General features: G+C 39.9%; 4 protein-coding genes and 2 long non-coding RNA genes across 24 annotated transcripts; 3 read left to right on the forward strand and 3 right to left on the reverse strand.

Moving 5' to 3' along the window:
* Nucleotides 1-18,875: 18,875 nt before the first annotated feature.
* ZMAT3 (zinc finger matrin-type 3) lies at nucleotides 18,876-33,782 on the reverse strand. Of its 3 annotated transcripts, none has more exons than XM_062603322.1 (6): nucleotides 33,620-33,782; nucleotides 28,909-29,234; nucleotides 27,304-27,423; nucleotides 25,365-25,531; nucleotides 25,152-25,252; nucleotides 18,876-24,163 (listed from the first exon to the last, which is right to left on the reverse strand). In XM_062603322.1, the coding sequence occupies exons 2-6, from the start codon at nucleotides 29,176-29,178 to the stop codon at nucleotides 23,952-23,954; spliced, it is 870 nt and encodes a 289-aa protein (XP_062459306.1). In that variant the 5' UTR covers nucleotides 29,179-29,234; nucleotides 33,620-33,782; the 3' UTR covers nucleotides 18,876-23,951. The 3 variants fall into 3 exon arrangements, with proteins under 3 accessions (XP_062459306.1, XP_062459305.1, XP_062459304.1); XM_062603321.1 differs by having other exon boundaries at nucleotides 33,613-33,782; XM_062603320.1 differs by having other exon boundaries at nucleotides 33,617-33,781.
* A 2,002-nt stretch (nucleotides 33,783-35,784) lies between these two features.
* On the forward strand, nucleotides 35,785-77,183 carry PIK3CA (phosphatidylinositol-4,5-bisphosphate 3-kinase catalytic subunit alpha). 8 transcript variants are annotated; one of them, XM_062602944.1, is made up of 23 exons: nucleotides 35,785-36,079; nucleotides 44,530-44,630; nucleotides 44,919-45,268; nucleotides 52,771-53,184; nucleotides 54,267-54,476; nucleotides 55,230-55,480; nucleotides 57,057-57,302; nucleotides 58,169-58,254; nucleotides 60,093-60,198; nucleotides 61,296-61,448; nucleotides 61,551-61,685; nucleotides 65,335-65,459; nucleotides 65,852-65,933; nucleotides 66,392-66,556; nucleotides 67,102-67,205; nucleotides 68,379-68,550; nucleotides 68,882-68,988; nucleotides 69,489-69,610; nucleotides 70,138-70,216; nucleotides 73,166-73,336; nucleotides 73,841-73,958; nucleotides 74,125-74,276; nucleotides 75,434-77,183. In XM_062602944.1, exons 4-23 carry the CDS (start codon nucleotides 52,833-52,835, stop codon nucleotides 75,702-75,704), a joined length of 3,207 nt encoding a protein of 1,068 aa, XP_062458928.1. In that variant the 5' UTR covers nucleotides 35,785-36,079; nucleotides 44,530-44,630; nucleotides 44,919-45,268; nucleotides 52,771-52,832; the 3' UTR covers nucleotides 75,705-77,183. The 8 variants fall into 8 exon arrangements, 7 of the variants coding, with proteins under 7 accessions (XP_062458928.1, XP_062458929.1, XP_062458930.1 ...); XM_062602945.1 differs by having other exon boundaries at nucleotides 44,919-45,043; XR_009961633.1 differs by lacking the exons at nucleotides 35,785-36,079; nucleotides 44,530-44,630; nucleotides 44,919-45,268 and adding an exon at nucleotides 51,083-51,213 and having other exon boundaries at nucleotides 75,434-75,968; nucleotides 76,664-77,183.
* LOC134155602 (uncharacterized) lies at nucleotides 46,358-85,656 on the reverse strand. 2 transcript variants are annotated; one of them, XR_009961635.1, is made up of 3 exons: nucleotides 85,563-85,656; nucleotides 68,250-68,380; nucleotides 46,358-46,865 (listed from the first exon to the last, which is right to left on the reverse strand). It is a non-coding gene; the product is annotated as an uncharacterized LOC134155602 (long non-coding RNA). The 2 variants fall into 2 exon arrangements; XR_009961636.1 differs by lacking the exon at nucleotides 85,563-85,656 and adding an exon at nucleotides 73,113-73,254.
* Nucleotides 85,308-89,960, forward strand: ZNF639 (zinc finger protein 639). 7 transcript variants are annotated; one of them, XM_062602950.1, is made up of 8 exons: nucleotides 85,333-85,587; nucleotides 85,822-85,936; nucleotides 86,582-86,686; nucleotides 86,776-86,854; nucleotides 87,052-87,119; nucleotides 87,368-87,475; nucleotides 88,316-88,450; nucleotides 88,726-89,960. In XM_062602950.1, exons 4-8 carry the CDS (start codon nucleotides 86,823-86,825, stop codon nucleotides 89,871-89,873), a joined length of 1,491 nt encoding a protein of 496 aa, XP_062458934.1. In that variant the 5' UTR covers nucleotides 85,333-85,587; nucleotides 85,822-85,936; nucleotides 86,582-86,686; nucleotides 86,776-86,822; the 3' UTR covers nucleotides 89,874-89,960. The 7 variants fall into 7 exon arrangements, with proteins under 7 accessions (XP_062458935.1, XP_062458939.1, XP_062458934.1 ...); XM_062602951.1 differs by lacking the exon at nucleotides 85,822-85,936 and having other exon boundaries at nucleotides 85,308-85,400; XM_062602955.1 differs by lacking the exons at nucleotides 85,822-85,936; nucleotides 86,776-86,854 and having other exon boundaries at nucleotides 85,308-85,400.
* Nucleotides 87,899-92,702, reverse strand: LOC134155601 (uncharacterized). The gene is made up of 2 exons (XR_009961634.1): nucleotides 92,142-92,702; nucleotides 87,899-88,432 (listed from the first exon to the last, which is right to left on the reverse strand). It is a non-coding gene; the product is annotated as an uncharacterized LOC134155601 (long non-coding RNA).
* A 720-nt stretch (nucleotides 92,703-93,422) lies between these two features.
* MFN1 (mitofusin 1) lies at nucleotides 93,423-118,457 on the forward strand. 3 transcript variants are annotated; one of them, XR_009961627.1, is made up of 18 exons: nucleotides 93,423-93,557; nucleotides 94,068-94,189; nucleotides 94,980-95,115; nucleotides 97,973-98,135; nucleotides 98,693-98,817; nucleotides 100,438-100,546; nucleotides 103,670-103,777; nucleotides 104,502-104,655; nucleotides 104,784-104,851; nucleotides 109,289-109,410; nucleotides 110,920-111,046; nucleotides 111,329-111,433; nucleotides 112,380-112,482; nucleotides 113,769-113,998; nucleotides 114,506-114,661; nucleotides 115,165-115,361; nucleotides 115,933-116,084; nucleotides 116,615-116,750. XR_009961627.1 is itself a non-coding variant. In XM_062602905.1 (18 exons), the coding sequence occupies exons 2-18, from the start codon at nucleotides 94,075-94,077 to the stop codon at nucleotides 117,807-117,809; spliced, it is 2,223 nt and encodes a 740-aa protein (XP_062458889.1). In that variant the 5' UTR covers nucleotides 93,426-93,557; nucleotides 94,068-94,074; the 3' UTR covers nucleotides 117,810-118,457. The 3 variants fall into 3 exon arrangements, 2 of the variants coding, with proteins under 2 accessions (XP_062458889.1, XP_062458890.1); XM_062602905.1 differs by lacking the exon at nucleotides 115,933-116,084 and adding an exon at nucleotides 117,740-118,457 and having other exon boundaries at nucleotides 93,426-93,557; nucleotides 116,615-116,749; XM_062602906.1 differs by lacking the exons at nucleotides 93,423-93,557; nucleotides 115,933-116,084 and adding exons at nucleotides 93,577-93,703; nucleotides 117,740-118,457 and having other exon boundaries at nucleotides 116,615-116,749.
* Nucleotides 118,458-119,636: the final 1,179 nt, after the last annotated feature.

Raw genomic sequence — 119,636 nt, forward strand, 5'->3', positions numbered from 1 at the left:
TAAGGAAGTAGTGCTATCCTTAAGCTCATCCCTGTCCCATCCTGTGTGTAGTGCTAGGGGTCATGATTTCACTTGTTTCATTTTGCAAAGCTTGATGCTTTACTGTAATTATGTTTTGGCTACAAGCTGTAGAAGAGGGGAATGATTATGGGGTTTACTATCTCTTAGAATTCAGCACAAGAGCTAGACAGCAGCTGTAGCTGAAATCACAAAGTATTTATATTGCTGTTTTGTCTATCACAGGTGTTTCTCTCTTACAGAAAAAGATTTACTTGCATTACAGTAACATGTAAGTGTACATTGATTAAATCTATGGGCACCTGGTCCCACAGCCAAAAGGGGAAAAAAAGCTGCAGTTCATTCTCTATTCATATATTTATAGATTCACCATAGTTGATGTATGATATCATTATTGTATTTATGCCACGTGCAACAGTAATGCAAAAGGATTTATTCTACAAATGTTACATCATTATATTTTCACCATTTACTCCCTATGAGGTAAATCTGGAGGGCTTTACATAGATTTGGGGAGAGAGAAGGAATTGTTACTCTTTCCTTTTTTTTAGGGTTTACTTTTTTTTCCTGCTGTAATGCTGTACTCACCACACCTCTTTGCATTAAAAACCAGTAAATTTTTTGTAGGAATCATTCTGGAGTAAATCCACTATGACTGAAGGCGAGACAATTTAGTACTTCGTTTTAAATCCACTAATATTGATTTCTGAATGCTTTTTCTCCCCCAGGGCCACAGATCAGGAATTGCTGTCAGGGTCTGGCAGTACACCCATGTGGTCAGTATCCTTCAGTCCTCAGAGAGCATCCAGCATCTCTGAGGAGAGCCCATGGACCCAGCATGGCTCCTGGGAATTGGGCAGCTCTGGACCTTCCACCCCAGCTTTGCAGCCTGCCCCTCAGGTAAGGTGACAACCAGCAAAGCAGCTGCTGGTTTGGCTCTGTTTGTCCTGATCCATAGATATAGAATCATAGGACAGTTAGGGTTGGAAAGGGCCTTAAGATCATCTAGTTCCAACCCCCCTGCCGTGGGCAGGGACACCTTACGTTAAATCATATCACCCAAGGCCTCGTCCAACCTGGATTACGGATTATATCAACTTGGCTCAGAGTTAAAGGGCTTCTGTACCTTGCTGGGAGTGAGGATTTTTTATCAGCTTTTTTCATTTTTTCCTCTTCACTGCAAAATGATGTTGCTGTTCAAGCTTTTGAAGGCATGAAATCCCAGCTCCTTGCTCAGGTGGGTGACATTAACCTCCTAGGCATTCTCGGCTGGTGTGATCATGGTTTGAGCTGTGTCTGCAAACTGCTGTGCTCTGAGGATACCCAGGTCTTCCTCTGGTGTTACAGCTCAGGGCTCTCACTGATCTTTGCTCTCACAAGGAGAGCTGTGATTAATGTAAGAGGGGAACAGCGTGCCACAGTCCTCAGAACCAGCCTGAGCTGATGGCAGTGAAAACTAAGAACAGATGTTCTCCTCACATCAAAGTGTCCCTGGAGTGCTGAATGCTCAGCTCCCCCTATTACCATTGCACGGGGGCCTGGGTATGTGCCCTGAGCACTGATCTGCTCCTCTCCCAGCCCTGCTCATGGGAACCTCTTGCTGATTCATGTGAGTAGGCAGAAAAGAAAGAGGATCCTTTGGGAGGTGTTTTTCTAAGGCTTAACCTCTATCTGTGAGGGAGGATATTAAGAGGAAACAAGTGGGCAGTAGGATAGCTGACATCTGAGACCTGTGGTGGTGGAGAAAAAAAAAAACTAGTGCAAAGACAGATAGTAGTAATGAAAGATTTGGGGATGCTGTACTCTCTGTAAGTATGGGAAATTGAGAGAGTGCTTTTACGTGTCCAAAAGTTACTCTACCTCTTTGAATAGTCTGTGTAGCTGTTCAGATGGGAGACAATCAGGGCAATAGGATGTGGATAGCTGTAAGTTCAAGAAGTTTCCCCAGTAAGGAAGCAAAATTGCTCACAGCTTATGCTTTTCATTGGTGTTACTTGTTTACCAAGGACAATTTCCCAGGAGCTGCCCTGGCACCATCCACTGCCATGGGACAGGAGCTGAGGTAGTAGTTACACTAGAGTAGCAGCAGAGCTCATCCCTAGCTCTGATTTAACTCACTGAAGGTTGTGCAAACCTAAGCTAAAAGTTAAGCTCAGAGTGGTTTAGGAAAAGCCTAGACTGGAGGCACAAGACAAACATCTTGAGAACAGAATGAGGTTTAACTACAGCTGATGATCCAACTTTGAAGCAGATAAATTACTTTGCAAAAAGAGTGGTACAGCCAAGCCCTTTTTCAATTACAGAAAGCTAACTCAATCAGCTCCTATTCTTTTTAAATAGATCTGCTAGATTACATGAATGTGCATAATATGTAGTCCATTTATTTCCAAGAGAAAGTTGCTTTATGGATTCACTGCAAAATCCTGAAGAAAAAAAAATCAATAGAAAGTATCCACTCTTCCTGAAAATAAAAGGCATTTTTACTCTTTAAGTTCAATTTATTTTGCTCTGGTACTTAGTGACCTCGATTAAGACACTTCAATGTGTATAGGAGCTTTTCTCCAATCAGCCTGACAAAAGTTTCTGTTCCTTAAGCCACAGGATTATCTACAGACTTGGAGAGACTTTGGGAGAAATCACAAAGCTGAAGCTCATCTTTGCAAGTGAAGGGTGACAGTTCTGTTTGTTATTGTTAGTTGAGGGGAGGAGGTGCCTATGAATGTCCCTGTTGCCCGTATTGCAGTATCAGCTCCATAGGATGTACTCTCCACCTCTAGTATGATTAATGTATATTTGGTATGGCTGGAACTGAAAGATTGGTCAGCCCAGGACAGCCTGTGGTAGCTAGACCCTGCTGAGCATGCCTGCAACACCCCCATTATGAGACATTCACTAGGGTCTGGGGGCTTTGTGTGACCAGCAGACCTAGTCACTGCAGTGCAAGTCCTGAAGCAATTAATTCAACAAGGGTTCTGGGAGCAGAATAATCCACTTGATCTCTCTTGCTTAAATATTTTGCTTTGATCAGGCAAAGAAAGGAGACCGCAGTGGTTTTGCAGCATCTGTCACAACAGCACTGGGCAACATGTCTGCTGTTGTTCAAGATCTAAGCCTTAGTCACCAGTGCTTTGGGAAGTGGGGAGCTTACAAGCAGAAAGCAGAAGGCTCTGCCAGCCCCTTTTTATCTCTTTCAACGACTAGCTTGGCCCAACCATAGTTATTACCTAGCAGAGTGGATGGTGGCTCAACCATAGTTATTAGCTAGCAGAGTGGACAGTTTTCATTGTTAGGCAGCTGTAAGCAGGTGGTTGTGCTCAAAAATGAGACAAGACATGAAATGCATGTTTTTGGCATTTATATGAAGCTGCTTATTCCCTGTATGTACTACCATATGCAGTGTGCCTCCTTGTAAAGGGCTGTGCTATAAGATGGAGAGCAATTGTGCAGTGAGATAATGCTTTTTCTGTGGGTGGTAGAGTATCTCTCCAAGACAGTGGAAGAAAATGGTGAAAGTACATAACAGAGCCTTTGCTTGTAGCTAGCCTGACGTTATCATGTGCCTGTGTACAGAGTGGATGGAAAATGTCATGTAAATGCAATAGCACCTCTATATTCCCTTCATCCAGTTTCAGATGATGATACATGAACCAGGCGTGGGCAAGAACAGCAAGGTGCTATGCAAAAGACTGGCTCTTCTCAAATGCTTTCTTTTTTTTTTATCAAAGAAAGTCACAAATAACTTCAGGTTGAATCAATATTTGAAGACAAATATTTTGCTTCATTTTCTGAGCTGTCCTTGACTAGAAAGAGTGGGGGAAAAAGAAAACAAAACTAAAAAAAAGCAATCCACCACAAAACCAGAACCAACAACAACAGCAATAAAACCCCTCATACCAGAGAAAGAACAACCAACCAACAACAAAAAAAAAAGAGGTTCTGCAAACCTAAATATATAACTTGGACTATTCACGTCCCTGTCCATATGTAGTCAGATGCCCAGAGTATAAAGCATGTAACTAATTAAACACTGCTCCTCAGTTATTTTAAATGAAGCTGTAATTGGGTTTTCAGTAACAAGTGCCTCATATCTGATAGGTAAAACTGTCTCTGAGGTTGGTGAGGGTAGGTATCTCAGATTAATTATCAGCCGACTAACAGATTAATGTCGGAAAGTGTCTATGCTAGCCTGAAAAATGTGTGACTACTTTACATTAATTGGCAGTCAATGAAATTGCGGTAAAAAGTGCCCAGAGTGGACACAATCAGAAGAAAAAAGATTCACTCTGTGTGATGTGTATGTTAATTTAAGTCACTATAACAGTCATTTCAAGGCTAAGTCTTTCCCAGTGTGACAGAGGATTAATCTTCATTCACATTCCAAGAGGGATAAGCACATTGCCATTAGAGCCATTTCTCAGTTTTCCAAACAACAACAAAAAAGTTACGGCCTTTTTGTCAGTATATGTATTGCAATTTTGGTTTTTAAGTGACCATTCTTTGAAGTTCTCCTCCTGAGACTCTGCACAAGACCTTGTGTTATAACTGGAAAATGCTATTTAGGGTGACGATTTCCGCTCTTCCACCTTATCTGTGAAAGGCAGGTGGATTACCCAAAGTTAGAGAGGAAACTCTCCTCTTCAATGAGACTGCTCCTGAGCATCGAGCACCAAGATTTCATTTTTCTCATCTTGCTCATAAAATTGAAAAGCTCAGCAGATAAAAAGTGTGAAATAAGAATGAACAAAGAGGAAACTGTATATATTTTATTGCTAGAACTTTCATTGGGACATTAAGGGTATTTGCTTCACTGAGAATTGTTATTATGTATAATATATGGATTTCTTTTAGACCCTTTTCTTCATTCTTTATGATTAAAAAAAAGTGTTAACAATGTTTTCAACTATTAGGGAATCACTTTGTGGTGTCTGAAATTAATGTAAATTGAAATGAGCACTTCAGGTGCTGAGGTGAACTTGTGAAGTTTTCTGTGATGTGAAGAAAAGAAAGAACCAAAAAAAGCATTCAAATACTCATCAAAATGGGCCATTTCAGCTGCATGGCTTTTTCTATTTTCAAAAGGCAGCTGAGGTGAGATTATCACAGCAGTTAAGAAACTGAAGTTTCATTGAGCTGGCACATCTAGATAAATTAAATCTGTTGTGAGATGTAAATGAATAAAGAAGATGGCAGAAAGGTGAAGATGATGGGGGAGGCTGCTCCCCCTTCTTGTCCCAAAATTCACATCTCCTGCTTCGACAGGCAGTCCTGGCCAAATGTCCAGGTGAAGTGATGCCTGGGCACCATGCTAGTATTTTGTGGCTGGTCATGTCCTCTGTCCTGCAGGAAAAGTCCTGGTTCTGTCTATATTTACTGATGGTTTCACACTGGACAGTGCTGGGTGGCTGGAGCTTTTCCTTCAATAGGCAGTAAAAAGGTTAATAAGTAAGACTGAGAGCTTTCTTCAGAAGCAACACAGGCACTTTCCATCTCCTTTAGACACTTCTGTCTTAAAATTAATGTTAATAGTTTCATTCTGGTCTGGAGTTGCCGGTTGCTCCATGGACCATCTGCTACCAGCCCTAGAAAACCCTCTGTCAGCGTGGCACTAGCTGCACTCCTTCCAGATGCTTATATCTGTGAAAAGATGTTGTGAAAAGAAAACAAGCAAGTAAAAAGTATAGATTAAAAGTTCACTTTTCCACATGAGCAGCTGCTATACTTGTCAAGAGGGTCTTCCCTTGGCTCAGCTGAGGGAAATGGAGAAAGGTCACTATGGGCAAAGCAGAGTTTTCTGTCTGCTTTAGTTTCCCTATTCAGAATTAATCCAAATGTACTATGCTATTGTGAAATGCAATAGTAAAAAAAAAAAAAAAAAATGGCAAGAGTTTAAATAGTGCAAATGTAACATAGGCTTTGGGGTCAGAGAAAAATAGGTGGCAGCCTGAGTTTTCACAGGTTAAAACAGATATTTCCAGAGAAAAGTTCTATTAGATTGAGGAAGGATGTTATGAGAAAATTGCAAAGATGATAAAAGTGCTAAGTAGTTTCTATTCTAAGGCATAGGAGGTTTATAAAAGCCCCATGTGCTTTGGTTTAGATCATCTGGTCTGTTTTGTTAGCAAATATCACCATGTGCTGAGAACCCAATTTTTGGCAAACCTTAGTACAGTCAGCAGGTTTGTTCTACCTTTAACTTCATCAGGATACATTCATTCTTTTTCTTTTTTTCTTTTTTGACTGAAGTACTGCAAGTACTTGTGATCCTAATCTGAATAAACAATCTTGCACAGCAAACGCAAGCTGCAGTCCCCGGTACCTGCATTGCACCGTCCCTCATCCCACTTGTTGGGCGCTGTGGAGGAGTCATAATGACACATCAATCGTTGCAAACTCCCTTTGTACCTCAACATCTGCATCAATTCCTTGATTTATTCTCAAGAGCAGAGTAAAACCAGCACTATTACACACCAGCTTTCCAAGCTGCAGCATTAGAGCCAGTTATCATTTGCTCCCATGTGCTGTAATTGGCCTTAGAAATGTGCATGGCTTAATTTCTGGGCCTTAGCCCAGCTCTTGGTGAAAGTTCACTGCATGCCAAGGTCACTATAGCCCTTAGTGATCCAGCACAGAGGAAAAGGAGGAAAGACTCCCTTTTCTATTGCATTTCCCATATACAATTCAATGTCTGATACTTGCAAGTTATTAATTTGACTGGAACAGGGCAATGAAACCATCTGTGCTGAGTCCATTGTTTGAAGAGAGCATCCTTCTCCTCCAGTAGCATTTCAGAGAGCCTGTGATCATCAGTGGATGCAACCCAAGTCCATGGGGTCTGACTCCTGCTCAGGTTCCTGCCTGGCCTCTGCAGACCTGGCTCACCTCAAAGAATTCAAACAAACAACAGAGCATGGTCACCTAGTTGATAGTAATGTTAAGAGACTAATGGTAATTTGAATGCTAATTGAGGAAGATAGTTATTGACTCTAATGGGAAACAGAGCTCTTTCACATCCACCAAATAATGACAAAGTACTAAGGGTGTTGTGGGTGCTGGGGAAATAATCACAGTAATGTCTTGAGAAAAATGCAGATTCCTTTTGGTAAATCTTTAACAGCAGCAAGAATTGCTCTAAAGGAAAAAGGACTTTCTTTTCACAGTCCCAGGAAGTCAACTCATTTCTTTCTATACAATTTATCATTGTTATAATAGCACTTAAAACTCCCAATAAACAACAACTATGGATTTGTTTGGAGGCCAAATACCACTGGCACGTTTAAGATGCTTATATAAAATGTCATTCTCCCCCACTCACAACACCCAAAATTCTTTATTTTTAGCAAAAAAAAAATTATTTTTAGTAGCTTTAGTTTGAGATGGTGTCAGCCATCCTCTAATAGAATTCCCTAATACTTCAACAAGCAGGAAAATGAAAAGGCTGAGCTTCCATGAAGTCCCCTTTTCCTCCCATCTCTAGTGGGGATGGTGACCACCATGGTAGGTGTAAGCATAATATTAAAGAAGCCCAGTGAACTTGGACTCTACCCAGGACATGAAACTAATTTCAAATGTAGCCAAAACCCCCAAAGAAATAGGGGAGCAAACCAAGGCAAAGTTGTATGAATATGTATTTGTTCACAGAGCCCACATACATAGAGATGTGATTCTGGGAAAGTTCAACCCAAGCACCAGCCAACCCCACTGGCTTGGCAGAGCTCCTCCCTTGATAAGAGGAGCAAGGAAACTAGTTTTGTAATTTGGGTTTGGAGGCAGCCAGCATGTTGAGGAGGATGAAACGTGCAGAGCAGCTTGCTGGTCCTGGGAGCGGCATCACCACCTCTCACTGTCCAGGGTAAGTTCAGTGCAGGGGTCTGCAGCATATGTATTTGACAGCATGGGAATTTTGTTCTCTTTAAATATGGTTGAGAGTGCTCAGAGTCAGTGTGTGGCCCATGACTTCAGGGAAGTGTAGAGAGAAAGCTATTTTATGGTGGTATTTGGAGCTAAATACTGGGTTTACAAATACCCTTCCCCAAAATTTAATGCTGTAGGAAGTCTCTCATTTTTACTTCTATCAACTCATCTTTGACTTATTGCTCCCTTTCTTACTGGCAGTGGGGAAGGGGAGGAGGAAAGAGGTGTTCAAATGCCACTCTATCAAGGTCCTCACCATGTAACAAGAACTCAAAAATTCACAAAATTGGCCATCGGCTTTTGGCTGCAAATTTCACATTACATGCTACATGCCAAGTGCTACTATAGTAATAAAAACTTCTCCATCTTTATTGCCACAGAGCATATTGATTCATAGCAATGTTTCCTGGGAACATTTGTATTTATGCACATGACTGTGAAGATTGACCAGATAGGGTGGAAAATCTCCAAGCCACCTCTGTGACTGAATTAGATCTTTCAGTTTAATCATTGAGACTATGCTTCGATTTTCAGTGCTTGAGCTGGCATTTTTATGATAGTGGCTTTGGCTTATTAATAGCACACCGTGGAACTAGCTTGTTGGTTTTCCCCTCCTTTTCTTTGCTCAGTTATACCAAGGGACATTTATTACTTTTTGATGAAAATGCACACCGCTCCCTTTCGAGACTGGCACTGAAGCAGAAGGAGGTGGCTCCTGCCTTCGTGCAACATCTCCAGAGTAACTGTGGAAGGGCAGGAACCAGAGTGTAATCATTCCATAAACCAACAAAATATGGGACTGAAGAAAAAAGCTTAGATTAAATAATTCTTTTACATCCCTTGTGTCTTCATCTATTTCTCAAAAGGCATTATGTGCTAAGCAGAAAACAGTATTACTTTCTGGATTAATAGAAGAGATGAATCATCTAATGCCATTCAAAATTTGGAGCTAATATCAAGGTTCAGGTTTCACAGCTGTCTGTAAGATAGACAGGAAAAAAGTCACATACATCAGAAAGTTGTTCACATTTTAGAGAGAATCACATCCAGTCCCTCCGTCTGTGACTTACTCCAATCTCTAACTACTAGTCCAAAATCAAAGCTCTCCCTTTAAAGCCTTAAAACCTAATTCTTGTTCTCCTGAGCTCTAAACAGACAGAGAGAGCATTTTCAGGATATGCAAGGAGGGTAGTGTGGGCTTGTTGCCATGTAGCCAGCCTCCAAAAACCCAGTAAACCCTTTGGAAGCATGATGTTAGGGTTCTTCTGGGTATCTAGAGCATCTCATTGAGCTGGCAACAATCTTCATCACTATGAAGGCTACAAAGAGCCAGGTCGTGTGCCAGGAGTGCAGCCCACCAGTGCAGGGTGTACAGGGAGCTAGGCTGCAGTGCAGGGGCCACCTTACACAGCCTACTGGAACCCAGGGGCCTGGCAGGGTCTCTGTGGACATCAGTGAGCTTTGGAGGAAGCCCAGGGTGAAAGGTGGCTCTGGAGCAAGTCATGAGTAGGTCTGCTGATAGTGTCAAATCACTTTCCCAAAGATCTGTGGTTTTGGGGATGCTCACTCAGGAGTATGGATGGATTAAAGACTGAGGTGTCTCTTCCCAATGAATCATTCTATCACCTCCTAGAGGCTGTCTGGCCTCCTCCTCACCCAGTCCTTGCACCTCCAACACCTGAATAACCATGCGAAGCAGCACCAAATTGTTTTTTGTACCAGTTTGTCCTAATAAACCAGACTATTAGGCATAGCAGGAGCTATTTTATGGGCACTTCAGCTATTTCTGGTGCAGAGGTGGCAACCTAGGTACAAACTGCTATAGCCATCTGGGTTTAATCCACCTGCATAATCAGTCAGTGTTTTTGGAAAAGGCCTGGATGCAAGCCCTCTAGTCCAGGACATTATGACTAATCATGGAAGGGGAAATAGATGGAACAGCACATGAGGGGTATGAGTAGTACAGTCTCCAGAGCAAGAGGAATTAATTGCTTGCATCCTAATTCTTTGCAAGGTATGGAAGTCAATGTGAGGGAAGGATGCCCATGTCTTGCAGAATGAAGGTGCATAAAGCCAGGGTCACCTTTCACAGAAAAACTTCATAGAAATCAGATGACAGTCCATCCATGGTAAGAGTTTCTCCACATCAGAGGTTGTGAATTGCAGCAGAATAATTCCAGCATCTGTAATTAGTGCTTCCATTAAATTCTCGCTGCTCTCATACTAATTTCAGGAGTTTGGAACTGTCAGAAACATTACTAAAGGATGCTATCCTTGTCAGGATCTGCAAATAAAAGTTGAGCTCCTGATTAAAAGCTTAGGGCAGCCCTCATTATTTTCAGCATCAAGAGTAGTCGTCTTGGGTTACCCATCCAGTCAGTACTGTTTCATTAAACAGTCTCTACTTGTTTCTGCCTCTGAGCTATTTAAAAAAAAAAAAAAAGACAATCTGCTCTTCAAATGCTCCTTACTGAACTCAAATACAAAAAAAAAAAAAAAAAAGTCATTTTCAGAGGAGCCTGAAAGCCACGGTGACACTGGAAGGAGTCACTGTTGAGTTTTCTGGACCACCAAAGGCTCTGGGAGGTGTAAGTTCCACGTGGATATTTACCCTTCTTCAACCTCAGCAGCTAACTGCACCATCTCTTGTCTGTTGCTTTGCTAGCAGAGGTAGCATCACTCAGGCACCCCACTTCCACCCTCCCTCCAGGTGTGGTTTAGTCCCATGGATGGTGGGGATTAACTGTCCCTCTCTGTAAGAAGCACATACAAGGACATGTTTCCATGTGAACCAGTATGATTATTTTGACTTTAAAAACATACCCAGGTTACTGACTCTGGATCTAGCCATGCCCCCAGCACAGCCCCAGCCACGGGGAACTGGGGAGGGGGGACTGGTGATTGTGGGCAGGGAAGAGGCATCATGTGGCAAACCAAATGTGGGAAATTTCTTACACAAAACCTAGCTATCTTGTGCTACAAGGCTACACTGCCTACGTGAGGTCTGCACACATCAAAAAATAGGTATGCAGGCTTAAGGAGGCAGGCTGGTGCTGGTGCCTGAGTACAGCTGTTCTATGGCTAAAATCAGGGCTCAGGGATGCTCACCAGAGCAAGGTTTTCAGATGAATATTTGCCAGGAAATAAGAATTCAGATGGACTTAACATCATGGTAAACTCCTGTATCACTTGTGTAGTTGTTTTCATTGGAAACTGAAGCATGAAAAATTAAGAAGTCACAAATGCTTTATTTTGGATTACAAAGGAAGATTTCACTCCAGAAGCATGTTTTGTTTTGGAATTTATGCATTTGTTGTTAAATACAAATAGAAAAACATCTTTCAGTTAAAAAATATACATTCAAAGAGTTCAATAATGTTTACTAAATCTGATTTTTACACGTTATTCCACATGCACAGAGTGACAACTCACAGCAATTATCTTTTTCTGTTTAGGCAGTAAACAAAGAAACTGGCTATTAATCCAGTGAGCTGCCAAATGCTTTTTATTCTGTCTGATGCTAAGCATCTCTGGAGACTGAATTCTGTATTTGTTTGGTTACTTTTTAATTACATTGCAATAAAATTGCAAGGAATCTAATTTTACCAGTCAAAACCCAAGGACTCTCTGGAAGGTGATGGAGGTCCAGCTATTTTATACACTAATTACACTAGCACAGGCCCTGGAATACCGTGCTATTTTTATTCATTCATGAAAAAAAACCAACAGCCCTTTCATCTGGATGTGAGCGACTGTTTCATTCTCAAAAACAGTCTATGCACTCTCCATTTGTCAAAAAAGAGCTGCCCTCTTCTGTTTCCAGGGGATATTGCCACCTCTCAGATCCTAACGGGTGTGCTGTTGAAAAGACCATCACTTCGCCTGACTCAGAACAACAAACCAATACCAATAAAGCACTGCCACCTTTCTTAAATCCTCTGACAATGGGGCAATATTAAATAAGAACTTGAATTACGGGTCTAAGAAGGGAATTGTTTGGGATTCCTAAAAGTATGTCTGCAGTGCCATCAGGAGGTGTGAGCACAGCATAAGAAAGCTTGTCTGAGCTGCAGCTGAGACAGTGTGGTTAGGCAGTACACCTGTCAGGACAGACTGACACTGGTGTATGGATGTGGGGACAGGCATCCAGCGCACATCTTTCAAGGGACAGCTGCATCTTGGTAACTCCAGGCACCCATAAGAGCCACTGCAAGGTACCAGCCACCTCTGCAGCTGCCACTCTGGCTGCAGCCAAGACTTCAGAGCCTCTATCCGGCTGAAGACTGATGGGATTTCTGCATCCAGAAGGCTCAACCACATGAAAGCATGTAGCTTCTAAAGGCTTTTGAAAATTTCACTCTTGATTTTGTGGTAGCTACACAGTAGACCGTGTGGAAAACACGGGCTGAATCTGCAACAGGCATGAGGTTGGTTGGTGCTTACCAAGCAGCATATCACAGCCCACATCAAAGCTGCGGGACCAGAAGTTAGGTGGCAAGAAACGGAGCCTAGGGAGGTGGATATTAACTAATGTGAACTATTTTGGAATTATGAATTACTATGACCCATTTTCTCCAAAACTGAGTCCTCTCAGAACTCTACTGTTCTCGGGTTCAGTAAAGCTGTTCCTCCAAAGAATAAAGATTAAATGGTTGTTAGACCATTTCAGGAGGGAGACTTGTGATCTCACAACATGATTGCTCACTTGTTTCCTCCTCCCCATAAAATTAATCGGAAAAATGCCTGAACTGCCCAGTAAAAGTCCTTAGAAGACAGATCAAGTGCATCACAGCATTTCCACGAACATTTGGCACAGTGTATGTTATCCATATCCTTATGAAATAGCAATGAATCCAGTCACTGCCCACTTGCTCTTTCCCCAGAGGGACAGGCAAGATTCCCCTGTGACACAGAAATGTCACAGCTTCACCAAGGCTCCATTAAAGAAAGAAGAGTGGCTCAAATAGGTGAAGATGGAGCAAAAGCTCCCCAGTCTGCGCTGAAGGAAGTCTGGGCATGTGGATGCTGATTAAAACTGGCCTCTTGCTGTCTATGTGGAAATCTGACTGAATTCAGGGCGCCTGGCTTTGACATGTGCTACAAATGAACAGCACAATAAATACTACATTTTATTACCAGTTTAGCTTCATAACAAGAACCTCCACTGCAGGTGGTGATTCAAGTTTAAAAAAGGTAGTAACGTAAAGGTACTAAAAAAGAGGAGTGAAGCTAAGTGGACGTTCACAGCTTCCAAGATGCAACCCTAGCATCTCACAGCTTCCATTTTGCTTTTTCTTCCACAGATTTTCCACGTGCACCACTTGACTTTCACCATTTCCTGCAATCTCAGCAACAGATTTTCACGCTTAAAGGTGTAGAAGGGAAACTATCTGGAAACAGCCTCAAAGCACACCAAGCGGATGAAGAGCTAATACATATTTAGCCCTTCAAAGGCTGAATTTTTGCAATTTTGCAGAAATCCGCAGCAAAATCTGACAGTTTTCTTTGATCAAACAGTAACTCCATGGAAGCAAAATGCTGCAGCCATGATTTTTCCACAGTGCTGTAGATGGCACCAGCAGTATTGGGTTAAAGGCAGCACTTCCAACATAGGTAAGTAATTTCTAATACACAGAAATTGGAAAAGCCTCCAGCATGAAAACAATATTAAAGATTGAACCTTCTGGGAAAGACATGTGGTATTTGTCTGGCAAAACTGCTGCCAGCTATCCGACACTGTAATTGTAGAACATTAAGTTTTATCCCAAATGCCAAGCATAAGTGATGCTCCTGTATGATGTGACACAGCTTCCTTTCCTTCTGGAGGAAACCTAGGTCATCTTCAGCAGCACCTGCGAGCACAGGGTGACCTCAACCAGCCTCCAGGAGGACATTCATGTATTTATAATTCGACTGTGGTACTGCAGCATCGAGATGATGGGTTTCTATATAGAAAGTAGCTTGACACTGGAAACCAGTAGTGCAACCTAGCAAGGACTGGGTTCTGTAGTCTTTAATTTTGATATAGGTAGTTCAGGCAACCCCAGCTATGTGCAGGTGGTTGTCTTGTATAGCTCTAGCTAGGCTAAAAGGCTGCACCCACTGCAGTTGCACAACCACATGGTAATGACTCTCCTTGTAGGGTTAAAGTTTGTAAAAGACTAACTTATTTGGGGGTTTAAGCCTTGTTTTCAAAGACAACTTGCAATCAGATTTACAAAAATGCTCCAGGCATTTAAAATGTCAGCTGGGATTTATGAAAACACCCAAGCAGATAGCAGATTAAGGTGCTAAATGTTTTTAAATGTAACCCATGACCTATGTTAGATCTGTGTCCAAGGTTTGGCAGAATCACCCACGGGAACCTCAAATTTTCTCTCTCTTTCTATTCTCATTTCTTCCACTGAGTATTACTTTTCCCTCTGGGACACATACATTATATTCTCTTTAAGTATTACAGCCTGAGATCTGGACCATGTACCTTTGGGTTCTGATATTTTAAGGAAGCATGCTCTGATTTGGAACACCTGGACTGTATTCGCTATGGGAATATTAAGTTGTATGCCAATGACAATAAATGCTGGCTGGCATTTTTGTAACTTCAAACCTCTCATGAACCATTTCAGAGAGCTTGGCTGCTCATCCATTTACCATGCAGTTTGTTAAGTGGGCAGCCTGACAGTCACAGTAACACAGCTCCACTTTTTCGTAACAGCTTTAGGACACCGTTTCTTAAATCAAGACAATGCCTTTGAAGTTAGTGAGAGAAGAAGGCAATGCTGGCTTTGTTACTGCAATCAGAAATGCAAGTTAAAAGTATGCATGCTAATTGTCAAGACTGTTACCATATAATTAGCATACATAGTCTGTACCCAAATTAAGAACTCCCTTGGAAGCTTATTATGTCCTAATATATACCCAGCACATATATACATACAGCTGTACTCTGACCCATACTCGCATTTCTTAGCAGCAGGGAGAAGCTGCATGAAGATCGGTGCTAATCTAGATAAACAATGTGTCTTCAGAAATCTATTCCACATATTAGACAATAGGCAATGCATGAAAGGACTCCAGGCTGATGTGAGTGTCCCTCTACTGAGAAACCTTTTAAGAGGAGAGATACTGCTCCATGCATCTGCATCTACCCTGAACTTCCAGAGCTTCTCTTCACACTCTCTTCAGCCTCAACCTTCAATGCTTCCTTCAGAGCTTCAGGTATGTGTCTACAGCTTATGTTTTAACAATTGTCATGTCTTCTGTGATGGTATCAGGCTAACACACAACCCACGCTAAGGACAAGGGCTTAAGCCAGCTCTGCTGCATTTTCCCTTTGTGGGAAGAGAGCGCAGGGGACGTGCAGTGTGCTCAGCCACATGTAATGATCCCTGAGTTTTCTGCATCCTGCCTGTGGGTCAGGACTGCAGTAGATCAAGGAAGGCTAACACAAATAGTCAGCATTACAACTCAAATTTATCAGACATTATTTCAAGGGTATAATTGCAAATACAGCAGCTGAACATCCGGCATGTGTCTTGGGACCATGGGATAGGCAGAAAGCAGACTGACAATATCCACTGCTGCCTCTCATTTTTAACTCCTCAGTTTTGTGTGCCTGGGGCCACCACAACTTTGAAATATCTGCCTTGTTTTTATTAGTATTCTTCTGTTAGCACTTTTCTTCGTATTTTTCAATAATATTCATTAGAAATTACTTGGACTTTGTGCAAGAAAAGTCTGTGCTTCACACAAGTAAACAAACCTTTATTAAAAGCTGTCCTATTAATTACACTTCTGTGACTGTGACAAGGTAAACCAAAAATAGAGTAGTGAAAAACAGAACCTCGAAAACATAGTCACTGGGACCAGTCATAAGATGAGGCATGAGAAACATCCGGCTCCAATGTCTGGGTACTTTAGTGCTAACTACCAGACAGACCAGCAGAACGTACAACAAACAGCCCATAGTCCCACCTGATATAAATCAATGTGATATCCTGGAGATGAATTGCATTGTTCCTCTGTCTGAATTTGGACCTGCTAATCCAAACATCCTCTCAGCATCACCGCTACACAAGTAGCAGGTGCTCACCAGCTTTTACAAACAGAAGCTACTTGTCTAAGGCTCCCAAAGAATTCAGTAGTTGGCCATTTCTTAATTAAACTGAACATGATGCTGCCGAAATACTGCAAAAGTATTAGAGATAGCTGCATTAAGGAGCTACTGGAAAGGAATCTCCTATAAATAGTGGGAAATACCAAGGAGGAAGAGTCCTTTAAGGGACTGCTTCACATGCATGCACAAACAAACGTGGTAGGTCAGAAGAGAAAAGAATGAACCCCTCAAGGCTACTGAGACAACAGCCAGCTCTGCCTCAAGCAGGAGCTTCCACTCTTTCCTTATACAATCCCCATCTATACAAGTTCACACACAGCAAAACCAAGCCATTGTCATAAATGACATCTCAGCTAACAAGCTCTCTAGTCACCACAACCAAAGATTTTTGCCATCATGCTGTTGTTTATCAAGTCCCTTAAGTGTGAAGTGCTCTTTACAGACTCCTCAAAATATTAGGTGTTAACCCATATGTCTTCATCTCTTCTGGCGGACAGGGATTTTGCCATTTGACTTTTTGCATTTTTTTTTTTTTAAACTACAAATCATCTTTAAAAACCCAGGCTAATACTCAGACTCACAGTGTTTTTCAGACTGTTGGTCTCATTGCATTTAGTTAAGCATGTAGTCTGCCTTTTTCAGGTAAACACTGCACTCCTACAAAAAATTCCAGAGATGCAACAAATGCAGCATATTATTCAACTACGCTAATTTCTTAGAACCTTATACCTTGCTCTTTCATTGTTCTTTCTCTTTTTAACTTGGGATGAAGAAACAAGACATAGCTTAATGCTTTTTTAAACATCTTTATATGTACAGCAAACACCTGCCAAAGACACTCTCTAGTCCCACGTAATACACTGTAATCTTCCTATCTCTCTTTACACGTGTGTAATTCCACTGACTTTAAATAGATCTGCTCTTGTTTCATGCAGGTAGAGAAGTGAAGCAACTGCAGTGGAAGAAAGCCAATTGGAAATGTCATTCATTGAAGGATTAGGCCAATGAATTCCAGGTATTATCTGTTACAGCAGCTCATTACTATTCCAAAACAGACAAGCAGCATTCAAATGTTTTAGGAGAACTAGAAGTACAAATAAAGAGAATTCATGTGAAGTGGTCATAAACAGATACAGAAGAGCGCTCCCTCCAGAACCTGTACTTCACAAACGTGCACCCACTACAATCCTCCTCCTAAAAGCTGTTGTTTTTTTCCACCTCTCCACAAAGATTTAACAGCAGAAGCAACATTGAGAGATCTCTCTGCCAAATTTCACTCTTTTTAAATCATGTGCTAAAGTCCATTTCCTAATGCATTTTAAAGTCATCATATAAACAATGAAAATCCAACATTATTAATCAAATGGTTTATAAAATTCAGCCATTTTCATCAGCCTGTAAACAGGGAGGCTAAATGGAGATATGGCAGGGTCAGCAGCCTGGTATTGAGAGGCCTTGGGTTCAATCTTCCTTTTGAGCCATAGACTTCCTGGGCAAATCACATACTTCCTCCTCAAACTTTACTTTCTCAGTTGTAAAATGTTGAAAGAAAATTAAGTGAGATCCTTAGACATCAGGGTAAGAGAAGAAGCAGGCGGACTGTCCATGGTTTCAAATAACACAATTAGTCTTATATTTTCATCTATTTTTTATACAATTTTATTTGCTGCCGAATTTAATAAATGCCTGTGACTCTGGATTAGGTTGCCCAGGTATCTCTGCATGACACTATGGTTTGGCTGTACCAAACTGCTATAGAATTAATATAGAATACAATTACCACATGTAAATATTAAAAAAGGCAGTGTTTTAACATCCAGTAACAGGGACACAGTGCTCTGTATAGGTTTGCTCCTCTCTGGTTCCTAGGATGACTGAAAGTAACTCTATCTGTATGGGCATAAGACAACAAAGGGCTGCACTTACAGGCTTTGACAACTCTACTATATGTGAGAACACATAAAGCCTCCTGCATTTTATTGTTAGCACAAAAGCAGCACTAAGGCAGCTCTCAGCCCATCAAAAAGGTAAATCAGAATAACTCCATCACAGTGTCATTATTCTCTGTAATGGTTTGATGCACTGAATAAGAGAGGACAGGCAAGCACAGGGACAAATCCCTGTTCACAGTTGCTTATACACTCAAAGCTGTGCCTCAACAGCACACCCTGAACATCTTACCTGTGCCACCAGGATACTGCCCTTGAGGTCAGCAGCTCACTGCACTAACAGCATGGCTGGAGCACCAGGGAAGAGCAATGCTTTTTCTTACCCAAGTTGAACACAGCATACCCCAGATTTTGCTGTTTTAAGGGTCCAGTTCAGAATGTCCTTTCTGTTTGGAAAGTCATTTATGTTGCATAAGCATACGCTCAAGTAATGAAAGAGTGGAAAAGCACACTAGCAAAAAATGTATCAATACCAGTATCTGGCTCAGCTTGTCGCCACCTTTTTACAGCTAGAGTTGAAAGTCAGTCCATGGTTCAGCCTGGGGCTGTCACAGAGCTTGTAATGTCTACTCAAGAGGAAAGAGTAGCAGAAACAGAGCCCTTCCTGTACCTTTTGGTTCCCATCCCATCAGATGCCAAGCAGTCCCAACCCCTCCTGAAGCCAAGACAGCTCAGAGGGAGAACTCAGCTGTCTTCCAGTAATAGCTGAAAATACACTGACTCCTCTCCAGAGTAACAAATTCTACACTAGACAACACTCCTTTATCAGTGTATTAAAACATATTATTCGTGCAGTCGCACTCAATGCTAGGATAAAATAAGTTCAGTCATGCCTAGTCCAGCCATACTAAAAGCAGTATCAACACCAAACACTAAGGCTGTACAATGATAACAGCAAGATGATTTATTATATACTGAAGAAGAAAAACAAAAACAAAAAGCAACCTCCCTCATGGGGATCATACAATATAAAGAAAATAAGGACAAATGTACAAAACCAACCTGACAAGAAGGCTCTAGATGAAACATATTCAAAGCACTTGCAAATGTCACTGGACAGATGCAGAAGGAAATTAAGTTGAGTCATTTTTCCCCTGCAACACACAAACTGAACAACTGATTTTGTTTCTTAAAATCCACAGTCCTGCCTTTACCTGCAGATACTTCACATAAAACACACAATTTTAGTTGTGATACATTTTTTAAAGGACAGATTCCCAGAACTATTGTTTGACCACATTTATTTCAAAGTGGATTTTATTTTCACTTCCAGCTTTATGCATGAGGCAAAGAAGCCAGATCAGCTCAAAACAACAGGAGCTAAGCCATCTCATCCAGCGCAATCTTGTATATATGGTTGTAAAATTTAAAAAACATACCACAAACCAAAAAACACATATATGAGAAAACAACATCAATATGAAATTCCTGAAGGGTTTCAAGGCTTGCTCCTACTCAACTGAAGTTAATGCACTTGAAATTATTTCAGACAGAGCAAGATCAAATCCTTACCTAATCAAATACATATTCCTCAAAAAGCAAAACCTTAAGAGTGTTGTAACCCAAACACAGAAGTAAAAGACAAATTTTAGCCACGTACCTTGCCTGGCACTAGCCAACATAATACATTTACCTCCGGTATTTTATTTACTCCTGACCTGGGCAAGATTCCCACTGGTTACAGTGCATATTACTTAAATAACGTAGCAAAAGGACATCATGCATTAGTAAGGTAAAATATGAACCCGTGCTTACAGCAATAGGTTTCCCTTCTAATGCCCTATAATGAGCATCTAGAAAAGGAAAAGACAAGAAGCTTTACAGAAAAAAATCTGCACTTAGTTACACTGATGACCATCCTAAGCAACTCCACAGAAGTTTTCAGGGTTCATTTTGATGTACATGAAGAAAGCAGAAAGTCAAAAATTGACCAGTGTTGGGCAAGATTATAGCACATCTACTATTAGTGCAGAATGCAAAATAACAGCTAATACTTAATACAAACAAAATAGTATCACTTTCAAACTCCTCACAAATACATGGATTCCACATAGGTTACTTCCTCACCTTAAAACAAATGCTTAAATCTAGTATGAATTTCATATGTGTCTAAAAATGTCATCCCATATCAAAGGAACGGGAGGGGAACAAACAAAAAAAAGAAATGGACATTTAAGAGAGAGTTGCAAGGAAATTCCCACTTTGTTTGGTATGAAAAGAAACAAAGACGATCCACTGACTGGATTTGGGGTTTTAATTCATTTGTTTTGGGGTGGGTTTTGTTGTTTGTGGATTTTTTTTGCATTAAGGGAAAGAAAACAATACGCATGTGGGAGGGAAAACATTTTCACAAATATAATAAATACCAGTTCTGATCCAAAAGCAAAGTGCGACATTGAGTTTTCCATTTAAACAAAAACAACCTACAGAATAATGCCTTCAATATTAACAAATCTATTAGTGGTCAGCACAGTAAAATAAATATGAACACAATGATTTATATTTTGTTTCTAGCAGCAACGGTTACTAACCTACTGGCCAATGTGACAGCTTCACAAAAGTCCTGTTTCTTGGGTTCAGTACTTTGTTTAACATGAAAAAAGATTAATTGGGGAAAATGGTACTACAGCTGTACGGTATTGTCCCCAGCCCATCTATGTCAAATCGGGTTTGGTCAGGACATGTTTTCAATATGTATTTTGAACACTGATTTATAGAACAGCTTTGCATTTCACAAGAAAAACAAAAAAAAAAAGAAGGCAGGATCCCCCCAGTTTCTCCATCTGACAGTAGGAGTTTGGATTGTCCTGAACCCTAAAGATATTAGTGAAGTGGGGTGTTTTCTCTTTGCAGTCAACAATTTTCTATGCTAGAGAGTAGGAAGACCACAAACTGTTAAGCAATGCTGAAGAGGGAAAGGAAAGCTTTGGTCACTTGTAGGGAAAGGCTGCAAAAGAGCTCTGGGGCAAAGCGAGTCTCAGCTGCTTACCCCAGCAAGAAATATCTTTCCTCCCATGTAGGAAACCTGTCCTACACTTGTCACTTGAGTCATGCTATCTGCTTTATGCCTGTTACAAGACCCACCACTTTGAAATTTTCCTTGTTGCATTCCCTTGAACAAAAGCAGATACAGACCTCTCTGTTCAGGGTAGACTCAAGCCATTCCTCAAAATCAGATGTGGCCCCATGCAGAGAGGAGCCTGCAGGGCTTCACAACTCATTCACACACCATCCCAAATGCACTAGCACTGGCATGTTGTGGCAGGTTTGCACCAGTTGTTACTAGGAGGTAACAGCATGCAGAGCGATCTGAGTTTTGACACCTCTGTCAGTCACTGGAAATGCCAAATGAGGAGCAGATCACTGGGCTGGGAGCAGGGGCAGCAACCAAAGCACAGTGGTGAACAGCTGATTTTTGGGACACATGAAAGCAAGCAAAAATGCCTTCCTAGCCCTAGCAAAAAACTTGACAACATTAGTACCTACAGCTCCTCCAGTTCGTATTACACAATATTGTTGTTCTGCTACTAATTGCAGCCTGTGGGAAATGCCACACTGTAATTTGCAGCAAGGGGGATGTTTAACCGTAATGCAGGGATTGCTCTGGTGAAGCAGTATGGTAAGGCTCATCCAATTCCCTCTGTCCCTGTACAGTGGTGTCAGACTGGCAAAACAAAAGGCAGAATACAAAGAGAAAACCAGAGCCCTTGTTTGACTGCAGAAGATGAGGGGAAAAAGCTGATGAAAGATTTTTGCAAGGGGAATATTCTTCAAGGCTGCACAGAGGATGAGCCAGGAGCAGGAAAGCACAGAAGAAACAGACTTACAGGCTGTCAAAAGTGCTCAATTAGTGCTTTGCAACTTGGACACATGTCCTCCTACCTTCTAACATGTTTCAGTGCACAAACCCTTGGGCTTTGCACAAAGGAGGGAGGGAATCCCAGTCAAGAAGATGCCCATTGCTATGCCTGTATCTGTAGGGCAATGATCACCATGGAATCATGCAGAGGGGTGCTTTTGTCCACTACGCAAGAGCTCACTTTGACTGCATTTAGGAAGACTGCATTAAGGTTGTACCTGATGCTCTCAGGTAGCTAAAGATAACAATACTCAATCTCTGAGGAGCAGCCAAGTGCAAGAAACCTTTCTGAGGTGAACTAGGAAGATGAAAAAAAATATCTGGATTTTTGGTTAGTTTATTCATTTTTCATTTTTTTTTAAGGCAAGCAGAAAATCCTCCTTCAATGCAAGAGGCAGGATCAGAATGGCAAAAAGGAAAAAAAAAAAGGTGGTGCTGGGGAGCTACCTTCACCATTACAAAGTAGGTAGAATTTATCCCTGGTAAAATACTACTGAAACCAATGGAGCTGCATTTAATTCAATGTAATGCCTAAAGAGGAATGAGAGACAAGCCATGATGCTTCATTTACCCCTGCTGTGCACCTGCCACTGAAGTCAATGAAGCTTTACCAGCATACAGCTATAGCAGCACAGTGGTGAATCAGGTCCAACAGGGGTTACCTACATTTTGCACTTGCCACTGAAGCCAATGTTTTAGAAACATTGTGAACTGGATTCCAAGCACAGCTCCTCACATCTACCCAAATAAGCAGAAAAATAAATGCCAGCCCTACTTCTGTTCCTTATCCCCTTTCTACTTTCGCTAAGAAAAATCAAAGCAGACACACCTTTGGGCTTGTCTGTCCTTAAAAAAGGCGCTTAACAAATTTCATGAATACTTCCGTATGGCCAAAAAGCTCTTACTCAAACAATCATCACCCCTGACATTTACATTCTACCTAACTTTGGATTTTTGATGGTCCCTCAAACAGCGAAGTTTACATCAAGGAATGGAATTAAAACCCATCCTGAGATGGGAAAAGATAGAGGGGAAAAAAAATCATCCAATATCGGTAGCTCTAGTGCAAAGGAGTATTTCAGCTCCTATTGGGCTTTGTCCAGGGAATGACATGAAAGTGAGACACACCAGTACCTGCTCCCCAGGGTCCATGCAGCCCTGCTCCCCAGAGCAATAGAGCTGTGGGCCAGAGACCAACACTTGCAAAAAAAATTACAGCTGACAGCTCCTTTCAACCGATTCTCAACCCTACTCAGTCTAAGGCAGAATCAGAGCAGAGCACGTATAACCTGAGCAGGTTTGCTTTCCAATTCACTTCATTGAGCCACTGAGATCCCCACATACTCTCTTCAGGGAGATGAGGTACAGCCATGATGTATTAAGGTGACCAGTCAACAACATTGAGAATCTTTTTTCACTGTTAACTGGTAGAATAGAGTATTTCTGAACCGGGCTGTATCAGCTGATATCCAATATCAGATGTTCAAATGAAATCTGCATCACAGAGGAAGCGGTAAGACACAAGACTCTCCAATGTCTTACACAGCTTTTCTACAGCAATGTGGAAAGAATATACTCTGGGCTGCTAATGGGAGCCACAAGCAGCAATTTGTGGGCAAGTACACCACCTAATTCATTCACTCACAGGCCCCATTCCTGCCTCACTTTTATAAGCTGCCCAGAGATTCAGTCTGCTTTAGGGAGGCATTCTGGAGCGCTGCTCTCTGGTATGCAAACAGGGGGAGTAGGCTTTGCACATGGTCCACCTGTGTGGTAGAACCACAGAGGTTCCCAGCACTTCTGGGCTTTGCATATTCATGCAGAACGCTGAGGAGCAGACAAAGTCCTCCCTGCCACTCAATACAACAAAGAGCCTTAGATAATTAGCAAACAAACATCAAAAACACTCATGTCCTGCACAGCGTCATCCTGCCAACTATGATAGAAAAAAAATCTAACCATACCATTAAGTTTGCAGGTGTTACATGTACAGCTCGAGAGCATACTCCTATCAAAGGGAGCACAAAGCAGGGCATGTGGCAAACAGCAGGCAAGAGACAAGCTGCTCTATTTGCAAATTACTACCAAGGGTGGCGCATCATTGTACATAGCCTAAGTTCTCCATCTCATTCCTATACCGCTGTTCAGACACCTTGCTTTTATGCTGTTTGCTTTCTAAGTGCTGTCTGAACTCCATCTCTTCACTGGCCCCGGCGTTGCACATGGAGCAGTAGAACTGGCCACTGGGGGTGACACACATGGCCAGATCCCGAGGAATCCTCTGGCGTGAGCGGGGATTGAAGTAGGGACCTGAGGAGTCAACAGAAAAGTCTGTTTTATCTACAAGAAAGAAAAGCTTGAGGCAGCTCAGTGACAACTTCTAAACCCAACAAACTATTAAAAAGCAGTCAAAGATTAGCTTCCTCAGCTGAGCCTGAACTTTATTTTCCTGTGGCTTTTCCACCGAGATCCAGATTTACAGGGATATAGGACACCAGGGAGCAGTACTTGCTGGTATTTTCTAAAGCAGTAGAGTGGGCTTAGTGCCCCAGTCTTATTAAGAATCAACAGGAATTTGAAAATTAGAAATAATTTAAGTGATGAATCGTTTCTTTATTTCTTAACCTTCCCATTCCAGAATTAGAACAATCTTTTGATTAAATTGCCTCACTTTAAAATTATCACAAAATAATATTTAATAGAACTTTAGAAGATTTATCTTTTCCACATGACAGTGATTAGAATGACGCAATTAAACCAGGCTTCACAAGGAATCAGGATTTAAACTAATATGTGCTCCTAACGCAAAATAAAAAAGATGCTGGGATGGACACTATAAAACACGGTTTAAATCATAGTAAAGAGGCAAAGTTAGTCTCTAATACCTGAAGAAGGACTCCACTCTAGGAACAGATGGTCCTGGAGGGAGGCTAACATGCTTTCACATTCTGGTCATGAGACTGCAAGTACAGGTTGATGTGCTACAGCAGGAGTTAAAGCACCTGGTCACTTGCCAAGAAAATAAAGCAGGAAAGTTGTTACCACTTAGAGTGGCCTTAGAGATAGGCAGATGGTAAATTACATACATACAGACTAAGAAAATGAACCAACAAGCAGGCTGACAAAACAAAGCAACTCCGGCAGCTGGGAAAACACAGGCAGGCATGAAGGATAAGCAAAGCTACAACCAGCTCCTTTCACAACCTGTCTTTGCTAAAACAGACCTCAGTAAGAAGAAAAGCAAGTCTGCTTATTATTCATTATTATTCCAACTATAGAACAGATGCAACTCAGTTACCTGTGTTGTTTTGAACCGTATACATATTTCTTCTGTTCTGCATCATTTTATATTCATTCCCTTCTTTCCTTGCCCTTCGTTTGCCTAGTTCTGATGCATCCCTGAAGATTAAACAAATGAACAGCTGTAATTCAGTTTTCTGAGGAAAAAAAAAAAGCCAGAGACACTGCCACATGCTTTCACAGCCTGAGCGTGAAGTTGAACAATACCTACGAGAATGAGTTACTCTGTGCTTCTGCAAGACGCAGCCGCTTAGCATGATTTTTCCCTTGGTAGTGAGCCTGTGCCACAGCTGGAGAACTAAATGAGGCATCACAAAGCTTGCAGTAATCATTCTCTGTGGCCAAGATCACTCGACCACCTGGTTTACTGGATCCCATCTAGCAGCAAAAGGAAAGAGAGCATATGAAACGCAAGAAGGTTAAATTGTTGAAATATCTGAATCACAGGGACTGAGATCAGTATCACCACCAGGCAGCAAGAGAGCTGGAATTAGAGCATATGGATTAGGGCACTCTCAAGTAACTCCCCAAAGTGTTCTTACACAAACTTTTTTTCCCTGCCTCAGCCTCCAGAAGAATCTGCAAAATTGAGATCTAGGAAAATCCCTAGCCTCATATGGAGAGGAAAGCACTGTGAACAAACACCCTGTACCTTTGCCATAGCTACAGAGGCTTGTTTACTCCACAGCAATGATTTATTTCCTCTACTCCTGATTGCCGAGAACTGATGAACAATAACATTCACACTAAGGAAGACCCACCAAAACATAAAGGTGCTCCTCTCTCCTATTTACAGTGTACCTAATCTCTGTGCAGTATTCTGTCCCTACACAGCTCCCTGACCACATGAAAAGATAAAAAAGAAACAACAAAACAATAGTAGACATGGCAAACCTCTGATCCTTACCCTTCAGATAGGAGGGCACCTGGATCAAGACTTCAGAGGAAGAACCCAGCCTCACATGGGTAGCTCCTGCCATATGAAGAATACCTTGCGTGTCTAGTCAGATCACACACTGATTGGGGCAGCAACCATGTTTCCTCAATGTGTATCATCCAGAAAAATGTGCTTTGTGAACAGTGCAGCTGCAGTGATTCATACAGCCATGTCACTGCAGCATTTGCCAAGTTGAGTTTTTTTCACATCTGCTTTGATACTGTGCAAGCTTATAGATACAAACACACAATTCTGACTTCCACCTTACATGAACGCTCATGTAGTCCCAGAGCAGTCCTTTTATTGCCATGGACCATTTCCTCCACCAAAACCCACATCAGATACCCTGGTAGGTACAGAACCCACATCCCACTATCTAGGACTGGACCTCATGTCATCCCAATTAAGTTCTGTGAGTTCTGAATGGTTAGGGTTAGAAAGAACCTTAGGATCATCTAGTTCCAACCCGCTGCCATGGGTAAGGGCACCTCACACTAGACATGTCCATTTACATGGAACCAATTCTCCCTCTGGCAGCTCCAGCAACATGTTCATCTGCCACTTACAGATGCTCTTTACTTTTCTACAGACAAAAATGGCTTATGCTTTGGAAAACAACAGACACAGCTTTGATCTCTGCAGCTGAGCTTCTAGAAGAGGAAAGCAAAAATCATCTCTTTTGCCTCTAATGTGCCCAAGACAGAATTAATCTGGATCACTGAGAGAACAACCTGTTTACCCTACACACAGGAACGATCACCTCAAAAGGAACAATGTAAGAGGAATTAGCCAACAGCCCTGGGCAATGGGTGTAGGAGCACCTAAGCACTTTTTCCTTGCAGGCTTCCCTCATGCAATGAACGGATGATTGTGCAGAGCAGATGCCACACCCTCCTGTCCAAACCCAGCTCCAGCAATGCTGTTTTATACCTGCCCTTAACCATACTCAGCAGCACATCAGATTTACTAGGAATCAATGTATTTGCCATGCAGAAATAGAATATTTCAAGTCCAATATTCTGCTGCGACAGCAGATCAATACCTGCATCTTCAAAGGAAAGCAAACAGCTCACAACAGGATGTTTCCATCCTCCTGTGCCATCAACACATCCCAGCTCCTGTGGTAATCCTCAGAACATGAGATCTAGTTATCCTTACTGGGGGTTAAGTGACAAGTAAGCAGCACGATCTCAGTCACCCTCCCCTGCCTTACCTGAGTTGGAAGGGAGACAATCTGAGGTGGGGCAGGCTCAACCAAATTACTCATTCTGGCAGATGCTGGACAGCTATTGGCAGCATAGTAATTTCGGAGTTTTTTACTGTGGTTTTTACCCTGGAACAAGAACCCAGATTAATCACTGTTCTAATAATAGCATCTTACACTGAAAGAAAAAGGATCCAAAGACCAAAATAAGAAAATGGCCATGAAAATGGCAACTCAGGTAAAGGAGCTATCACTCAGAAAATAACTCTGAACTTGAGAGATGCTGGAATCTCCCCGTTCTCCCAGATGCGAATCAGCCAGCATGATTTGGCCTCGTTTTCAACTAATTTTCCCAAATCAGTAAGGTTACAATTAGTTCATAATCTGTTTGCATTTCACATAAACCCAGTATTTCACATTTTAAACATGAAACATTGCTTTGCATAGTTTTAGCCTGAACACATACAATTCTTCATGACAGTGCAAGTATGAGTTAAAACATGAGATTGAATGTAAAACCCCCTATTTCATATTTTATTTTTTCTTGGAAAACATACACTATAGCTCTTTTTGGTGTCCTGGCAGAGCTCCATGAGACTATGTACATGCATTGTGGATATATAGTAAGGCATATGTGTAAATGCAAGTTATGTAGGATAAATGCACTTCTGTCCCCCCTCATGGCAGACATACTCCAGAAATTAGTGTAACACTAACTCATCCTACCCCTTCACTAGCAGGATACCACTTTTTCAGGGCCAACAGCAAATCTGAGATCCAGGTCTGGTGCCCTAAGGATACGGACAACCACTCTTTTGGATTCACTGGTAGAGAAGGTCACCATATCTCACACAAATATAGCACTAGGCAAAGAGGGTACTGGTAAAAAGGGGTAATGTAAGACAATGACATATTCAGTCTCTCAGCAAAGAAGTATAGGCAAATAGTCCCCAACCTATTTTAGACAAATTAACCAGATCAGCTTGAACAAAATTTATTTGATCTCAGCTGACCCAGCTGATGGGAGTGTTTGCATAAATGGCACCAACACATCAGTGGTGTGCATAATCTCAGCAAGGAGACAGTAATAAACACCTGCAGCAGCCCCCCTTCCTAGTGAACAGCTGGATCCAGCAGAAAACATCTGTTCAGGCCCTACAAAATCATGTCTGTGGAATCAGAAGTTCAAGTTTATTTGGAAGAGGTGAAAAACAAATGAAACATCAGTGTCTGCTTTTTCACCCATGCCATCTTGGTACTACTTCTCTGTGGACAAAGTTTTTGCAAAACGCTCCAGTGATGACACCTTAAATAAAATCACTGCAGCACATCCGGATGATCAGCAAATTCAAACAGGGTGAAGACATGCCTACAGAGCAGCCATAGTCCATTAAATGGTGCAGAGGTAGCTCCAGGTGAGCTAATTCAAATGCTGCTGCTGCTGTGCAGCCACCTTACACTCAAAACTCCTTTGAGGGGGGTTCACCCTTGTGCATTAGCCCATGTTAAGCTCTGTGCTACCACAGCAATGCTACTGGCAGTGAACATGGCAGCACAGGTACATCTACGCAAGCTGCAAATGCAGCAGCCCTGAAAGCTGTGCCTTCTCCTTACCTGGTAATGAGCCTGGGCTTGTTGTGCTGAATTCAGAGTGACATTGCAAAGCTTACAGCACAGAGGCTTACATAGTTCCTCCAGTACAGGGTCCTGCTCCACCACCTTTGCAAGCTCTTCTTCTTGCGTGTGATGAAAGGAAGGCCCCAGTCCAAGAGATTTTGGTGGGGACAATGGTGAGGTGGCTTTTGGCCTTGTAGCCACTGACATAGGAAGAGATGAAGGCTTCTCAGAATGAGGAAGAAGTCCTGCTTGCTGTAGAAGAATCATTGGCCAGGAAGACTGTGGGCATGCAACTTCTGAAGGATGAGGAGTCGTCTTCAGATCTAGACCAGAGACACACAAATGCTGAAATAAGCAGCGCTAACAAGATTGACCATCCCGGGGACAAATTCTGAAACTTCATTGCCTCTACCTTATGACTTTTCACAATGCCAAAAAGGATGAAGTCAGTTTATAACACTTTATCCCACAGGAACAGCAGCATCCCAGACAAGCAAGGACAGATTAAAAGATACACATGTAAGGGGAATGAATCCAAAACGTAGTTGTTAGTACCCCATGGCACCCTCCTGGAGTACTAATCACCCATACTGCTCAACCAACAGCATGCACATCTCACTGCTCCGTGACTATAAGATGTGACATACAACCTGCACAGCACATAAAGCTGTGTTAATGGGAATAAGAGGCATACAGCTGTTAGCCACATCCTCTTTTGGCAGCTCAAGGTCAAGCTCAGACTCCAAAACTTAAACAAGTATTACAAGAACTTGCCAATGATGTACTGATGTACAAAGATCTACAAGTATAAGCCAACAATGACTTAAAATGAACCCAAATATTTCAAAATAAATTATATATAGGTATATATAAAATGCATACCCACATACACATCATCCCTCAATTACTCCTTCCTGAGGAAAGATATTATACAGTTTACTTTTCTCAAGTAAATCAACAAAAGTGGACAAGTGAGAATCAACTTGAGCACACCTTACTGTTCACAGTCAAGACTCAAGGGCTCTTTGACATGGTCTTGTAGAATGACCTTGAGCTATTTCTCATGTTTCCTTTGTTAACTACAACCAATGCAACATTTAGAGCCACATCTTCTGCAAAATGGACAGCTTATCCTATGTTAACCTTTATTCAATTATTTCTCAGTTAATACAAGTTCTTAGAACTAACCCTGCACTTCCAATAAGGAGTTCAGAGAGGCTTATTTAATTAAAAGTCTATAAATCACATTTAAAGCCCCGATGAACATTCCTAGAATAATGCAGAGTAGTGATATTATGAATCAAGGCACAGCTACTTTTGTTAATGTCTTATTAGCTTCTTATCATAACAAATCCTATTCACAGCTACACTGGGATCAAGAGAAGCATTATCTTGGCCTTTGCAGATCACTTCCAGCTAGGGCTGCATTGGTAGCAACTATGTTTACGCTATGGGCTTTGTTCATTTGTTTAAGCAAACGGTGAGTCACATCTACATTTTAAAATAACACTTCTGGAAAATTAGGGGAAGGTAAATAAAATGCCAAGAGGAACTCTGCTCCCGAGTCACTTTTGAAAATAGAGTTCAACTTCAAACACATTTAGGAACCTGGAGAAGAGTACAGCATTTATCTGGGATAACTTCTGGAGTTTTCAATGTACTAAAATTAGCAGGAGATAAATACCTTACTATATTCAAACTATGGTAAATCCTAGCTGATGCCTGCATTTTTAGATATCCTATTACCTTTGAAAATCTGGACAGAATCTTTTGTATTAGCAAAAATAAAAAATTTAAAAAAATTAATAAAATCAGTGGGACCAACGTGTTCGAGTGACAAAAGCATTTCTGAAATGTTCACCTCTAAAAATGGACTTCCAAATATTACAAGATTGGAGGCAGTTATTACTATAAACTAAAGGTAAGAAAAAAAAATAAAGGGAAAAAAGAAACCAAAACAAAAAAAAATAAGCCAGCATGCATTGCCCTGGGGACAGGCTTTTAAGACAGCAGTAGAGTCACCAGGAGTTTTTATGGTTTTGAACAGCCCGTCACTACCAAAGCTGTGTGAAATTCCAGGAGAACTATACCTAATGTGGTGTCACCATAAAGACAAAATCAAATCCTCTACCATGAAAACTAACTGAAACAAGATAAAATGGAATCCACCACAAAGGAGGAAGGGGGCACACAGGAATGGAGTGGTGCCAACCATTCACCAGCATTCTAAATTCTGTAGTGTGACCTGACTTCTCTCCAACTTTCAGCATATGGGTTCCTGTTTAAACAGAACTATGGAAGATTTTGCTGTCTTTAGTTTCCTCAAGTAGTACTCTGTAGATAGTCTAATTCATTTCAGTGGGGCTACAGATGGAATATGTTCATGCTCATGACAGTTAAATATATCATAATGCAGACCTATTGTGGTAGTTTAGATGAGCTATGCATGCAGGTAAGCATGCCATCCAATTTCATAGTTTTATTACACCAGCATATTGGGCCTCCTACCTTAAAATGGGAGTAAATTATAGCTAAATACTTCATAGAGCAATATAAAGAGATCTGCAGTAAATGGCAGTTGGGATCCATCTGCTTAATTTTGCATGAGTGTTTGTTGCACTTAGTCTTCCATATGCAACTGTCACTGATGGGATCTGCCATATACAAGAGAGGACACAGTACTTAGAGGATCTGCACACACAGGGGAAAAGGTATAATGTAATATCGTTAGAAAATCTTTAATTGTAAAGTCATTTACTGATTCTTAGCGTAAGCAGTAATCTGAAGGTAAAATTAATGCTATATGGGTAATTTTGGTTCTAATGGTTCCAATTTTAAAATTAGAACCTCTTGACTTGGCACAGGCAGCTGATTTACTTCTAACAGTGACCTTTCACCACTGAAATTGTTCAAATTATGTTGATTTCTTTCTTACAGATATTATTTAAGAGGGGAAATAAAAAAAAAAAAAATCTAAAAAAATCTACTTCAGCTTATTTACATGCTCTTTTAACCCTCCACTGCTGGTTGTCACAGATACCTTGTCCAGGAGAAGGTAACAGGACATTTTTGACTCTTCCTTTCCTTTTACATGAGAAGCTGCAAAATCTTTACACTGCAAAACAGCAAGAGAATCTCTGCCACAAAGGACTCATAACAGTACAGCCTGAGGCAGGGTAAGGACCTGCAGCTCTCCAGGGTGAGCTGAGGAGACATTCTGCTCAGGACAGCATCTCTCAGATCTCAGCATGCCTTCTCCTACAAGCTGTACAGGTGGGAATATACTTCCACTCTGTGCCAGTTGTCCTCAGGTGGATACAAGGGAAACAGGGGCACAAGCTCTCCACATTACATTCAGGTTGGGGCATCCCAAGCACAGCATTGAAGGAGAAGACCCAGTCTCCATTCCCCAAGTACCACAGCCTGGTAGTAGCCAGGCACTGCTGCTGGCACAGACAACAGGGAACAACCTCACGAACTATCAACGGCACATTTCTGGAAAAGGAACTGGAATAGCCTCAAATCACCATTTGACGGGGAAGGCACATATACACAACATGACCATCCTTGGCTATAAGCAGAAACCACAGTGAGACATCTACATGCCATATGTTCCCAGCAAAATTAAATTTTAAATGCAGTTAAGGCAACTAATAACAGTGACAGAAAACTATACAAGCGATGAACAAGTTGTAGGTTTTGTGGTGTTTTTTTTCAAGACCAGAAACTTCTCAAGTCCCCTTTTATCTCAGGATATTGACATCACTTAACCTAACTAACAAGTTTCCCTTTGGCCATAGACTAGGCCTACAGAACTTCACCGTGAAGGGCAAGGTCATTTTATAATGCTGTAGTGACGGAAAACAGCACACAAAATCACATCATACACAATTCATCAAGGTATAAGCCCACTAACCCTCTGCTGATGAGGATACACATTTAGTAACCCAGAAACAAGAGGGCATTTAGCAGCTCTTACATCAGCATCAGAAACCACAGTGTAAAAAAGAAAGAGACCTTGAAGATCATCTAATTCAAACTTCCCTGCCATGGGCAGGGACACTTCCCACTAGACCAGGTTGTTCAAAGCCCCATCCAACCTGGCCTTGAACACTGCCAGGGATGGGGCAGCCACAGCTTCTCTGGGCAACCGGTGCCAGTGTCTCACCACCCTCAAAGTAAAGACCTTCTTTCTAATGTCTAATCTAAATCTTCCCTCTTCAGCTTAAAGCCATTCCCCCTTGTCCTATTCCTACATACCCTTGTAAGAGTCCCTCTCCGGCTTTCTTGTAGACGCTTCAGGCACTGGAAGGCTGCCCGAAGGTCTCCCCAGACATCTCATTTTTGTAAAGCTGCACACCTTTAAGAATGGGCGATGGGGTCTGAGGAAGAAAGCAAGCCCGGGTATGTACTACCTTGTAATACCTTGTAAAACCGCAACTTAAGCAACTATTCACAGCACCAACACACGATTTCGGAGACGCAGAAATGAAAACCAGCATAGAGCAGAGGCAGATGCAGAAACCCGCATCACCGAAGCGCCGTAAGCACTCCCGAGCACGGCAGAACACCGCGAGCCCCCGCAATGAAGTACCGACCGGCAAAGCCGAAACCAGCCCCGCTAAAACAACGGCGCCCCGCGCCGAGGCCACGCCATGTGCCCGCCGCGCACACCCCGGCCCCCCGCGAACCCTGCCGCACCTACCACCGGGCGGGGGCTAAGGGCGACTGCCCCAGCCCCCAGCGGCACCGCAGCCCCGTACGGCTGCACTCAGCCCCCGAGGCCGCAGAAAGAGCGGGGACCGGCAGCGCTGCCGGGACCAGCTGCAGGAAGTGACGGCAGCGCGGCGGGGAGGGTCCTGAGGCGGGCGCGGAACGTCGTGCGCACCCACCGGCGCTGCGGATAGGGTTTGTTCCGCCGTGGATCGGCAGTGTTGCGGGAAGGGGGCTTCGCAGCCTTTGCACAGGGGACTTTCGGTGGCGTGGGACCCTGTCGTGCTGTGGCCCGTGTTTTCTCCTCCGGTCCCAGGTACTTCCCGTCTGACTTCTTGTGAAGTGAGCTCACAGAGCCGCACGACCGTTGAAACACGGTATTTGGCATTACAGGCTATAACGTAGTATAAAAATACTGAACTGTTCGGTCAGATCACACAGTCGTAGAACGGTTTGGGTTGGAAAGGACCTTAAAGCTCTTCTAGTTCCAACCACCCTGCCATGGGCAGGGACACTTTCCACTAGACCTGGTTGTTCAAAGTCCCGTCCAACCTGGCCTTGAACACTGCGAGGGATGGGGCAGTCATAGTTTCTTAGGCAGCCTGTCCCTGTGTCTCACCCTCCTCAAAGTAAAGAGCTTCTTTCTAATGTCTAATCTAAATCTTCCCTCTTCAGTTTAAAGCCATTTCCCCTTGTCCTATTCCTACATGCCCTTGTGAAAAGCCCCTCTCCAGCCTTTCTGTAGGCCCCTTTAGGCATTAGAAGGCTGTTGTAAGCTCTCCGTAGAGCCTTCTACAGGCTGAACAAAACAAATCCTAAGCTGAGGTTTTGTATAAGGTCATTTAGTGGTCTTTTATTATTTTTTTTTCCTAGCACCTTTTGTTTATGACAGCAGAAACTGCCATTAACCTGTACTTGCACATGTAAACATCTTCAGTTTACTCCCGCTAATCATAGCCAGGGTTGAGTTAATTTCCCCTCAACCACCGACGGCGGCAGCGTTGGCCTCGCCCTCCCAGCTGGGCGGCCCTGCCTCAAAGCACAACAGCATCTGCAGATTTTCCCCCATTGCACTGGAACAGGAAAGCACCGAGAAGTCTCTGCAAGCTGAAACCATCACCAAGACTTCCCGGTAGCAATCAGCCAACCCACCCGAGAACCCATTAGTTAGCCACTAATTTTTGTGAGATCTTAGAAAAATTCACATTTATCGGATACATCACTACAGATGGGAATCACAAACCGCGGCAGCTTCCAGCAAGAGCAGCGAACGGGCGTTTCACAGCCGGTGTGTTAACGGGTGACACCGCTGTCACACGCTCACTGGGGTGAGCTTTGCTGTCACCGGCGAGGCTGGTGCTCCATCGTCAGTCATCTGCAGCAGCTCAGACTGGCCACGGCAGCGAGTCGAGTGTATGCTGGCCCCGGGCAACGCTTCAAGAAAGAGAATTCTGCTGCGGTGATAAACACCCCTTGGAAAACATGGTGACTGGCCGAGATGCCTCACTCGTCAACCACTTAGGCCACCCCCGCCACTGCCTCAACGCCAGCCCCACTTGTTGCACCTAATGTTGGCTCCCCCCGAGCCCAGCAGTCTCCACACCCCTAACCCCGTGCCAGCATGGGCCGACGCTTTAAACGCCGGCTGACTCTGCTTTCGCACGGGTGAGGGTACTCGCTTGGCGGTCGCTCTCCATTAAAGGGATGCCGGAACCGCTTATAGTGACTGCATCCCGTTAGCGGCTCAGGTTTTAAGGAAAACTGGGCGTTGCTGGCGACCGTCTGGGAACAGGGACCGGGTGCACAAACCCGTCCTTAATCCTTCTCTGTAGTGCAGCGTAACCGCCATGAGGCGCTTGAAATAAGCTTGCAGCAGTAAGCTGGACAGGCGCCAGTTCGGGGTATGACAAGCCCGCTGTTCAGAACGCTGGCTTCCAGCCAGGCCACCTCCAGGGCCCCGGTGCCGTAACCGTTCGCACGGGCAGCTGCGCCTGTGCCTGTGCCGGCCTGGCCGCCCCGCTAAGTGGCGCGGCAGGACACCACGCGAGCATGCCGCCGCACGGCCTCACTGCGCGGTGCCGTGGCATCACCCCGCGCCCCCCTCCGGCACTCAAGACGCGACCCTAGCCCCTACCGCTTCTTAGCCGCGCACGCGCGTTGCTTCCACCTACGCTCTGCGGTTGCACTTCCGGCGGGAGACACCATCCCCATCCGGGGTCAGGGCCCCGCTCCCTTCCTGTTATTGCCCGTGCGGGAGGCGGTTCTTTGGGATTGGGGTGGTGGCTGTCCGTGTTGTTTCCGTTCGCGCTCGGGGGTACGGTCGCCAAGCTTAGGGGGTGCAGTGGCGGCTGCAGCGTGGCTCAGGTATTGTGAGTGCTGCGGAGTGCTGCCCAGCCCTGCCCAGTGGGGCGGTGGCTGCGGGCCGGCTCGGAGGCGGAGAAGCCGTGCCTGTGAGGTGAGTGAGGCGAGGGTCGGGGCCGCCTGGCTGTTTCGCAGCACGGCAGTGCTCTCTGGGGCGGACGGGGCTGCCCAGCAATCTGGCTGGGTGGCGGCCGAGGGGAGTGCCGCTTTTCATTGACTGGGGAGTCCCGCTCGTCTTCGGTAGCCGGAGAGGCAAGCGCGGCCCTCGGGTGACTGGGGCGGGCGGTGGAGTGTTCTTGGGCTGGCAGTCTTCCGCCACATCACGGTTTATGGGTCTCCTCTCCTAGAGTCGTAACTTGGAAGAGGAAAAACCAGTGGCTTGTCGCTCTCGAGTGCGGTTCCCTCCACCCCTGAAATGTAGCTGTTTTCTGTAAATATGCTTCAACAGACCTTGTGTTGGGAGTGCATTTGGGGTCACGGTTCGGCTAGTTACTGGCACTGGCAGGAGAGGGTCTTCCCACTCCGTGTGTGTGTTTCGAGCTGCAGCCGACTTACTGTAGTAGTGTCCCATTTTTGCTACCTGTAAAAACGTCTTATTTAATACTATGCAGAGTTCTGCCTTTATTGAAATTAAATATGAAACTGCTTTTTCTTACTAATCCTTATGTATTTTCTAGTAGGCTGAACGCTTACAAAACTTTGACCAAGCTAATCCGAACTGCATGCTTGTTTTTCTTCAGGGGTTTTGTTGCTGGTTTTGGTATTTGTGAGGTTAAGATATTAGACTTATTGCATCTGCTGTTGTTACTTACATGTTTCTGTATGTTTTTTTTCTTTCGAATTTTTACTGACTTTAAGAACATGATTGAACAGAAATTATTTATGAACAGTGTTTGTTCAGAGCAAGCACAAGGAAAATATATGTTTAAAAGTGGACAGTATGGACTATAAATCTTTGCTTAAGCTAATTCTGCAGTCATGAGCATTCTGCAGCAAACTTATAAAAGAATGGAAAACTGGAGTCTGAATCTGGATTCTGTAGTACTTAATAGAGGAAATCTGGACTCTGTTCTGTCAGTTACCTGTACCCTTACATCCTTCCTTTGAGCTATAGCAAACTTTGAAATTCATCCCATTGGATAAAATTAGAACTTTCCCATCATAATTTGAATCATTCCTTGATTTATTCCACATCACAATTAATTTATAGAGCTGTTCTCATGCTTGTTGCGTCAGTTGCTTCCATGCTGCAATTCCATAATGCAGTGTAATAATCAAAGTCCAGCTCTTGTTGTATGTAAATATTGTTAGTTCCTAGTAATATTTCAGTACTTGGGATGACAGACTTTAATGGTTTGTCTGCTGTGAGAAACTGGATAAGTTTTCCTGAAATAAATCTCCATGTGAACCTAAAGTTTCACAGTAAGTTACTTTATTCTCAAAAAGTAATACTGGCAAACTTTTCCATAGTGGTTAGTTATTTGGAAGCCTATTTTGGCCAATGTCATCACGTAGGCAAACAAGGCATTAGCCAAGCTGGTAGTGCTTACAGAGGAATTTATGAAACCACACAATTCCTTATGTGATCCATGAAATATTCTGCTTTTTTATTAAGACAATAAATACAGTGATTTCAGAGCTGCAGTTGAAATTTGATTGGAGCAGATACCTTGCATTTCATGGGTGTTAACTTGATGCCCTTAGCAATCTGGAGACAGTTTTGTGTTGTTTTCCAAAGCATGCTAAGCCTAATGTACAAGTCCATACCTTCAGTTGTTCAGCTGCTTCAGATTTTTGTGTTAGGCCAGATTTGTTTTGCTGCTTGTTGCAACTTACTTGCGTGAATAATGACACCGTTATGTGTTTTGGTTTTTTCTGGACTATTCTTTGGGAAAGGTGGTGTAGCTGGGCTGTTTACAAAGCAGTTTTGCTTTATTGGAAGTCAAAAAGTGGCTCAATACTTAGTTAACTGTTTCTTTGACCATCAGGTCATTCCTGCTTTCTGGAAGCAAATGGATACTTCTTATTGGCTAAATCACTTTTTAAAAGCTGCTTCAGAATAGGAATTCCAACAAGCAGAGGGTTCACACTTTATCCTCATGCTGTCTCACAAGACCAATAAGAGGTTTCCAGTTATTGGAAGAAAAATCACGCCTTTTAAAGATGTTATTGCATAAAGAATGACTTTGTGCTCACAGTAGCTCCTCAGATTCAAATGCAAATTGTGCTTTTTAATGGCTTGGTCATACGTAATACAACTTTGAGAAGGCTTGATTATCATCATAACTTGAATTTCTTGCAGAGTTAAAATTATCTATGAATGGATGGACAAGAAGCTTAAGGCTGAAATTTAGTCTGCAAAACAGTATTTTCTTAAAAATTTTGTACACAGCAGGTCAACCCATTATGTTGTCTCCAGGACTTCTGGTACAGATTCTCTGGGAAGCAGGAAAACGCAGGTATCTGAACACCTTGCAGGTATCGGTCACTTCCAAATAAAAAATGGTTGCTGTTGCTTTTCTTGCCTGTTTTGGGGGACAGGAAATCTGGGGATGATACATTAATTCCACATCATGCAAGAAATACTAGATCTTGTAGATGGTTCTCGTACATGGGTTTGCTTTGCCTTGTTGAGTACATTAATGAAGACAAAGATTGCAGTTAATAGGAAGCTTAAAAAAAATGTATTTGGGCTAGGGAAGGCTAATGGAATTTTTAACATTGATACTAATAAGGAAGCTGATTCTTATGATTTATAATTGGAATGGGAATAATACTGCAAAACTAGGCTTTCCAGTTTAGTTATAGAATACCATTATAGAGTTTTGTGATTACTGAAAACTGTGTGGGATTTGATAAATCTCCCAGTTGAAGAAAAATAGGCCATTTGTGCATTTTCTTGTGCGTGTGTGATTGAGTTGAAGGGGCAGCATTAGAGAAAGAAGAGTTTGTACTTTGACTAACTGAAGAAATGGACTTGTGGCTTGGAGTGTATGCTCAGGTAGAGTTTGTTGTTGGTTTGTTTTGTTTGGGGTTTTTGCAGCTTTTTATGCATTGTGTTGCATCCTTGCTTGTGGGAGCTTTGTCTCATCCTTTTAAACAGCCAGACATCAGCTGCTCCAAGTGATGATATCTGTCTGAAATTGTAGCTGTGGCTAGAAGAGGCAAAAAAAAATATTTATGCTAAAACTGCATGGAAAATTTCATTTGCTGTTTAAGTTGAATATGTTAAATGAAAGAAAAATAATACCTGAAGTATTAACTTTTTTTTCCTGCAGCACTGCTATAGTATTAACTCAAAAAAAAAAAACCAAACAAAAAACAAGCCACGAAACAAACAAACCAAAAAATCCCACACACATCAAAATGGCAAAAAAAACCAAACCCAAAGTGGGCCCCTCCCCCCCAACAAACAGACAAAAAAATTGAGCACAAAACCAAGCCCAACTGAGGGATAGAGGGGATTAAACTGTTTTAAAAAAGCTAAGAAAATAAAAAGGGGGTGGGGTGGGAAATGACCCTTTTATAAATCCTGTAATGTAACTTGTGGGCAAATGGAAATGCAGCAGGCTGAGTACAGGTTTTGTAATTCTGGATCTGTCTTCACAGTCTAAGCAGTAGTTAATGTCTTTGCAGCCATTGTGTTTTATTTTATATAGCATGCTTTTACACTTCAATTCTAGAAAATCTGGGTTTTTAGTTAATTCTGGATGCAGGTTTTTCGAAATGCAATTTAAAAAGCTTGTGTATTTCAAATAACGAATGTGAGGGATAGTGGACACCATCACTTGTTTGAGAGTTCCCATTTCTTAAGGCCTGTGAAAGGGAATAAAAGCAGTGAATTATGCCTGCTAAGTACACTTGCTGGAGATGTTTATAGTCCCTTTTCTTTTAAACAAACAAACAAACAAAAAAAGCAACAAACAGAAAAAACCTAGAAAGCAAGCCTGTGTTCACATACCTCCAGAAATGTAAAAACAAAATTCAAAGAAACTAGCTTACCATTGTGAAATTGAAGGGGAGAGAATGATGGAGTACTGGTGAACCTTTCATGTCCCTGGCATGTTGCTAACTTGCAGCAATAGAACTAAATGACTACTTCAGTCTAATTTAAGAAGTTTGGGTCAAACATAGAACTTAAGGTTCATTGGTCTCTTGTTTCATGTGCCATTGCTTTTTACCAGTAGAAGATTAGATATACCTTGATGATTGTGTTCTGTTGTTTGAGTTGTCTACCCATTAACACGCTTTCTTAAACTAACTTATGTAGGGAAATTTTTGTAGTTTTGCTTACAGCTTCTGATTGTAGAAATGCTTGTAAATGTAGCTTTTGAGGATTGTGAACTACAAAGCATATTTGCTGAATACAGGAGACTTACTGAATTGACTAAGACTTACTGTAAAGTTCCCTGGAATTTTGAGGCAGCTGAGTCACACTATTGGCTGTACATTGTGACCCTCTTTGGCAAAGGAACATAAAGAAGAAGCAAAACTGGAAGGTTGTCTCCAAGATTGTACATGTCAAACTTATCTGTCATTGAGACTTAACTGTTTTTGTTATTTCCATTCTAATTAGTCAGTCTTTTGCCAGTCCTTAATGTGGCAGTTAATGATGATGAATGACTCTTGCCCAATGTGTTCCAAGACTGTTCCTGACTTTTAACTCTTGCTGTTAACTTGGGTTATGGCTTTTCCAGAAGCATAGATTTTTTTGCTGAGATTGATTTTATTGTATCTTAAACTATCAGCTCCTTAGCTGTGGATCCTTGCAGAGGACACTAAATCTGTTCAGCAAAAAATTACCCTTTGTTGCAATCATATTCCTTCTTTTAGCTGTTAGTAGTCACCAAAGAAACGAGCTCTTGAAAATCCTCAAAATGCAAGAAGCCTTGCACATTACTGAAAAGAAAATACTCGGGATTTAGCATTTCATCTGAGACTTATCAACCCGAAGAAGAAATATTTGGCTGTTCTGCAATATCAGTCGACTAGAACAAAATTTTCTTTACCTTGGGACTTTGACATCTGACTTGCTAGAAAAGTGGTGAGACTGATCTCTGCAAAGATCAGTAGGCAAACTAAACACTGAACACTTGAAAATGCAACCACAAAGACAGTAAGAAGGGTCCTTAAAGATTGGCTTACCAAGCAAGTAGAGTGGAGATTTTGTTCTCGGACTCAACAAATATGCTTTGTGTGATGAGGCATGTTATGATCCAGCTTTGGTGCTTGTGCCATTAAGTTACTTTTCATTAAGGCTGGAAAACACTAATATGACTCTTGACTACAGGCATAGTTTAAAAGATTAAAGTTAATAGTGCTAGCATAAGGAGAAGTTTCTAAATAGAGCTAGCTTCCTTTGGGAAAAGGGAAGTAAAAACCTCCATTCCAAATACTCTAAAATATGCTTGTTGTGGTCGTTGAGCTGCTCATATTTTAAAGCATATCACTTCATTGTTGTCTTAATGTTCCCAGCTGTTAACAGAATAATCGGCAAATGTAGCTGGATTTTGAAAATGAAAGTGATACCATCAAATTGTTTTTCTGCCTTCTGAAAGTTTATATGGATATTGAGCAATGAGTTCTGCTTATCAGTTTATCAAGGTAGTCTCCACTGGTAGGAGGAAAGCAATTAATATAGTTATTTTATCATCTTGCAATTTCATGCTGTTGCCTCTGAAACCTCCTTCAGTTCTGACGTTAAGTGCTGTAGAAGAGCGCTTGTCCCAAGAAAAGAGCTAATGTTTAAAGAACATCCGGACATCTTGGATAGTCTTGATTGTGGTGTATAGTTGAGGATGTGTCCAAATAGGGTGCCTGTGAGTGCCCCTTTAAGTCTAGCAAGTTTGTTACAAAAAAAATCTTTACAATTAATTATGTTTGTGTTTTGGTGTAAAATAGTAATACGTGAAATTGAAATGCTGTCATTGTAGATGATAAACATAATCAGTTATGTGATTTTTTTATAAGTGGTAGGTAGTTAAAAGAAAGCACTTAAGGTTTACCCTCTCAATTAAAATGTTAAAATTTAACTGGTTTTCTCATGTTTACCAAGGTTGTGATTAATAAAATTCTAATAACTTGTCTTCCTCTTCAACTTTCTCTGAAATGGAGGATAGAGCCCTGATGTTGTTATCACTGCTTAGCAGTACTCCCTTGATCTTAGATACCTCCTACTTGGAATGGTTTGACGTTTGGGGAAAGATGGCATAACTACTGCCAAGAGATAAAGGATGAAAGCAGAAGCCAATGAGCAACAAACAGCAGAGGTGAAGCATAAAGAAAAGGGTAGCAAAACCTACTCCTGCCTGTGGAAGCTCTTTGTAAATGTGTTGTCAGATTACTTTGCAATTCAGCTCTTGAACTCCTCTTTAATCACCTGTTTCCAAGCCTTTCATTGTACATCGGCAGATAGGATAGCACCACAAGCAACTTCAAGGCAATATGAGAAGTAACTATTATTGTAGCTTCTCATCTCTTTCTGTCCTTGTATACAGGCAGGTTATTTAACAGCAAAAAGGTGATTTGCAATATAGTCCCCTACCCTAACTGGTGGGTTTTATGGGTTGAAGTTAAATCCAAAACACTTAAGCTTTTGTGGTGTTCTGTCCCAGAGCAGACTTAAAAGTGATTTCAGTCTTTTGGAACATACATACGTAAAAAACATGAACAAAATGTTTCCAGAGGACTATTAAAATGGAAATGTATTAAAAATACTTCCTTGTTTGTGCAGATGTTTAAAGTTCTCTTAATAGCAGTGACTGACTACTGCTGGTATCTTTCTGATCTTTTTTTTTAAATGAAGATCGTCTTAACATATCCCTTTTACAGAGCTCTGATTATAGTAGTAGGCAGCATGTGTCCCTAGTCTCAGTGTTTAATCTGGATATGAAGGTGACTTTCCAACCTGGGAAATTATTGTAGAGATGTTGATGTTATTCACTGTTTAAATACTTAGGAGCTTATGTCACTTTCTTCTTTGGAAAGTTCATGTTAATTACAAACATTATCCGTTTAGGCAAATATTAGCCATTTCTTTCAGATGTAGTCAACACAATTGCTGGTACTCTGACCTCATTAAAGAAACAATTTAGGTAACAGCTTGAAGTACAGGAAAAAGAGATGCACTAACAACAAGGTTAATGTCTGGGTAGCCCCACACTAGAAATGGTGCTTCTCTGTTTGCACAACATAAGGTTTGCAAAGCAGATGCTTCTAACAGATATGTACTAAAATGATAAATATTTCATTAAACATGCTGAAGAATCATTTGTCACAGTTTACCATAGCTGTTTTTATACTTCAGGCTGAAGCATGCAGTACCTAATGACATACATAGTTGCAGTGAATCATGTTTGTTTGCGCTTCTTGAATACAAATGCAAATATGTTAGTGTCTCAAGTCATGCCTATTGCTTTGGCATTCAGCTATAAATGCAAAGTCCTACTCAACCAGAGTCAATAGCTAGAACAAGAATAAACCTACATACCTTCAGGTTTCAGAGGAACTTTGTGGGTTTTGTAACGTTTATGCTTGCTTTTGTAACAGTTAAGTATGCTTACAAAATCAGTAACTCATTCAACAGTATTGTTTTGCATAGAAGGCTGGGTTTCTGATGGCTTGGGAGCAATACAGCTGAGTGATCTGTGACCTTCAGGGTGATGAAACCCGATGGGAGCATGCAGTGGTGCTAAGTGTTTTGCAGGTGAGTAGTATCCCACTGCTGCTCTGTTAAGTTGGTGTGCAGGGTAGGCAGGATGGGGGAAGATAAACGTTTTTATATTTTATGGAAAACTGTTGGTGCTTAACTTTCAGCAGGTTATCATCTGCTAAATGAATATTTAGTTAATCACTATTGACTGTATCACAAACAAGTCTGCTAGGAAGTGGTACTTCATTATTTCTGACTCTTGAAAAGCCATGGTATTTTCTTGTTGCAATTACAGCTCATGTAGAAGTAGGACTTGTTCGCCTGCTGTCTTATTCCATGTGTCTTTGCGTAGGAAAACTTGCTAAGAACATTAACTTCACCTCTTTATAGCGCAAGAGTATTTAGCTGCCAGATTGAAATTTTTCATTATGGTGGCTGTGCCTTTGTGTTAACTCCACCACAAAATTCTTTCTCTCAACAAATGGATTAAAAAGGGAGTTGAAAAAAAAAGGAAAAAAAAGCCAAACCCAGAATTGCTTCCATGCTGCTTTCATGGCCTTTGCTGAGGGATGTGGTTCCTTACAAAAGCTCTATCAAAAGTGAAGTTGCATCCCATCCTCTGTTTACCAGTAAATAGAAGAGAATGATTTTTTGCTAATGGAATTCAGTATGTCTAAGCAGACTAAACCCGTACATCTATTCTGTTTGGCTACAGAAGTCAGTTAAGGTGGAATAAACAGAAAGCGAATTCATATTGAGACTATGGAATAGAAACTTCTGTCTCTCAGTTCACTGTTTTATACTTAATATTGAAAATCTGCAAAACTGTAAAAATACTGCTATCCACTGCCACTCAAACTTCTTTTATTTTTACACACATTAACTGCTTTCAGGGTCTGGAGTAATTTGGTACTGAAGAAACCTTTTGTTTCAATTTAAAGTTGCTGTCAGACTCCATCCTAAGAAATGTTCTGTGGGAAGTACACAGTATGCTGTAAGTCAGAGTTGTCTTTTACCTGTTTTGAAAAAAGGGAAGGGCTCACAGGAGTAGGTCTTTAAAGTAAAGATGGATGTAAATTAATAAACAGAAGTGGGCCTAATCTCAGTCATATTTTCTTAATGAACACATTTCTCTGTGCCTTCCATCCAGAGGAGCTGGTCAAGTTTATGGTGTAGATTGAACCCTCTTATTACTGTTGGTTGTGGTAGAGAGGCAAGCATAGAAGTGTGAGGACTGCAGTGCCTCCTGTGTTTCATTGCAGTTCTTTCCCTGCCGTTCTAGGTGTGGACAGTAGGAGAGGAAATCTCTGCTCTTTTTCAGTAGAACTGAAGATTGATCTTGCTGCAGCAGAGGGTTACTTCTGAAAGCCAAGGTGACATGCCTGGGGGAGATCAGCACCAGGAAAGGTCCAGTATCTATCTGAATTACAGATCTGCTACACAGCTGCTCATGTTAGATGAAGATTCAGACTAGACCAGAGTGCGGAACACCTGGATTCACTCTGCTCAGGCTCCTTGTCTGTGTGCCAGCCCTTCCTGTTTTTAAAGATCCTGTTTACTGTCTGTGTTCCAAATATCCCAGGAAGGTGGGAGGATGGGAAGAAACAAGGAAAGAAAACAACATTATTTAAGGTGGAAATTTATTTTTATATATAGTCAGCATTTGTTACCTATCTAATCTAATTTCATGAATGACATTCTAGGGTGATTTTTTTTTAAATATATAATCTTACACTAATTTCCAAAAGCAGACTATTTCTGCATGTGAAAATTGACACTGAAGCTCTTAGTATTTGTAGCAAGGAGCAAATACTGGTGTGTGGTGTGTTTTTTTTTTTTTTAATTTCACATTCTTTCTGATGTTCACATAAAAAATGTTTATCATCCATATAAAATAGAGTACGTAATAAGAGGAAAACCTTACTTCTGTTGGTATGAAATACTGTTCTGAATTTTGCTAAACTTTAAAGCTTTTGAAGACCTTGAAAGAATTCTGAGTGCTGCGCAGTATTTTTCAGAGTGCACACTTAGCTGTGGAGGAACAGCTCCAGCCAGAGCCAGGCAGGAGAGTAATTCTCATCCTGCTACACAGCAAACCAAGCTAATCGTTGAAATAATGAATAAGCAGATATGTGAAGTGTAAAGAGAAAATGTGTTGGTTTTGTAATTTTGTTGTACTTCATGACTACTAGTCTTCTAGAAATAATAAAATCCTTTCATTTAAGATGAAGCTAGAATTATGGAATGTTTCAGAACTAAAAGGAAAATTTAATTCCAGGGTTTCCTTTGTTAACAAAGAAGAAAAAAAAATCCGCCTTAAAGTGGAAGAAAATGTTCTAGGACAGGCATTCTGCTCTTGATATGTCATGAGATCCCTGGGGAAAAAGCACCATCGCAGTGGGAGTTGTAGAGGTCACCAGCAACTTGCAAATGTTTCTTTCTCGTGATCCTGTTTTCATGGTTCCCAGATAGTGAGTGAAGCTATAAACATTATGCCTGCATGGATGGGGGAGGGCAAGCAAAGGGATTTGAAAATAGGAATTTACAAAGGTCTTTTGGTTTTCTTGGATAAAAAAATAAAAAAAATAAAAAAATCCAGCAGTAGTAAATCTTTTTAGATTGTTCAGCTTGGTTTTGTTTTAGCTGTTTGATTCTGTGTTCTTTTCAGCAATCGATAACATAGAATTGCCCAAGAGGTTTTATATGTATATATGTACTGCGTTCTTTTTTTCTTTTCAGTATGACCACACCATTAATTTTATTCATGGTTGTCTGAAAGTCACTACAACCAGAATCCAAGAATATTATATTTTGCAAAAAAGTCTGCTTGTAAGATAACTTCAAAGAAAACAGCATTGAAACATAGCCAACCCATGTTCCCATGTCTAATAAAACTGAAATTTCTTTTCACTAATTTCCACTGAGATTTAATATTCACAGGGAAGAATAATTTTGTATTTTTGCTGTACTATAATTCTATGGATGCTACCAGTAATGTTTTTGGTTTTTTGCTCTGTGTAGAAGAAGACAAAGCTACTCAGCACTGTTTTGCAGGGGGGAAGAAGTAGGTAACTACAAATAAAATAGATTGTGTTTGGAATACTTGCCTGTTTCAGAAGGAAGCTAAATGCTATTAAGATGTGTTTTTGACAGTGTTAAGTCCTTCTGTTTGTTTCCGTTGAGCTGCTGTTTGTGGTCAGATAAGCAATTCCATGTATCTGAGCCTTTTCTGTGAAATAATGACAGTAACACACAAGAAATAAGATGACAAAACTGCAGTACAAGAGTCTGCTGTTTCTGTTCTAAACAAAGCAGTATTTCTGCTTTTTAAATCTCTGTGTAGTAGTGTTTTCATAGAGGACAATTTCAGACCTCTTTGTATCCACTTCCTGTATTTTGGCAAATTGCCAGCTTGGCAGTCAGGAAGAACAAAAGGACAGTATTGAAAATACCTAGTCTGGGGCAGTCTTACTGTCACCACACAGCAGGTTTGGACAGCAGCAAAATTAAACAGGCAATTCTGCCCAGTTTTCTTTATGGTGAGTTTTGGAATGCATAGTGTGTCTGAAGATGAGAATAAAACATTTTGCTCTTTAGAAAGTTTCAGTGTATCTTTCATTCTGAAAAGTGTTATTCTTGTCCCAAGAATCTTTTTATGTCCTCCCTCTCCCTTTTGTTTCAGGAATTGCACAGAAGTTTAAAAAAAGCTTATTTGGGGATATACCTGTGCCTGATACTGTTGGTTTGATAGAGCATTAAGGAAACTATAAAACCTACACGAGTGCTCAGTAAATCAAAATCTATAAGCACAGCTGGATTGTTTATTGAGTAGAAGGCACTTTCTTACAAGTAATGCTAAGAGTCTAGAGTAAACTTCTACATGGAAGAGAAATCAAATCTAGACACAAATCCTCATGAGCAGCTCTTCGGTACCAAAGATACATCAAATTATAAAACATTGCTACATCCTGCCTCTAAAAGCAATGTAATGATATTTGTGCTGTGACTGGAGAAAGTAATAGACTTCAGTTAAACTGTTATAGTTTACTGAATGACTAATTGAGTTTCAGATACAGACTGATAAAACTGAGTGTTTAGTCTATCATTTTGAATTGATTTTGAAACACTAGCTGATGTTTATAGCAATGCAAAATTATTCAGCTCTCAGTCACTGAAATGCTTACCTCTTTACATAAGCAATGCCACACTTTATGCATGTAACACAGCATTACAGCACAGTACACTTCTGCTTCTTGCTTCCTTCTGTGCTTGCTAGATTTCTTGCTAGCTGGCACATTATAGGTGGAGGAATTTGCTTTTTGCAGAGCCTGACCAGTAACTGTAGGTGCTTGTGCTGATGACCGACAACCTTAATGTCTGGTAAAGTGAATAAATTTTTTTCCCTCTGGACTGGCCCACAGACTTTCACTATGGGTCTTTATCTGCTTTATAATGCTAGATGGAGTTCCTCTCTTTGGTGAACATGCTCAGAGGTAATTGACAAAACAGGGTAAGAAGCCTGTTAACTGTGTTAACAGTTAAATCAGTTAACTGCGGTTTTAATATATAATATGTTAGTGATGGAGAATGTGCTGAATGGATCAGGAAGGCTGAAAAGAATGTGGATTTAATCAGTGAGTGTTTTTTGAGTTCAGCCTTTCTTATCATCTTGTGGTATCACGGAATCATAGTATGTTTTGGGTTGGAACCCAGCAATCACCTAGTTCCAACCCCCTCTTCTGTGGGCAGGGATGCTTTCCACTAGACCAGATTGTTCAAAGCCCCATCCAGCCTGGCCTTGAACACTGCCAGGGATGGGGCAGCCACAGCTTCTCTGGGCAGCCTGTTCCAGGTCTCACGACTCCCAGCAAATAATTTCTACCTAATACCTAGTATAGATCTTCCTTCTTTAAATTGATTCCCCTTTGTTCTATCCCTACATACCCTTGTAAAAGGTCCCTCTCCAGCTTTCTTGTTGGCCCTCTTTAGGTATTGGAAGGCTGCTCTAAGGTCTCTCCGGAGCCTTCTCTTCTGCAGGCTGAACAAGCCCAACTTGCACAGCCTGTCGCCTTGGGAGAGGTGCTCCAGCCCTCTGATCATCTTTGTGGGGTCCTCTGTGCTTGCTTAGATAGGTCCATGTCCCTCATGTTGGTGACTTCAGAGCTCGATGCAGTAATCCAGTTGGGATATCATGAGTGGAGTAAAGGAAGAGAATCCCCTCCTTTGATCTGCTGGCTATGCTCATTTTGACGCAGCCCAGCATAGGGTTGGCTTCTTGGGCTGTGAGCGTACATTGCCAGGTCATATTGAGCTTCTTGTTAAACCAGCACTCCCAGGTAACCACACAGCTTGGTGTAATTGGCAAACTTGTGAAGGTACGCTCGATCCCACTCTCTGCATTGCTGGCAAAGATGTCAAGGAGTGCTGGTCCCAGTACCAACCCCTGAGGCACGGCAGTTGTCACTGATCCCCACCTGGACATCAAGCCATTGATTGCCGCTCTTTGAGTGCAACCATGTCTCACCAATTTAGAAACGTGGATGTTGCACAGGACAGTGTCAAATGCTTTGTACAAATCCAGGTATTCCAAAGCTTTTGGCAGAGGAAAACAGTTTAAGGTGGTTTTGGAAAGTATGGGATTGTAGGTGTGGTGTAATATTTATTTGAAGTGTTTGCATGTACTCTTAGTGGGATTTAAATAACATTTCTCTTGAATTCTCTTACAGTCCTTTTACTGTCGAAGAACATAATTGATTCTATTTATTCCAGGCAGCCTTCCAGGTTTGAAAGTGTACACAGAAACACAAGCTGCCAACGATACTTCAGAACAGTTTCTGTTTACATTTTTGCTTTCCAAATCTAAACCCTGGAGGCGTGCTTACATATGCAAGTAAAATGAATGTGCACACAGAATGACTATATGCACCATTCCGGCATGTCTGTACCCCAGTTCAAAACAAGAGCTGCTGTTTTGTTGCAGTTGCTCTAAAAAGATTGTAGGTTTTGGACCGTTTACAAGTCTTTCAGTGAGTGGTATTGAGTTGTCATTTAATGTGTGAAATACTTAAAAAGCCAAGGTTGACATTTATTTTGAAAAGATACTTGCCTAAAAGGATTTAATACACGCATATGTCACCTAGTCCTGCCTCTGTTTTTTTTTTGTTTGCAATTATTGGTGGGCATGGAGGAAAAACTTGCAGTGGCTCAGACTACATTCCTAGAGCTGAACTAGCTCAGGACTACTGCAGTCATGCTCACTCTCCTGTGCAGACCCTGGCATTCATCTGACTCCATGGTGATCTCAATAAGGCAGCTAAAACAGCAGAAGCTAGTCCAGAAAGGAGGAGTAGTTTTCTGCCACTTTAATCCATTGGACCCTGTAACGAGCTGGCTCCAATGCCAGCATGATGAATGAGAACACATGCCTTGGGCAGGGAGAAGATGGGTTCTTAAAACTGTCAGTTCAGAGGAGCCTCAACAGGATTGTAGAACTGAACTTAAAAGACTGCTGGTATAAACTAGTCTGTGTTCTGAATATTTAGTTTGATTGTGGTCCATCTATATTATCATTGTTTGTATGTCTGGACAGAAAAGTTCTTATGACTGCATGTTCTTGTTTTGTTGTTCTGTTTTTATTATGCCTGTGTATGTCTTAACAGTAATGTGTTTCTGCCAGTGCTTGTAATTAAGAAATAAAAATAAGCATGTGATTCAGCAGAATTAAGAGGGAGTTGTGTTCATGCTTTGCCTGATCAAAAAGATGCTATTTAATCCTTTGTGTATTTCTTTCTATCTGTAAACTGAGGATAGTTATCGGTAATTCAGAATTCTCCCAAGTTACTCTAAATGGTGTTATGTGGGTTCATTTGAAGTGTTTTGTAATTGATAAGCTTTCTAAGTTTTTCTCTTTACATGCACCGTGAGTGTGCTTGGAACTTTTAGTTTCAGCTTGAAGCTTTCAGTTTCCGCTCACTAGAACTAGTAGAATAATGAGGAAAATTAAACAGCTTAAGCTCTTGTTAAAAATGTCAGTTGCAAAGACCTTGTAAATATGCATGAAGTGTTGGTGGAACAGCACTTTTCTAAACTTGCAGTGGCACTTCAGTACTCTTGTTGATGTTTTTAAAAGCCCCAAATCCAACTATAAAGGAGGGATTAATAAAGACGAACCTATTGCTACTCAGAGTTGCTTAAGAAGCAGTAGACACTCTCATTCTAATGTTTGGGGTTTTTTAAGAACCAAAATGGGGCAAAATCATGTACTGGATGTACTTGGAAGAAAATTCAGAAAATAAGCACAAAGGCATAGAAGTGCAGAAATGAGGATAATTTTTTTTTTTTACATACAGACAATGTTTAGACATTTATAATTTTATTTATATATACGTTATCTATTTTTAAAAATTGTTCAGCAAAGGGCAAACAGCATTCATTGTCTTTCCGCAGTGAGAGCTTACAGAAAGTTGATGAAACAGAAAAGATGTGAAGCTTTTGATTTGGATTTTTTCCTCCTTTCTGTTACTACAAAAAGAAACTAAGGCAGAGCAGAAGTCCTAAGAGGGTTCTTGACTGAAAAGGTGACTAAGAATGGCTTTAGTATAATAGTCTGGTATAGCCATGTGTTTTCGTGACACTTGCTTAATGGAGGAGGCATAATGGATAATGGACTGTTGGTATTATCCTCTCATAATGTACATGCTGAAGTTAATGAAATTATTGTCTAAGTGTAAGTAATGCACTGTTTGAGATTTGCTTAATGTATAATGGTAACTTTGTGGTAAATTATTCTGCAGTGGGAGCTTAAATATATGGTATGCAGTTCAGCAGAAATGTCCTGCTTTTCTGACTGTCACTGAGCAGCAACTACTTATTTGGAAAGCGGTAAAAAATATGTCACTGTGTAAATGTGTGCTCAGTTTGTACCTTGAATGTGGCCTGGAGATATGGTTGTTCCCGATCTGCATTTGCATCATGCAAAAAAGGGCATGGTAAATATGGAAGAGGTACAAAGAAGGTGACAACGATTAACAAAAGTATAGAAAGACTTTTGGGCAGAGGAGGGCTAAATAATCTGGGATTATTATGGAAAAGAGGTAGTGGGGAAGACTTCATGGATTGCAATAAGATTAAGAGCAATGGATGCAAAGATAAGGAACTTGGTTTCTTTACAAGATATCTGGGATATCAGGTGAAAGTAACAGGCTTCAGAACAATGAAAAGCAAATACATTGTAACATGGAACGTTAGTCACTTTTGTCACAGGATGCCAGCAGTTTGTGTGTGAAAACTTCCTGATCAAACTCACTAATTCTTGATGGATTTCTTTCACAAATACATACATGTTGTCTCTGGTTAAGGAAATGAAGACTATGTAGTGATTAGGGGAGTTTACTGATGCAGTATCACTGTGTTCCTGCCTAGTTCTTCTGCTCTTCATTTGGCATCTGCTCTTGGCTGCTGGTCTGCAAGACCTCTCTGCTTTGTCCAGATACAGTTCTCTTGTACCTACTCAAGGCTGGCATAAGGCAGCACTGCTAGAAGGTCAGACACGTGTTCCGCTCATTTCCTTTGGCTTCATAAAGAAATTAATGTGGCTGCCAAAGGGAACTAGAACAGGGAATTGATCCTAAATAAAACAAGTTCAAGCAAAGAGTGTTAATGGAACTCAGTTCTTCTGTCTCATTCATGGAAAAATGGGGTTTTTGCTGGTGTAAGTAGTTTATAGTGATAATTCCAAAATAAAAATGTGAAGAATTTGGTTTGAGTTCTGCTTAAAATTTGCTGTAATAATAATGTGAATCTTTGACATTTTCATCCTCCATGCTATGTAAGTGTTCTACTTATAAATTATAAAATTCAGTTAAAAAAATGATCTTTTTTGAGACCATATGAATGTTGGCTTTTTTTTTTTTTTACAAATGAATGTGATCCTGCTGTTAACTCTTTTGAGTAGATATTTACATCAAATATATGTTCCTTAGAAATCAGTTTCATCAAGTACTCTTCCTTATGAATGTAAACTATAGCTATGAATATTTGTCTACAATTATAAGTGGTGTTTGAATAATTTTATCTGAAATGCCTTGTGACGTTAATATTTTAAATTTTAATATTTAAATATTATTTTTACTTAGGTTTATGCCTATGAATCACTGCTTGAAAAACTTCCCATACGAAGTTATCTAAAGACTTAAAAATGCCTCCACGACCATCATCTGGTGAACTATGGGGCATCCACTTGATGCCACCGCGGATCCTTGTGGAGTGTCTTCTCCCAAATGGAATGATAGTGACTCTAGAATGCCTCCGTGAGGCCACCTTACTAACTATTAAACACGAACTCTTTAAGGAAGCAAGAAAATACCCTCTCTATCAGCTCCTTCAAGATGAATCATCTTATATTTTTGTAAGTGTTACACAAGAAGCAGAAAGAGAAGAATTTTTTGATGAAACACGGAGACTTTGTGACCTGCGACTGTTTCAGCCTTTTCTAAAAGTTATTGAACCAGTAGGTAACAGAGAAGAAAAGATTCTCAATAGAGAAATAGGTGAGACTATCTTTAAACATAGCTAATCTGTTTAACTGGATTTTCCTCTTCAACATACAAAATGAAGAGTTGAAATGGTCTGTGTTTGTCACTTGCATCTGTCAGTTTGCATTTCATAGCTGTCAGTTGTTGCATCAGATTTCCAAGGATGCTGATCATAGTAAAGCTGACATTCATAAATTGTGAATTAAACTATTTTTTTACTATTCTGTTTAATTCACATGTAATGTCATTGCTTTGTATGTATTTGTGAGTGTATCTGGGTTAGGGGACAAACATACCCACACACATTTAGTTGCTAATGTCAACTGGAAATACTTGTTCTGGGGTGCTTCTAATTGTTAAATTATTTAATTGTTACGAATTCATTGTACGTAAACTACTTCTGTTTTGTAAAGCTTAACCTGTTCAGGACTTACTGGTTAGCTAACCATGCAACAGGACAGTTGAAAGGTTTCATTTGAACATTCATGCATAAATAATTATTTATGCAAGTAATCTTATTAAAGTAAATGGAATTACATCTGAGACTGTGGACCTGAGAGAAATGTGCTCCTACTGCATGAATCTGTGCCAAAGAGCTTAAGTTCGGTGCCTCTTGGAGTGCTTGTCACATTTTTTAAAAGTGTAGCTCATTAAAATAAACTGAATAGCTGTCATTCAGTTGTAAGCAAAGTTGATTATGGTCCTAATAGCTACCAGTAATCCTGCTAGGATTTTAGGAAGAAAAACCGGACCTCTCTTGTCCACTTAAGAAACTTCGTGCTGACTTCAGAGGAAATTTATTAGTGATTCTTTTCCTCCAGGAGGAGCGTTAGCTGTGAGAGTGCTGATTTAAGGATCTTCCTTCAGTGAATGTACACCTGTTTTCTAACCCTTTGTGACTGCTAAGTGCACTAACTTTAGAACCTTTTATTTTCCTTTAGAGACAGAAAACAATTATGTATAAAAGTAGAAGCCAGTAGTTAACACAAATATTTTAGGTTGTGTTTTGCTTAAAGCATGCTTTTTGTGTCACTGATGAAAAGAATCTTTAGCTTTAATTATCAGTTACATTTCCTCATGCTGCTTTAATGCTGTAGGTTTTGCTATTGGAATGCCTGTCTGTGAATTTGACATGGTTAAGGATCCAGAAGTACAAGACTTCAGAAGAAATATTCTTAATGTTTGTAAAGAAGCAGTGGATCTTCGAGATGCCAATGCACCGCATAGTAGAGCATTATATGTCTGTCCTCCAAATGTAGAGTCTTCACCTGAACTACCCAAACATATATACAATAAACTAGATAAAGGTAAGATAAATATTTACAGTAAAGGGTTATTTTCAGTGATTGAAGTAAGAGTACAGCTGGTTACCTAGGTAACTTCAGTAAATCACTTTTACGTAGACTTCAGCAATCTTACACCTTAAGTTATTCAGAGTAACTTTCTTGATAGAATGTAGTTTCAAAAGGGCGACAACATTTAAAACTACATTTTTGTTATTATGCCAACTAAATCTTCATAGAATCATAGAAAAGTTTGATTTGGAAGGGACCTTAAAGATCACCTAGTTCCAGCCTGCATGCCATGGGTAAATAGAGGTGATTTTTTCTTTTTAACGGACAGAAAGAGCTTGTTGGCTTTGCTTTTTTTTTTTTTCTATGACATTCAGAAATCTGGAATTAAATGATGCTAAATCACTAAGTTATCTTGCAGTCCTCAAATATGAAAGTTACTGCTGTTTTGTTGAAGATTAAGTAGTCAAGAGTATTTGGTTAATTAAGGTATACTTAACCTCAAGGAGTAGATGTTTGAATTTACGGTAGAGTCAAAAATGAGCTGAGTGTAGTTCCTTGCATATTAGAAACCCACTGTCAGTTTGAGCTATGAATCTCATCTACATCTTTCATATTGCAAGCAATTCTCTGTGTTGGGGAGGGATGAGAGATTGTTTGGTTTGGGTTTTTAAGATTATTTTGTGGGTTTGGGGTTGTTTTTTGTTTTGTTTTGTTTGAAACTACGCTGAAAATTATAGGCCTAACATTATTTTACATTTATCCTAGGGCAAATTATAGTGGTGATATGGGTAATAGTCTCACCAAACAATGATAAGCAGAAATACACCTTAAAAATCAATCATGACTGTGTGCCTGAGCAAGTTATTGCTGAAGCAATTAGGAAGAAAACGCGAAGTATGTTGCTGTCATCAGAACAACTGAAACTTTGCGTCTTGGAGTACCAAGGCAAATACATTCTAAAAGTGTGTGGCTGTGATGAATACTTGCTAGAAAAATATCCACTGAGCCAGTATAAGGTGAGTAACATGATGGATTTATTTTGAGCTACGCTAATGTAATCCAAATTTGTGATGTAGAAAAGTGATCAATTTTATGACTGGCTTTCTTTTTCATTACATTAATACAAAACATAGTAAGTGAAAGTGTATGTTCCTGTAACTGGCTAATGCATGTGAGTAGCGTGCATATTTGTTGCTGTATGTGCTTCAAAAGAGAGAGGGGGAGAAAAGGTAATTTAAACTAGAATTTTTCTCACTAGTGTTTTGTCCTTGAATGAAGTAGTTTACTGCTAACATTAATGACAAAACAGTGGTAGGTACTCTCAGAAATATCCTAGGTTTCTGGTGGTAAGAGGTGACTTATGCTTGGATGGGCTGATACAATACAAAAGGAAATTCAATCAGGTGTTAAATTGAGACAACCATTGCTACTATGAATCTTCTTCCTTCCCCCTTTAGGGGTGGAGAAAATCTAGTTGTTTGCCTGTTACTTGTATTTTTTTTTCCTTTTTCTTAAATCTTATTAAAGGAGTGATAAACTTCCAGCACTGTGCAAACTATTCTGAAGTCTTCCTTGTGGCTGGCTGTCCTTCATTTTCTGGGTTTTGTTAGTGTGAGTGTGAGGCAGAACTGCTGACAGAAGAGCATCTGAGCAGCCCCTTCTCTGGAGCAGACAACAATGTTACCCTGTAGATTTCCTGACAGGCTGCTGCTGCTTCCTCTTTCAGGAATGTATTGTTGTAATAAACAGCTTCCATTCCTTCATCTAAAATGGTTGACAGTCTGCTTTCCAGAGCAATGGGGGAGAGGAGGAGGATAGGGAGTCCTGATTAATGGGAAAAGCAGCTCTGTTCTATGGGAGCTGGGGAACAAGTGCAGGCATACAAAATATTGCACAGTCATCTAAAGATCAAACACCAGACTTATTTGATCTACCATGGTTTCTTCAGATGTATCTGGTATGTCTTTACTGTGCTGCAAAAGAGCTAGCTAATTATGCTCCAGGGCTGGGCCTGTCCGAACAGATTGTATTTTATGGTACTGTTGCTAAACTAAATGCTCTCAGCACTCAATCCTGAATGGACAACATACAGCCTTACAGCTGGAGTCTGTCAGCATCAGTGCTGAGCATAAGATAATAAGCACAACTGAACCAAAAATGACTGTCTGCCATTTGCCTTGTGCTTTCTGTCTGTGACTAGCTCTGCACACCAGGTCAGTACAACACCTTGGTATTGAAAAACAGCTCAAGCTCTAATCTGGAAGCAGTCTGATTTGTGCTACACTGTGCTGGAGCTAAGGAGCTCTACAAGAAACCTCTCATCATGTTGTCAGCTCTGTTCTCTAGCTCTTCCAATTTAGCCTTCCACTGTTTAAATGTTATTCAAATCTCAAAATCTGTACGAAGTGCTGGTGTGCAATCCTACTCAATGTTTTTAAGATGTTGGATGTTGTAAGGGTTGTACATACAGGGACAATGATAAGCTCTTTAAATATGCTTTTACTTTTATATTTTCCTGAATATTTTTAGGTGTAGATGATCAACAGTATGAACTTTGAAAATGTAATGAATTTTGGTTTGGTTTTCTTGCAGTATATAAGAAGCTGTATAATGCTTGGTCGCATGCCCAATCTGATGCTGATGGCTAAGGAAAGCCTATATACCCAGCTGCCACTGGACACCTTTACAATGCCTTCTTATTCCAGGCGTATCTCTACAGCTACACCCTACATGAATGGAGAAGCTACAGCCAAATCCCTCTGGACTATAAACAGTGCTCTCAGAATAAGAATCCTCTGTGCAACCTATGTAAATGTGAACATTAGAGACATAGACAAGGTAAGGCAAATGCTGTGCAGGTTTTTGGCAACTCACAGTTTCTTTCCTCAGTTTTCTATCATCTTTTTATATTGGAAAAGTAGTGTTATTTAACATGTTAGAAAATTAGACCATTCTGTTATGTAAGTACTCAGCTCCATTAAAAAAAAAATGAAAGTACAGCCATATTTTAGCATCTAACACCTTTTCTATACTACTTCAGAAGTGAGGTGTAGTACTTAGATAAATATCCTGCCTGACAGGAGTAGGACTTAGTTTTTGCATAGTTCACTTCAGCTACCTATGTAATAGAAAAACAAAACCTATGTTATCTCTATTCTAAATAATAATTATGTTTAAGAATGTATTACGGTAATTAACAATACTTTTGATGAGAGGATGCTGGATAGTGTGCTGCTGTCTTTGTTTCTGAAAAGGGAGGTGTGGAGAGATCGAGAAGACAAGGCAGGTAGGGTTCAATCTTATTGAACTACAAGCCTGGCATGCTCTCTCATAATTTGTTCAGTCTTTAACTATGCCTTGACATCGGAAGAATTGAGAATGATTTCAAGGGTTTTCTTTAGTGTTCATTTCAAGGTTATTACTGCATTTTTAAAGAACTAGTTTTGCAATTGAAAAGGGAAAAGACCAAAGCATTTTTTTCTAGAAGGGTATGTTTATATACTGTGCTTCCCACCTTACAGAGCATGAAAGAATTGGGGTTGGGGAGTGATGGAGCTTTTAGGTTCTCAGATTTCTTTTTTTGTTTCTTTTTAAGTGATGAAAATGAAAGGATAGTATGTTATAATTGTACTTATGTTGATAGGATTGAAAAAAAATATAGTAAAATTTCAAAGGCAGTACTAATATCAACATTTGTTTTTCAGATCTATGTAAGAACAGGTATCTACCATGGAGGGGAACCTCTGTGTGACAATGTGAATACGCAAAGGGTACCTTGTTCTAATCCCAGGTAAACTAAATAGTTGAGTGACTGCTGAAAATCTGACTTCCAGGGCATCATAACTGAAGAAGTAAAGGCTTATCTTAGCCATTATTTAAGTAGTGCTCCTTTCTGGGAATTCCTTACCTGAAGCTTTATAAAAAAATGTTTACATATCCCTATATTTATAAACAGAAGTAATTTAATTAAAACACAAGTATTTTGTCTCACATCTGTTCAGTAAAGAAACTATACTGTTTTACGTGTGCATTTACAGTTGCCACTGAAACTCCAATATAATTACACTGTGAAATCAGCATAGCTCTGGGCAACTGAGCTCTGTTTTTCACTGTGGATCAACAGCAGGTGTTCCAGTTGCAGGTTCAGATTTTACTTTGAGCACAAGGCAATGTGATGTAATGTAACCTGGAGATCTGTTTCAGTGAGGTTGCATGGTGTGTTCTAAAGCAGAACCACCGAGTGTGGAGAGGTGGGTATCATTTGTTAACATGGAAGTGACTTCCAGATCTGGGCTGACTATTTTCAGGATATTTGACCTGCGATCAATAGTATCTGGAAAAATAACATGCATGAACTTAAAAGTGCATGTGAATTAAAGAAGTTTATATGCACTTTTAGAATATATTCAGAACAAGTATCTAAAAGATGTTCCTGTAACTTTGACTGAGGAGGTGTGAAATTTCAGCATCTGCTAGGATTAGATGCAAAGTATGTGTTCAGAAGTAATTATTGATTTGCATTTTCTTTCTGACTTCATGTCTTTATGAATACATTTTGAAACTCTTGTTTTTGTCTCTTTTCTATAAATATGATTAGGCTGTATAGAGGGCTTACTAATATGTATACTTGTTGAAAAATAGCTCTCCTTCTGGGTTGCCCAAAATATAGCTATACTTGAACTGATATTTTGACTGGTTTGCACACAAAATCTTCTTGAAAAGGTGATGATGGGTATGGCTTGAAAACATGGGTTTAATCACACAAATCTGTGTTATGAAATGAACACATAAGAAAAGTTAATTAAAATTTATCTGCTAATTTCTTAATTCTTGGAGCAGGGTTTGGACAGTTATTTCTTTATAAAACTCTGCTTTTAGTAGCTGCAAACACATTGAAAAATTAATGCTGTCCTTGGAATCTGCTGCCTTTTCCAACTGAGAAAATTCACCATAGCAATTGGTTTAGGAAAAGAAACTACCCAGAAGTTCCTCTTCAAAAGCACAGTTCCACCAGCTGAGAAGTCTACTTAGAGAAGTTAACAAAAGCAAAATACATATTCCTGTAGAACCAATCTGTGCTCTTATTACTATGATAAATAGAATAATATTTGTATTGAGAATACTGGTTTGGATTTGTGTCATATTTCTGTTATATTCCCATCTTGCAGTTATCTTTTTATTTTCCAGTAGTTCAGTTGAATTCTGAAAGCTGTGCCACATTTTTTCCCACTTGCTTTTTTCCTGAAGTGAAAAATTTTGCAAACTAAAACTTATATTAGTGTAGCACATATGCAAATCCATTACTTCAGGTTATGCCTACGCTGACAGTTGCAGTTGGTAGGTTTGCAAGAGTGAAAATGAATGAACCTATTACTAAGTTTGCAGAAATTGAACTTACCATGACTTTTTAAACAGTATTGGTGCTAGGAGCCTATTTGGGGAAGTTTCCACTCCCAAAAGGAATGTGGGCAAATGCATGTAGGAGTACCCTTTTCCAGTGCGAAAGTGTACTTTTTGTACATGTATATATTTTATGTAGGAATATAACAAATACCTTTTTAGTATGACTGATTGAATACAGTTGTCTGTCCTTTAACCTGCTTTTATTTTGCTTTTTAAATCTTATAGATGGAACGAATGGCTATTGTATGACATGTACATTCTTGATCTTCCACGTGCTGCTCGTCTGTGCCTTTCTATCTGTTCTGTTAAAGGCCGGAAGGGTGCAAAAGAGGTAAAAAACTTCATGTCTTTAATACAATAATGAACAAAAGCAACTGAAGTCAAGTTTGGGAAGATACTTGATAAATGCTGTACTGGCAATAAGTTTTAGTACAATATTTGATTTTAATCTGATTTAAAAAAAGGGATTTTCTTTTCTTGTACCTTACTCAGACTACCACTGATTTTGTGGTCGGAAGTTAACATGGAAAAAAGCTTACCTGTTCAAGAGTGTAAATAGCATCTATACTGTATCGCCAGGCTCAAAGATCACTTGTTGGTGTTTTGAGGTGCAAGTGCCTTTAAACTCAAGTTTCTAAACCCATATGTTACTTGCCTGTTAACTAAAAATGGCAATATTTATACTTGTATTTAGAGTTGATCTTTAAAGAAAACTTGTATTGCTTTAGCATTTGATGCAAGATCTCAAATAGTCATTTTTAAGAATCTGCATATGGCATCTGATCTAGCCACAGCATCATTACATTCTGCATTTGTCTGTCACAGGTACTATACAGTTATTTTTGTCTACAATCAGATTTACAAATCTTACAGAATTGTAGGGTGTTTGGGTTGGAAGGGACCTTTAAAGATCTCTGCCCATGGCAGGGATATCTTTCACTAGACCAGGTTGCTGAAAAGCTTCACCCATCTTGGCCTTCAGTGTTCCCAATGATGGGAAATCCACAGCTTCTCTGGGCAACCTGTTCCCACTTTTTATGATGTGTCTCACCACCCGTATCATTAAGAAAACAAAAACTTGTCCAATCTAAATTTACTGTATGAGGGTTTAAAACTATTGCTCCTTATTACATTACTACAGACCTTGGTAAAAATTCTCTCTTTGTCAAAAAAACTTTGCATCATCTTGAGTTACTTTTGATGTGGGAAGAAGTTAGTTAGCATGTGTTTGAAAGTGTTTTGATATCATTTTGCAAAATGACTGCCATGACAGTCATTCATAGAAAAGTATGGTACAGCTTCCACAACCTGCTTTTCTGCTAATCTGGGAGTGTAGCAACTTGCTTTGGGGTGGAAATGTTATTTCTCCTGACTCACTCTACAGTAATTAATAGATGACACTAAAAAAAATCTTTTAATCTCTTTAAGGAGCACTGTCCATTGGCTTGGGGAAATATAAACATGTTTGATTACACAGACACTCTTGTATCTGGGAAAATGGCTTTGAATCTTTGGGCAGTACCTCATGGCCTGGAGGATTTGTTAAATCCTATTGGTGTTACTGGATCAAATCCAAATAAGGTAAATATTTGCATGCCAGCTTCTTCCTTAGTAGTTCAAAATATGTCATATTATAATTAGCATCATTCAACAGAAAAAGTAATTTGAATTCCCTTTACATAGGAAACTCCATGTCTAGAGCTGGAATTTGATTGGTTTAGCAATCCTGTGAAGTTTCCAGATATGACAGTGATTGAAGAGCATGCCAATTGGACTATATCACGTGAACTGGGGTTTAACTACAGCTATGCGGGGCTGGTAAGGCAAACTCCCCTTCTGAGATTAGCTACTAAAATATGAAAGTAGTATTTACTACTCTGTTTATTTTACTCAGTATATTAGCAACAAAGAGTTTTTCTTCTTATATCCTGGCTTTAAATCAATAAATGAATTTTTTGTTTTGTTTGGCAAAGCAAGTAATATATTCTCCTTTAAACTGACCTAACGCTTCACTGACCAACCAAAACACTTGAAAAGAGTAACTATTTTACTGTGCAAACTGTTAAAGCAATTTTGACATTTTTATATTGCCAATGCAGATGTCTAAACTACCTGAACTTTTCAAAAGTTGCAGTTCTCCTTCAGTGATGCTGTTTTAATTTGTTGCAGTTCTGTGTTTATAGGTAGACATTCTTGTGTTCCCAAAGGTGGTTATAACTCTTCACTGGCTGTTTGATGGGTTAGTTATGACCAGAAGTACAGGGAATTTTGAGGGAATTGACTGGCGTACATGAGTGTAGCCCTTAATCTCCCCTCTTCCTTGAAGAGAACCTGCACACTGATAGTTGGCTTTTTGGTGAGGTTTGGCACTTTCTTAGGAGCACTTGTTGGATGATTAGAAGGAGAAAAAAGAAAGTCAGTAAAGCTAAAAATACTATGTATTCAAAGACAAGGCTGTGAAATTACTTGGTATGTTTTACATTTTATTTTGGAGGCTGGTTCAAAGACTTGAGAATTTCTCCAAGAAAACTTTGTGGTCTGAGTGAAGAAGAGTCTCAGGGTGGAAAGTTTTGCTGTGCCAAAAAGTGCGTAGGTGTAAGCTTCCAGTTTGGGAATTCTAGTGATACTTATAACAGTCTCATCTCAACATATCTTGAAAAGAGTTGCAGGCATTTATTTCTCTTGAGGCACCACAGGAAGTCCATCATAGAGCGGTATATCTGCTTATGATATATATTGTAACTGAGCAGGGGTGAGGGGCTCTTAATAAATGTTTAAGAACAGCTAGCTCCTTTGTAAATAACATCCCTTAGCTGTAACACAGCCTATTACCTGCCCTTATATATGCTCAACTTGTTGTTTTCTATGATAATATGATCTGTATGCAAAACCAGAAAATGGTGAGGAGAATAAGCTCTCACTTCAGTGACAAAGTAATGAAGTAATGATCATCTTAAAATACAAGGTCAAATAAAGTCTCAAATTATTGTCTTTTTTGTGATAATCCTTACAATATTGTAGCAGGTGGTCACAGTGGTTAAATATGGAGAAAGCCTATTTACATCAGTAAGTTGACAGGGAAACAATCAGTATATCACTGCTTTGGTCTCACTTTCTCATTCACGCTGCTTTTCTTTCAACTCTTCTTGTGGTCTGCCAAAATCCTCTTATGTACTGTTCATATTCATAGCTGTTTGTAATATTAACTATATTTAGGGACTTAAACTGCAGCATGTTGTTACTCATTTGAAAATTGGATACTTGATTACTGTGTAGCGTTGTCCATATCTGAAGGAAGTAAAAAATGCTTGTCTGAAATGGTCAAAATCAGCAAAGCAGTCACTGAGGTATGATTTCTAGCTAAATGTTTTTATTATGATACAAAGAGCATAACTTTCTTGTGTAAGCTTGAAATGCATTACACTGCATTTACAATCAATTAATACATATTGATAAGAGATCATTTATAGGTCCATTAATATCTCAAATATGAAAGAATTTTCAGATATGAAATCTAATTTACTGTCCCACAATTCATAGAATTCAAGTTTTTGGTGTTGACCGCAACAGGATAAATGCATTTTCCTTCTGGGCTTGACCTAAACTATGATCTTTCTGACCCACTATGCAGGTACATTTTATACTTTTTTGACTTTCACTTACTATTTAGGATGACTCTTTCAGAATAAAGATGAATATGTGCAATTACTTGTTCTATTGAACAATATGAACTATTTGATCTTATGTCAGGAATAGGGTGATTAAGTCACTTATCCAATAACTTCCTTGCAAAATGACTCTCTCAACTACTTTCACTGTATCCAATACCATAATATTTAAAAATGTGTTCTAAAAATTTTCCCATACCACATTGAGTGTAGTCCTGAATAATTTCTCCCCCCCTTTTAAGTCCAATCCATGTGCTTCAGAATGATAATAAAAAAAAATCCATGTTGGTGCATGTTCTTGCACTAGATCACACTACTAGTTCAAGATCTTGCACTATCATACTACTAACAGGGCAAGATGCTAAAAATCCTGTGAGACCTTAATATTGGTGAATGTAACATTGAAGGCCAGGATATTCCCACATAGTAGTAGTGAACCCATCATGAGAACACATACTTTATGTAATTAAAGATAAATGTAAAATAAAGAACTTTCAGTCTGAAATAGATATCATGTGGTATAACCTGACAACTGTGTCTGTATTTGTGCATATTCTTAGAAAACACCACTTCACCTTTTAAAGGAGGCCTTGATCTCCTACCTGGAAATTTCAGATTGTTCTTTTCTTCATCTTTTTTAAAGCTAGATGAATTGTAAAGACCTTCTGTAAAAGCCATGTGGGTATTTGTGTTTCAGAGTACTAGTTCAGCCAGTTGACAACTTCCATTATCACAACTGGCAGACAAAGCTCGCTTCATTCTTGTTTGTTATCTTGTTTAATGTGCTGAGTAGAAATTGCCTAGGGAAAAAGCAGAATAAGAGGCCAAATACTGTGGTTCTACAATTTAAACATTTTGAATTTGGAAGAGTGTTGATCTTATTCTTTTGTAGTGGTAGGTATCATGCAGATGTGAAAACATGAGTTCACTATGAAAAACTTCAATTCTTGTGGAATTGTTGGGATAACTTCATCTTAAGTGTCAATCTTGTTTATTACACTTGTATTTTGTACTGAACACAGTAATATAAGCTTCTTCAGATTTTTTTTTTTTTTCAGTGCAGTTGATTGTGTAGCTGAAACCTCAAACTGCATCACTCCATATGTTGCTTTGTAAAAAAAAAAAAAAAATCCACATTAAGTGAACTGAGAAATGGAAAGTATAGGAGAAAAAAAATGAACTTCCCATATGAGATGTGAAATATCTCATAGTAGTAGTTTCAATACCTCTGCCATTGGTCTAAGCTGGTTCTAATGAATGAAGTCTTATATAAAATTAATTTCAACATATACCAGTTCTGTTTTCTGTACTCTTTGGGAAATATATTATACTAATTCTGGTTAATGTTTTCCAGTCCTCCTGTTACTCTGGCTTTCCTACAGCATTCTGACTTCTGTTTACCTAGCTTCACACCCCATATTCTGTTTTTCCAGTTCTGATTCTTTTTCACTCCTTTCAGCAGCTTCTAGCTAATCTCAAAACTGGAGATAGAAATGACCAGTTTCATTTCATGCTGCAATATGTTTTTCATCAGGTGCAACTGCTGCTATTTCTCCACACAGCTGACTTAGTTGAAATATCACTCTTCTTGTCCCAGTAGTGGCTAGAAGTGGTTGTAGAAATCAAAGGCCTAGTCTTTCATCTCTGTTTTTAAATTTTAAGTCCTCAGTTACAACAAAACAAGATAATATTGCATGACATAGGCTGTAAGTGTTAAGTGCTCTTAAAGTACTTAATGTATGTTGTATGGCAACAGAAGGAAATTTGTGGAGGGTTAATGGACTGCTTTCTCTCTGCAGAGTAACAGAATAGCTAGAGATAATGAATTAAGAGAAAGTGACAAGGAGCAACTTCGAGCTATATGTACACGAGATCCTTTGTCTGAAATCACTGAGCAAGAGAAGGACTTCCTCTGGAGCCACAGGTATTTAAAACCAAAAGCTAAACTAAAGAAAAGCCCTTGTTGGCACAATCAGCTTTACCCCATTCACTCCAAATTTGTCATGACTGTCTTGGATTTTGCTCCCTTTTCTATGCTCTGTATTGTTGGGTTAGTGTTTTAGAAAAGGCTTTTAAAGCATTCTGAATCGTATGTCTTAATTCATAAGCCCATGGGGAAAAATAAGTTGTTGAATTAGTTTACATTTTCACCATTACTGCAGTCTTACTTTCATGCATGGATCCTAACACCACCATATGGTATTGATTGTTTTCTGCTGACAAAGGAAGAAAATGTTCAAGACTGAGGGGAACGTAGTAGATGGTTATCAAAGCAAAAAGGGCAATTTGTACATACACCTTTTTTCTCTTTCGCAGACACTATTGCGTGAATACCCCAGAAATTCTGCCCAAATTACTTCTGTCTGTTAAATGGAATTCTAGAGATGAAGTGGCCCAGGTAACATATAGCACTGAAGAAATGTTAAGTTTTGAAGAAGCTTTAAAATACGGTATTTAGGGAAAGTTCTGGAAGTTTAAAACATGTTACATGTGCATAATACGTTGAATGAAAACCTGTCCAAGTTGCCATTATAATTGATGGATCAGACCGGTTTGTAGTTTTTGTTCTTTAGCTCAGTCTGAGTCTTAAAATTTCCTCTTGTGGCATTACCTGAATCCCTGTTATGTTGCTGATTTGTCAATTAGTTATATGTGAAGTTTTGTTTTCATTGTGTTTATAGTGGATAAAACGTCAGCTGGCAACTAATACCAAATTGTTTATTGAGAGAGGGCTGGGAAGTAAATAGCTTCTACTCGGATGCAGTTCATGTCTGACAATACCTTCTAGTAGCTGTGTATTACAGCTTCTTTGTAATCAATGCAAATGTGTAACGTGCTTGGACTTCTTGTCCACAGATGTACTGTTTGGTAAAAGATTGGCCTCCAATCAAGCCAGAGCAAGCAATGGAGCTTCTGGACTGTAATTATCCAGATCCAATGGTGCGAGCTTTTGCAGTTCGGTGTCTAGAGAAGTACTTGACAGATGACAAACTGTCTCAGTACTTAATCCAGCTAGTACAGGTATATGACATATTTTGGTACACTTGATGTCTTGTGTATATCTAATAATCACAGAGGCTTAAAATACAACAAAAGTTAAGGTGGTGTGAAAAACAGGTCATCAACAGTATGTTTCTATTGTGGATTATTTAGGAGGAGGAGATTAAATGTAGTTAATTTTCTGTAGTGCTGGGGTTTTGCATGTTGATACTAAATGCCAGGATTTTACAGAGATGCAGAACTGTTCTACCAGCTGGAACAGGCAACTCTTTCAGCTGTTCTAACATATGGGAAAGTATGAGCAGAAGCATCTTCTCAAAATTTCAAGCTAGTTGAGGCCAAAATATTTTGTAATAGTGAAGGGAGCATCAGATGGTAAGTTCCTGAAACAGGCAGCCAATGCACTGTTAGTAAATACTGTTCAAATTCAAACACATGCAAGTATTAATACGAGATCAGTCAGTCTACAGAAATTCATGTAAAACATAGATTTCTTCCTTTAATCTGTATTTTATTCATAGAAGTAACTGCAGCAGATTATTTTCATTCTCTTTATCCTTAACTAGGTTCTAAAATATGAACAGTACTTGGATAATCAGCTTGTGAGATTTTTACTCAAGAAGGCACTGACCAATCAAAGGATAGGACACTTCTTCTTCTGGCATTTAAAGTAAGCTTAATATGTTACGGGGTAGTGGGGTTCCTATTAGCTGTAAACAATTTATTGTTCTAAAGGCTTGGCATACTTTTTTTTTTTAAGAAAATATTACCACTTAGTTTGTTTCACATTGGTTAAAAGTTTGAGTGTAGAGTTTGGTAATAGGAGTCATCCTTTGCAGTTTCAAAAGCTAGTTAATAATAGATACTTAGTCTTCTACTTCTTTTTACATAATGATAATTATGCTGAAAGCAGGGTAATCCGATTGCTGGAGGCCTCCTATCCTGTCAACTATTTACAACCTTGAAAGATTACTGCTGTTTGAACTTTATTTTTTTTATCACTCACCAGTCTTCCAGAAAATTTTACAAATAGTTGAGGTCTAAAGAGAGACACCCAATTTGACCAGATAAGGCTTTGAAAAAATAATTCTTTGTACATGCTTATTAAAGACTTTATATAGCTTGATAGCTTAAATATCTATGTTCTTCCTTACTAAGTGCTACAAGGGCTTTTGTAATTCCTGGTGTTGAGAAGGCTGAGCATAGATCAGCCTACAGTATAATGGATTGTAGCTAGGTCTCACCTAAAAATGCTGTTCTAAGACAGTGTGATCAGACACAGAAATAGAAGAAGCAAGGAATCTTTGTTATGCTTTGTTTTCTATTTCCCTCGGTAATCATCAAAGATAATGGAATAAATTGTCTGATTAACTTGAGGGATGTATTTAAGAGCTGCAAAGAATGAGAGGAGGTAAGAACAAAGAAACTTGAGGGAGCACAGCCTGGGATTGTTTCATTTTCTCCTTGTCTTATTTAGGCAGATTAGCTTTGCTCTTGGCAAGGAAACCTGGAATGTGAATTGAAAGCTTGAGTTTCTGGGAAGCATGGGTTTTGAATAAAGGCAAGGAATAGTGGTAGAGAGGACAGAAAAATGAAGAAAGAATTGGGGGAAAAGCCTATGAACTCTGTGCTGAATTAGTTGTAAAAGGTACTGAAGTTGGATCAGTCTAGTCAAAATCAGATGAGCTGTGGGAGATTAGTAGAAGTTATTTACCTGAAAAGGATGGATCTATAAGCAGCTCTCGGTAAGATGTGTCATTGGGATGATACAGCTATAGCTTCATTTTTGGCACCTCTAAGTGATCTTGTCTTTAAGCTATTACTGTTCTTCCTCTCTGTGTAGGTCTGAAATGCACAATAAAACTGTAAGTCAGAGGTTTGGTTTACTTCTGGAGTCCTATTGTCGGGCATGTGGAATGTACCTAAAACATCTGAGCAGGCAGGTGGAGGCTATGGAGAAGTTGATTAACCTCACTGATATTCTCAAGCAGGAAAAAAAAGATGAGACCCAGAAGGTATTATGTCTGCATCCCTAGACTATTGCTGTTGAGTCACAGGAATTACTCTGAACTGTGTATTAATTGATTAACTAGAAAAGTATTAAAGATAACTTGAGTATATAGTATGTTATTCTAGAAGCTGCTATACTTTCTATGTGCATTGCCATTGTCTACCTCTTAAGGCAATAGATTTAAGGGTTTCAATTTGTATAGTATGTGGCCAAGTAGAGTTGCTTACACTGGAACTGCGCAAAACTATGCTTTAAAAGCAAAGCTAAAAATCTGAAACTTACTTTCGCTTACATATAATTAGTGTTATCAAAACCTGAATGTGATTATTTATCAGGTACAGATGAAGTTTCTTGTTGAACAAATGAGGCGGCCAGATTTTATGGATGCTTTACAGGGTTTTATCTCTCCTCTTAATCCTGCGCATCAACTGGGAAATCTTCGGTATTGTATTCAGTTTTTAATTTTATCTAGATATTTAAGTAAATGCTTAGTAATGTTAACATTAACAATATTAAATGTTAACATACTGAAAAATGCTAGTATCTTCAAGGTTCACTGAAAAATAATTGTAGCAGAATAACTCATGAAAAGTGGTGTAGATTCAGTCTAATGGTTTACCAATTTAGGGAACAACATGACAGCTGTTCCTTTAAGGTGACAGGAAGCACAGACCTTTTTCCATTTGTAAGGAACACACACTGCCAAAGGGAAATTACGATACAGCTGGCTCTTCTGTTGGGCTTAGCAAATGGGTAACGTTGCACTTATTAATTTAAGTTTGAAGCTGAAAGTAAAAGTGGTTGATTGTCAGTTACCCGTGCATCTTTAATTTGATACTATTTCAAAGAGTTTGATGAAAACAGGGAGAACTTAATGTTATGGAAATATTAAATGAAAATCTGTATGTGCCTGTTTCATAGAAATCTTACCTCCTTTTTTAGGCTTGAGGAGTGCAGGATAATGTCGTCTGCAAAAAGGCCACTGTGGTTGAACTGGGAAAACCCAGATATTATGTCTGAATTGTTATTTCAGAACAATGAGATAATCTTTAAAAATGGAGACGGTAAGGAAAAGCAAGTATAATCCAACAGCTACATATCTGTTTATTTTCCTAAGCTACTGTTCAGTATTTTTTGCTATGTATATAAAATGCGGGGGGGGGGAAGGAGGGGGAGGAAAGCAGTTTTCCAGAAAAATTAAGCATGTACAAGTAAGAGTTGTGCAAATTTTGTAGGTTCCAAGCTGCTCAGTCTGTTGAGGTGGAACATGGTTCTATTTCAATACTTTGTTCTTTTTACTTGAAAATGTCTTCCAGGATATTACAGAAGTGTAATCTGTCGTTCCATTGTCATGATTTTAGTGTATATTTTTTAAACAGCTTTGACATTGCCACCATAAATTTATATTCACTCTCAACTACTTAACACGTTTCTCTCTATTCAGAGAAAAAAAACTACACTGAACTCTGCAAGCCTCATTTCCTTTAGGCATACTTTGAGGGGAAAAGTTAAGATCTAACAAAGTGTTCTGGTGTTATAAAATTTGCATTCTCCGTGTATTTGCAAATCTTTATGTATTTGACTATTCCAGACTTGCGTCAGGACATGCTGACACTTCAGATAATTAGAATTATGGAAAACATCTGGCAAAATCAGGGTCTGGATCTTCGGTAAGTGTTAGAGGTCATTCTCAAGCAATACTGTTCTTAATGGGTTTTGCATTAGTTTGTTACCAGAGATTGCTTCTGTTTTCCCAAGGGTAATAAATGCTGTAAGTAGGCATGTTGTACATGTAAGAGCAATTTTCAATTTTTTTAGTGACCTTCAGTTAACTAAACTACTGAATTCTGTAGAGATAAGGTTGTATTTGAAAAATACTTGAGTCTCATTCAGGTGGGTGTGAGGGGTATACATACAGGAATGGATACAAGAACTAACACACACAGTAGCCAGGCTATGGTATGCTAATTTGTATGTGTAGGATTTGCTTTGAACAAGTTGCCAAACTTGCAGCCCAGTTGAGTGATGACTCTTTGTAGTGGGTATCTTCATTTCAGTACACAAAGTAGGTATTACCCAGTTTTGATACATGTACAGCTTCTCCACCTTTAAATAGTCTGTGAGTACAGTAACTTCTGCAGAATGCCATTCAGTATAAAATATTCTACTTCTAGAAAACTGATACTAGACAGGTTATGCTCCAAATTCACATTTGCTGTTTGGTAGATTTATTTTTTTTTAGGTGGTGGCATAATAGGGCTGCCTCTGCACTGTCAAACAAAGTATGTTCTTTGCACCCCCAGTTCTCATTTTCTCATTACCTAGATAAAAGAACCTACTGGTCTACATCATCTTTAATGTATCTGGGAAACTATTGTGCTCTAGTACTGTAATGAGGAACAGAATTATGGCTTTGTCTAAGAATGGTTTGCAGAGTGCCAGTTATGGAAACCTGCATAAATACATCTCTTGCACCTCTTGCCACCATTATTCTTTAAACAGGTGGCATGAAGGTCTAGAAGAGAAGTGGAATAAGCGTGATGTGACAGGCTGATTTAAAAAAAAATCAGAAAAATTGCAACTATCCATGTGCTGTACTGAAAGACTGAAATGAGCATGCAGCATGAGGCAGCTGATGGGCCCTGAATCTTGAGCAAGCTGCAGATTACACTAATGGACAAAAATAAAATCTTTTGATGATCTAGAAATTGCAACTTATCCCACTAAGGCCATTAAACTGTGTATCTCTATGGTACAGACAGTCTAACAGTCTTGAAGAAAATAGATGGGTTGCACTGTTTTCCTTTGGCTTTCAAATCAGATTTTTATCTAAAAATGCAAGTGTAATTAGGTATAAATGTTTTTGTAGTAACTGCAAGTAAAGTGCTGTTAATCCATAAAGGAGAAGCCCACCTCCACAGCAACACCAACAACCAGCTCTGCTACTGGCTGTGCATTGCAGTGGTGCCTCTTGGATTCTTAGGTCTAATACAAAGCCTTTTTTTTTTTTCCTGCCATGGCATCACTAAGAACCTGTGATACCCCAGTGTTCCTAAAAGGCTGGTTTACTCTATAGGTGTGACACTTTCACTCCAGAAAGGAAACTTTAGGAGAGAAAGAGGCTGCTTTTAGGTACATGACTGTCACTCCCAAATATTTTAACAGAGGATGTTGAACATGGTAATGGCCATGTTTCTTTCAGTCTTTGAACAAAGGACTGGTTTTGACTTATTTTTTGCAGATAAAGGGTTTTGAGCATAACAGAAGAAATACAAATTTTAAAGGAAGGGTGAGGAAAGAGACCTGTGAAAGACAAGGCAATGGAATTAATTTATTTTACTTGTAAAGAGAAAAATGGGCTACTCAGATCATAGAATCATAGAATCAACTAGGTTGAAAAAGACCTTTAAGATCACCAAGTCCAACTGTTACCCAGGAATGCCAAACCCACCACTAAACCATGTCACTAAGGGCAAACTTACCTCTCCCAAAGATCTCTTATGGCTGCCCCTCATGATACCAACTCACAGACATCTCTCATCTAGCCCCATTAGTGCCCCACAGTGTTTAGCTGCTGCCCTTACTCACCATGGCCACCCCTCACACCCCATGGCTGCCCCTGCTTCTCCCCTCATCATCTTTCCTCATGACTGCCCCTTACCCCTCATGGCCACCCCTCACTTCCCACAACTGCCCTTGCTCTCCCCTCACAATCTCCCCTCATGGCCGTCCCTCCTTTCCGCTCACAATCTCTCCTCATGGCCATCCCTTCTCTCCTCTTCTCCCCTCACAATCTCCCCTCATGGCTGCTGCTCCTCTCCCCTCATGATCTTCCCTGATGGCTGCCCCTCCTTTCCCTTCATGATCTTCCCTGATGGTTGCCCTTCCTCTCCCTTCATGATCTCCCCTCACCGCTGCCCTTCAGCCACCCTTCATCTCCCCTCATGTTCAGCAGTGTTTGAATTAATATCATCTTTTGAGTTTCACTTTGTAGTCCTGTGGATTGCAAAAAGTTGATTTTATGATTTTCTTTGAAGAGTCTATTAATAAATATCCATTTACAGTTCACTAACTTGTGGGTAACATCAGTCTTGTTGACTGTAGAGTCCAGTTTAGAATTTGTAATATGGTCAGATACTATTAAGAAACTCATTTTGAAGGTCCTGTGCTGGTTTTTTGTACAAAGTATTACCTGCTACTTGCTTACAGTAACCAATGGAATCTTAACAAATATTTTCTGAATGCATAGATTCTATCTCTAATAATTCACTTTGAATATCATTGAATTGATCTTATTAAATTATGCTGAATGCCTTTTAAAGGGTTTTTCCAGTGTATTCCCTAAGGCGTCCAGGAACACCTTACTAAACTTTTGCCTCAACCTTTTGTCCTGATATAAAACTGAAGAATGACATTGGTGGACACAGAGGTTGGCATGTTACTGTACTAATATCTGGTACATTTTTTCCACAAGACTAGTGTTAATACAGCTATAAAACATTAAAACAGGTTTTCATATCCTAAAGTAAGTGACAGGTGACACTTGATAAGGGTTATCAAACGTACCTGTTGCTTGCTGACTTAAAACTTAACTTTAAAAAAAAACCTTCATCTTTCAGGATGTTGCCTTATGGTTGTTTGTCTATTGGTGACTGTGTGGGACTCATTGAGGTAGTCAGGAGCTCTCATACCATCATGCAGATTCAGTGTAAAGGAGGCTTGAAAGGAGCATTGCAGTTCAACAGCCATACATTGCATCAGTGGCTCAAGGACAAGAACAAAGGAGAAATGTGAGATTTCCTGTTGCTTGTTTTTCTTGTTCATATGCTCTTTGATGGAAACTTCAAAAGAACTAAAGCTGATCAAGTGTGGAATTATGTCCATCTGGTTTTGGTTGGTTTATTTTCTTCCCCTCGCCTTGTTTCCCTAGGATTCCTGGTTGTAGCTCTTTTAATGGGTTCAGTTGTGTTACTTCTCTCAACGATAAAGCTTAAGTTGGAAGCAGAGCTATGAAGATACAGCTTAAGTCTCTATTTTAACACTAGCTCATCAAAATGAAAACTGCTGGACTTCAAAAGAGTCAATAGCTAATTTACTGTTCCATGATCTAACAGAGTACTACTGTTCTCAGAGTATGCTGAATTTCTGCCTTACTGTGATAAGGTCCAGAAGCTCTGCTTCATTGATAGAGGATAGTAGAAGTTGGCTTGTCCTTAATGGAGGGAGGGGAGGGGGAAATCTACACTTTTGTGTCTTTAGAACACCTGTATGAAAGTGTCTCCTGTTTTCAATAGGTATGATGCAGCTATTGACTTGTTTACACGTTCTTGTGCTGGCTACTGTGTTGCTACCTTTATACTGGGCATTGGTGATCGCCACAATAGTAACATCATGGTGAAAGATGATGGACAAGTAAGATATATTTTTCTAAAAATATAGCATAATGTCATATGTCACCTTGATATGAGGTGGTTTAAAAAAAAAAATCCATCTGATCAAGAAGTAAATGATCAATTTTACTCTGACATACTTTATACAAAGAATTACTAATCTTAAAATACCTTTCTGTTTTTCCAAGCTGTTTCACATTGACTTTGGGCACTTCCTGGATCACAAGAAGAAAAAATTTGGTTATAAAAGGGAGCGTGTGCCATTTGTCTTAACACAGGACTTCTTAATAGTGATTAGTAAAGGAGCCCAAGAATGCACTAAAACAAGGGAGTTTGAAAGGTGAGCCTTTGCAGCATTTAACTTCCAGAGTATTTTGTACCTAAATTACCTACTTTAGTACATTTTACCTTTAATTATTAGACCTTTTAACTGAAAAGTAGTATTTTAATTGGCTTGCAGCGAGAATGTTCTATTCCTGTAGCTGAAGATCAGTCCATTTAATCACTCAGTAGGTGATAGCTCGTATATGGGCTTGGGTTCATGAAACCTCACTTTAGTTTTGCAGGATCAGCACATATGTGAATAAAGATAAATTTTTTAATATCTGAAATTCTTTTGATAACACTTAAAATCCTCTTAGCATTGCGTAACTGCAAAACACGTATTCTTAAATATCAGGTGTAATGTGCATCAGAGGCTTGCTGGTTACTCAGCAATGGTTCTCTCTCCTATAGCTGCTGTGATATCAGCTCTTCAGCTAGCCTGTGTAGTTTACGACATTCTGCAGAACCTGCTAAGAAAAGATAACTTTAAAATAATAAAGTCATTCTTAATATGTGTCTTTCCAGAGACCTAGTCTTTGAGAGGTTTCAATTTTAATCTTAATTTCATTATTGGACAGAGACAGATTTTAAGTTATAGTGTCCGTCTCAATGCTGCAGTGAAGATTTTTTGCTTTTTCCTTAACCTGACTTAAATTAGTGGTTTCAGCATAAATGTGCATTTCTCACCCAATGTTGTGATACAGCAAATTCCCCTGTCTTCAGTGCCTTCTCTGCAGTATCTAAGGAGCAACAGCTACTGCCCTTTTAAAACTACAGGAGAAGTGCATCTCTGATACACAGCTGCAAAAAATGCTTTCCTGGTTATCAGGAAATGTGCTTTGAAATCTGAAATACCAGTAGCAATGAGTGAAATGGCTGTGTGAACACCCATAAACTTGTGTTAAATGCTTGCATGAATTGCAAATGAGTTTTAAGGCTAGAAAGCCTGTCTTCAGTCTGGCTATTGTGTTAGTCTGACCACTACTAATTCTTACTGAAATTAAGATAAACCTAAGTAGGAAGATGAGTATATTTTCTCAGCAACATTATAGTGTTCTTATTGGACTGTCTACTTCTTTAGTGTCCAGTTACCTGAAAACTGTTTTGGAAGTGAAAAAGTAATATACATCTAACAGGGAAATACACTGACTTTTTTTCCTCTATCTCTTCCAGGTTCCAGGAGATGTGTTACAAGGCTTATCTAGCAATTCGGCAGCATGCCAATCTCTTCATAAATCTTTTCTCCATGATGCTTGGCTCAGGAATGCCAGAACTGCAGTCCTTTGATGATATTGCATACATTCGAAAGACCCTTGCATTGGACAAAACTGAGCAGGAAGCTCTGGAGTACTTCATGAAGCAAATGAATGATGCTCACCATGGTGGCTGGACAACAAAAATGGACTGGATCTTTCACACAATAAAACAACATGCTTTGAACTGAAATGAAAGCAAAGAAAACAAGAACTGATAGCCCACTTTGTGGGTACTGCACTGTTAATACCCATTAGCAGCAAAGACTGGTTGCATAGGAATTGCACAAACCGTGAAGAACATCTGAATTTATGGCAAGAAAAGAGATGAACTGCTCAGACAACTGTTGAAAAATAATGTAAAACAGGGTTTCAGATAGCACTAAAATTGTACACTTCAAAAATTAAGCTTTAGTATGATGTGTGACTTCATGTTATGCCTTAAGCCCAAAAAGGTAAACTTGGAAGAACGTTTCCTTTTTTCACTTGATAGGATAAATTAGAAGGAGAAAGAAAATAGTTCTAGCATGAACATAGAGTCCATCACATATTACCTTAGATCTGGTACAACTGGTAGAGCCTATGCTGGATTGACGAGTGGAAAGAGAATTCAAGTGATAGCAAATATTTAAAATCAGCATAGGTTGAATGAAAGGAGTCTTAAGCTCAAAGATCTAAAAACAATAGTGAGAGGACAGTGCCTTTTAAATGTGCTCAGAGGCATTAACAGTTATGGGGTTTGGATGACCCTTTGATTTCTGGGTCTGTCACATGCACAGTTTCTGAAAGCAGTAGGAAGTAGGCCCACTTGGTATGGTGTTTCTTCTGCTCAGTATTTCTAGAGGTGCAATTCATACCTTCACAAAGAAACTCCCTGTCATCCCCCAAAACTGACTAACCTGGAAATTGAATGGTCAAATTGGGTTTAGTGCAACAGAGAGTTGTATTGTTCATCTTAGGTTTGGTTTAATCTAACTTGAACTGAATAGATTTTTTTCATACATGTTTTCCAGAACCTAAAGAAAGGTGAGTTATTAAAATTATTGAAAGATTATTTTTTTATAAAGGCTATTTATATAACAGGAACTATTATTAATATATATTCTTTATTTACATGATTTGTCCAATATTCACTCTTTTAATTTTGCAGCCCAGTTCTATCTGTCCAAGGCTCCCGTTTCCATTAATGTCACTGAAGGTGACCAGATATACTCCTAGGACCAAATTCAACCCTGGTGAAAGAGGACACAAGTACCATTAAAGTAGTGGGACATACACCCACTAATGCCAGAGGTGAACTTGGCCTAAGTCTCTTCAAAAATTTTTGGGCATCACTCTTCACATTACTGAAGTGATATGCTGGCTATTCAAGGAACGTACATTTAAGCCCTCAGTCTTTGGGTCCACCATTTCTCCTCTTTCTTCTTCCTTTGGAAGTGGTTGTTTAATCCAGATAACATCAGTAACAGATACATCAGAAAGAGAAATTTAGGTTTTTCAATATGATCAGTAATAAGCAGTTCAACATACAGCAGATGCGTTGGCTAGCTCAAAGCATGTGGAGTTACCAAACATTTTATAGCTTTGTCTGTTTTGTGTGTGTGTGTAATATATATTTGTAAATGTAGTTGTTGTCCTCTAACACAATACAATGTGTGCAATCAGTTAAATTGGCACCGCTTTTTGAAACTGTTCAGAAGTACTGAGGATTTCAGATTGCCCTTATGCACAGCTTCAGGTAGGAGTGTTTCTATTAAACAGGTTTTTTAATTAGTGAAACCCACAGTTCTGAGGGTGATGTTCACCCTAATATTTTAACTGGCTAGAATTGCAGCACTTGGAGTGAATTGCAAAGGTCTGGGGTTTTCGGGGGTTCAGCTAGTTCACTGGCAAACATGCACCAGGGCACCACTCAGAAAGTGCAATACCCCATGTGATATAAAATATGCTGACAGTTGGTGTTAGATTAGAATATAAGTATATAAATAAACTGTGCAGGCTGTACTGATGAGGGAATGAGTGGTTGGCTTGATTTAGAAAATTGTAATATATTAAAAATGTGCAATCAGTTACATTATGAAAGACTTCGGGGATTGTAAAGCGAAGACTTTGGTCTTTCAAGACACTTTCAAAGTCAAGATCCTGCAGTCGATTACTGCACACACGGATACTTGATGCTGGGGGGGGAAACCTGTTTTTGTGAAAACTACAGAAGTTCCAAGAATAGTACAGGGAATGTGAAGTTGCATTTCCTTAGTTCTCCTGAATATTTTGGAGTAGTCCAGTACTCTTTTTATTGACTGTTACATCATCCTTTTTGTTCATATGAATATTTTAATGCCTGCTGACCTTGGTCTTACTTTCTAGAGCAAAATTACCCTTGTATGTATTGCTTAGCAGTCAACACACTCTGAAGGTTCAGCTCTCTTAAAATATGGCTTGGATTCAATTTAAATTTAGCTCACAATCTGAAACCCTGTTAGCTATAACTCTTAATTTAACTGAGTGAAACTGTTGCACAAATGCCACATTAGGTGCTATATTATCCTTATTTATCTGGTATTGAAACAATGCTTTACCTCATTTATCTAAGAGATGGTCAGCTTTTTCCAGCCTGAATGAATTTATTGGATGAGCCCAACTTCTTTTGTACTTTGTTCCTTCCTAGCCATTTATTTCTGTAAATATTAACTATAGATGTCTTTCAGTTCAAGCACAGTGTTCTTTTTGCATGAGCAGAAAGGTATAAGGAATTAGGCTCTGTTTCCAAAACGCACTGCAACTAAATGCCATGCACACGCTGTATAAGTTTTGAACATCAAGTAGTAAAAGAAAGATTTTAATTATCCCAAATCATACCGTCATTATATAGACTTTAAAGGAAAAAAAAAAAAAAAAGTAGAAACCCATGGGCTTTAAGCAGTTCTTACCATAATCAGAAAGGGCATTTGAAAAATGTTCTGCCAGTGTTTCAAAACAAATTAATAAATCCTTTTAGCTTCAAAGTGTTTAACCCTAATTACCTTATCCTGTTGTGCCAGTCTTGTGCTGATGTAACTTAAGTTAGTGGAGGTACTGTTTACTTACGTTGATGTAAGTAAGAGGATGGCATCTTTTCTGAGTATCAGAGATAAGATCTGCTTATAGACTGTAAAAACACCTTTGACTGAGCTTTAGTTTTTTTACAGAGATGGCTTGGAATTTTGATCTTATTTTTTAACTATTCGCACTTCATGGAGATTCAAAAATGTTCCCTTTGTTCTGGGAATCAGTTGCACAAAACACTAAGTAGCTTAATTTTGAGCTTGAATTGAATCTGAACACCTTACTTCTGCAGAACTTTGTAGTAGGACTACAACAGCAAGGAGCCCAAGACTGGGCATGTGTTTTATTACAAAGCATTAGAAATGGTGATTTAGGGAAATAACAAATTTAAAACCAGTAACTTTTTCAACTGTGAAACTACATTTGATTTAATGACAGAACAGGCTGCTGATAATTATTTTTTCTTAAAAATATGTTCTTTGCTGTCCTGAAAGTAGCAGAAGAAGCACCTGTACTGATTTATACATGCACACTTTTCTGTTCCAAAAGGGTGCATTAGTAGTTTTTTAATAAGCAAAATGGATTTGCAGTATATTTCTTTTTTTATTAAAAGCATTTAAATAAAACCAAAATTGTTAGTGGTTTGGCATCTTGTGGAGAAGATATAAGCCTGCATATTAAGGGTAAGAGATTACCAAGCTTGTAGAGAACTTTGTATGTGATGACCCTGCTGTTAGTGGGTTTGGAAGGATGTTTTTGGTTTTTTCCAGCTGGCTTTTTTATGTAAAATATTAAATTCTCTTCAGGTGGTCAGTAGCCCATGGCTGTTGACAGTTTGAAGGTATTTTCTTTGCTTTGTCATTTTTATAACTGGCATGTTCCAACATCTGTACTTCAGAACAATTGTGAATTCCTCCTTTTTTGCATGTCTGTACAGGTTGCAGACCTGGGCTGGACCCATTCAAAAAACAAGTATCAGAAAAGCCACTTGAAATTACTGTTTTGTTGATGTCTTTGACATCTTGAAAATGCTTCAAGTTAGTGAAAATGGTGTGGTATTACAGAAAGAATTGTAACTTGCTGCTTCTAAGGTTTTTTTTTTTATTATTTTTTTTCCTCATTTTAGTTTTACTTGAATGGAAGAAGAGCCACACTTGGTTTTGGTGGGTTTTTTTTTTTTGTATTTGTTTTGCTTTTTCTTTTTAAATACTACACACTGTGGATGTTGTGAATTGATGAATCCCTATTTAATTTTGCATTACATATTGCATACATATAACGAATTTGTATCTTTTTTTTATGCTGAAAGTTGTCTCAGTTTCAGTAGGGCTCTGTCTGTCCAGAATGATGTGTAGCTCACCACCCCTGCTGTTGCTTGTGGGTGTTTTGGGTTGTTTTTTTGTTTTGGGTTGGTTTGGTTTTTTACATCTGTGTTAATGAAGGGAAGCCAACTGGAAACTGAAAGTTCTCTATCAGTATACACTAGCCAAATCTATAGGTGCTCTGGTCTTTGAGGAAATTCTGATTTCACTTTATGCTCATATAACACTGATTTCATCAGAATCACTCTGGATTCCCAATAGCATATGAAATCAGAATTAGACTATATGTATATTAAAGTTCCAGATTATTTATTCATATGATGCAGTGTGAAGTGTTCTTGTAATGAGAGGAATGTTTGCTAGCACCCCAGTTAAACACTTGACAATTTTATTTTGAAATAGTCTTTATTAACTAGCCTTTTCAGCTCTCCAGTTCATAACTACTGTGATGATGTCTATAGTTATTTTGTTCCTGAGACTTTCAGGATTTTTATTGTTTGCTAGCTTAAATGTTTCCTCTTCCTGCTCTTTCATAGTATAAAGACTTGTAGAACCCACACTCAGGAAAAATAGTTGTTCTTAACTGGCAGTACAGTATTCTTGACTTCTGAACTTCATGGGATAGACTCTTGAAAAGATAAGGTCTTGCTGTATTAGCACTCCTGACTGAAAAACAGAGGTGGATCCCTCCATCCCCGTCTCTTCCCTTCCCTCTCCAACACCCTTCTTCCCTAAAAAGGGATATGCCCATAGCATATCCCTTTAAGACCAACATAAAGTATTTGTAAGATAAGATCAACTGAAGCAATGGTCTGCCTGTACTTTGAAGCTAGTCCATATTGGTTTTTATAAATGTGTCGTAAGTTTAAGTGTCCTTACTGTCACTTCTGTATGTGATGCAATATTCCTTTAGCATAAGGAAGGCCAAAAATACACTATTCTATCTTGATTCTTTCTGAAATTCTGGTGCCAGATCCTCAGTAGCTATTAAATTGGTTTAGGAACCATTTAGTTGAGTGTAACTGCATAAATTTTGTTAGGAATCTGTTCTAGTAATAAAATTAATCACAGTTAAACCTGATTTAATTGTATTGCTGAAGAAAGCCTAATTTGGGCAGAAGCTGTTTCTCCTAACAATCTTATCTGTTGTAATTTAATCCTTGAGAGCCAAAACAAGGATATTCATGGCTGCAACCTCATTCGGCTTTGTTTCTTTGGTTTAACTACTTTTCAACTATTTCCAGGCTTCAGTAATAGTGTTCTGTTCCCTGAATTATCCACTGCCCTAGGCTGTCCAAAGTTGTCTTAAGGTTTCGTTTGGGGCAGGAGAAAGAAAAGGAAAAGATGGAGATGAATCCTCCTCTTATCTTGCAGGCACTGTGGTCCAAATTCTTCATCTTCTCTTGTAAAGATAAATCTGCAACTCATGATTTAGGAGTATCATCCCTTCCCGTTGCCCCCTTGCACCTCTGCAAGTTCTAACTGAATATCCACATACTTTCTCCAATAGAAAAGTGGATTTTGATAAGGATTTAAAATGTATACAGCTGCAGGCTGAGGTCTGGGCTCTCAGGCTTGAAAATTTGAACTGCAAGGATTTCTAGAATCACACAGAATTGTTGAGGTTGGCAGAGACTTTTGGAGATTGTCTAGTCCAGCCACCCAGTTTGAAGCGGGTCACCAAGAGCAGGTTGCCCAGGACATTGTCCAGTTGGGTTTAGAGTCTGTCCAAGAAAGAGGCTTTCCTTAATGTTTATATAAAATTTCTTCTATTTCATTGCCCAATGTCCTTTCAGTGGACAGCACTGAGAAAAGTCCTGCCTGTCTTTTTGCTGCTTTCCATCAAGTATATATATTGACAAGGTACCCTTTGAGCTTTTCCTAAGCTCAGGCTAAACAGTCCCAGCTCTGTCAGCCTCACCTCGTGTCTTCACAGCCTTTTGCTGTTCCTTTACATCCATGTCTAGCTCATGCTGGAGAGCCCAGCACTGGACCCAGCAACCCAGGTGGCCACACCAGCACTTAGCGGAGGGGCAGGGTGAAGGCTAACCTACCTGCCTGGCGATACGCTTCCTAAGGCAGTCCAGGATCCTGTTGGCATTCTCGATGAATAGAGCCCAGGAGGGTGTAATCTCTTGATGCTTATATGTAACTTTGTGGAAGCTGGTAGCAGTTACATGTCTGTATCAAAAGCAGAGTACAAACACCCACCAGTGCTTTAAATACCTTTTAAAATGAGTCAACTATCTTTGAAATAACCACTACTGGGGGGTGGGGAGGGGGGGTGTGTGTTGCCATGTTTTTGTCATTCTGTGATAAAGGTCCTGTGGTAAAGTAGTTAGAAAGCAAGACATTTTTGGTGGGCCAAAAAAAAGTATTTAAGATGCAGCAAGATGCATGTGCTGTCATACTGAGAATAGTCTTGCAGTACTTACAAAAAAACAAAAACCCACAATCCTTTTTCTCCCCCTTCTGCTGTGCTACTCAAGTAACAAAAGTTTGGCCTATGATAATTACTGTAGTTCATGTTCATGGAAAACTGTAAAAAGTCTGCTTTTTATTTATCTTCTTGGTCTGTATCACATGCTGTTTATTAAAAAAACCTACTTCGTTTTTTATCACACTTTCGAGTGTTAATGTATATACACTAACTAAATTAAAATAATGTGGTTGATACACTTGTGAATTCTGAAGTGAGAATTCAGGGAATCTCAAGTCTTGAAGGTGTTATTTGGTGTTGCAGCTCTGCTTTCAAAAAAGGCTAGAAGAAAGGACATAGAAATTCTGTACATCAGTTAATCTGGGGGGTAACATGGAATTTGCGTTACTTACAGATGGGCTGTCCTAAATACATGTGGCATTTGGTTTTTGTACTTGTTGATCTTCAAAATGAGTAACTTAGATGTGGGTTGTCAAAGTTATCATAAGAGAGCAGATGTTATTGAAGTGTTCCAGCTGGAAGGAAGTCTGTGCTACATAAGTCTGGTTTTGAAAAACATTCCTCATGCTTTCATTACTGAAACTATACCAAAAAAACCACCAGAATAAATACAAAAAAAAAAAAAAACAAAAAACCCACCACCAACAAACTAGGCTGTATTTTTGGATGCAGTGCTAATTTTGAAAGAGCAAAAACCAGTCTGGGAAATTAAGTCACTGGTGCATGTAAGAGCATGGAGTTGCAGTGGAATTGCCTCTGTGGACATGTTGGTCTGCTTTGGACTTCAGTTGCGAACAAATTGTTACCATGGGAGGGATTTGAGCTCTCTAGCTGAGAATTCCGCTTTTTTGGAGGGACAAGGAAAGTGTTAGTGCTTTTAATCAGGTCACTTCTACACATCTTTGTCCCCAGTAACCTTTGGCCTTTGTATGCTGGTCAGCTCTTTCCAATCGCTGCTGCCTAGCTTTGAAAACAGCTATGTTCTAATAGGTTCTCCATCTGCACTGGATCAAACTCCATAATAAAAGGTGGACATAATTATCCTTACATTTATTTTGAAGCTCAAGCTGAGCTCTGGACTGGAGAGAGCATATCAAAGAATGGCTGGTGATTTTTGAAGTAGCTAGTTCAGTAACCTGAACTGTCAGATTAACCTTCTATTACAGCAAAAGGTGAGTTTTAAATTTCCTAGTAACTCTGAAATGGTTATGAGCGGTTAGTACCTTGTTTTGAATACATGGGATGGTTCAGGAGAAGGGGATTTTTGTTCAGATGCAAATTTTAGACTTTAGTGCCATTACCATTTGGGGTAGTTCTGAGTCTTGCCCCTAAAGCATAAAAGGATTGTGGAAAACTTGCAAAATTATGCAGTGAAACAAGAAGGACTTGCAATATGGGCAGTTTGCTTTAGCATCAGAATCTCAATGAGCCCTCCTGACTTTATGCTCAGAAATCAATCTGGTTTCCAACCTGCACTGGAAAAACTTGAATCAAAATCTGAACCTACGTAGCAAAAGAGCAAGAAAACTGATGCTAGACAAGATAGCTCAGATAACCCCCCCACACACACATGTCCTTTTAAACGCTAATATTCTTCAGCAAAGATTATTATTGTGAGCTGACATTACTACTTTCATTGAAGAAAGGACTTACTCCATCCTTATTTCAGAAAGGATGAATCCCTGCTAATTGAAATGAGCATCATTCGTGGTACTTATTTAAAAAATAAGGTGAATATGACATGGGCATCTTAGGTTTTCATTGGGACATAGGTGCTGTTGGGCTGTGCTGCTTTGTGTGGAGAAGAAATCAATCAAAAGGTATTGAACTGTGCTTAGCCAAAGTCTGTCTCACTGAGCAGGACTGAATTCAAAGAAAAGTTGGGGTTTTAGTGTTTTGGTTTTGTGGGGTTTTCAGGGTTTTTTTTCCCCTTTGCTTCGGCAAATTACAGATTTTAAATTCTCATTACTGCCCTCCGCTGGGAACTGGGGAAAGTGGGGTTTTTCAGAATATTTACACCAAAAGCATTATGGTGAGCAGAGGGAGAAATACGTAGGCATCCACCCACTGGGGTGGCTATAGCCAATTTATGACAACTTTAGCACAAGGTGTCCTGGAAAAACCTCAGCTTCTATGGCTGGAATAAATAGCAGAGAACAAAATGAACTGGGATGCCAGGATCTTGTCTGTAATTCAGCTCACAAGATAATGGATACACCACACTCACACTGCTTGAGCCCTCAGAAATTAAGTGCCTTCAAAAGGACACCTTTACTCATATTCATGCTGTTTGCCATCAAAACTTATGTATAACCACAGGAAAAAGTTCTTTCACATCTCCCTAGAGACATGTTTCCAATGTGCAGGAAGGACAAAGGCTAGAGGTAGGATTTTATAAACAGCATAAGTCTGATCTCAACTTCCAACTGGTGAATAAAACTGAGGCCAGAAGCAGGGTGTAATTTTTACTTTTACTGGTCAGTGGAGCAAAAACACGGCATGTTGTGGATTTTGTGCTAATTGAAAGGTTTACCTTAAAATTAGGCAATTTCAGGCTAAGCCAGAGCTCCATGAATGAAATGCTTGGTGAAATTCCATCATCTATTTTGAGTCCTCAAACTAAGTGACTGTACTGGTCTCCCTTTGCTCTTCAAACCAGAAACTTGTTTTTCAAAATAATAAGATGCTGTTTGAAATGTTCTGCTTGTTGGAGAAGTTACTGTGCTTTCCTATGGCATTAAAAAAGTGAAGGCAGAGTGAGCAAAAAGGGGGAATTATTTTTGTTTTTGTTTTTTGTGATTGTAACTTTGGAAAACCTTGAGATGAGGGAAATTGATTCATGTTGATTTTAAGCTTTAAGGGTCAGTTTCCGCAATGACACAAAAATCACGACCGTGGGTAACTAAACGACACCGTTTTAGACCCCCCCACCCCGGCTGCGACGGGGGCTGGCCGGGGTCAGAAGGCGCCCGCGCAGCCGCCAGGCGGCGCCCTCCCGCCGCGGCCTCGCAGCGCCCCGCCCGTTCCCCCGCGGCACACGGGAGGCGGCAGAGGCCCCGCGGCTGGGCGCGGAGCGGAAGGTGAGTCCCGGCGGCGAGACCAGAGGGGAGAGGCCACCAGCGTCGCCCGCCGCTCCGGGGCGCCCCGCGGCTAAGCCGGCGCCCGCCTCTCCCTAGCGTTTTACCGCGCCGGGTGCGGCCTGCGTGCCACTGACCACCGCCTCGCGCCCGCCCCCATCTTACCTCTCGCCCCGGCGCCATTTGAAGTGTGAGTCCGCACCCGGCGCCCCACGGTGGCGGCTCCGGTCCGGGCCCTCTCTCTCTCCCCGAGGGCTCGCCTCTGCCTGCGGCTTCCCCGCCACTGCCTGCGGGGCGGGGCGGTGTGATGCCACGCTCCTGCCCGGGGTTCCACGCTGCGGCCTCCGGCTCCGGGCTCCGCGCAGGCCGCGGCGGGGGCTGCGGGGATCTCTCTGTTTAGGGCCTTGTTGAGCCTTTGCCATAGCCGCGCCAAACCGCCGGGAAGGTTTACCGGGAAAAACCGCCGGAGAACAACAGGCGCTACCGTCCCTCTACCCGATCCGTGGGTAAAAGGTTAACAGGGATGAAGATTAGCCGCGGTAATTGGGATAAAACGTGCTGCCTCAGTATGCTGTAGGTTCTTCCCTCGCAGTCAGAAGTGTTGCGGGTACTGGATGATTCCAGACGGCAATAAAACATAAAACACCCAAAACTATTTTTTCCATGTAATTCTCTCTTTAAAATAAAACTTGAATTCAGACAAATTACTGTATCTCATGAGAATTGCATTTGCTTGATGAGGGGTTGTTTCTCCCTGCTTTCATCCCCGGGTGGATGGCATTGGCTTCAGAAGATCCTAGGCCCCTCCTGAGTGCTTTAGTACAAATCACATCAGATTCCATGTTTGGAGCCCTTTCTTCAAAATTATTTAGACCTAAATGTCATAGGTCCAAATACAAAACACAAAACTACATAGCTCAAGTATATTTGGTGTTGTCTCCAAGTATTTTCTGTTGTCAGGAGCAGCCAAGTGCAGCGAAAACAGACTAAGCTGGGACCAAAGTAAAAGAAATAGTTCCTCTACCTTCCTTATTTTGATACTCTAAAATTAATACTAACTTTTAATGTTGTTTTCTAGCTTCAATTTCCATAGCTTCATTCTTTGTAATGCTTGTGCATCTGATTGTGGTTTTTTATTTATCTTGTGCTGAAGTTTTAATGCGTTTTAAAATGTCACTTCATAGATGAAAATCTTCTCAAGCTGATCTCTTTGCTACTTTTGGAAGCTATACAGCCATCAGCTACTTGGCTGTTCTGCATGCTACTACTGAAGAGTCTAGGATATTTTGGTAAGGGAGCATGACTTTTTGGATGTTTTCAACATGAAAGTTTTATCTGAAGGACTCTGCCTCAGAATAAGCTGGTCTCTGACAAAAAGCAACAAGGTGTTGGAGAACTGCCTCATAAGTTACACTGAGTTCTTGAATGCCCAGAGTCCTGACCAGTCTGGCTTTATGGTGAACCTTCTTTTGTTTCAGGGTAGAAATACAAAATTAGACTTAAGTAGTTTCATTCTTAACTTTAAAAAGATGGGGGGGGGGGAGTAGGAACAAAGTTCTTGTATTTAATATGCAGGTTTTCAAAATTATTGTTTAATGAAAGATAATACATACAAGTCTAACTCTTGAGTATTTTCACTTTACAGTCCATTTAGGCCATTCAAAATGAATGAACATCCTAAAAAGAGGAAAAGGAAGACTCTACATCCTTCTCGATATTCAGGTCAGTCTAGAGCTTGAGTTATGTAGGATTTTCTCAGACTACTTACTTAATGAGAACGGACGACGTGTGCTAATATCTGGAGAATCAGTAACATAAAGGGTGGGACAAGAAGCTGTGGTCCAAATATATTGACTTCTACCCAAGTTGGTAGAAGATGTGTGGCTGATGAAGAGAATTGTGCTGAACATTCAATACATACGTAGCTATATCAATGCATTAGCATTAAAACCTTCTTTTGTTTGTTTTAGATTCTTCGGGTGCAACCAAATACATAGACAACAGTGGCATTTTTTCTGACCACTGCTATAGTGTCTGTTCTATAAAACAGCCAGATATAAAGTTTTCTGAAAACAGAGGTAAGACCGTGTTTTGGGGTTTTATTATACAGTTCTTTACTAAGTGAGTCGCACTCCTATTCTTTAGAAGTTCACAGAATACAAAATACGTAGTGGATGACTTCTGAGCATCATTGTGATGAGATATGCCTCAGACTAGGGGAAGTCTGTTTAATCATTCTAATGGAAATAAAATTTTCAAAGTCGAATCAGTGATGACAAAAAAAGATTCTTCAATGTTAGATCTATAATGATGATTAGACTACTTTGTCTAAATGTCCACTAGCTAGGTAATGTAAAGCTGATGAAAATAACCTTGAGAGTCCAGGTGGAATTTACCACCCATTGCATTGAACTGTACTTGTACTTACAGAAAACCAAATACGTTTTTATAAGATGTCCACTGGTGGATGTAAAGTTTAGCACAGCAAATGGGAGGATGAATTTTTATTATATTTATTTTTAGTCTCATCATTTAGTGAGCAAGTCTCCAGAGGTCTTAAAGCATTAAAATGTCCAGAAATATTTAAGAACATGCTTTTTAAATTGTGTCTTAAATGTGAAGTTTCATTTAAGGATTTTCAGTTTTTTCTAGTATAATCAACTGACTATTTTTTGCTGAAATGTTAAAGATAGAGTTGCCACCTTTTGAATTTTTTTTGCTGCATTATGTACATATGGAAATAATTTCTAAGGTTTTTATTGTTACTTTCTTTAATGTAGGTTATGATGTGATCTGTATACAAACTTATGCAGCTAAAATGCATAAATAGCAAATGAGATCTGTGGTTAAATCAGAGAATCATGATGATGCTCGTATGGGCAAATGATGTCAAGAAGACCCTTCTTTTATGTTTGCAGGTAGATTCCACAGTCCGGCGCAGAGTGTGGACACAGATGATGATGGGAGTCCAGTGCATGCTGGGACTTCTCAATGGAGTGGGTCACATCCAAATGTGGGGTTCCACTATACAGACCCTAAAAAGAAGGATAAAGGTAAAGGTTGATGTGTATTTGCAGCTTAGATGCTGGGAATCTGGAGAGCACATCAGCTGGCTTTTACTGTGATGTTTTTTCTTTGACAGAAGAGGTGAAGGATTTGTAGTTTCCATTATTTACTTGTTAAACATAAAACATTGTGGGGGCTGAGGAAAAGTAACTGCTTCTTGCATTTGTAAGCTGCTACAACTAACTGAAAAGTTAAATATGGATTTAGGTGTCTTGCAGGGTTGTTTTAACCTTTTGCTTTTATTATCTGTTTCATCCTTCAGATAAAGGTACTAATAATGGAATGTGCAGAGACTTATGTGATTCACCTATATTCAGTGACAGCCCTACAGATGAAGAGAAACCTCTAGATATTCAAACTGTAGAAATTTCTACAACAGAAGTGAATGCTGTAGAAGTTCATGATATAGAAACACAAACTGTGTCACCTGAAAAACTAGAAGCTGAGGACCTAGAGGAGATCCCTCTGGAAACCTGTAAAATATTTGAGAAGAACCAGGCTTTGAATATCACAGCTCAACAGAAATGGCCTTTACTGAGAGCCAACAGCAGTGGCTTATATAAATGTGAGCTCTGTGAGTTTAACAGCAAGTATTTCTCTGATTTAAAGCAGCACATGATCCTAAAGCATAAGACATGTACAGACACTCATGTCTGTAAAGTTTGTAAAGAAAGCTTCTCCAGCAAAGTGCAGCTCATTGAACATGTAAAACTCCACGAGGAGGATCCATACATCTGTAAATATTGTGATTACAAAACAGTGATATTTGAGAATCTGAGTCAGCACATCGCAGACACTCACTTCAGTGATCACCTTTATTGGTGTGAGCAGTGTGACATGCAGTTCTCCTCAAGCAGTGAGTTGTACCTGCACTTCCAGGAGCACAGCTGTGACGAGCAGTATTTGTGTCAATTCTGTGAGCATGAAACAAATGACCCGGAAGATCTGCATAGCCATGTGGTGAATGAACATGCATGTCGACTGATAGAGTTAAGTGACAGCTATAATAACAAGGAGCGTGGGCAGTACAGCCTCATAAACAAAATCAGTTTTGACAAATGCAAGAACTTTTTTGTATGCCAAGTGTGTGGCTTTAGGAGCAGGCTGCATACCAATGTCAATAGACACGTAGCTATTGAACACACCAAAATATTCCCTCATGTTTGTGATGACTGTGGGAAGGGCTTTTCAGGTATGTTGGAATATTGCAAGCATTTAAGCACTCATTTATCTGAAGGGATTTATTTGTGTCAATACTGTGAATATTCAACAGGACAGATTGAAGACCTCAAAACTCATTTGGATTTCAGGCATTCAGCAGATTTGCCCCATAAATGTACTGATTGTTTAATGAGGTTTGGAAATGAAAAAGATCTCTTAAGTCATCTTCAGATACATGAGACAGTGTAATTGCTGTCTTTCCCTGTAATCAGTTTTTTAGGACTGAGATTAATTTCTAGTCACTGAAATATTATATTAAATACAATTTTAACAGCAGTTCTAATGTTTTCATCTTTATGTCAGGAAAGCATGCAGAACAGCTTGGTGTTGTGAATTTCTTTATGTAGGGGTTTCAGTAGGATTAATCACACAGTGTGACGGATCAGACTCTGGGGGGTAGGGACAGTGGAAGTAGGTGCATGTTGTGATAGTAGTTCTGATGGTCATCCCATGCTTTCACATGTAATGTAGAAGATCAGCTTTCCCAAGTTTAAAATAACACAGAGGCAACATCCATTTCCATGCTTAAGTAATGCCATACTGATCTCAGCTGCGTGTCCAGCTCATGTTACCTTCTGCAGCAGCAGGTCATTGTGCTGACGTTCAGCAAATTGCACCAGCATGCCGAAGATAAGGGTGTTCCAAAAATTCCGAGGCATGGACTTCTCGAAGTTCACATGCAGGCCTACATTTCCCACCATGTACTCGTGTTAAGCTTTGAAAATTGACCTGTTTTTCTCCTGTGGTACCTATCCGATACCATCATTCACTTCCTTTGTTCAGTGTTTAATTTCAACTACTGTCATTGGAACATCCAACAACCTTCTCTTCGACACACTTGCTACAGACCTCCTATCTGCGTGATTTTTGTCTCCTGTATTTACCTTGTTCCTATCTTTTAATGCACCAAGGAGGCACGCATTGCTTTTGTGTAGATTGGGTCATGTTTTAAGGAGTAATTGCAAGGGAATTTCCAAAGTTATCCAGCTGAGTATGTACAAAGTGTGATTTTCTTATTTAAAATACTAAATTAGCTCCTACAGTGAAATGATGTATATCACCAACCTCATTTAGAGCAAGCTTCTATTAGTCTGTATTATAATTCTGTATAATTAGCTTGCCACTGCTACTAATTTGAGGACCGTTATTTTAATTCTGTAGGTTTTAAACGTCTATATACTGGCTTAAAACACTGGTGCAGTACTTCCTAAGTTTAATCACTTTCAAATGCTTTCACACATTTGTTGAGATTAGATAGTGCTGTCCTGCCATTATAATCATTAGAAGCAAATCTTTACAATTCATTCTGTAGCTGTATTTCTGAGCGGATGCTTGGACAGATAAAAGCAAGGGTGAGGTCATTTGATTGTGCTAGTTACCAGGGTGAAATTACTCAGAAGTTAGCGGTGGAGTTTACATTTCTTCCTGCCCTGATTGTAAATTTGTAATGTAAGATTGTGTAATGTAAGCTTTGTATAGATTTAATGAATGTATAAAACATTTCTTGTTCAGTAAGATTAGGTGTTACGAGCTTCAAGGCATGCAAGGTTGTGTTTGAATTTTAAAGCTAAGGATAAAAATTGGCTGAATCTAGTCACTTTGTGGAAGTTCTAATTTCTAGAGGAAGTATTTCTGGAAAGCCTACAATGAACTAGTTAGCGTGTATTTCTTTGCAGGAGGCAAGTCCATTTTCATCACTTTGAAATGCTGATTTACTACTAAATCTTTTATGTAGTTGTTGCACAGGGCAACCTGATGGTGTCCTGACTGTATTTTATTAGTCCATTGTACAGAGAATGGCAATGTCTGTGGTAGAATTGCTAATTTCCTATTTTGAACACATCCTGGCTGGCTTAAAATGGTTGCAATAATATAGCTAGCAAAGCACTAATAAGAATTATTTTTTATATGGAAAGTTAATTTTGTTCATATGGGTATAATTGGGGGAGGTTCTTGTAAAACCTTGCCCTTAGTGGTAACACACAAGTGAAATCATAGAATCATAGAATGGCTTGGGTTGGAAAGGACCTTAAGATCATCTAGTTCCAACCCCCAATGCCACAGTTGAGCTCTGGAGAGAAAGCTACTCCAGGGGATGGCAAAAACCGGGGGGGGGGGGCAGAAGGGCATGTAAAAAAAAAAAAAAAAGAAGTGAGCACATGTGTTTGTATAGACCAGCATTGTGTTCTGTACATAAAGGTGGCCTCTAATAGAAGCAGAGTGCCCCATGATAGAGAAAAGTTGTTGCTGACTGCTGAATAACTATGTCATGTCTATCTTTGAGTTGTGTTACTGCTAATCTCTAAACTGGGAATTACAGAACATCCTGTTATGAAGCCAGATCATCCCTAATTAAAATGCACCTCACTGTGTCAAATTAGGAAATATATTCAAGTTTTGTCTTAGGTTGGATTTTATAAATAAGGGACTAATGTTAGTATTTTCTTTAATACCTACCAGAAAGTAAATGGAAATGTACTGGAGTAGCTTGACTCATTTTACCTCAGTAGGAACACAGGTAGGATATCTGCTTCCACATGATCAGCATGCTAAAACAAGAAAGATACTAAGTAATAGAAAAAGTAAGTAATGAGTGGAGTCTGTCTAGAAGTTGGAAGGCCAAAAAGAATGACTGTACATGCCAGAAGCAGTATGTTGTTGCCATTGAAGGGAAGACAGGAGTTTGGCTTATTTATGTGATGCACGTCAGTGGAAGGTCAGTGCTCTGACATTGCTGCACCGAAGTGAACTGAGAGCACGTGAAAGCAGCTGGTCTGACGCTGCTGGAGACTTGTTGGTTTTAACCCTGTAGCTCCAGCAATTCATCACAATCTTGGATGAGAGAAATTAGCTGTATGAATTAGTAAAGTATGCCAGTATTATATTTTTTTTTCTTTGGGACACTCAGTATATCAAATCCAGTTGTTTGTTACATGGATGCCCACAAAGTTAATCTACTCCAAGAGCAGCATTCTACCTAGCAGCTATACGAACAAGAGTGGGTTTGAAAGTATTTTGTATCTGCAAGTAATTTGTATCTGAGTCTTTTTTTTTTTTGTCTCCCCCCCACCTTTGGAGCCTTCAGGTTATATGTGTATCATGTATTTCAGCTTCCCAGACTATGTTTATGAAGAAAACTTTTTTATATGAAACATTGTTGGCTTTAAAACACAATTTAAATCTCAGCCGTTATTGTAAATACTTGAAATACAACAAGCTAGTAATTCTCAAATAGTGTGTTCTTTATAATGCTTATTGTGTTGGTGATTGTCATTGTGGTTGTTCTCATTCTCTTATGCTCTGTGTATCGCATGTATAAATTATCGGTGCTTTTTAACTCTTGAAAGTAGTTTGTCATTTTAGCCGACTCTGATTAAACCATGGTGCTGACAGTACGCAGGCGTCCGGAATTACGCTTCCCGTCTTTTTGTCTTAGGTCCCCGTGCAAACGCTGAGGGCCCGGCAGTCCGCGTTCACCGTGCCCGTGAGGCGGGGCCGCCACCGGTTACGCCTTCCTGTGCCTCCCGCCGGGCAGCCAGACAGCTGTGCGCGGAGCTGCTGCGAGCCCCGGCGGGTGGCTTGTCCAGCTACTCTCCGAGGACCAGCGGCCAGTTCCCGGTCCTCCATTTCGCCTGTCCCTGATCCTCCGCTGCCCTCGCTGAAGATGGCGGCCACCCGCCCCCTGAGCCGTCAGTAAAAATGGCGGCTCCCCTCCCCTGCCAGGCGGAGCCGGGAGCGCTTGAGGCGGAAGCGGAAGTGATGTGCGCCCCCGTCCCGGCGGCGGCGGGGAGCAGTAGGAGGCGGTGGCTGTGGGGAGGGCCCCGCGAGTGGCGCGGCGGTTGCCGAGTAACGGTAGGAGCTAGCTGAAGCTCTGTAAGTGACCCGAGCCGGCCTCTCAGCGGCGGGTGTCACCCCTTGTCGTGGCGGGGGCAAGGTCTGCCTGGGTGGCCGCGGGGCTCCGCGGGCCCGGCCTCCCTGGGCTTACAGGACAGCGCTGACCTCCGAGCGGTGGGGAAAGCGTGAGCCGCGTTTTAGGAGACGAAAACCTCGTATTTCGGGGACAGGCCTCACCAAATCGTTGAGCTTCGTGAGCCGCTGTCGGCGCGTGTAGTGAGAAAGAGAGTTTGTTAGGGTAATAAAACCAACGTGGTCTAAATTTAGTGGGGTTCCTTGTGGTTTAGGGGTCTGGGTTTCTTGTTTCGTGGAATTCTTTCTGTTGTTGATTTGTTTGTTTGCTGGTGGTTTTGTGTTTTGTGTTTTTTTTTGGGCGGGGGGGGCTTTTTTATTTGAATGACTGGGTAAGAAGCTATGACTTCTCACGTAGATGGGTGTACTGAGCATTTTGGTCACTTCCATGTAACTTTCATGTAACTTTCCTTGCAGTTGCACGATGGCAGAAGCTACCGTCTCTCCCCTGAAGCACTTTGTGCTTGCTAAAAAGACTATCACTGCCATTTTCGACCAATTGCTGGACTATGTCACAGAGGGAGCAACTTTTGTGGAAGGTTAGCTTTCATCTTAAACACAAGGGTCTTGTCTGTTGCTTTGAATGTATTTTACGGTAGAACAATGTACATCAGGATATAGGCTGTTTGTGTAAACGTACACCTTCAGAAGCAGTCACGTTTTTCATTTAACATTGCTGATTTTTTTTTTTCCATCTCGGGCCACCAGGAATTCCTAGGGTGGTTATGTATATGAGAAGCTGATTGCATTGCTTGGGCTAGTAGTCAGCCTTCTTTCCATGAGGAAAACTTAACAACTCCAGTCTTTATATTCCTTTTGTGTTTTATCTTTAGTACAAGAAAGGACAAACAGGTTCTCCCATTATTCAGCTAGAAAGTAGATCAACATGATGTAATGCAGAGAACCACTGGTTGATGTTTTACCAACATGTAGGTGTATGTGTCATCACATGGAGCTGGTTCATCACCTCAATGATCTCTGCAGGGAGAAGATAGTCCAGCCTAGCTGCTCTATCCTTGAGAGGTCCTGGCTTTCCTTTCTGAAGGAAGCAGGTGTTGCAGAGAGTGGAGCACATCAGCACAGCAGGCTGTGTTCACAGGGTTATTAAATCCAGCAGTTGGATTGGTGATTAATCTGGAATGATGGCACAAGTGCTTTTGGTGGAGCTATCAGATGACAAAGACTAATATCAGTGTCCATAATGGGGTTTTGTCTTGTTTTCTTACCATTGCATCATTAAAATTTGCACAGATCTTTACTGGCATGTGAAGTAGTGATAATCTATGTCTGTATATGATTACTTTTATGTTATTCTTTTTCTGTGTGTAGCCACATACAAGAACCCAGAGCTTGAGCATGTAGCAACAGAAGACGAACTAGCAAAAATACAGGCATATAAAAACAAGTTAGCAGTCATCGGTGAGGTGCTTTCACGGAGACACATGAAAGTGGCTTTTTTTGGCAGGTAATGAATGGAATTACCAGAACGTAAATTGTTTTTTTTGTTGCTGTTTTTTTCTCTCTTGTAGCGCCTAATGTCTATCTTTATAACTTAAATGCACTGGAGTCAGTGCTTCATTGTTTTCCTCATTATTGTTGCTTGAAATGTAATACATAAAACCAAGTTCACTCTTACCTAATTGATACTGAACATTTTTTTGATGCCATCTTGCCTTGTGACTGTAGATTAATTATTTATCATTACATGCATTTCATTGATAAACTTTGTAAAATAATCATCCTGTATAGATCAGTTGCTTGGCTTGGGAAGATCAGAGTTTGTCACCATCTTCTCCAGAATGGCTTTTTTTTTGCCTTTTTTTTTTTTTTTTTTTTTTTTTAATACAGTGGTTTTGTTTCATATCTTTGGTTTACTGAACTGTTACTGTGATGTACCAACTGTCTTGGTTGTGCTTGATCGCAAGTACTGAAAAACTAAACTTTGGGCTCCTTATGTTTCTGTATATAAGCAGCTGAAGAAAAATGGAGGTGATTGCCTCATTGGTTCTGCTTTCCTGAATCAGTAATTAGGAAAAGTTCTAGTTCGCAGGTGTTGGTGGTATTACCACAAATCAAGTGTCAAACCTTTTGCATATTTAGGTAGCATATTTAGTTATGGGTGATTTAATTTCACTTTTGTTTTAGGTGTGTGTGTATATATATATATATATAAAATACATGTATCTATATAAATTATTTTCAGTATTAGAAAACTTTTCATTTTAGTCAGCTTGGGATCATCTCAGCTTTTTTTTTATATTTTTTTATTTTTTAATTTGCAGCAGGAAGAAAGGGAGTTAAAAAGAAAGGTATTTGTTGCCCTTGAAATGTATTACTACGTAAGAAGCATTCTGAAGAGATGCTGTGATGTCAGGTGTATAAACCCAGAGCACTTAGGTTTTATGTGTCTCTGCTTGTCTGCATTTTGTTTTGCATTTGAGTCTCATTTTAGTGGAAAAGTTGTAAATTTTCAGTAAGAAATTGTGATAGGGCCTTAACATTTCCAATAAATTTCTGCATTCCAAACATTGTGCCATTCTGTTCCTATAGAATTTGGAAGGTGTTGGAAGATGATGGAAGATGATGAAAATCTGCCTTCCCAAATGTAATGTCAGATACAAAATAGAGAAGTCATTGTAAAAGACTAGTGCTTTCAAATGCTTTTATGTGCCTGGTTAGTCTGAGGTCTGTTAGTCCACTTTGCTTCAGGAAGATTGATTTTTCTGTGCTTAAATTTAAGCATGTGTTTACATATTTTTTTTTTTCCAGGAGTGTAAATCTTCAAGTTTTAGTTGTAAAAATTCTCTAAGAGTATTGGAAAAAAATGCATGGGACAGTGGTCTTAGCTTTATTTTGCTAAAAATAGTTCAGCTATTTAAAGAAAACCAATAAAAGGATCTAAGATAAGGAAATTAGTTATATCTTAGCTTTGATATTTCCCAAAGTTAAAAGTAGAATACGTTTGCAGGCTGTGATGTGTGGTAAAAGTTGGTTTTTCCAAGGGCAAAGATTCAGAATGGGAAAAAGCAAATTCCACTCTTCCTCTGACATTTTGAATAAATTTGTAAACTGTTGTACAGTGAGCACTGAACTTTTTTCTAGAAATAGCTCAAAAATAGCTCAGAAAGTCTCTGTAACTTCATACTGTTATGTAATAGTTAAACTTTAGATATTTATGGGTGAGGGTTACTGTTAAGTAGGACATTGCTGAGATTTCCCAAGTTCTTGCAGAATCTTGAGTTGCTGACCAGTTAATTTTAATCAACAGGGTTTTGGTTAACTTAACTATTTCAGCCTTCTAAAAGAAGGGCAAGACTAAGTTCTGTAATTAAACCGCACAAGCATTAAAAGTATTATGCACAAGAAAAAAAACTGAGGATGTTTTGCACATTGTTTCATGTCTTGCCTTAGAAATCTTCATTCAATTCAGATTAACATGCATTAAATTGTTCTGGATTGTCATTGCTGGCTGTGGTGAGAATTTCCACAGCAGTGCTTTGAAGCTTACCTGAAGGCAGTAGTGCGCTGACTCTCCTTTTGTACCTCATCTTATGCCTAGAAGACTCTACCAGAAGTAGCAGCTCCTTTCTGACTGGTAAAGATGAGGCGTTTCTCCAAAGGCACCTTAAGTTGCTGAGGTGGTAATTTCGTGAACATTTTAAGGAGTTGCTGTTGATTGCCACCATAGAGGGTAGTCCTTGGTCATGCGGCGTTCTCATGGCCTCCTCCCTCCAGCGTCCCTGGAATTCCATTAGCCTTGCTGTGAGCAAGAATGTGGAGTTGTCTGGTCAAAACATAATTCTGCCCAGAATGTTACATGTATTTTTGATTGGTCCTTTTCTCAGGAATGCCCAGGCTGGCACAGAGAAGAGGGGGACTGCCCCTTGTGTGATTTAGTAATTGTTTTAAATTGATGTGAGGTATTTTTTTATGCTAGATGCTTTTTCTGGTGTAGCAGATTTGAGCCAGGATCTTTTTCAAATTCCTTACACAGATTGAGGTATACCAGGTAAAGCACGTTTGGCAGTCCAGGTTGGGCTAGTTAAGCTAGTGTGTGTTCATGCAAATGAAAATTGGTTTTCTTGGTTGCATAGGCAATGTTGATAGCAAGGAAGACTTTTTAAATTGCTATCCAGATAAACTTTTCATGCACTCCCTATTTTCTGGCAAGCTGTGCTGTCCTGGCTTGAAGCTTTGTCACCCAAAACAGCTTGCAGTATGTGGGTCTGATGTAATTAATTGGGTGTATTCTGTTCAGGACAAAGGTATGTTTAATGCTACTGTACTGTGCTCAAAGTGCTTTGATTTTTCTGTCCCTCTAGAACGAGCAGTGGGAAAAGTTCAGTTATTAATGCAATGCTGTGGGATAAGGTACTTCCTAGTGGGATTGGCCATACAACTAACTGCTTCCTCAGTGTGGAAGGGACAGATGGAGATAAGGCTTATCTTATGACAGAAGGGTCAGATGAAAAGAAGAGCGTCAAGGTACGTTTTTTGAATGATTAATGCTGATTTTCACAGTAATTTTTTCTCAGTCATTAATAATTTCAAGTCTAACAAACTACAGTGGTTTACTTTGCAATTTATCTTGGATATTTCAGAGAAACAACTAATGCATGTCTTGTAGCACAGCTTATGTTGAGTGATTTATAGATCTGAAAGTAAGTTCTCTTACTTGTTAAGGATTTGGAATGTGCTTCTCATTTGGCCTTATGGTGCTTAACTTATTCAGCTGCTTGCATTGATGTGTTAAACCTCAAAGAGAAATTCACGATGGTGCTCAGTATCACACACTCTAGCCCTGTAGAGAATACCACTCGCTCCAAAGAAACGTCTGAGTTTCAAGGCACAACTTGTTCTTTAGATGCTAGTGAGTCTAAGAGCTTCTAAAAAAGTATCGTCACAAATATTCACCAGAAGGATGTATGAATTCTCTTATTCTGTTCAAGATAGATCCTGACCAGGTTTGCTTGAGAACTAAATTAGACTGATTTACAGAATTGTTCGTGTTCATGTTTGCCTTTTCTTTTTGTTCTTTATAGACAGTCAATCAGCTTGCTCATGCACTTCACATGGATAAAGATTTGAAAGCTGGCTGTCTTGTCCATGTCTTCTGGCCCAAGTCAAAGTGTGCTCTGCTGAGAGATGATTTGGTTTTAGTGGACAGGTATTTTTCTGTTTTAGTAAATGTTTTCTTAAATTAGTTATTATATTATTTAGAAGAGAGATTGATTTACTAATAGTTTGTGCTTTGGTTGTTAGGTTGCAAAGTTATCGAAAAGCAGACTTTATTAGAGAGGGAGAGATTACAGAGTTTGTTCTTTTGTTTACACTGCTGCCTGTGATCACCCTGCTGATTTTGGCCTTGTAACAGTTGGAGCAGGCAGGTGTCTTATGATTTAGTTTAACAAGGGACTACCTTTTGTCTAAGGATACTTCTACCTTTAAAACAGTATGGGAGCGTGAGTAGGGTTGATGCAACAGCAACCTCTTGTCTGTCTGCTGTCTTTGAACACTTCACACTGATCATGTGAAGCATAGGCAATCTGGACTTAATTTTTAAGAGCTTCTGATAAGACTTGCATTACCTACATACCAAAGTAATGGGTGACCTCAAAATGCAATTGTGACTACATGGGCTGTGTGCGCCTGTGTGTTGGGCTACCATTTCTCAGAGTTTGTGTATTTGTAGAATTCTGAAAGCTGTTGCTTTGTCTGTGTCAAATGCCGATATTCCTGGCCACTGAGGTATGACCTGATTTGTGAATCAATATAGATTGAATTTGAGAGTAATTCACTTGAGTATGAGTGAATTTATAACTATGATTATTTTCATATCCAGCATAACAATACCCAGCTTGTATTCTGATAAATTGTAGTGAGTTTTTTGTTGCATCTCTGGTCTTACACCTTTGAAATCACTAGGCGTTTGTTGTTTTCTTGGGTGCAAACTCAGGTCCTGTGTTAGTCATGGAGAAAGCCAGCCCGACTGGCACAGGGAGCTGGTGGTTTTGAGGCACTGCTGGGCTTCTAAGCTTATGCACATATGCTGTCTGCTTGGGGACATGTGCATAGCACAGGTATGCTGGAAACCCAGAAGGGATCCTTGCATAGATACGATACAAGGCATGATTTGGTCTGCAAAGTCTCGGATGCTAACGGTGAAATGTGAAAGGAAAACAGTCTGGATTCTGAGAACAGGTTCTTGGAAGGAGAGCATCATATTTTTACTGTTAAATAGAGAAAATTTAAACCAGCAGTAGTTGAGGAGTTGCAAACATGACTTAATCTCATATTCCACTTAAATTTTAAAAAAACTGACAGCACTATGGTTTTAACTTCATTTTAGTTTCTTGTTAAATCTGTACACAGCTTTGTAGCATTTCACTTTAAAGTAAGCCTTTATTAATGGAGAAAACATCATATGAATAGCTGTCCTTTTTGATGGAAATCTAAAACTTGGGATATGGGGGACTGTTCTATGAGACTGCCTGGATTTCTGATGGACTGCCTGTCACTTTTCTTGGCAGTTGTGGTCTGCCTACTTATTCAATCGAAACTGCATTTTCGAATAAGTAGATGGTCCAATGAGCAAGTGACTGATAACTCTTAAAAATGATAATTGGCTTTTGCTGTGTTTGCCTTAAGCTTGAGGTAGGCATCACCCTAAAGCTTTGTATGTTCTTACAAGGCCATGAGGCAATCCCACTCTATTTTTTTCAGTTGATAAAAATCAAATGCTCCTTTTCTGGGTAAATATGAGTTTGTGGCTTTTTATTCTCAACAGCCCTGGCACAGATGTCACTACTGAACTGGACAGCTGGATTGATAAATTCTGCTTAGATGCTGATGTGTTTGTCTTGGTTGCCAATTCTGAATCAACTCTCATGAACACGGTATGTTACGCAATGATTTTACGTTAGTTCTTCATTTAAGTATTCAGCAGTTTCACAGCTGAAATGATTTCTCTTAGGCCTTTACTGAAGCTCCTGTGAATTATTGCACTGAGATGTTGAGAATAGCTCTTGAGGGTGGGAAGCAAGAAACGATGTATATCTCTTGCAGGGGAAAGGAGAACCAAGCCTCTTACGAGTTTTGCTTACTCTGACTTAAGCATCATATTTGTCCTTCCTATCTCAGTTTCTTTTGTGATAAATGGGTGATGCAGTGCTTGTCTTGCCTTACAGTTTGTTGATTCTTGTCAGCTCAAGGCACTTGTATTATCAAAGAAATAAATTCCAGAGTATTTCATGTCCAGAAGTTCAGGAAAATACACAAAGTAGGTGAAGGAAGTTAGAATTGTTCCTCATGTGTTCTTGTCTCAGAAGAGGGTGAATTCCCTTGATGCACCTTCTGCTGAGGACAAGTGTTACCCGTTCCCCTCACTGGATGGTACTTCTGAAGAAAATGCTAGCAATAAGCATTCATGTTGCATGGTTCTGTGCAACTTGGAGAGCTGAAGACATGTTAACACCTTTATTCTATAAAGAGCCTTGTTTCAAGAGAGAAGACTCCTGTATACCTTGTAGCCTATATATTGTATGACTTGTAGAAGGAGAGAGTGCAAGGTGACCAAAGGAGCTGTTATGATACTCAAAATATGAAACCAGAGATTTGGTTTAATTTTGTAGTGATCTTCAGTTTTCGTTAAACTAAGTATTGTGAATGCAGACAATGTCAATATCAGGTTTCCAAATTATTGGAACTGTGACTGCCAAAATGTAGTAGAATGCTGCTGAGAAGTCTCTTGAAGACTTTTATTGAGCCTACTGTAGACAAATCTCTGATTGTTCTGAGCATAGCTCTGACATGCAGTGTCTGAACTTTCTAATTATTGAGGTATTTTTTTAATCCAAAAGAAAACTGACTGTACAAAGACAGTATATCCTTGCATTCTAGCAAATGAGAATAGTTTGGTAGATACAAGAAGAACGAGTTTAAAAACATTACAGTCCATCTTCTGAGCCTGATCGTCAAAGATTCTGATACCAAAAAGATGTGATTTAGAAGGGGGGTGGGGGAGAAAATTCTGACAACATCCACGGTAAAGAGAGAGGATTTGACACAGCTCTTCCTTTGTCTTCTCCATTATCTCACATGAGGCACACTTTGAAGTTTAGTATGAACAGAGTCTAGAGGTTGCTTGTACTGTGTGCATACCATAGTTGGCTTGGGTTTTTTTAATTAAAAAAGGGAAGAAGAAAAAAAGATTGGGTTTCAGTGAACATCTCATTACTATATAAACACAGAAACAGTAGGGACCTGTGTGCCAGATTTCAGTTTGGTGTAATGAAGTAGCAGAGAAAAGGCAGATTTAATAGGGCTTCTCATTTACTCAGGAAAAATAACCATTAAAACCCATCTGACCAATATAATAAATGTATGGCCTATTTGTCTTTCCAACATATCTGCTGGAAGATTCTGTTGGTTTTGTATTTGTCTCATCTAAAATGCTCAGTGACAGAAGTGCTCCTCTGCTTTTTAATGAGATTTTTGGCCAGCCTTTATTCCTTGTCAGGTATGGCTGGAAGCTGCTAAATAGAAAAAGGTTAGTCTTGCAATTTGTTTCAAGCATTAAAGTCTTGCTAAGAGTTTTTGGTTGCTGTGCTTATAAATCCTCACTTAATACTGAGCACCTTGTAATTACTGGAATCTGGAAACACCAGTGTCCAGGGTGCATATTAGAGGGAAAGGAGGTGCATCTTAGTTGTGATTGAGGCTTTGGCTCAGTAAACAGTTCTCTTACTCTTCCTTTTAAATTTTTCAGTCTGGTAGATACAAATGAAGTTGCCTTTAACAATTATGTAACTGCTTTAAAGCATTTCTGTTTTGCTTTGCATTGTGGCAAATAGTAATTTCTTCATCTACACAAGCTTGTCTTTCAGGTAAAGCACATGATAACTATGTTCTCATCCTCCTTAGGCATTATTTTTACCTCTTACTATAACAGGTCTGAGAATACTTGGCAACTTCTTCACGGCAGCTGCTACAAAAGCACAGCTTTTTTGCAGAAACACGTTTTTTTCTAATATTGCCTCATAAATTCTCTTCAGACAAAGTTCTTATTTCTGCAGCAGTCACCTTGTTTTCATATGCTTACTCCCTGGATGACAGAAGCTAATGTATCTCCAGCGTTGTGTCCAGAATGTGCGGTGATGTCCTGCTGCAGATTCAAAAAGCTTACGGCAGCCCAGGGATCTCTTCTGTTTCAGTTGTGCTGCGCAGAGATTCATTCCATCATGACTTACCCATTATGACTATGAAAACAGCAATGATGGGTGTTAGGTACGGGCAAAGGACCTAAATACGTTTTTCAGGCACATGCCTTCTTATTTTTAAAATGAAAACATTCGGCAGTGACTTTTCTTCCTGTGGCTTAAGCCATACATTTACATATAGGCAATGTAACTTGTCTGTAGTTGAAGCTGACATCACCTAGTTGAAGGATACAATTAGAGGGTGTTTTTCAGGATATAGAATCCAGGTCTGACAGAGTGAACAGAAGTACTTTTGTACTTTTCAGATAAGGAAGACTTCACAGTTTTAGCCAGGCATCTTATTTTAAAAAGGAAATGAGCTGCATCTTGTGTGTTCCTTTTCCTTTTCTCTCTTCCCCAGCAATATTTTGAGTGTCACAAGTTTCCTACAGGACTAGAAGTGTCAAAGGAGATGAAGTTCTGTGAGGGGAAAAAAAAAAGCAAACCAGTGAATAGCATGATAGATTTATAGCAAAATAGACTTTATTTCCAGTGTTTTCTAAACTGTCTGTTTTCTTAATTTGTATTTGTACCTATTTTTAGAGAAGCTTCTTTGACTTTTAGTGCTGGTGTTGGTCTTAGGACATATAATGATTATCATGAGCCCTTTTTTTTGTGTTAGATGTATGTGGGGCTTAATACTAATTAATTATTTTTAATAACCTTTTAAAAAACTGCAATAACTTCAGAATCTCTTACAGAAGATTACATGACTCTTATTTGGATGTCTGGGGAGTTTTCTGTTTGTGCTTTAATTCTTAGGAAAAGCATTTTTTCCATAAAGTGAATGAACGACTTTCCAAGCCAAACATCTTCATCTTGAATAACAGATGGGATGCCTCTGCATCAGAACCGGAATACATGGAAGATGTGAGTGACTTGATGGCTCTTATTTGGGTTGATTTAAAAAAACCCAACATATATATATAAAGAAAAGGCCCCCACATGCATAAAGACATGCTAAATTGCCTACATAATACAGTTGTTAATATGAAAATGCCAGCTTTGTTTTATTAATAAAAGGATAAGTTATTTGGTCAGAAAATGGAAATAATTTATTCCTTGTTCAGAGCAAAATGCAACCTGCAATTCAAACATTCAAACTCCAATATATGCAGGCAGGTAATACAGTGGGAAGCTTGTTTAGAACCTTTTCCTCCACAGTTAAGCTTGTTTTAAGTTTTCTTTGTATTATTAATTTCTGTAATGGTAATGCAGGCTGAGGGTTCAGATTATACATGTATACATGCAGAGATTAGCTGGCAAAGTACAGTGTTAGATGGTAACAGTTTGGTGTGCTCTTCAGATCTTTCCAGCAGCAGCTAGCTTGCAGAGGTGGTTATTTCTCTGTATATGGGGAATGAAGTGGTTAAGCCAGTAACTGACTGATATTTCTGACTTACTTTCTTATACCACTGTCAGAAACATATTGTTGCTTCCGGGTCTATTTAAATGGTTAAAAGCTGCGTCAGTAGGATTAGAAGGCATCTGCTATCTAAGGGGTTGTTCAGTATCTGTTTCTGACTCTGATGTTCTAATTTGATGATGACTCAGTTTTTGCCTTGTTCTCACGAGCTTTTTACCTTTCCCATAGGTGCGCAGGCAGCACATGGAGCGCTGTCTGACTTTCCTAGTTGATGAGCTCAAAGTTATTGATCCTGTAGAAGCGAGGAATCGCATCTTTTTTGTTTCTGCAAAAGAAGTTCTGAGTGCCAGGAGACAGAAGGCCCAAGGAATGCCAGAGGGTGGTGTGTGGGAACTCTTGCTTTCCTCAAATACAGGAAAATATCATAAAACCTGATAAATAAAAATATTTGGGGTACAGTCACTGCTGTGAGGTATTGCTCTTTCCCTTATGGTCTGTTATATTTTACAGGTGCAGCACTTGCCGAAGGGTTTCAGACAAGATTCCAGGAGTTTCAACATTTTGAGCAGATATTTGAGGTATTTATGATGGGCTTTTCAGACTGCCTGTTTTTTAATGCAAAGGTAACTTCTGCTTCGCTTCATTTTACTGAACATTACCCATGTTAGCAAGTGGAGGAGCATAAGGTATTCAAACCATCTGACGGCTTTGGCTTATCTGTGGGTTCTGTACGCCTCCTCACCTTGAGTAGCAGGTAACTGTTGGAAAGAAGTATTGTTCTGTGAGGAAAGGGACCAAAACTCTTAGCTCATGTTTTGAGATCTCTGTAGTAGTATAGTCTATATAAAAAGAGCTGATGCTCTTAGAAAGGTGTGTATCAGTTATAACCATGAGCTGGTGAGATGTTTTCTCTACAATAAGCCTTGTTTTGTTCTGAAGTTGTAGCCTTGCAATCAATCACTGTAATTCAGGATACCACTAGTAAGAAATTCTCTTTCACCAATGTAAATCTAAATATTTACTTGCATTTTTAAAGCCAGAGTTCTGAAGTGATCACCATTATCTACTGCTTAGCTCTGATGCTCTGAACATTAATAGTGGTTTTGCATCCTTCTTGTTGTAAGTATTCCATCCTTCAACATCAGTTTAGCTGTATCCATAGATGGAGTTTACAGTTCCTTCAGAAGTAGGACTGGCTAGACAGTGAGTGATTTCTTTCTGATAGAATCCATTTGCCTTGCTGAATTCATAACTCTAAAGCCATTCTTGCATATCTTAAGGAGGTATCTTGGGTATGCCTTCATGGTTTTGTGTGGTGTGGATCAGCATATCTCATGCACCATGAGCCTGAACTCAGTGACTGTAGTTTGCATACACTACATGCTCAGGATGGCTCTTGTGTGCCAGAACTGGTAACTCCTTCTTTGGTTTATTTTGAAAAATTAAACTGCCTTTGAAAAATATTTCTTCTCACATCACAACAAACCCATTTGACTTTAGCAAAACCAAGTTATCTACAATGTGTGTAGATCAAAAAGGTGTTAAAATAATAGCTTTATTTAGTCCTGCATAAGCAAGAAAATGTCAGACTGAAGTTTTAATTTATTTCTTATCCACACTCTACTATAGGTGACTGAATTGTTGAAATGATTGAGTCATAATACTGACAGGACCTGAGCCCATGAGGCATGAAATCTGTTGCTTGTGCCGCAAGTTGTAGCCAAACATGCATTTTTTGCTTGTAACTTTTGTCCTTGAATTACAGTAAGAAATTTTCAACCAGTAGGAAGGAAGTGGAAATTCAGCTACCAAGTCAGTTACTGTTCTTTAGCATATTTTGCCAGGTGCTGTACCCAAAGCTTTTTTGACAAAATCTCTTATAATTACAGTTGAGCACTCAACAGTTAGGGTATTTTAAGATTAAGATGGATGGCTGACTTAATAAATGATGTGATGCTGTGAGTGCTCAGCACATGTGTAAATCAGATGTCACAGTCTCAAGTTGGCCACCAAAATGAGAAGCATCCTCCGTGAGATCACAACCTCATGACAAGTTTATTTGGCAGAGTTTGGGACAAAAAACCATTCTGTGATAGCATGGTAAGGCCTTAACTTTTTTCTTCTTTCACATTACATGTTTCATTTGCTGCACACCTTCCAACTCCAGCAGTGAGAGTTGGTTCTGTAATGCTTTTCCCTGCTCAGCCATGTTTCATCGTGAAATCATGATGAAGGGTTTTGAATACAAGTGTGATCACATCACTTAAAGAGAATGACAATGTGCTAAATTAAGATTGCCAAATCAACTTAAACATTGAGTGTCTGGTGTCACAGCTTCTTTCAGGTTCATGTTTTGTGGGCAATTTCCAAAGTTATAATGACATTTTATTTGCTTTTAAAGTGAGGCTGATACTTAAATGGTTCACCAGGTCTGAAATCTTCAGATCTAGTACTCAGAGTACTGTCATTTGAGCTGATAAAGCAGCTATCATCAGCATACTATTGTCATTAGTTGTGTTTAGCAGCATGAGGCTATACAATCTCATTTACTAATGAATATCGTATATCAGGTAGAATTTTTTGTGTTCAGTCTGGAAACATCCTGCTTGATACTGTGCTTTAAATGCACTGCTGCCTTAATTCAGATGCTGTATAGCCGTGAGTACAGCCTAAGCACTTCTGGCTCAAGGACTTTGCATTTGCTCTGCTTCCTGACAGAGGAGCTGCAGGTCCCACAACCCTTGGATTACACTCCAGTCTGTGAAAAAGAAGGGAAGAGAGCACAGATGTTTTTATCTGTCTTCAAAAAACACTTCCCAGCCACAGTCTGTGTGTCTTGCCTTTAGCTCCTAGTCTCTGTTCAGGTTCTGACTTTTCAAACATTGCTTGCGCTCTTTTTGCATCCACATGTTCCATGTTCTCGCTAGCTATATCTGATGGTTTTGCTCCTCCTAGATTCTTACCCTGCTTGTATCTTCATTAAAATTGGATGGCTTCTTCCTCTTTTCCACGTGGGCTGAGAAGAGGAACTGTTATGTCTCCAGTACTTCCACGTTACTGATTTTAGTGTCAGTTCCCTGATGGGAAAGCTCGTTCATTCAGGATTGATAGGAGCTCATGTAGCTAGAAACAACGCATCAGTGTTAGTTCTGAAAAATTTGGACCATTCTGAAAGGTTTGTAAGTACAGTTACGTAGACTTCTCTGTGAGAAAGAGATATAAGCATGTTTTTTTGCAAAGCACAGGGTGGTTAAAGTTATGAAAAGAAAAACTGGTCCAGGCATTACTAGAAACGCAAGCCGTGGTGAAATTATGATTTTGCAAATAAATGTAGTAGCTTTAAAAAGCAATGTTACTGTGTCTGTCAGCTGTGTTACAACAAAGGAAGAAAGTCTTAAAGGGTTGAATTCAGTTCTGAATTTTTATATTGTGAAATAACAGTAGTCAGTGTATCTTTCTTCTGAAATTTTACAGTGAGGTACAAAGAAATGTCTTACCAAAACAGCAAAGAAGTGCCTGCGTAGTGTACTGTGTGCAGTAATCCTTAGTGGATATTCTATGTAAAACCAAACCTCACTATGCCTCAGGTTGTGTTTCCCAAGTTTGTTCAAAAAGCTAGTAACAGAAATGGTGTGGGGAGGAATGGAGGAGGGAGGCAGGGTAGAATAATAATTCTGGCTGTAAATTGGAGTAAATTAGTACACTACTGCAGAGTCCTTCTCTAACACTGCACAGGAGTGTAAATAAGCAGTGTGTTTAAAGACTGTCTTGATACACTGCAAGTGGGCTGGAAGGCAGCTGGTTTTGGTTATGCTGTTAAAACATACCTTTTCTCTTTGTTTTGGTAAATAGTTACTTGACACCAAAATTGCTGCTGTCCCATTCTTATCTTTCCCAGTCATTTAACTAACCTTTGTGTTTTTCCTAGTGCTCTAACTTGGATTTTCTCATTGTGTTGCGAGTGACTGTCAACCTTTTATCTACTGCATAGTAATGTTGGGAAGATTCTTTCCTCCATGACACATAGTCTAGCTCTTACAATGTGCTGATATTTATGAAACTCTGGCCTTTCATTGCTGATTTCTAGATCTGCTTCATCGAGGAACAGAGATTATAATTTATACTTTTTTATTATTATTTTGTTTTGATCTATTATTTTTAGATAGCTGAAATTTGTTATTACAAACTATACTAAGGTCATAGGCAAGTCTTCTAAAAGCAACCTAAACGTATTTGGGCTAGGAAAAGTGCATACATAGACTGAGAACAATTTAAAAACCCCAAAAGATCTGGTATAAGAAAACTGCTTGCTTTCTTCTCCTCAATCACAGAAGGCGAGGCTACCTTTTGGTGACATAGTGCAGGTCTTAATTTATGGCTTACTACAACTGATTTGCTTTTGCCCAAATTGATCAGTTTTATGTCTTTTCAATTAGTGTCCTATAGGTAAATTAGTGAATAATATTCAAGATGGAAAATTGATTACAAATTGTATCTTTAGAGCAATGTCTACTAATTTTAATCCTTCTTATTGCTAATTGTATGTTCCTGGATGGTCAGTGTTGACATGAGCATGTAAAGTTTTGTCAACAGAACTGCTTCTTGAAACTAAGAGCATGTATTGCAACGAAGACAACTCAAGGGAGGCAGTTTTACCCGCATTCATATTAGATGTTTATAATTCCCAAGAGCTAGTTTGGAAAATTCTCCGAAGAGCTAGATTTATCTTACTTGTTCATCCGAGTTTTCTTTTTTCTTTACGTTATTAATTTATTTTGAAAGACTAAAAACCTATGCACATTACTGTGAGTGAACACAAAGGTACAGATTTGCTGCTATAGACGCATTTGAGATTTCAGTTCTGTTGTCTTTTAATTTCTGTATACTTTTTCCCTTTTATTTCCCATTGATTTAAGTTCATAGTAAAATTAGCAGCGTGTGCTTTCTGACAGTGAAATTCCTGAATGTCTTGGCATGGAATTGCAGTAATGTGTTGTGGCTTGGGCCCCTCGCAGGAGTGTATCTCGCAGTCAGCCGTGAAAACCAAGTTTGAACAGCACACTATCAGAGCTAAACAGATAATAGATACTGTGAAAAACATTATGGACGCCATAAACGTAGCAGCAGCAGAGAAAAGGTAGGTTGAATGGAGCGCTGGTTGGCTTTGGTTTATCCAGATCCTCTGAGGAACCTTTTCTATGCTGGTGATTTTCTTGGGCGATTATGGACTTTAAAACTCACTTTTCTCACTTGGTAAGAAACAGAGAATTTCTCTGGTGTGTCAGTCTTACTGCTGTTCACTTGCACCACACAGTCTTGTGCTTGGTCTGTGACGCTTGTATAGGGATTTTGGTATACTTTGTTATTCTTCATTACTGACTTACAGTTACAGAGGCAGTCTGTAGGTTTTCAGATACTTTTTAAAAATATTTGAAATATTAAGGCTTTTTTAGCTGTGTCTAGCATTTCCAAAGTGATGCTTTTGCCTGCTTTAATGAAGTTTTTTGTTAACAGTAACACTGAGAAAATAAATGGGAGGATGTAGACACTTAATTTGCAAGTGGTTAGAATACTGCTAACTGCTGAGAAGGGCCCAGGCTAACACAGGCTTGGCCTCTGGCCCTTTCCAGATTGTATCGTTAACTATATTTATTCTCTCTTTGCTCATGTAATCCTTTTAGTGCTAATGATAGCAGCTCATCTATTCTGTTCTTTGAGGTTTGCATATGTATGGATTTTTTCCTTACTTTTGTGGCTGCCTCTTGTCTCTGTTGTACACAGTGAACTTGCTGTCATGTTTAATCCTCTCCATCTCCTTTCTGTGTCTGTTAATAGTGTGTCTTTATGTTTCAGCAGATTCCACTGTGCCTGTCAAACACACTCATCTTCCTGAATATGTCAGCTTTTGCAAACCGTGTTTATGTATTGACTTGTCTCACATTGTCAGATCCTATGAAAACATACTGTGCAATGATTGAAAATATTACTCCGCTTCTTTCTGTCAACTGACCGGCTAAAACCTGTGTAGCGACCCTTCTTAATCTGAGTCATTGTTTGATGTTTCTGCTGGCCCTTCAGGACATAACTGTTTTAGATTGTAAGCAATTTTTACATAAATGGTAGGTCAAGGACTTCTGAAGAGAGCTGTTTGTGACAAGGTTGGTTTCTGCCACCTCCCCTTTGCTTGGCAGGGTCATCAGACCCATGTCACCATTAGGGAATAGCTGAGTGGTACTGGTGAGCAGCAGTAGGACAGTTTGATTAGATTTATCCTTTTATTTTTAAATCAGGATAGGTGACGTATTAAAGACTTCTAATCCCCCACAGCTGTTTGAGTTGTAACTATGTACAGTGGTAACAATACCAAATGCAAATGCTGGTTTTGTAAATACAACAAAACCCAGTAATTTGGCTTATGTACAGTCAGTGCAGCCTTTAACTGCACCTGTAAATTTAATACCTGTATTGCAGTCATTCTGAAGTAGTGCCTCTGCTTTGTTCAGCCTGTGTCACTTTGAATTCTTTTTGGCTGCTCAGTAAACTCAGTAAAACCATCGGCTAGGTGGTCCGTGCCTGATGATGGGGCTTGTTTCATTGCTGGGAGAGTATCTGCTGGTGATGGTGATTTCCTTCTTGCTATGTTAAGAGTCCAGTCAATGGAAGAGCGAGAAGATCAGAAGGATAGACTGGACTTTGTTCGAAACCAGCTGAACATTTTGACAGAAGATACTAAGGAAAAAATCAAACGCGTTACTGAGGAAGTAGAAAATAAAGTAAGTAACAACAGTGTGAGCAATCTCTCAAGATTCAAGTGTTGCCCCTTCTGGAAGGCAGCTTCTTTAGGTGCCCACCCATCTCATGAAGTACATTTGAAATGTCTGGTATGTTCCTTTGCCAATACTAAGAAAAAAAGAATAAAACTCCCTTAAAATGGCAATCCTTCTTGACTGTCAGGTAATGACATCATTCCTTGTAACAGTTAATGCAGTTGTTTGGTTTCACTCTGGCTGGAAAAGGTAGGAGAAATATTTCATGTATTTACTGCATTTTTCCAGGTCTCTTCTGCCATGACTGATGAGATTTGCAGACTTTCGGTTTTAGTTGATGAATTTTATTCAGATTTTCACCCTTCTCCTCAAGTACTGAAGCTGTATAAGACAGTAAGTTTTTTCCATGTTTGAAGCCAGGCTCCTTGTCTTGCCTTGAATTTCTACTGCTGTTTTTATAATTTGTGTAGCATTTTATGTGACACTTTAAGCACGGCAGGTTTTTTACTTTCTGCCGTATGCATATCTCTACCTAAAACTAGAAAAGGTTGGAAATATTTTCTGCTTTGTTTTATGACAGAAGTTAGGTTTTTTTTCAACTGCCATTTTTACCAGAGTGGTTACTGAAACTGACACCCTGATCCGTAGTCTTCACTTCTAGTAAATAAAGACCTTACATAAACAATTTTCACTGCACCTAAAAGGAAACTGATGTAAAAATGAAATGAGCTTGCAAATACCCAACAATTTGGGGGGGGGGGGGGGGGTTAAATTTTTAAGAAAAAAAAAATAAAAATTAAACCTTTGTAGATTCCTCAGCCTCAGTGTTTTAAAGGAGCAGACATACACCTCTGCTGCTAATGAATGACTGCTATAACTCGCACCTGCTTCAGCCTTGTTGATCGGCTCTGTGCTGTGTTTTGAGGCCAGTCTCTTCTGTCCTCTGTGGTGTGCTCTCTGCAAAATGCCCAGAGCAGACCCCCATGGGAGTCGAAGGGATCAGTTTGTGCAGAGCAATGAAATTGGCTCTCATCAAACAGTGACAGTAGAGGCTTTGCAGGGCAGTATAGCAATGGTATGCTTTTTAGTGTCATGGTTTATTCAAAATACAGCCTTTTCCACATGCCTTTAATGATTACAGCCCTAGAGAAATCTTTCCTGTGTCACTTCAGTTAAGTTTTCATTCACAGTGGGTGGTTTAAGAGCATGGTATTTCCATGGTAACATGCTGTTCTTCCCACTGTAAATAACAACAGTGTTTAACATATCTCTGCTCTGTATAATATAATTGATGAGTTAAATATAAATTGATGAGCATATATTCTTTATAAAACTTCAGGAACTGAACAAACATATAGAAGATGGTTTGGGAAGGAACCTGGCTGATCGTTGTTCCAATGAAGTCAATGAGTCAATGCATCAGTCGCAGCAGGAGATGATTGGTAAGATGAGGGAGGAGGAATGTTAAGACTTTTTGTTTATAGAATCATAGAATAGTTTGGACTGGAAGGGACCTTCAAAGGTCATCTAGTCCATGCTGCCCTGCACTGAGCAGGGACATCTTCAGCTAGATCAGGTTGCCCATAACCCCATCCAGCCTGGCCTTCATTGTCTCCAGGCATCCACCACCTCTGTGGGCAACCTGTGCCAGTATTTTACCACCCTCGCTGTAAAAAATTTCTTACTTGCATCCAGCCTGAATCTACCCTCTTTTAGTTTAAAACCATCACCCCTCGTCCTATCGCAATAGGCCCTGATAAAAAGTCTCCATCTTTTGCCCTTTTAAGAACTGAAAGGCCACAATAAGGTCTCTCTAGAGTCTTGTCTTCTCTGGGCTGAGGAGAGGAAAAAAATTGTCCTCATTGTTTAGAGGAAGACAATTTAAGTAAACTTGCTTTTAAAATAATTTTCTTTCTGATAATGGTTTACCATTATAAAATGATAAAGGAAAAGCCATCCTAGACTAAGACTAGTGTCTGTCCAGCTTAGTATCCTGTTTCTGCAATGAACCAGTAGCAGATGCTTGGGGAGATGAACCAGGGTAAATACAGCAATCCATCCTCAGTTCAGGGACATCTGAGCCAAGATACTGCATCTGGATTAATGGCTTAAGGGAGTAGTAATGGACCTTTCCTCTTGGAAGTTGTCTAATCCTTTTATAAACGCGTTTAAGCTTTGGCTTCCGCAACAGATATATAAAATATACTAGTTAGATAATGTTTCTGCAGTATAATCCTCTCCCTGGGTCTCTCCAGATTCTGAGTGCAAAACAGGATAGTTTCATAAAGTATTTGTACACTCCCTTTTATTATTATTATTATTATTTTTTAAATAAGTAGTAACTTTATTACATATCCGTCTGTTGTGATCTGTTTCTGGTAATAAAAGCTTGAGCAAGATTCTTACACAATAATGTAGCCTTTTCTGTATGGCACTGCTGGATAAGCCAACTTTTTCTTAGTCTGTCCTTATCTTTTGGCTATTGCTGGAGGTCTTTCAGTTACTTTGACCAATTTTTCCAGAAGTGCTTCCTCTCAGTTGATTTTGTGTGGCTGTTTTATTTTATCAGAGTAATAAATTGCCTATTCTGTAGGATCAGTACTGCTAAAATGCCCAGTTTACGTTCTGGTAGTTGACAAAGCCGGTCAGCAGTGCAAGGATGTTACTTGTGAATATGCTATGAAGCTTTCCATACTAACTCACCTTTACTGTTTGGTTTTATTTCTAGAAAATCTGAAACCGTTGTTGCCTTCTGGTGCTCAGAGCCAGCTCCACTTGCTAGTTCCTTGCAGGAGGTTTGACCTTAGCTATGATCTAAACTGTCATAGTCTGTGTGCAGATTTTCAAGAGGATATCATGTTCCACTTTTCCTTGGGATGGACTTCACTTGTAAACCGTTTCGTGGGTGCTAAACAGGCTCAGAAAGTACTGCTGGGACTAGCAGATCCAAACTTAAAAGTGAGTGCTTCAGAGGTTAGGCTGACATTAAGCGCTTTGTTTTACCTTGATGAGAATATATTGGGTTTTGCTCTATTTGCCTGTATTATTTACATGCTCTCTGCTACTTTCCCCTAGTCCCTTTGTGTGAAACATTTTTGTTGAGGATTATTTTTATTGGATTATATTCAGGGTTAGAATGGAACAAAAAAACCTTTCCTAAACTTTCTGCAGCCATTACCTGAGTTTTGTTTTAGTTTGAATTAAACCCTTTTGGGTAACCTTTTTATTTGTAATTTCTGGATCCTTATGGCAGGGACAGTCCTATGCAGAACCCTTATTCTGTCCCAGTCCCCACTGGGCAAGGAACTGTCAAAACATCCACTGCTTATCAGGAGTGTTGTTCACGTGTCTGTGCTGAAGAGTTTCCTTTCAGTAAATCAATCCCTGAATATATGAAAATAAAACCAATCTGCTGTGTAGTTCCTTAATGCTTTTTACTCAGGCTGCCATATTCCACTCTTCTAGATCCCTCGTCCTTTAGCTACCACCCCGTCTACTGCCAGCCTTCCTGCCATGACTCCAGAGAATGTATCGCAGGATGATTTTATGGTTCCTTTGGTAATGAGTTTAGCTTCACTGACATCACGGACCTCTATGAGCATCATCGTTGTTGGCGGAGTGGCAAGTAGTATTAGCAACATTCACTGTACTAGAAGTGATGGCAATCATTAAGCTGATCTTTCCTTTTATGGGTGCAACATGAAACATGTAATGGACTTAACAATGGGCTGGATGAGTGCGTGTAGTGTGCTGATACCTGCAATGAGGTTGTAGTGAGAAAATTGGTCTAATTATTCTGAAGATAGTTGGACATATTCTCTATGTCATATGTTTGGGCTCAGCTTCTGAATTGAAGGATGATTTGATGGTACCTCATTCAGTTTGGATTTAGGGGAAGCTTTGCTTTCTCCTTCATGGAAAAGCAGCAAAGCTTCTGTAACCTGCATGTTCTCCATGCCACTGGGGTACCAGCTGTTCTGAATACAGCTGCAATAATAATAAGGAAATAATTCTTTTTAACTAATGTGGTGAAAGGGCTATGAAGAGGATTTAAAAAATGGTGGGAATTAGATTTTATTCTGCATGGCAATTTACTTAAGCTAATGAAGATTCCTCTTTTTCAGATTTGGAGAACAGTAGGCTGGAAACTCATCTCTCTTTCCTTAAGTATGTATGGGTTGTTATATCTTTATGAGAGACTCACTTGGACCACTAAAGCAAAAGAGAGAGCCTTTAAACAGCAGTTTGTAAACTATGCTACTGAAAAGCTGCAGATGATCGTCAGTCTCACAAGTGCGAACTGCAGCCATCAGGTGCAACAGTAAGTACCATGCTGGTGTTTAATCCCTGTCAGTGCTGTACTGTCCTGGAGCAGAGACTGGCTGTATGTGATGTGGGAAGGCAGCTTTAGTGTCCCTTGGCATTTATCATAAGGGATTTTTAAGAGTTTGAAATTACCAGCTGGAAAGGTCAGTAGTCTTTGTGTATGTACATGCAGCGCAAAAGTTAGTCTTACGTTGCAGACTCTCTCTGCAGTACCTTATTGTGAACATCTGAGTTGGCTCAGATCTAGCAGGGAGGCTGAACTGGTCTGCTTATGGATGAGCATTGAGTCACTTCAGTGGTGAGCATTTGTTCTGCTTCAGGGGTTGATACGGGTGAGATCTACACAGCCAGTTGTGGCCATTCAGCACTGTGCAAGAAGAACTCAGCAGCCTTTCTGAACAGTTCCATTGGTTTTGTGTGTGTCGTTCCCAAATAGTTTTTCACCTTTCTCTGCAAAGTAACATCTGAATGACTGTGTCCTCAGCCTCTCCTGCTGAAACTGCTTGTTTTGATTAAATTATTATTTCAGAAAATTAGGCCTGCTAAATGAGACCTCTAACCCCCAGGGTGCAGAACACCTCTCCTGTGTAGCCCAGGCAATACTTTACTAATACAGAGCTCAGCTTCTGCAGAGGAAGGAGAATCATCCCCATGTCCAGCAGCCGTGTGTCTCTGTGAGTCCATGGAAGAGCTGGACTCAAACCAGTGCTCCAGTGAGGTGAAGTAGAGAGGACATGCCTCCTCTCCTATGGAAGGGCCTGCTTGCTGGCTCAGCAGGGTAACTGGTTTTCCCTTTGTGTAAGGAGGAGTCTTGGAACTCAGGTTGGGAGCACATGGCTGAGGAGGCAGCTAGGACCTTACCCTGCAAAGTGCGCATATTCCCTGTGTTCAGGGCACTTGCTGTGGCACAGGGCACTTCAGAAGGGGCACTCAGCTGCTCCAGCATGTGCCGCTGCCAGAGTCCCCATCTCAGGCTTGTACCTGTTAATGCTCACTGGAAAGTGGCCAGACATGATGTGAGCGTAGGCATTTTGCATGTTTAAGGTTTCTTTTTGAATTTAAAAAATACATAATTTTCCTGCTTTCTGCTATTCTGTAGTCTCTTTAACAGCAGGAGACTTGGATCGCTCTGTCCTACTGCACACTGCAATGCCATCAGATTTAAAAAACTTCATTTAATTTCTTAAGATTTTTATTTCGTACCACAGACTTGTATAAATCATGATTATAGCCTTGCTTTTCCTTTAGGGAAATGGCCACTACCTTTGCTCGGCTCTGTCAGCAGGTGGATATTACCCAGAAAAACCTGGAAGAAGAAATTGCTAGGCTTTCCAAAGAAATAGATCAGCTGGAGAACATACAAAGCAGCTCCAAGCAGCTGAGGTAAGTCTGGTTGTGACTGGCCATGAGCAGATTCCCAACCCTGCTGATGTAAGTGGGATTAGCGCTTGCTTAGTTCAGGTTGAAATGAGGTAGGTGCAGGTGCAGCAGGGTACACAGCAATGCCTGTTTCCTTTAGTTGTAACTGAACAGCTCTGGTTAGGTTAAATCAATGTAGGCTTCTACCTAGGCGAATGAACAAAGCTCCCAGAATGTTCTTCCTTAGCTTGTTTTTATCTTTGTCTCTATTTTATGGGAGAGATGAGTTTCTCATATTAACCTTCTTGAGCAATCTGGTCTAGTGGGAGGTGCCCCTGCCCATGGCAGGGGGTTGGAACTCGATGATCTTTCTATGATCATTCTATGATTCTGTAGGTAAGTTAGTTCTGCCCAAAGAACCTTCCTCATAGGAGAACACGAGAGAGCCGCATTGTACGCCATTCAGTACAATACTGTTTTCCAGTACCAGTAGTAGGTATTTAGACAGAAGAAAAACTTCCAGTAATTGGTAGTTTAGGTTCTTAGAGGCAGCTTCAGCCCTTGTTCCCATGTGCTTTTCTCCCTGCCGCAAGCCTGCCCTGGCTGGGGGCTGTCTCTTGGTCTCAGGCATTCCAGACCACCATTGGATGAAGCCCAGCTCTGTGGTGCACCCCTGTGGCATGGTGAATGGCGCGTGAATGGCATTCGTGAGGAGTCCTCTGCCTCCTTCCAATTGCAAACCTCTCCCAAGGTGAAGGTGGAAAAGAAAGGCCAGAACTGGGGAAGTCCCACGTGGGCCTGGCCCAGCCTTTGGGGAGGAGGACATGTGGAGCAGGCTGCTGGCAGCCCTCTGCTGCCAGGCCAGGCCCCATGCTCGTGAGGTCCCAGGCTCTGACCAGGCAGCATATTTAGGTTTTCTCAGTGCGGTGGGTTTCAGGAATAGAGGAGCAGAAATTAAGCACTGATGCTGGTTACTGCATTGAAGTAAAGCCACCGCTTTTGTTTGTTTTGCAGGAATAAAGCCATTCACCTTGAGAATGAACTAGATGGCTTCAGCAGGCACTTTCTTCAGAACAGCAAATAAAACATTGTTGCCAACTTTCCCAGTGATCCTTTGTAGGACAAGGTAGAATTTTTACAAATGACGCTTCTCCCGTGTGGAGTCACATGAAATGATTTCTATTTTAGATGTTCCTTTCATTACATTTGTTAATCGTTCTAAAAGGTTGACGGTAAATCAAAATGAAGAGCAGTGGTTCTTGTGTGTCATGTTTTGCAGATTTGCGGTTAAAAAATATCTTAAACACTAAATTTCTTGGGGCACTTGACAATAAAAACACAAATCCTCACTGGTTTCCATTAGTACTTAACAGTGGCAAGTCTCGCTTCCTGGCATCCAGGAGTTTATGCCGGGAGAGAGAGCTTATTACGGTTACCACTGTCTCCTAGTTTGAGTTGTTTAGGAATTACCTGGGGATGGAGGATGCTGCTTTTTCATGAGTGTGTTTAAGGATGGAAGATACAAACTCTAGCATGGAGAAGGACTTTTGACTTGTTTTGAAAGGAACTGAAATTGTGTTGGGCAGCAGTTCTCTTCTGTAAATGGAAGTGAAAACTGATAGTAAAGCACAGAGCCTTCACTAATGAAATGCAGTAGGCTCTAGTTTCCCTTCTGGATAACACATTTATACAAGATGGCATTGCTTAAGTAAAAATAAACCTATTTCAACAAGCCTGTCTTGCAGCTGGTGAAGCAGTGGAATGGTCATTTGCATGTGAGAGCATCCCTTGCGGGGAGCTGCAGGTACCTGTTGATGCCACCCAGCTCGTGTCCAGGCAAAGAGAACTTGCTGAGCAGGTGTTCCATGTTGGGGGAGGAAGCTGGGGGTGTGGGCCTCGACCTTGAGCTCCTGCTGCTGGATTAACGGCACAGGAAGCGGCTGGGTTTGAGAGTTTGTACTTACGCACCATCCTGCAGTTCCTTGGTTGGGCTGTAGCCCAGCTCTTTCCTGGGTTAGCCACAAGGCAGGTGTGCTGCAGTATCCACCTTTACTCATGCCCAGCAATATGAAGCCTCTTTAAAAAAAAGGCACATTTTTGCTGTTGCATCTGCACTCATTGAATGTTTTCTAACTAGACTTTTTAAAATAACTTATTTTAAGAGAGAAAGCCTTTTCAGAATATTTATATATTTTTATGCAACTGTTAATGTGACTAAATGAAAATCAACTTTAAACTAGAGATGTAGGGATTTGCTGTTTTCCAGTAAATAAGGGCTATCTTAAGGAAACATTTAAAATCTAATGGTAGGGACAGGTTGTTGTTGGCAAGCAAAGCATGCCCCTTTCACCACACTCTGTCTTGCTGTTTGTGTCTGACTGTGCTAGCACAAGCGCTGCTCTCCTGGAACTGTGTCAGTAGCAGCAAGTGTGAGGAGCCTCCAGGCTTTCAACAGGAACTGAACTACAGCACTGAATGACAGCCCAGCCTTGTTGTGTGTAAGGTTACAGATGTGTGTTAATGCTCTTTTCCTGGAGCATTTAATGGATGTTGTATGAAGATAAAACTTACTTGACATGCATGTGTTCTATAGAGTTATTTATTAAAAACAGTGCTACCCCTTTGCTGTAGTCAGTTATTTGGCAGCTGTATCCAAGGTGAAAACCCACACTGTAGCGCTCTGGCAGCTCTGTACATACCCAGTACAGGGCAAAACTGCTGAGGTTGAGTTCAAAAAGCTGTTTCCTGCAGCCAGCTGGGCATTCCACACAGCTTACTGCCCACTTCAGTGTGCTGGAGAAAAGCAGTACTGATACGGACCTAACAACGGAGTGCTGTGACAGTGTCTGCCCCTGATGGGAGTGTGGTGGAGTGAGCAGGGATTCTAACACCGAGGATGAATGAGTGTTCT

This window comes from Pezoporus occidentalis, unplaced genomic scaffold, assembly GCF_034315485.1.
Source record: "Pezoporus occidentalis ecotype Australia unplaced genomic scaffold, CSIRO_AGI_Poc_V1 ctg8, whole genome shotgun sequence".
NCBI classification, from domain to species: domain Eukaryota; kingdom Metazoa; phylum Chordata; class Aves; order Psittaciformes; family Psittacidae; genus Pezoporus; species Pezoporus occidentalis.

Excerpts from the sequence above, each read along its gene's own strand:
- MFN1 (XM_062602905.1), top strand. The coding sequence starts at position 94,075 with ATGGCAGAAGCTACCGTCTCTCCCCTGAAGCACTTTGTGCTTGCTAAA. Across the intron at positions 98,136-98,692 it reads ATGAAAAGAAGAGCGTCAAG|ACAGTCAATCAGCTTGCTCA; the intron begins GTACGTTTTTTG and ends TGTTCTTTATAG. Across the intron at positions 104,656-104,783 it reads CCAAGGAATGCCAGAGGGTG|GTGCAGCACTTGCCGAAGGG; the intron begins GTGTGTGGGAAC and ends TATATTTTACAG.
- ZNF639 (XM_062602951.1), top strand. The coding sequence starts at position 86,823 with ATGCCCAGAGTCCTGACCAGTCTGGCTTTATG. Across the intron at positions 87,120-87,367 it reads ACATCCTTCTCGATATTCAG|ATTCTTCGGGTGCAACCAAA; the intron begins GTCAGTCTAGAG and ends TGTTTGTTTTAG. Across the intron at positions 87,476-88,315 it reads AAAGTTTTCTGAAAACAGAG|GTAGATTCCACAGTCCGGCG; the intron begins GTAAGACCGTGT and ends TTATGTTTGCAG.
- PIK3CA (XM_062602944.1), top strand. The coding sequence starts at position 52,833 with ATGCCTCCACGACCATCATCTGGTGAACTATGGGGCATCCACTTGATG. Across the intron at positions 65,460-65,851 it reads GACTTCCTCTGGAGCCACAG|ACACTATTGCGTGAATACCC; the intron begins GTATTTAAAACC and ends TCTCTTTCGCAG. Across the intron at positions 68,551-68,881 it reads AAAAAGATGAGACCCAGAAG|GTACAGATGAAGTTTCTTGT; the intron begins GTATTATGTCTG and ends ATTATTTATCAG.
- ZMAT3 (XM_062603322.1), bottom strand. The coding sequence starts at position 29,178 with ATGATTCTTCTACAGCAAGCAGGACTTCTTCCTCATTCTGAGAAGCCT. Across the intron at positions 27,424-28,908 it reads AAGCCCAGGCTCATTACCAG|GGTAAAAACCACAGTAAAAA; the intron begins GTAAGGAGAAGG and ends TTCTTGTTCCAG. Across the intron at positions 25,532-27,303 it reads TTGTCTCCCTTCCAACTCAG|ATGGGATCCAGTAAACCAGG; the intron begins GTAAGGCAGGGG and ends TTTTGCTGCTAG.